At 44.8% G+C, this 144179-nt stretch overlaps 4 protein-coding genes and 1 non-coding gene across 8 annotated transcripts in view; 1 reads left to right on the top strand and 4 right to left on the bottom strand.

Annotated features, from left to right (window-relative positions):
- Window positions 1-3364, bottom strand: part of PPA1 (inorganic pyrophosphatase 1) — a 17080-nt gene extending 13716 nt beyond the window's left edge. The window contains exon 1 of one of the 2 annotated variants that reach the window (XM_053388535.1): window positions 3199-3364. In XM_053388535.1, the coding sequence (XP_053244510.1) occupies window positions 3199-3262 (64 nt within the window). In that variant the 5' untranslated portion in view covers window positions 3263-3364. The remainder of the gene's footprint in view (window positions 1-3198) is intronic. The other variant, XM_053388536.1, reaches the window with a different exon arrangement.
- Window positions 3365-5955: 2591 nt separating this feature from the next.
- NPFFR1 (neuropeptide FF receptor 1) lies at window positions 5956-24921 on the bottom strand. The gene is made up of 4 exons (XM_053388533.1): window positions 23265-24921; window positions 20060-20371; window positions 11319-11418; window positions 5956-8912 (listed from the first exon to the last, which is right to left on the bottom strand). The coding sequence occupies exons 1-4, from the start codon at window positions 23278-23280 to the stop codon at window positions 8021-8023; spliced, it is 1320 nt and encodes a 439-aa protein (XP_053244508.1). The 5' UTR covers window positions 23281-24921; the 3' UTR covers window positions 5956-8020.
- A 7177-nt stretch (window positions 24922-32098) lies between these two features.
- TRNAI-GAU (transfer RNA isoleucine (anticodon GAU)) lies at window positions 32099-32179 on the bottom strand. Its single transcript has one exon. It is a non-coding gene; the product is annotated as a tRNA-Ile (tRNA).
- A 16865-nt stretch (window positions 32180-49044) lies between these two features.
- LRRC20 (leucine rich repeat containing 20) lies at window positions 49045-119960 on the bottom strand. 3 transcript variants are annotated; one of them, XM_053388530.1, is made up of 5 exons: window positions 119705-119953; window positions 115331-115449; window positions 106125-106274; window positions 88634-88801; window positions 49045-50206 (listed from the first exon to the last, which is right to left on the bottom strand). In XM_053388530.1, exons 2-5 carry the CDS (start codon window positions 115410-115412, stop codon window positions 50061-50063), a joined length of 546 nt encoding a protein of 181 aa, XP_053244505.1. In that variant the 5' UTR covers window positions 115413-115449; window positions 119705-119953; the 3' UTR covers window positions 49045-50060. The 3 variants fall into 3 exon arrangements, with proteins under 3 accessions (XP_053244505.1, XP_053244506.1, XP_053244507.1); XM_053388531.1 differs by lacking the exon at window positions 119705-119953 and adding an exon at window positions 118856-119029; XM_053388532.1 differs by lacking the exon at window positions 49045-50206 and adding an exon at window positions 85668-85863 and having other exon boundaries at window positions 119705-119960.
- Window positions 119961-123018: 3058 nt separating this feature from the next.
- EIF4EBP2 (eukaryotic translation initiation factor 4E binding protein 2) lies at window positions 123019-137026 on the top strand. Its single transcript, XM_053388529.1, has 3 exons — window positions 123019-123437; window positions 133767-133943; window positions 136215-137026. Exons 1-3 carry the CDS (start codon window positions 123290-123292, stop codon window positions 136244-136246), a joined length of 357 nt encoding a protein of 118 aa, XP_053244504.1. The 5' UTR covers window positions 123019-123289; the 3' UTR covers window positions 136247-137026.
- Window positions 137027-144179: the final 7153 nt, after the last annotated feature.

The raw sequence follows: 144179 nt of genomic DNA, 5'->3' as shown, positions 1-144179 counted from the left end.
TGAACAAAATGATTTCCTACACATATTGCACAATGATAAAGGTACTTGGATAGATGTCAGTAGATGTCACAATCCCATTACTTTTAGACCCCCTACACACCTACATGGCATTTCTCCAAGGAAATTATCACACGCAGCAACACAGTGCATGTGTGTGTGTGTGTGTCATGGACTGGGTAGGGGAGAGAGAACTGCAGCCATGTGTGCTGCACCCTTTACCTGCACCTTTCCACCCAAGCAGAATCTTTCCCTCTCATTGGGGGAGCTGGCGGGGGTGGGAAAGACCCAAATAATTACCCCCATGCATACATTTGCTATATTTACCCACACACAAGTACAGTGGTACCTCGGGTTACATACGCTTCAGATTACAGACTCCGCTAACCCAGAAATAGTACTTTGGGTTAAGAACTTTGCTTCAGGATGAGAACAGAAATCATGCTCTGGTGGCGCAGCGGCAGCAGGAGGCCCCCATTAGCTAAAGTGGTGCTTCAGGTTAAGAACAGACCTCTGGAACGAATTAAGTACTTAACCCGAGGTACCACTGTATTGCCATGGAAAACTTGCTCCCTTTTGGCATTCCACACTCCTGAAAAGAGGACCTAGTAAGTTGTATGTGGGTTTAGGGTCACAGCTTAGCAGCAGAGAATATGTTGTGCAAGCAGAGGACCTCTAGTTCAAATGACATTGGGCAACAGGACTTGGAAAGAACTCTGACTCAGTCACTGGAGTCTCCCTTGCTAAGACTCGAAGGTGGCCAGTTCCCTGGTATCCTGTGATGAGAAAAATCACCTCCACTACCTGGACTTATCCATCTGTCCAAGTTTATTAGCTGAGGTATGTTTGGACTCAGAGGCTCATTTAATTTTGGACTCATGGCTTTCCTGGATTAACAGGCAAGGTTAACTGCCAGCAAGCCAAGCCAGGCTTCCACTAGAATGGATGACAGTAGGGTAGATACCTTCATGTACTTACGTCACTTTAGGGAAAAGTTTTTCCCAGCAGTCGCCAAAAACAAACTGCAAGTTGCATTTCTCAATCTAGAAGAGTATGCATCTTGGAGCATTACCTTAAAAAGGAATCTCCTGTCAAGGCATGGGATCTAGCACACCTTGTCTCAGTGTCTGCACAAATTGCTCCCATCAATGCCTCTTTTTAAATGGCTGGTGCCCTGCTTTGGTATTCTAATTAGTCCTAATAAAGATATTGCCTGGGTGTGGACTTAGGAGCCTCAAGTAAAAAGCATGGCAGTCTCTCACTCCAGTGGACCTGTTTTATGATTCAGCTTTTTCAGCTTACCAGGAACATCAGTTAAGAAAACTTTGGATAATCGTCATTTCTTTGTGCAGCAAAAACTGAAGCTGTTTTGAGGTGGAGCCCTACCAGGAAGAAATGAAAATCGCCTTAAAGGATTATACTGCGGGAGGCTTTTCATTTTACAGCCACCTTCACTGCCCATATCTGACAGTCTGGTTCAGACTTTAAACCCAACAGCTGTTTGCTCAATGGGGGAGGGTTAGAGGAGAACAGCGCACCAGGAGCTCACCTGCCAGTTATTGGGGCACCAAGGAAGGCAAGAAATTTCAAAACAGCCAGTGGAAAGCCAGCAAGCAACTCTGAGCATATACAAAGAGTACTTAAGTACACTTAACTATTCTGAAAGGCGAAGGTAGATGGAGCCAGGTGAGCTACCTTTGTAATCTCCAAACCACCTGGGTCAGATGACATAGCAAGTCAGACTCCGGCTTGTTTCATTTGTGGCACAGCAGCAAGAAAGGACTGCCTTAGGAATGTCTGAGTCGCATGCTGCTCAGTTAACATTACACCATAGTTTAAAAACAAACTATGGTTAATGTGACATGCAAACTAGGCCATAGCCACTTAATAGGGCATTACATGGACAGTTAACGCCATGATCAGTCATCCTAAACCTCACCACACACACAACTTTTATGACAGCATCAGTCCCATTCTAGTACCTTGGGCAAGGACTTTCTCTTTCTCCATATATCAAGTTCTCTGTCACAGCGTCCAAGGGCAGCTGTATCTCGCACTTTCATTTCCTTCCAATTGCTTCCCTTCCCCCATCTTCTCTCCTCCTTCAGAATAGCTAAATGCTTTCAAAAGTACTCTTCTCACACAGCTAAATGTACTGTATGCTACGTTCCATGTATTTGTTGTTCTATTTTCTGTACCGCATCCTTCTGGAGTCAAAAGTGAGGGTTGGTAACTGGGGCTTAGCAAAGAATCACAGAAGTGGGGAAATCTCCACTGCCATTCTAATAATAATAGCATTACAGGTTGTGATTTCATGGCTGGAGTAGCCATCCCTGAAAGTCCACATGGGAAGACAGGTGTGTTTGTATACAAGAGTTTGGAGGGGAACTGAATTCAGGTGATGCACCCAACCCCAATTCCCCGTCCCAGCCCTAGATTTAAGGGTGACTGGGATTGCAGGAACACACACCCATGCGCCAAGCCTAATCCACCACCCCACCCCAAATGTTAGGCCTTGGAGAAGCAGGGAAACTCCCATGGCAGCATGACGGCAGTGCTGGTGCATTTGGGATCCCTTCCCCTTCTCTCTTGTGAAAAATCCCTGCAGAGCTATATAAAAGCTCTCTGGACAGGCCCGTTTCACGCTGACACAGCGGGCTGGCACCAGGCTACCCACGAGGGGAAACTGCAGCAGCGTCCGCAAACCCCTTGGCGCACCGCGGCACGAACTTCACAACAACCCTGCGAGGGAGGGCCCCGCGTTAGCGCCTCTGTCCCAGATAACCAGCCGCTTGCAGGGGCGCAAAACGTAAACTCGCCCCAGGGGGCTGCCGAGAAGCCCTTTCCCTGACTGCGCCGCCAAGTTGGACATTGCAATGGCAACTTTTTCAAAAAGCAGAGCGCATGAAAAGGATTCAGGATCGAGCCTCGCCGTCTATCAAAGCAATTACACGACACGATTCCAGAAGCGGAGGAGAAGGCGTCGAGGAGCAAACGGAGCCCGGCTGTGGCTTTTTCCTAGGCTGCCTGTCTGCCCCACAAATGCCCTCCCGAGGGACACACACACACGCACGCGCGCGCGCGCTCGCCTCGCTCTTTCATTCATCTCCCGCCCTGCGCGCTCGCGGGTGCCCCGCGCCCCGGACTTCTCCCGCAACCCCCCCGGCTAAGCCCGCCCGGCTCCCCCGGGGGAGAACTCACTGAAGAACAGTCTGTAGCCGAGGCTGTTGGGGCAGCCGCGCTCCTCCACGCTGTAGCTGGCCATGCTGTGCCCTACCGGCTCGTCCGACAGACAGCAAAAGGAGAGCTGCTCGCTGCTCCTCCTCCCTCGAGGCGGCCTCTTATTAGCCGACGGCACGCCCTCCCAGCAGCTTCCCCCGCACTGCGCAGGCGCGCGGCATCTCCCCTCCCCGCGCTCCTCCGAGTTTCATCATCCTCCCCACGCCGCGCCGGGCTCGGCCCCGCACTGCGCATGCCCCGTAGTGAAGAAACAACGTCCCGCCCCCTCGCAGTTCTCCCCGCCCCTCCGCTTTTTCTTCAGCAAATTTGATTTGGGGCACCTTTGACACCTTAAACGCTGCTTCACTGGGAGTAACCCCGTTGAGTTGCTTCTGGGCAGGCAAAGCCTTAGGTGCCGCCAAACACTTTGCTGAGCTGGTTTGTTGCTGCTGCTGCTGCTGCTGCTGCAGGGGAATTAACAGGGCTAGTTCTGTGGAAATAATAAATTATAATAATCACCGAGATTGAAGAAAGTCTAAGGTTTCCCCAAACTTGGGTCTCCAGCTGTTTTTGGACTACAACTCCCATCTTCCCGAGGGATGATGGGAACTTGAAATATACTCAGAGTCGGAAAGTGATTTCATGCTCTTTATTCAGCTCATAGTGGTGAGGAATGAATGAATGTCCCCTCAAAGTATCTGCTTTATATACATTATTTACACAATGGGCTGCACATGATTGGCTAATTCCGGAATTCTACTGTAAGCCAATCAGGTTGTGGGTTCACTTCTATCTGGAGCATGATTGGGTGGTTCCTTCCAACCAATCATACTGCTGCATTGTTCTAGGACCAATCAGACTGCTGCATTGTGAAGCCTATTGTTCTAGGACCAATCAGACTGCTGCCTTTTGGATCCTATTGTTCTAGGACCAATCAGACTGCTGCAGTTTGGATCCTATTCAACTCAGTACATAACAGAACTGTAGTCCAAAAACAGATTAAGAGTGTGGGAAACACTGGTCTAGTCTCCCAATTGTATATTCCTCCCCTAAAGAAATTATCTTTATTGGGTTACACCAAATTCTATATGGCAGCGCTATCCAAAAGGCAATCTTAAACCTCAGTAACACCCCCCCCCAAAAAAAATCTCCGGCAATATGGGGGGGATATTAAGCCTGGACTGGACTGCAGAGTGGCTGTTCTTTCCCAGCCCCACGCCTGAACAAAACCCGTTATCCTTTCCTTTCCCCTTTTTGCAATACAAAAACGTCATAACTCATTGTTCATTTCTTGCTATGTAAAAAGAAGCCTGCTGGATCAGGCCGAAGAGCCATCGACTCCAGCATCTGGCTATCACAGTGCCCCACAAGATGCTTATGAGAACCCCCCAAATCCAAGGGACAAATGATGAGTGTTGTAAAAGTGCTAGCAGTTTTATTGCTGGACAGCTAGGAGTGTTGCTTACAGAGGTTTGAATCACAGAACTGGACAGGGACCCTGAGGGTCATCTAGTCCAACGCCCTGCAATTCAGGAATCTCAACTAAAGCATCCATGACAGATGGCCATCCAACCTTTGCCTAAAACCTCCAAGGAAGGAGAGCCCAACACCTTCTGAGGGAGTCCTTTCCACTTTTTTTTTAGTCCTTTCCACTGTTGAACAGTTCTTGGTGCCAGAAAGTTCTTCCTGCTGCTGTTTAGTTAGAATCTCCTTTCTTGTAACCTAAAGCCATTGGTTCGGATCCTACCCTTCAGAGCAGCAGAAAGCAAGCTTATGCGTGTACATTGCAGCTGTGTGTGATAATTGGTATGGAGAAATGATGAATGTAGGGGGCCTAAAAGTAATGTGATTGTGACATACTCTAAACTCCCTAAGGGCCCTTAACATTGCCCAATATGACATGTAGGAAAGCACTTTGTTCATCTTTGGACATATAAGCTAAACTGTTTCAAGTTCACGAGGCAGCTTCCTTCCTCTGCCTAGAAGCTGGCCGACCCTAAATGCAGCAGAGACTTGCAGCGGCAGCAACTACAAATATTATCATAATTTAAAAGCATACAGCAACAGAGAGTATCTTTTATTTCTGATACATTGTCAACAACTGTGTAATAGCATCATGACCACTTTTACAACACAGGACTGCTAATTTACAAAAATGGCAATAAAGAGTTCTGGTAGGTAGTCTTTAGTCACAGTGCAATGGAAGACAACGGACCAATACAGGCAGTAAACACTTTGATTCAGCAAATGAATTCTCTTCTTGGGTTTGCCTTTGAGCTTCAATGATGCTTTCTTATACAAACATGCACACCCTCCATTTTCTTGGTTTTTTTATTCTTTAAAATGTAGGGTTAATGAAGGATACAAGCCGTGTATTTGAAATGACTAGAACTGCCATTTTATTTTATTTTTATTTTTTTAAAAAGGTCCCTGATCCAGTGCCTTTCACAGCAGCTTGATTTGCAACCATGTTTTTCTTCCTGTTGCGAAGAGCTTCATCTGCTGATTTCTGTAGATCAAGCTGCTGATAAAAAGCAGGACAGTCTCTTTATTTTATCATTTGGCAACCTCATGTGGTAGAAATGCATCCCTTCCTGAAATGAAATGAGGATGTCATCTCCTCTCCAGGGTGGGATCTACACACATATGAAAAAAGTTTTGAAAAATACATTGAATTTTGCATAGCTCACTGTCGCCATCTAGTGTCATATTTGTATATAGCACAGCTATATCCCCTGTGTAACAATTAAGGAACAACAAGCTACGGTACTCTGCAAAGTTGTGCGGAAGGTGGGCTAAACATTTAAAGTCAGCATAATAAAATTAACGGAACACTGCCTCAACACCCCTTCGAGATTTTTATTTTTTTAGTGGATCAACACCAACAAACATGCAGGTAGAGGTAATCTGACAGGTATTATATACCTGGACTTTCAAAAAGCTTTTACAAACTCTTTCAGCTAAGGTTCCTAAGGAGACTTAGTAACCGTGGGAAAAATAAACAGATAAAAGTACAGGTAAGTCCTCTAATGGGCATACACCAGGAAGCAGGGGTTGTGAGGAGATAATTTCCTTCATTGTTAAAACTAAGAAACACATTCCTCTAAGAATATGTTTTGGGGCTGGTGTTATTTAGCTTATTCATAAATAACACGGAGTCAAGGCTGAGCAGTGAGGTAGATAACACCAACTTGGTCACAATCTGTCCAAGAGGGTGAATGGGCAACAAATTGGCCAATGAGATACACACATCAACGGCATTCAAGTTTAAAGTGATGCATATTAACACAAAAAATCCCAACCAAATCCCTGACAGGATCTGGCTGTGCTGCCATCATTTAAACTTAGCTCCTGGTGACATAAATAAAACTGGTACCCCACACCCACCCCAGTAAGCTGGGAACATAAACAATGTTCTCTGCCAACACTGTAGGTTTTGAAATTGCTTCTCAAAATTTAATATATGCTAGCTGGGAATCTCAGATTCCAGAGACACCTTCCTACGAAAACAAACAAAACAACAACAACCAAAAAAAAAACCCCAAAACCCTGGCATCTGATCACATATAAGCAGCAACTGTGACACAACAGTAAAATTTGAATCATTCTCGGGCAGTCTCACAAAAGTTAATGGATCAATTATGGGGCTGATATAGAGTAAGTGAATGGTCTGCATGCGTGTGTGCTCTAAATACTGTATCTTCCTGTTTCCTGAATGGAGGCTTTTCTTCCTCTCACTTGTCACTCTTACCTTGCTTTTATTGTTGAGGTAGCACAACAAGCAGTTTCCAACAGATGAGGTTGCAGACCAGTCACAGCCAACTGCGCTTCTATTTAGAAAACTAGTTCAGAATAATTGTTCTGTCTGGTTCCTCTTTAAACACAGGCAGGGGCGTCTTACCCATAGACGTTAGTGGTGCATGGCGCCAGGGCACCAGATTTTGGAGGGCACCACAGGCTGAGTGTCCAGGAAGAAGAGTCAAGGCATGCTCCTTTCCCTGCTCTGGGGCAGCCCTCTCCTCTCCTTTCAGCTGCCCATTGGAGCGCACTGTGTCCGGCTCAGGGAAGCCCCTTTGCGTCCCCTCCTGCCGGGGCTGCCTGGGTGCCTGGCGGGTGCAATCGGGGGTGGGTGCAGGGCAGGACGGGCATGTCTCTCCCACCCATCTCTGGGTGCGTCACTGCTCTGCATGCCTCCCTGTGGAGTCTGCAAGTGGAGCAGGGAAGCGCCCTGTGCAATCCCGGCGCCGGGCGAGGATGGGACAGCCGACAAGGCACCTGATCTGCTTGCTGGCCTGCCTGTCATGCAGACTTCCCTGGATGGGGACATGTAAGGGGCGCTGGGCACTTAGAGGGAGGCTTCGTGGGAGGCCGTCTGGGCTGCGATCTGGGCGCCTCTTACTTACATGCAGCGCCGAGCACGCGTTGGACCACGCGATGTAAACGAGCTGGACCGAAGCCCCCCCCTTAAAAAAAGGTCGACAACTCTGTGAGATATGCTTAAGACAGCCCTGAACACAGGCCTGAATCCCAACACCTCATTTGGAATATATACAAGGTTCTAAGGGGAGGAATAAGCATTTATAAATTGCAGTGCTTTATAAAAACTGGTGCGTGTCATACTGAAGTATCAAAACCCAGGATAAGAAGAGGAAGTTCCACAAATGTCAAGTCCCTTCACTTAGATATCTACACCGACAATTGGGTTTGGTCTTGAAAAGCTTACTGGAAATGGATTTGGCTCACATGCTGTGAAAGTAATGTAACGATATATTGTATAATCAATCCACCAGCATCTCAAATATCCTTAGATATCCCAAGCTGGGATACTGACAGTTTTGGGGGAGCAACTTTTGCTGTCAAAGTCCTCCACCATCAGACCATGGTGAGCTACCCTTCCGTTCCTTGTAGGATACAGCCCTGTTCTCAAAAGGCTACTCTGACCAGACTCAGAGGGCTGTGCTGAGTCACTGCCTTGAACTTCAACAAAAATCCGATTGCGTGCCCCAAAAAGCAACCCACTGTTGGTCCTGTCAGAATAGGTGTTTTTGTGTTCTGTTTCCATGGAGCAGAGCTGGACTTGGAAGGCCTCCTGGAATCCTCGCCGGAAGTTCTCGTTGAAGTACCCGTAGATGATTGGGTTGATGCTACTGTTAAAGAAAGCCAGCCAATGGGCAAAGGGGAAAAAATAAACCGTGATGAGGTTGAGTTGATTCTCGGTGAGGTTCCCGTAGTCTGTCAGCAGCAACAAAGTCCAGAGGGGCAGCCAAGAGAGGGTGAAGAACAACGCCACAATGATCAACATGTTGATAACTCTGATTTTCCTCTTGGACACTCTCCTTCCCTCGTTCTCCTCCGACTGGGAGCCTCTAATGCTTGCGGATGACTTGAAGAGTTTGAAGGCAATCCGAGCGTACATAATCACAATCGAGGTGAGAGGGGCCAGGTAAATGTGAGAGAAAAGAACGGTTGTGTAGATCTTGCGCATCTCCTTGTCCGGCCATGCCTCCCAGCAGGTGTAGAGCGGGTAGGAATTGTTGTAGGCATCTAGCATGAAGTGGTACTCATCTCGGGTGACGGTCAAGGTGACTGCTGAGGGGCACATGATGATTAAGGCTAAGACCCAAATTATAATGATGGTGACCAGAGCTTTCCTTAGAGTTAGCTTCTGCCTGAATGGGTACACTATACAGCGGAACCTAAGCAAGAAGAGGGAAAAAGCAATATATTCAGATAAAGGTAAAGGGTAAAGGGATCCCTGAGCATTAGGTCCAGTCGTGACCAACTCTGGGGTTGCGCGCTCATCTCACTTTATTGGCCGAGGGAGCTGGCATTTGTCCACAGACAGCTTCCGGGTCATGTGGCCAGCATGACTAAGCCGCTTCTGGCGAACCAGAGCAGCACACAGAAACGCCGTTTACCTTCCCGCCGGAGTGGTACCTATTTATCTACTTGCACTTTGACGTGCTTTCGAACTACTAGGTTGGCAGGAGCAGGTACCGAACAATGGGAGCTCACCCTGGCGCGGGGATTCGAACTGCCAACCTTCTGATCGGCAAGTCCTAGGCTCTGTGGTTTAACCCACAGAGCCAGATACAACACTGGAAAAGCTATGAGAAACAAGCATTTCCTTCATGGTCTGCTGAGAGACTTGTGGGGTGTACTGTACCAGAACACAAGGGGTTTAAAGGGCCTTTTATAAGCAACATTTTGAGAAGGCAGTTTTCCTGCATGAGGGAAAACTGCTCCTCAGTCGTGGCTTTCTAGCTTTTCTAAAAGGATATGATAATTTCAGGACAAAACGCCATTAAAAGGAAACATATGAACTAACTTCAATAGACCCCCCAAAAGCAAAAGCAAACATGAGCAGCTTTTGAAACTAACGCTGCAGCCAGACCTCAGTCAGGGGAACCTGGGCTCAGATTCTTGCTCAGAAATGATATGAGTGGCTAATCAGCCCAACCTACCTGACAGGGTTGTTGTGCTGATAAAATGCAGGGAGGGAAAAGTATTTCTCCCTGAAGCCCTTGTTGGGAGAAGGGAGGTGTTATTCTAATTTCCACCCCACTTTTCTACCAAAACATTCAAGGAGAGTTGCAAGAAGTTAAAAACTATGCAATGTGCGATAGATCCTCAGAGACAGTGGGTTATAGAGAAGGTAGAAGCACTAAAAATGTTAAACATAAATAATAAACGGATAAAATGTTATCAAAATTATATATGGTACCATTGTAACATTTTCCATAGTTGACAGAGAAGATTATTTTGGGGCTCTGCCTATGCCTTTGATGGGGGTTTAAAAATTGTTGCTTATTTACTGTGTTGGCTATTATTTCTTATTAATAATAGCTAATATACTGTGTATATGCCAAAATGGTTTTGAAGTGGTTTGCAACTATAAAATCAATAAACAAAATTCCATGTGTAATGAAATACACAGAGCACCAAAACGTCCTCAATTAAAATATACAGCAAAACAAAAGCCAGTTAAAAAGCATGACAATTAAAACAGTTTAAAAACAAATCAGGGAGTTAAAGGAAATGTTTGTCTAAACAGGTAGGCATTCAGGAGGTAGTGGAATACCAATAGTGATGGGGCCTCATATATCAGCAGGGAGAGCATTCTGCAAAACTGGTGCCCCTAGTGGCAGGGAAGAGGGAAGCCTCCTCTGTGTTACCACAAGCCAATCATCATTGGGTCATGACAAAAGTAACTGGGTTCCCAAAGCTGGTTGCAAGGCTGGGCAGTGGAGGGTAGCCTTGGTCCAAAGTTAATCAGGACTTTGTATGTAAGCAGCAGGGATGCGGGTGGCACTGTGGTCTAAACCACTGAGCCTGTGGTCTAAACCACTGAGCCAATCAAAAAATTAGTGGTTCAAATCCCCGCAACAGGGTGAGCTCCCATTGCTCCATCCTAGCTCCTAGCAGTTCGAAAGCATGCCAGTGCAAGTAGATAAATAGGTACCACTCCAGTGGGAAGGTAAATGGCATTTCTGTGTGCTGCTCTGGTTTCAGTGTTCCATTGCCCCAGAAGTGGTTTAGTCATGCTGGCCACATGACCCGGAAGAACTGTCTGCCGGCTCCCTCAGCCTGTAAAGCGAGATGAGCGCCGCAACCCCAGAGTTGTCTGCGACTGGACTTAACTGTCAGGGGTCCTTTACCTTTACCTTTTTTTATGTAAGCAGCAGAACGTTAAAGTTGGCTTGGTGGCTAGAAGGCAGCACAGTACAGATCCCTCAGCATCGACATGGTATGGGCCTGAAAAGGAGCATCACCCAGGCTGTGGTGTTCTGTACTATCTGCAGGTGTCTGGGCAAGCTGCGAGGGAAGCCACACATCAAGCACACTGCAATGGTCCAGATAGGAGGTTGCCAACATATGGGTCGCAATGGCCAATGACCTGACCCATGAAATCACACCCTGTTTTTGTCTGCAGGAATTCCTGTTCAATTTTTTTTAATATGCTGTATTTTTCCTGTTCTTATATGGAAGGTTGCCTTTGTGTTAATGATACCATTTACTGTTTTTATGCCACATATCAATTTGAGGTTTTTAAAAACACTAAGTGGTTTATAACCGCTTTGAAATAAATAGAACAAACCTACCTTTCCACTGCAATGGCCACCAGGGTGAACACGGAAGAGGAGACAGACATCCCTTGCACCAAGCCACTCATTTTACACATGGTGATGTCAAATGGCCAGCCTGGAATGATATGCAGAGTGTCAACTGCAGTGCATTTCTTAACATTCTAGTCCTCATGAGAGGTGATATAGCAAACACACAGTGATCGAACCCAAGCCTTCTCCGAGAGCTGCTAAACCACGTCTAGTTTGGACGCCAAGAATCGGAAAGGATTCTGGCATCATGCGGACTGACTCCCCAAACATGCAACAATATTGTAATATTTATTGGAAACTGTGGAAAAAAATGTTTTCTGGGAAACGACCTGCAACCAGTGTAGCCTGACCAATGTGACATATAACGATCCATTGACAAATAAATGCCTCCAAATTATTCACAAGTTGCAAGTTAGCATCAAGTCCCTGTGAGAGATCCCATGTCCATGGGAATCACCATTCAGCTGCGGCAACCCCATCACGATTTGTTTGTTTTCAACCCAACGTTTATCCATGTTTCTCTCTTTTTCAAAGATGGGGATTTCATACTAATTATAATATCCTATTGCATCGCTTGGCCAACAGATTTTCTTTTCAGTTTCCCAGGCTCAGATCCAGCAATAACAAAGGTGCCAGCAGACCCTTTCAGTGGCTTCCTCTGCACTTTCATTCAGCATAATCCCATTTCCCATAAGGACTCCATTCCCTGTGTTTATGGTGTCTATTTTAAATTATGTTTTTAAAAAATCATACACATTTTGTGTTCAACCTTCTACACTACAGGGTAGTTTTGTTCCTTGAGGTGTGGAGTCATTTGGATTATCTACTTTAAATGCCCAAATGTCCTGAGGCAGACCTTATCTATCTTCCTGCAGCAAGCAGGACTGTGTTGCCCTTTAGAAATACAGTGGTATCTCGGGTTACCTACGCTTCAGGTTACATACGTTTCAGGTTACAGACTCCGCTAACCCAGAAATAGTGCTTCAGGTTAAGAACTTTGCTTCAGGATGAGAACAGAAATCGTGCAGTAGCGGAGCAGCGGCAGCAGGAGGCCCCATTAGCTAAAGTGGTGCTTCAGGTTAAGTACAGACCTCCGGAACGAATTAAGTACTTAACCCGAGGTACCACTGTACAGTACTCCCAAGGCTGTAAGCATGCTGCGTTTGGCCTTTAATGTTTTCAGCTTCCTCTAGATGTCTCCATTCACCATACGATCACAATCCCATTCATTTCTGAATAAGTCAGATTTGTGCAGGGCACCAGAGCTAGCTGCATGTGGTATCACAGCTACCCATTTAGAATTTCCTACTGTCAAAAAAGAAAAGATTGACATCTCCTTCGAAAGAATGTGCAGAACACTCTCCTGCCCTAAGCGCTTGCTGTTCCCTTCTAACACAGGTGTCTTATATGAGGGGAGATACTGATTGATTAGACATACTCTAATCAGTAGAGAGGATATGGGCAAAGCTTTATTTTTTTGTTTGGAAAGAATTTTCTAGCCCTTTGGACTGAAAAGATTTTAATGTGCAGAGGCAATCTTTAGCAAAACCTCAGAAGCAAAAGGAATTGCTGCGTAAGTGCAAGGGGGCAGGATTCCAGCGCTGCAATTGCACCGCTCCTTTCCATGCCTAGCAGAATCAGAACATATGCATAATGATGCTACTAATTATTATTTGTATCAGAAATTATGCAAATGTGCTTCATTTTCATCATATATGCTGGTTGCAGATTGGAAAGACGGGTGTAAAGTTCTGCAGGAAACGTCAGAGAGCAGATAGTAAAGAGAACTAGCTAAATATGGGAGTGAGCCACACATTTAAAAATACGTTCAGAGCTTTTGCTGCAAAATCTGCACTTGTTTTGAGAACAAACCTCTTTTTTGCTTTACTGCTGTGATGGCTCTCTATTGACTTCAGCAGCAGAGTGAATCCTCAAAGTTACTGGTGAATTTACCCCCCCCCCCCCGCTTGACAGCTGTAAGTGCTCAAGGTGATAAGAGGGTAAGTGGACAGTTGTCACTTGATGAGGAGGGGAAAGGTATACTTAGAGGCAACATACAGACCATCGATCATTACAGGAGGGGTGGGGGACAGAAGGAAAGCAGGAGAACGGACATAATATTTCATTAATCTCTATCTCCAAATGACAGCTTTTAGACCCAGAATGTTCAAAGAGACAGACGTGCTATAGGAACATACAAAGCTGGCAAACTTTAGGTCCCTCTAGCTCAGTTTTTTGTCTCTAGGGACTCCTTGTAGGCCTCCAGAATCTCAGATGCGTCTCTCTCAGTCGTACCTGGAGATGCCGGGGCTTTTTGACATGCAGAGCAGGTGCCAAACCACTGCCCTACAACCTTTCCTTCCCATAATAAGCTGCCTTGTCAGACCACTGGTCCATCTGCCATGACATTATCTACAGGATAATGTCAAGCAACTCTCCAGGGGTTTGGAAGGTTTCCCCCCCTCAGCCCTACCTGAAAATGCTGGAGACTGAAACTGGGTAGATATTCTATCTGCATTGCTGTGGCCTGTAATTGGGAATGGTGCTAGTAGCCGTAAACTCCAAAGCTCAAATTGCTAAATAAATTTGAGAAAAATCATTCCATTGTGTATTATTTTATTTACTATAGACCACAGGCTAAACACAGTGGAGTTCAAAACCTATTTTTCTGTTAGTGGAACCGTAATGTTGGATCGACTTCCCTCAAGGGCAGTTTGTCCAAGATGGATAATTTTTTTTCATTGCAGTCCAATTCACAGCCTTCAGAGAACACAGGCTAGTTCCTGCAGTGCCCTCCCATTTCACATAAGGCTTCATGTGTGCACTTATTGCGCACCCAAGAACATTTCCCAGAATCCTCTGCAAGGTGTTACTGTTGAATGGTCAATGTGAACCAATGTCGAATGTCGAAAGCCAAGAAATGGGGTAAGGACTGGGGGAGACTGATACGGTAAAGCAGGGGAGGTGAACCTGAGATGCTCCAGATGTTGTTAGACAACAAATCTCATAATCTCTGACCACTCGCCGTGCTAGCTGGGGCTGCTGGGAGTTCTAGCCCAGCCACCTCTGTTGTAGAAACACAAAGACCATATAAATAAAGGAAGAGCTTTGACACCTACAAGGAAGGTACGTACCATCGTTAACAGTAAGTGGAGGTGGCGATGGGGAGAAGCTATTTGACTTTCCACAGATCAAGAGCAAATGAAGGTGTCAGCAAGCCCAGGGAAGCTTCTAGCTGAGACAGCTCACACTCAAGACTGGGGTAACTTTTTAGAGACAGACGTAGCAGCTTAAACAACAGAGCCTCACTCAAGGTACATACCACCACTTAACCACATATTTATTTACAGTGACATAGGATAAATGTGTTTCGTTTGTTTAATTCTTCAATAAGCCAGGGGCACCTAATGGCACCACTGCAGGGAATTTGAATTGGTATCCTGAATTTCCAGATCTTAATGTGTAAATAAAACAAGGTATTCAGTGCTAATCTTACTCAGAGTGCACTCACTGAAGTTAATGGGCATGATTACCGTATTTTTCGCTCTATAACACGCACCCGACCATAACACGCACGTAGTTTTTAGAGGAGGAAAATCCGTAGGCATGCCACCCGTAGGCATTCCCTCCATAACACGCACAGACATTTCCCCTTATTTTCTAGGAGGAAAAAAGTGAGTGTTATGGTGCAAAAAATACGGTAAATTAGGTTCATTGATTCAAATGGGCCTACTCTGAGGAAGACTAGCATTGACTACCACCCAGAGACAGCTGGATACATAGGGTGGAATTCAAATAATCCTTTGCTCAAGCATTCCCGCTTCCCAAAGTGAACTATCCTCCCCCCCCCCATGCTATTCTGGGGGTTCTCCTGACCCCTCCCAGAGCTAATTTCAGGGGTGTGGGTGACATGGGGGGAAGGAAAGCCCCACTGTGCAAGTGAAAGTCCTTGTGCACAGCTTCCAGTAACAGGGCAGGTTAGATGAACCCCATCCTTAATTCACTAAAATCAGAGAGGGAAATTGAAGCTATCCTCCCCTGGGAGCTGGGGAAGCAATAGCAATCTCGTAACTGGCATGTAGCTCATTATTCTGTTGATTAAAAGGATACAGTGCGGAATGGGGACTTTTAGGCATAGCTCTGAAGTGCTAATAGCAGTTCAGAAACATAAATATGATTTTAACAAATTAAGGTTTTCAGCCGTTGACAGGGCCGCCCGGCTGAGTCGGAATGTGCCTGCCTGCTCTGCATAATAATTAGTCAGAAATCTGATCTTGTTTTAAGTACAAATTATCTTACAAGAGTGCAATGCCAGGGTTACCTACTGCAGCAAAAACAGAGATAGAGGTAGCCGGTAGCGTAATATCCGTTTCCAAAACTCCTTTGTATCTTTTTGTGCTCGTCTCTCAGGCTCTCAGCACTTGCGGCTTTCCGTGGTGAAAATGGGCCTGCCTTTGCTCCCTTTCGTTTGGACAGCAGAAATGTGAATCATAACATAATTTCGGAACGGTGTTTTTCGAACACACATACATGGAGCATTAGCTTTAAGCATGCAGCTTGGCTTCTTTCCTATTGCTGCTTTCAGGATTAAAAACAGCAATGGCTCAGTCCTGCAATCCAATCCAAAGTCCAATCAGAACACCCTTAGATTTGGCATTAGGCAGAGCTCAGACTTGCCTAAAGAGAAATATTCAAGGGTCATTTACAGTGAGGTAAGCTCCACTGAGGCCAATCAGATTTCTCCAGTCTAACTGATCAATGAATTGCCCCCTAACTGGTTTCTGGCATGCTGCTATACTGACATGCTCCACTGGAATGAGGAATTATGCTAATAAGGTATTTGATGTTTGGGCAAAACATCTCAGGCATTTCCATATCTTATCTGCAGTTCTCCATAAGTAGTAGCTTGCATCTTAACCTTTCATTATCACATTTCCACCTCCTTGCTGGTTAAAAGGGATAAGAAAAACAAATCGCTTGTTGACAGCTATCTCTCAACACCATTTCACTGAATATCCCAGAGTCTAAGGAATATCAGACATAGTAAGGTCTATGAAATATCGGCTGAGATTCAGAGATCTGCATAGGCTTACACAAGTGACTTGCTTCAGCCTGGTAGAATTGGTGGCTCCTTCTTTGAATGGGTGATGGTCATGCTTAGTATGGAATAAGAAACCATTTTGGCTCGTGTGTTCCTTAGCAGATGCTAGACTCACGAGTTAAATTTGATATCAGATGACTGAATGCTTTGAACTCCCAAAGTTGGGTTTTCAAAGCACTATGCAGGACTTTTAAAGATTCCCGAGCAGTGCTTTGAAGCACCTGAGGCTTCCTACTGTTATAAATATTCGGGGGGGGGGACGGACACGACTAAACCCTAGAAATTAATAAATCATAGGATTTTGATTATTTCGGATATGAAAGGAGAAATACAAACCGCAGAGGAATTCTGGAACTAGTGTATGCAAAATGACCTGGCCAAGTTAGGGCCATTAAGAAACAACACAGGACCATTGGCAATGCAAGAGAACTGTCCTTTCCCCCTTGCCCTGAGGTGTGAACAGAGACTGGAAGTTGGGAAGGTTACTGGGGTAACAGGGTAATGAGGTGACAGGAAAAGAGAGTTTTTAGCAGGGTGTTCTGTGAAGGAGGAGGAGGAGGAGGAAAAGACTGGGATCCATCTTGGGCAGGCTGGCTGAAGGCAGTCTGGGAGAGATGCCTTGGACTCCATGGCTGTGGAGGACAAGCCCCTCTTGAAACGGCCATGCTGTAAAATCTGGGCTCCTCCATGCAGACTAAAGGTGTAAATAGGTGAATGAACCATGTTTCTGCCAAATTGTGGTTTCTGCCAGATCTACAGCATACATACCCCGACCTGCAGTATGAACGGAGCGGGGTTTCCAAAGCTCCCAAATCCACAAAAGCTCTTAAGGGAAGGGAGGTGACTCAGCAGTCAGGAAACAATTACGTTACACTTTGCACACGGATAAATGTTTTCTGTTGATCACACTGCCTGGAGCTTCATCTCGACAAACGTGGATGCTGTACATTGTAAAAGATGTTGCTCTCCACTGAAATGAATGTGCATCTTGCTGGAAAACGGAAAGAATGGCTGGCAGAAGTTCAATTATGTCCCCTGACATTCAAATCCTTGAGCTATTGTTTCTTGAAAGAGGCAGACATTACTCGTGCTCTTTTAGATTTTGTTTTTCTCCACCCTGCCATGCCATGTCCCCCCCCCCCGGCTGTTACAAAGATGCTAATGCTTGCAGAATGTGAATTCCCAGCCTCCCATCCGGAGTAACAATCAGCCGCTGAACATCCTTGCTATCTTAGACTTTGATACGACCCAGAAAACCAGATTTACTGTTTAGAGATGCTAGGGCTGGCCCAAGGTATTTGGGCACCTGAGGCAAATCCCCAAATGGTGGGAGTCCTCCCACCAGGGAAGAAGGGGTGAAGAGAGATCAGCACGAGGAACAAGTGGGGAAGAACAATCAGTCTTGGGATTTGCTGCCCCTGGGGATCTTGCCGCTTGAGGCAGATGCCTCACCTGGCTTCATAGGTTGGCCAACCCTGAGAGATGCTTTCAAGTACAGGAATTTCACTCCCAGAATTGTTGGATAGCAGGCAGAACAGACTCTATTGGGGTAATGCTATAATCCATAAGTCTGGGGATCATAGAATCATAGAGTTGGAGGGTTGGAAGGGATACAATGGGTCAACAAGTCAGGAAGAGGAATAGAGTGGTTGTGGTGGTGTAGTTCAGGGTGCCATTATGGTTGCCAAATCTCTGGCTCCAAATGAACCGGTTGCTGCTCTGCCAAAGGCCGACACCTTATGCCCTATCCCCATTGGGTGTGAATTAGGAAAAGTGGCTCTGGAAAGAGAAAGGACTTTGGGGGCATAGCTCATGCTGCAGTCTTTGGGTGTCTATATGGCATTTGACTGGAACTCATCATTCAGCCATCTGAGTCACTTGGATGAGCACTGAGAAGCATTATCTTTGCTCACAAATTATGGTATTGAGGAACACTGGAGAAAATTTGCAGAATTCTTGGACTGGGCATGCCTACCATTCAGCGAACAGAGAAAGCCTTGGCCAGAGATGGGACAGAACAAAACTGGAAATTGTGCTTTCATAGAACACAATTAAATAATAGAGTTGCTGATACTCTCCTTATTTTGCAAGAACCAATGGTTGCAAGCCATTCTTGTTCAGAGACCCTCTGTCAGCCACCTTTGCTAGATAAGTAGTATTTTCCCAGCTCTTTCCCAGCTCCATTATTTCCACTCTCTTCCCCTCTGACTACAGAGAGCACAAAGACATAAAGCTCTCAGGATTAGGAATGTCATGAAATTTGTGAAGTCCCAAAACTAGGTGCTTCAGTTATGGGTGTAAAAAGGCATTGATTTATGTTCTGCCTTGAATTTGTTGCTGCAGCGCTGTTTCCATTCCACTGCAGTTTGGCTTCTGACTAATATTAAGCTATCCTTCTTCCTGTCTACTATGGTGAAATTATGTGTAATGAATTATGTTATCATTATGTTACTCCACACCATTTATTTTAATGCAAAGGAAATGAAGTGCAAATTCCAAGGAGTGTGTGTCTCATCGATCATATATTATTTGTCGACTGCAAACAACAACAGTGAATACTGACCATATTCACTTGATTGATTTCAATCTGGACGTGGTACAAATAAGCAAACACCAGCAGTTTCTGCAAATGGGATTTTTCAGCATCCTTAACCTCAACACAATTTGCAGGGCATAAGTACCACCATTTGGTTGTGCAAACATGTTGTACATGTTAAAGAACTGAAGAGGATAATCCCTCCTTGGGGAGAATCATAGCAGAAATTATTATTGGAGACTGTTGCCCTTTTTTCCAATAACAAAACCAAGTTGTTCTCTGCGTGAATGGAAAAAAACAAACCTCATAAATCTCAATACTTCTCATTCTGTCTCCCAATGAAGTTACTCTATGAATACAATATCTGTCACTCTGCCACCAGTATTTGTCACAGGAACACCAGCTGCCTTAGCTCACAAAAGAAAAAAGATAAACTTCAAAATGAGGAAAGTCTGCCTGAAGAAAATAATTGCATTCTAGGAAACATCTGAACAATTGCATATTCTGTCATTTTAAGGTAGTCCTATTGGAGACACTAAATAGGTTCCAAAACCAGCAAGGCCCAACATTTATAAATATAGTGGTACCTCAGGTTACAGACGCTTCAGGTTACAGACACTTCAGGTTACAGACGTTTCAGGTTACAGAGTCCACTAGCCCAGAAATAGTACCTTGGGTTAAGAACTTTACCTCAGGATGAGAACAGAAATCGAGTGGTGGCGGCATGGCGGCAGTGGGAGGCCCCATTAGCTAAAGTGGTGCTTCAGGTTAAGAACAGTTTCAGGTTAAGATTGGACCTCCAGAATGAATTAAGTCCGTAACCAGAGGTACCACTGTAAGCTTATCGAACAGTCCTAATGGCACAGGAGACTTGTTAGCATTTCATTTGTTAGTATTACCTTCTGTATCAGAGACCATATGCCTCTAAACACCCTTATCATACATACCATATTCCTCTAAACACGCTTATCATACGCATCTGGCTGACCACTGTGGGAAAAGGATGCAGGTCAGCATAGGCCTTTGGCCTGATCCAACAGGGCTCTCTTCTTATGTTCCAATGTGTTTGCACTTTGTTCTTTCACTCACCTGTAATCAGGTTGTCCACCAGGGTGGTTGGCATGCAGAAGATCCCCACCAAGACATCACTGATAGCCAGGTTGAGGATGAATATGTTGGTGACTGTTCTCATCTGCCGGTTCTTCAGCACTATGAAGCACACCAGCATGTTGCCGACCATGCACACGAAGAAGATACAGACGTAGGCAACAATAAACATGGCGGCCACTGGAGAGGAGTGCTGATAGTAGGAAGAGAAGGTATAGTTCCCCCTATAGATCTGGCTGCGGCTTTCATTCCTGGTGAAGGATGGGCTGCTGTTGGTAGGGCAGGATGTGTCACCTGGGTGGATAAAACCCAAAGAAATGAAAGATAAACTTGCAATTCATTGGTTTGTGAAAATATGCTCTTGTAAGTATTCATGTATATCTAAATCCTGCTCTTTCACAAGTGTACTTGAAGCGACCTACAGAAAACTACTTCAAATCTAGTTATAAAAATGTGCTTAAATCACAACAACACCATTAAAGGTTAAAAACAGCAACTGAAAACAAAGCTAAGCCTGTGGTGGCACACAAAACACATACCTATTGAGGTTTACAGGGAGCTTATCTATTTGGAATAACTGAAATAATATAGTTCTCCCCCTGCCTGCACCTACTGAGGCGTTGTTCTCCCTTCATCTTGCTTCACTGCAAATTAGTTCAGTTATTTTAGCTCCTCTTCACTTCAAGGCAATAAGCGATCTCGACACAAAGGTTTCACAACTCACATGGAACATGAGAATCCACTACTGATCCCTCTATGGTCACCACTGAATGGCAATGGTTCCTCAGGGTTTCAGGCTGGGTCCTCAGCCCTATCTGGAGATGTTGGGGATTGAACCGAAGACCTTCTGCTGATGCTCTACTTCTGAGCTACAGCCGTTCCCCCAAAGGATCTTCTGTTTTTGGGAGGCATGTGAAAATAGAACCAAGAACCATAGTCCAAAGGGGAATGGGCTCCGACCTAAAAAACTCCAAGGTAGGCAACTAACTCCAAGATCATCTTCACACCATAAAGTACTATGATGCCACTTTGAAAAGTCGTGGCTAACCCCCCCCAGGAATTCTGGGAGCTGTGGTTTGTTAAGGGTGCCGAGAGCTACAATTTCTGAAGTTCCCTGTGAAGAGAGATTGTTAAAGCACTCTGCAAATTGTAGATCTGTGAAGGGAATTGGGAATCTCCTAACAACTCTCAGCACCCTTAACAAACTACAGCTCCCAGAATACTTTGGGGGAGGACACACAACAACTGTTTATAGTGCTTTAAGTGTATGGTGTGAATGTGGCAGGAATGTGCAGTGCAACAACCTCATGTGGCAATAATGACAGCTCTGCTAACCCTCTCTAGGTCCAAAGCACATATCTTAGCTTTGTTTTGCTTTTGTTTTTAGACAGAAAACTTGTCATTGCTATTATTATTATTACGACTACTGTTATTATCTGCCCTGCATCAAATGTTCCGAGAGAGGGTTACAACAATTTCTAATGCAATATTAAAACAGTCTGAAACAAACCATATCCACAAGAATAGGGTTGATCCAAAAAACATACAACTCAGGTGATAAAGGCCTGGTGAAAGAAGTGCCTCTTCAGCAGGCAAACATTGACCAGCAAAGCTATTCATGTATATGAAATAAACACATCTTTTAATTATTTTGAAAGGCCCTCAGTGAAGTAAGAAGTGGCTGCATTTTACAACAGAACAACAATAACAACTTGTCTTTGGCTGTTTTTTTCTAGTTGACCTCCTATTTAAAAGTCACAGTGAAGTAGCCTCTAGTGCATGAAAGCATATACTACAAACAATTTGTGAGCATTTAAGGTGACCAAGGTAGACTCCTGTGGTTGCTGTCACTGAGGGTCTCCTTAGTTTCTGACACCTGGCCAGCTTCTTCCTGGGGAAAAATCTGCTTCAGGTGCGAAAAGGACTTGGCTAATCTTGGGTGCTGCTGTGCATCGTGACTTGAGGGGATGTGGGAGCTATTTATTGTTCCACCTGAAGCAGCAAAATGTCTTAGGTCAGTCTTTCTGGCCGTATAACACCTACATCATGTCCCTTCCCATTAGAAGTTTGGAAGCCATCTCCTGAACTACAGCCCCATTACGTAATTTGAAAATCTTCTGCTCTGTCAGCATAGAAGATTGACTGCTTCACCGTGCTGACTGGGGCTGAGGGAAGCTGGAGTCCAGCAACAGGCGGAGGGCAGCAGGTGTCCCCATCCTTGAAGAATTGTGAAGGTACTTTGTGTGCCAAGATCTGGGGAAATCAGAAGCCATTTTGGTACTAGCGGATGGACGCAACAGCAGAGTGTTCTGAGGGAAGAGTGAGGGGGAAAAGAGAGGACATTTTCCTCCCCAAAGAGAAAACAAATAGTAGGCTGAGACACATTGCTCCCTGGCACAAACAGAGCCTGCTGGCCAGATCAACAGTGGCTAATCAATCCAGTGATGGGGGTCTAGATGCAGACATTGCATCCATCCCATGACATCCATCCTTGTGCAGACAACAGGTTCCCCCCTGTTCCTGGTTTGGCATGCAACCCTGCACCATGGAAGAAGGGTTTCATATGAGCAGGCTCTTTTCCTCCCAGGACTTCTCTGTGGCGAATGCCGGCAGCCAGGTGGACTCCACTGGTCCCCATCAGCTGTGTGGACCCAGGAGATTTTAGGACAGTCTGAAGAACTTCACAAATCTGACCTACGTAGCTTGCATGGGTAACAGCAAATACTGAAATGGGACTCCTCGATTCTGGGGCTTATAAAACAAAAAAGCTCTTGGAGACCCCCTGGAAGCACAGATCAGAGCCAACTAAGAAATGAAGTGTTCAAATCTGCACTTAGCTACAGGGGGCATTGTACAGTTGCTTTGATATGTAAAACAGCATTTACAAAGCACTGGTTACAGAAACAACAGGTGCCTCACCCCCCCTTACACATCCCTTCACTAGCTGTTTAGGTCATTCAAAATAAAGCATGTTTTGCCCAGGGGAAACAGCAACAAACAATCAAATCAAAAAGTTCTTCTTGATTGTTAGGTGATCACACGTAACTACTTAATTACACAGAGACTGGATTAGCAGCATGAGAAAAATCTACTTAATTGTTTTAAAAAATCAGCTTTGGAGAGCAGGTCTTAAGCAAACCAAGTTTTATTTTATTTTTTTTCCAAATAAAGAATCTAAGGTCCTTACCTTCCTCATCTTCCATGATGCTGTGAGTATCCAGCTTATTCTCCAACTATATCTGTGGGGGGTTGAGTTTTCGACAGTGGACCAGAGTATTCAAATCAGTCCCGCTCTGCGACGTTCCTTCCTCTAGGCTTAGTCTTTCTCTCTCACACACGGTAATAAGTCAGTCATGCTATTTCAAGGTAAGAGTTTTCTGGCCTGAGAGTCGGCTGCTTGCACTTAAATCAGTGGCCCTGCAGTTTGGAGAGCTTACGTTGCTTTGTCAAAGATGCTGCTTCTTTCTATAATACCCCTGTTTCCCCAGGTCTGCCTCTCTGCTTCTGTTCCAGTATGATGGAAGCAGTTTTCAAGATCAGGCACTCTGCAAACAGTCGTTGGTTCAAGATCTCACTGCAGGATTTTCAGTGAAGCAAACGCGCAGAGACTTTGCAAATATTCAGTTTGCCCTTATTCGGGGTTTTCCTCCTTGAGATCACACACACACTTCAAGGATGCCTTTTTGGAAAATGTTCCAAAAGACTTGTTGGCGTCAAGTTTCTTTTGCAATGGTTTGGGTGTAGGTCCTCTCTAGTTACCCCAGCTCCTTCTGATGAACAGCTCCAGAATTATCTGCTCTGCAGCAGGTGGAAATTGGAGGGCTGTTTTCAATCCAGCTGGTGACCGAAGCAGATGCTGCTAACTGGCTTTGCTCAGTGCCTGAATTTGCTCTCTCTCTCTCTCTCTCCTTCCCCCTCCCTTCAGCCTCTGCTCCTTGGAATCTTTTCCCACCAACTGACTTCACTGAGAGGAAAAACTGGAAGCTGCTCTTATCAGTGGAGGGGGGGGGGTTGTGCCTCTCCCCAGTGCCATGGTTACAACAACACCTGGCAGAGGCACACAGGCAAACACCTGGCCCAGTAATTACTGGACTGGCAGGAACAGACTGGCAAAGAGTGGAAGAGAGGTTAGAGGCCATGCACACCGAGGAACGAGGGAAATCAAAACAAGCCCACTCTCCATCAGATTCCTCTTGCTCCAAAATGGACATTGTCTGCCTGTTTCCCTTGCCCATTTCACTGTTAGCCCTATTCAGGTAGATCTGAGTCATATTTGCAGCTTTCTCTCCTGGAATCCAGAAGAACCATTCCCAGCTCAAGGGCCACACCCTCTCAGGGCTCCCGAATGGTGGCAATTGGCTGGAATTGACTTCCCTTTTGCAGCAGAGATCCCTCTGGAGGTGTAGGGCATTTTTGGTCACATTTGTTTTACCTGCCGACTTGCATGGGCAAGAATAAATGGGCAAGTCCACGAAGAACGTAGGGAGGCAAGCAGCATTATATTATCCTAGGAACAGACACAGCTGCCTTATACCAAGTCAGAACATTGGTCTATCTAGCTCAATACAGCCAACACTGACTGGCAGCAGCTTTCAAGAGTTTCAAAGGAGGGACATTCCCAGCCCTGCTTGGAGATGGCAGGGATTGAAGCTGGGACCTTCTGCACGGAAAGCAATGCTCTGCCACTGAGCTGCAGCCTTTCCCCTGGAGAGCAAATCCACTGCCCTGCATCAGATCCCACAGAAAGATCCCCAGATGCTTTCAGCTTAGAACCACCACCCAGTTTTTCCTCTGCCTTTCCCTGTCTTTCTCTCTGTGCCCCAAGCAACATAATTTCTCTCTCTCACTGCTTCATACCTCAGTTCCAAAAGCACACCTTTCCGTAGGGTGGGGACAGGCACATATCACCTTCTCTGGTCCCAGATGGGCTTTTCCATTCCAGCGGCAGGTCCAAGTCTTGCCATAAGTGCCTCATGTTTGGGAGATGATCTCAGACAGGTAACTTTCTCGGCCCCTTTGCCTCATTGCTTGCAGGTTAATCTAACTATGTGGGCTTGCTTCTGGGGCACACCAACTGCACGGGCCCGATCCGTGCTGTGGTGGTAAACAGTGAAGTATGGGTTCTCTTCATAACAGCCCCCAACAGACACAACCCTTAAACGGCCACATTCCCATTCCCCTACAATGCCAAGAGCTCCCTTTGAAGAAGGCTTGATTGTTAAATCCCTCAAATTGTAGCTCTGTGAGAGAAATAGAGGTTGTCATAATGAGTCTCAGCACCCTTAAACTACAGCTCCCAGAACTCTTTGGGGGAAGCCAGGACTGTTTAAGGTGGTTGAAATGGGGTGTACAGTGGTACCTCGGCTTACAGACGCTTCAGGTTACAGACGCTTCAGGTTACAGACTCCACTAACCCAGAAATAGTACCTCGGGTTAAGAACTTTGCTTCAGGATGAGAACAGAATTCATTTTCCGGCGGCAGCCATTAGCTAAAGTGGTACCTCAGGTTAGGAACAGTTTCTCAGGGTAAGAACGAATTAAGTTCTTAACCCAAGGTACCACTGTATAGGGTATTAGTGGAGGGCTACAATGCTCTTTTGGGGGTAGTTTGTCCACCTTTGGTCCCCCCCCGTACTCAGCTCCCACCTGCAGCTCCTAGAAACTGTCAGCATGCGACAGCGGCCACACTCTGGGAAACGGCTTTAACTAGCTGGCTAAACCAGGTGAGGGGTAGCCAAGGGGTCTCAAACCCTCAGTGACTTAGGGACTTCCCCTGCATGCAAAAACAGGCTCTGGTGGATTGAGTGGACAAGACCAATAGTGACTCCAACGGTCAAGAAGGCGGTTTCTGCATGTGCTGTAGAGGAAAGTTGAGGGGCAGATGGGGCTCAGCTACATGGGAAGGTAGCCCATCTAGGAGAAGGAGAGCTCTGATCCTAAACCTCTGCTTCCTTGTGGGATATCTTCGGAGTGAAACCCTACACAAATCTGGAGTAGAGTCCTGAAGATGGTTGGATGGTGCCTTGTAGGCCTCCTTCCGGCAACTTCTGCAGCCAAGCTGCTGCCAAACATATTGCTCTGCTTTCCTTCGGGCCTTGTCAGTGAGGTCAAGAGGAGGGTCTTTTCATCTGGGCAGCCAAGGACACATTGCTTAGGTTTGCACCCTGGGGAGGTCACTTCAGTGCTGCAAATGCAGCAATTTGACTTCACCCCCAGAGGCACACTCCATTGTCTCTCGAGACAGATGGATACCAACAAGTGTTGTCAATGTGTGGTGTGAATCTGACAGAAGACAATACAGCAGAAGTGAACTGTTGACCGATGCAGACCTTACAGCTCTCATATCAGCCCAGCTTCCCCCTCCCCCCACCTCCTGCTTTGCTTAACATCCAACCCGATGAAGACTGTGCATAAACTATGAGCCTTTAAAGTGCCTTTGGAACACATCCTTTCCCTCAATGAATTCTGGGACCTGCAGTATCCTAGGAGTTGTTGGGAGTGGGAACTCTGTGAGGGGCAAACTGCAGGACCCATAATTTTTTTTAGGGAAACGACGTGCTTTGAAGGTGTTGTGTGTATGCGGCTGTCGACTTCTGGAGGACTCAAAAGCTCGCTCGCTGATTTGCAACATTCTGCTTGGTCACAATAAAAGGATTTCGGAATTCCTCAAAACCAAAGTGGCAGTTTAAACCATAGCTGTGCATGCTAATGTAACCTGCCTCTTTCTCTGCTTGGCTTATTGTGTGGGGGTGGGGTGGGGGAAAACAACCTCATTTGGCATGCAAGGGAATGGCAAAAAGCACCCCAGGAGATGCTATCATCATTCCCAATGTGAAATAAGTAGCAATACTGTCACTGTCCTAAAGTACAGGCAGAGACAAGGGGAATAGCATTCCTGCAAGCAGAAAATCCACTGGCCACATTGGATTCCCTACAGAAGCACCATTATTTCTCTCTCTCTCTCTCTCTCTCTCTCTCTCTCTGTGTGTGTGTGTGTGTATTTCAAACTGCAGCATCTTTCTCACTGCCCCCAAAACCTGCTCCTTTTCTCTGTTCCCAAAATGCTTTTGTTGTGCACTCTCACACGTACCTGAAGACCAGTCCTCGGCTGAAGGGGAAAGGAGGGGGTTGTTGGGCAGAATGAGTCACCTTTCCTAGTTTCTGATGGGTTTCCCCATTCAGAACGTAGAGCTGTGCGTCATTGTTCTAAGCAGTCCTGCTACGTGAATCTGAAAGGAGGCGTGCTTCACAATCACAGCCTGCCAAGAGAGAAGGCTTACCTGCGCCTCAGGAGAACGTAAACAGCAGCAGCAGCAGCAGCAACGTCACCACAAGACGGAATTCAACCTTCCCTTTCCCTCTCTTTCTGCCTCTCAGGAGAGCTTTTCTGATGGCACCTCTCTTACTTCCTTAAGAGTCCTCTTCAAGACCCACATTTTCTCTGAGGCCTTTGGCTCAGTTGCTTGTTCCCATGCTCTGCTGTATCCAAGGCTATATACACATTCGTAGCTTAAAACTCATCAAGGTCTTTTTCCACCTCACTGCCATTTCAAGCCACATCTTCGCAGCGCTGTGCACCCCTGAGAGGTGGTGGGGATGCGCATCACCCGAGGCACATTACCTGATTTGTTTCCCCACACCTGCAACCCCATCCCCTATTCCACAAAGCAGTCACCTGCACACGTGCAAAGAATGACCAAAAGGTACGCACCTCAGCTTAACTGCTGCTTATGCTTTCCAACTGGATGCAAGCATACTTTGACGGGAAATGCATCCAAGAGGAGTATTTCTCAAGAAACTGCAGGGTGCATATGCATTCTGGCTAGTGCCATATGTGCCCAGCAGTGGGGATTCACTGGAGCAAAAGGGAATGTGTATATAGCGTAAGCCTGCTACTGAGTCTGAGCACCAGCAATGGAAACAATGGGATATTATTTCCTTGCTTACCATGGCCTCCACCAGTGGCGTAGTGTGGGTTGCCAGAACCCGGGACTGCATGGAGAGGTGGGTGGGAGGGAAATGGATGGAGTATGCATGCACACTCAACTGCCGAATGGTGTCCATGTCACCCAGGAGATCGTAGCCAAAGAAATAAGAAAAGAAAAAGTTATTCCATTGTCTGGAAAGGCAACTTCCTGGTTTGCATGGAGAAGCCATTTTCAATGGAGACCAGAGATGGAAGCATGCAGCTGTACTGAGGCAGCACTGGGTGTTGAAAATTTGCCCCCCTAACAATTTTGTGCCTGGGGCAACCACCCCTGTGGCCCCCTGACGCTACACCCCTGGCCTCCACCCCCGCCAGACTTTCATTTCCCTTGTGTCAAATTTTAGGCTAAGGTTGGGGAGCCAGATGTCATTGTTTTTCAGCTTCCAACATCCCTGACTGCTGGCCTTGTTGGTCAAGGCTGATAGGAATTAGAGCCCAAACACCCAGAGGGCAACAGGCTCCTCATCCGTTTTTGACAAATGTGTCCCCTTACACTCTGTTTACTTCTTTTGGCACCATCAGTGCGCAAACACTTAAATAAACCAAACCTATGATTCTCCTACCCACCAGCAGAACTGGGGCAGTCTAGGAAGGTCCGCCCAAGGCATGACGTTCCTGAAAGTTCCCTCACAGTTTTTTCTGGCCAAGACAATGCTCATGCCATAGGTCTTAAGTTACTTATAGCTGGGCAAGAACAAATGTGTTGACTGACACTGTCATTTTTCATAATTGGTTTTACATTCATCCTAGAGTTATTTTCAATGCGGTGGGGAGAGAGAGAGAGAGAGAGAGAGAGAGAGAGAGAGAGTCTACAACTCACACCTCCTGATTTCTGTCCTGTCAATATTACACTGTTGTTTCTTCACATTCAGCCCCGATTTCTGCTCTCACTTCCTTTGTGTGTCAGTCTGTGCCAGACGGAGAAACACAACAATTTTCACCTTGTGGGCTGCTCCTAAATTGCCTGCTTTGACTATTCATTGTGACTGGAGTTGTTTTCCTGCTATCCCAGGACAAACAGTGTTCTAACTCTCTAAACTCTAAATCTTGAAGGCTTTCAAGATTTCCTCCTTCAGGGAACCATTTCCACACCATTTTTTGCATTTCTGAATGCCCAGAAAGCTCACACAGAGTCCAGACCTGGCCTCTGGGGGCCTGATCATTGCTCCACATAAACATAGAATGCAATCCAGAACACACCCAATGTACCTCTGCAACCCTGGATTGCAAGGGAATATCAGTAAGGGTGAGATCTCTCTCTCTCTCTCTCTCTCTCTCTCTCTCTCTCTCTCTGTCACACACACACACACACACACACACACACACACACACCATTAAGCTCCTTGATAATCTTCAGAAGAATTCACTAGAAGACAATCTGAACTCTGCTGGAGGGGTAGCCTTGTTAGTCTGTAGTACCCAAAGCAGCAAAGAGTCTTATAGCACTGTGAAGACAAGCAAATTGTGTATGGCACAAACCATAAAGTCTTGGCCAATGTAGTGCCTTCCAGCTTTTTGGACTACAACTCCCATGATGGCTACAGCACAGCCATCATGGTTGTTCTGGCTGTGGCCGATGGGAGCTGTAGTCTAAAACATCCGATGTGAACAATGAGTTGCGTTACACAGTGCTTGGTCTCTCCAACTCCCTTGCTAAATGTAAATAGAATTCCAGCCTGCAGCTGCAGTCCTAAATACACTTACTTGGGTGCATCCCATTGAACTAAATGGGGCTTAAAACGGAGTGGAAACGCATAGCATTGCACTGTAAGCAGAATGTTTACAAAGCAGAATGTCTCTGTAATACATCAAAATCAGGCAGCTATAATCACAAATTAGTACTAGTGAATCTCTGAGGTTGCTATTTAATCAGCATGCTAGTATGATTATTTTCTCAGCCAAATGATTCTTGCAATCAAACGATTAAGGCATGTTGATGGGGGTGGGCTGGCATTTCCCTGCCCTCCTCCTCCCTGCCCAAATGCCGCTGAAATCACACTATGACATCATAATGCAGAATAAGAATTAGACCGCAGGCCCACATCTTCCAGTATCCTCTTCTCACAGTGGCCAACCAGATGCCTATGGGAAGCTCATAACAGGACCTGAAAGCAACAGCTCTCTTTCCCACTTGTGATTCCCAGGAACTGGTTCTTAAATGGCACAGCACCTCCTACACTGGAGGGAGTAAATAGCCATCATGCTAGTAGCCACTGATAGCCCTATCCTTTAGGACAGGGTTGTCATATTTCTACAAGTAACACCCAAACTCTAAGACAGTGTTTCCCGAATATGGGTCTTCAGCTGGTTTTGCACTACAACTCCCATCATCACTGGCTGTGCTCTTTGTGGTGCTTAGTTAAACTTGTAAGAAGTTCCTCAGGAGACTTAGTTAATCCTACACCATGTGTGAACAATTTTTGGGAACTTGGAAGTTTGTTTCCACTGAAAAATTTGATGACTATATGAAAGAACTTGGTGTGGGCTTTGCCACCAGGAAGGTGGCTGGTGTTGCCAAGCCCAATGTGATCATCAGCTGCAATGGAGATGTTATAACCATCAAAACAGAGAACAGTTTAAAGAATGCTGCTCTAGGAGTTTGCCTAAATCTCATTCAGAGCCATCCAAGCTGTCGACCATCACTACATCTTGTAGCAGCGAATTCCAGAACTCAACATCGCTGTTCCTTTTGCCCCACCAACCTCACTCTGACCGCAGCCAATATGCTACAGGCCTGCCTTCCTACATATAACAGGCACCACCTGTCAGCTTCCTCTACCTTAATGTGGCTCCAGATGGCATGTTGATCCAGTATTCATTTTGATTTGTTTGTGGAGTGATTATGCAATATTACATCAAGCAGATGTCATCCCACATTTCCCGGTGCATTCCCCAGCTACATTTCTGGTTTGTAGCAGGTTTGCATACCCTCTAACATTTCTCCAGTGAAAATAAGGATGTCCTATTCCATAGTAAGATGGTGATGATGATTTATACTCCACCCATTTGACTGGGTTGCCCCAGCCACTCTGGGCAGCTTCTATCATGTATAAAAACATAATAAAACATTTTTACTGTACAGGGCTCCCTTCAGATGTCTTCTAAAGGCTGAATAGTTGCTTGTTTTCTTGACTCGGGGTTGCATAACTCCATGCCCTCCAACATTTCTCCAGTGAAACTAAATACGTCCCCAGGAAAGCAGGACATTCTGGGAGCAAATCAGAAACTGGCTTGGCTTATGAAGATTTGGGACTGTTCCTGGAAAATAGGGACCCTTGAAGGGTCTGGGTTTGTAGCAGGTTTGTTGTTCAGGGAAGTTTCTACTGAAAAGTCCTCCTCCTCTTCCTCAGTCCTATGTATGAGAGACACTTTAACCAGGCATCTCAGGCAATGCAGGGATAGGCCGAAAGCAGATTGGGATCTAGCTGCAGATTCCTAGCTACTTAGCAGTAGAACGGCAAGAGTTTCTGACTCTCCGTTAGCAGCAACTCAGCTATCACCACCATCTAAATTAAGCTGAAATTAAAACGTTATAAAAGCTATTCTCCTGGGATGCTTTTGAGTACAAGAACGGAGAGCTCAGACAGTTCAGTTCGGGAATCAAACTCTGCAGCTCAGGATGGGCTCAGAGAGGCACCTGGGTACTCATGAAATATAACCGTATCTCTTTTGCGCCTGAATCTGCTTGATAGATCTTGGGGTTTTAGTTTTAAAACAGCAACAACCAAATGCATCTGGCCAACCTGAAGTCTGCCCAACTGCCGTGTGGAGAGCATGGCCTCTGTTGTGTGAGGGGAAGTGTGGGGCTGGTCTCTGTCACCAGACCCCCTCAGTTTTCCATGTGTTCAGAAGTGCTCTCACATGAGTTTTGACTCATGTTTTACGACCCTCAGGGATCTCCCCAGGGTTGCAGATTGTGCAAGGAGCTGGGATAGGCTTCAGGCCTTCCCCCTCCAGTGAATTCCCTCCCATAGAGTTGGAAGGGAACCTGAGGATCATCTAGTTCAACCCCCTGCAGTGCAGGACTATGCAGTTGTCCTAGATGGGGATTGGAACCCACAGCCTTGGCGTTATCAGCACCATGCTCTAACCAACTGAGCTATAGGCGGCAGGACTGGGTAGCAGGGATGCAACAGAGGGAGGCATCACACCTGAAGACAAGCCAGTAAGTAATATCTGTAGCCACTCAAAGGCTGCTCTGGAATCTCCTGCCTGTGTGAATTGGATCCGAGTTTAGGCTAATTTAATCCTGCATCAAGTGTTTTGTAAATGTACGTGGCGTATTTTGGCACCATTATACGGCAGTAATTCCTGACCAGCGTTTCCCAGAAAGTGAACCAAGTGGAATTCATAGCCTTGTTGAACATTTTCTTCTATATGCAGCTGTTTGTTTAAAAAGTCGGGGGAAATGCTAGTCAATCTTGTTGCAATAACATTAGTTGCTGGCTCATTGAACTGATGCCTGCCAGCAGATGGCTCATTGCTACAGTTTTGGATGGAAACTCTCCATGTCTCAAGTGAACAATTTTTCAGAGAAAGGGACCTGTATAGAGGCAAACAACTGCTCTTTAGCTGGTGGGTGTTGTGTGAAAGTCCTATAAGGTTTGAGATGGATACTGAAAAGAACAGAATCTTTCATTAAGACGGCTATATATTTATTGGAACTCTTTCGAAGCTGCTCTTCAATTTACAGACCAATCTGCAAGGTGGCTTACAATTAACTTTTTCTCCTTTTTTTTTGAAAACCAACAGCAATTTTCAAAATACAAAGCATTGCTAAAACAGCCAGGCTGATTGAAAATTACAAGGAAATAAAAGCAACAGGTAGCGGCCGCAGCAGAATCTTACACCTTCTAACCATTGAGTGATGTTAGTGGGACTGTAGAGGGTTTCAAAGGTGTGGCAAAGAGTTTGTGCTGGATCCAGGAGCAGACTGGAAGACGGTGCCAGTTTCTAAGGAGGAGCTTCATTGGACCTGAGCAATGAAACAAGAGAGTGGAATGCTGGGTAGACATCAGGGGGCCAAGCTGAGACCAGAGAGGAGGAGGCTGCGTTGCAGTAGCCCAAGTGAGAGGTGACTATAGCATGGAAGCAGAGCTTTTTCTCAAGAGACAGAAAGGATGGATCCCACTCATGCAATGTAAAGTGCATTGTTTGATTATGGGCCAGATATGGGGGATCAAAAGAGAGTGAGGTGTCAAAGATAAAGCTATGTGCATCATCAATGGGGTGGAGGGAAGAGCAACATACAGTGGTACCTTGGGTTACAGACGCTTCAGGTTACAGACTCCGCTAACCCAGAAATAGTACCTCAGGTTAAGAACTTTGCTTCAGGATGAGAACAGAAATTGCACGGCAGCAGCGGGAGGCCCCGTTAGCTAAAGTGGTGCTTCAGGTTAAGAACAGTTTCAGGTTAAGAATGGACCTCCGGAAAGAATTCAGTTCTTAACCTGAGGTACCACTGTACTGCACTCTGTATTCAACACAGATGTTGTTGGACTACAACTCCCATCATCCCTGATTATTGACTATGCCAGCTGAGACTGATGGGAGCCTCAGTTTGATAACACCTGCAGGGTACCTCTTTGGCTTTTCCACCTGGGGTCACGATGAGTCGGACACAATTAAACGACTAAACAACAATCTTGGGGAGCAGGGGCACCTGGAGAAAGGCCCCAGTTGATCCCCTGCTGCAGCCTTCCCTGACCTGGTGCCCTACAGCTGCTTTGGAGGATGCTGGCAGGGCTGATGGAAGCACATCTAAGGCACATGACCCCCCCCCAACAATCCTGGGGCCTGTAGCTTCCTCCTCACATAGCTCCAATTCCCAGCATCCTTAACAAAGTGCAGTTCCCAGGATTATTTGGGTGTGGGGAACCATGTGCTTCGAATGAGCCTCGAATGTGCTTTGAATCTCTGCTGCCAGCGAAGTGGGGTGTGGTCAGGAAAACCCACATCACAACATTTGGACATGGGTAAATGGAACTCGATATTACAGAGAGGGAGGGGGAACCGGACACTGACATCTCATTTTCGGTGGCTGCCCTGTCACCTTGTAACATAATAGTTCCCTGCGTGGGTTTTTTGAAAATGGGATGTTGTTGGCAGAGCTGATGGTTGCAGAGCGGCAGCCTCTTCCTAACGGGGAAGTGTTGGGGTGGGAAAGGAAGAGCAGTGGGAAGCATAGATTCATACCTTTGTTCAGCCTGAATTGCAAATTCTGACATTGGTCAAAAAGGGGTGGGAGGGGGGAGGGAGTCCATTCTTTGAGTCGCTCAGGCCGTGGTTTTTATGTAACGACAAAATGCAATTAGCGTTCTCATAGCTTCTTCACAGTGATCCAAAATAATGAGAGAGATGCTAGGATGGCAACGGCTTTAATTCTGGATGCACTGCTAACCTGTCACCCTGGCAACTTGTGAAAATGTGCTCCTTGACAACTATGGAGGAAATGGAGAGACTGCTGTGTGGACATTTCCATAATACATTTCCAGGTTACTATTGTTTCCCATCCGTCCTGGCATTGCTGCGCATCCCTTAACTCACTGGGTTCTTTCTTTCTTTCTTTCTTTCTTTCTTTCTTTCTTTCTTTCTTTCTTTCTCTGAATACTGTTTTCTCTGTTGAGTTTCTAATCTGTTAGCTGATAAAGTTGTGGCAGAGCTGTCTGTTGGTTGAGAACACATTATTGTACACATCAGATGCTGGTCTTGTGCACTCTGAATTTTATCTTTTTTGAAAGACGAGAAGAGCTATTTTTCTACAGATTGAAGGAGCTGAAGGGGAGGACTTCTGCTGATGCTCAGCTGCATTTGCCTGGTGCTGCAGACCCAATCTTGCACCATATCAATTACTTATAACATTCCACTTACTTAAGAAAGATGCTGGGAGGCGATCTGCTCTTCCATTAGAACAGAATGAATTTTGTGCCCATCTCAAAATGAGTTCATGTCCTAGCCAAGACATCTAAATTCATTTTAGCCAGCTGAGGTCAACCACTACGCCAGGGGCAATTGCAGTTTTGACCAGATTTATTATATTTCCAGCAGCTTCAGCTGGTGCGCTAGACACCCAGAGGGTGTGCTTTTCAGGAATTAATGGTAAAAGGAGGAACACCAGTTTGAAACTCTGTTAGACTTTTGAAAATGTTACCCTAGGCCTTTCAAGGGATATAGCAGCATTTGCCAAGTTGGTACCCCCCAGCCATCAGAGACTAAATCCCATCAGCTCCAGCCAGAATGTCCTGACTTTTCATGTAAAAGGGTATGTGTGTTTTAAAGTGCAACACGGTGAAGTAAATGATCTCTTCAAGCTACATTTCAAAGCGCAATTCAAAGTGTTGGTGCTGACCTTTAAAGCCCTAAACGGTCTCAGCCCAGTATACCTGAAGGAGCATTTCCACCTCCATCATTCAGCCCAGATACTGAGGTCCAGCTCCGAGGGCCTTCTGCAGGTTCCCTCGCTATGGGAAGCCAAGTTACAGGGAACCAGGCAGAGGGCCTTCTCGGTTGTGGCACCCACCCTTGGAACGCCCTCCCACCAGATGTCAAAGAGAAAAAATAACTACCAAACTTTTAGAAGACATCTGAAGGCAGCCCTGTTTAGGGAAGTTTTTAATGGTTGATGTTTTAGTGTGTTTTTATTATTTTGTTGGGAGCTGTTCAGAGTGGCTGGAGCAACCCAGTCAGATAGGTGGCATACAAATAATAAAATGATGATGCTAATAATAAATTTCACCTCAGGATAAAGATGAAGAAGCAACTTGACCTGAAGTCTAGTTCATAAGCCTGTGACTTCTTGTTTCCATGTGTGAGGGTGCCATACAACTACAAATGCACTTGTGATATATGAACTGTGTAACTTTAAGAACTTCTTCTTGAGCTTGCTTTGCCCCTCCTCCCTCCCGTTCCTTTTTCTGTGTGTGCCATGTCTCTTTAGATTGCAAGCTTGGACAGGGACTGTCTTAGGATTCTTCTAAGCGCTCCAAGAGCCTTTTGGCTAAAGGGCGGGGGGTATAAATGGCTGATGGGACACAGGTACTGAGATGTCCGAAACTTCTTTTTGCTGATAAATCTAAAGAACCACTTTGACCCCAAAGTTTGAGCATTTTTGGCAGAAAAGATCCAAAGAGAATGGCTCAAATTGATCATGAGTCACTCTCTGAGTAATGTGACTCTGTTGCCAATTGCCACAATATAACCATTTCCGCATAATGAAAACTAAACACCAACAAATCACCAGACCTTTCCCCCCCTTTGCAAATTCCCTGTTATTCTGTTTGATGAGGATTGAAGTGACCTTCATAAGGCGAAGAAAGTAATTTGTTGCCTTCATATTAGTGTCTGTGTTTGTCATAATTCTCAGGAGGTAAGAGAGGTGCACTGATGTTTGTGCTTTCTTGTGTTGAGCTTCACATTGATCCAGCTCTTTATTCTGTTGGCTCTTCTTGCAGAAGGCATAAGCCGCCAGGAGACCACAGAGACTGTAAAAAAGTCATCGATTAGCTGCACAGAACAGTTGCCACAGAGAAGCGATGCATTTAGTTTCTGAGATGTCGTGTGTGTGTGTGTGTGTGTGTGTGTTTTGATTTGTGTCTGGGTTAATTACCAGAGGAACCAGAGAATGATCAGAAATTTATTGTGCGCATGCTAACGCTGCCAACTCTGCTTTCCTGCAATGGATCTCTGATGGCATTAAGGAATAACAGAAATCAAGTGATAGTTTTATGAAAGGGAGAAGCTTAAACACACTCCTTCCCCCTGGGGCAGAGTAAATGGACTGTGATAAGCATATTCCCTTGCAGTACTGCTCTGGAACAAGCTGGGACTGATATTTTTTTCATTCTTTTTGTCTAGTTCCACAATCGCAAGATAATCCAGTGTCTTGAATTATGATGATCACATGAGAGAGAAAAAACAAGGATTGTCCATTTTGGGATGAAAAAAATTACCACCAAAAATGGATTCCCTGAATTATGATGATCATGTTAAAACCACAAAAACTGGTTCATATTGAGATGAATGCAATTGACCAGCAAAAGGGCTATTACCCATGGCAAACAAAAGTATAGGTTTTACATGTGGCTGAGATGGAGGCTAGAAGCTAACACTAGCACATGCTGACCCATACTGACCACATTTAGAGAAAAAGCAGGAAGGAAGTGAAGCCTGTAAGGAAGTTATCTACATTACCAACAAGTAGTTACTAAATCTTTCTGCCTATTGCTCCCTGCAGGATGTTTATTGCAAGTGTTGTTGCTTTACTCCCAACTGGGGCTTAGTGTGTTTTGATACACTGAGAGCAGTCATTGCTTGTCACAGAACCAGATGTACAACTTAACACCTGCAGCATCTAATAGGGACTGATTCACCTTCAGTCTCCATCTTGGGACTGAATCTAAGTGAAGACCTTTGGTTGGTCCCAAAAAACTAATGCCCGACTGTGGATTCTAGAGGTTTGAAATTAGGTGACTCTTGAACCTGGCACCTGGAAAGACAGTTGCCTCATAGACCACTGTGACATTGCCTTCCCACCAAAGGGGTTTAGCTTGCTGCTGAACCAGGAAACCTGGAGGGCAAAACTGGAATAAGTTTACGTTGGATAGCTTCCGGCAGTGCATGAGACTCTGAATCTTGAGTCCCACGTTGGGCAAAAAGATTCCTGCATTAAAGGGGGTTGGACTAGATGACACTCATAGTCCCTTCCAACGCTACAATTCTACGATTCTTGGGAAGATGGGCTAGTGACTTTTCCAGCTGCGTTGCGTTTTCAATAGGAAAACGACAGAGGAAATGCCCTGACGTTATGACTGTCAAAAGCTCACAGGTGTTGTAAAAGCCTAATAACAACAAAGCAGTTCTATAAAATCCATGGGATGTGGGTTGAGACTGTGCATTCCAACAGCCTGCCCTGTTCTTGTTCAGCTGCAATCCATATCTGCAGATGGGTATGGATTGATATCTGCCTTGCTCTTGAGCAAGTGTTTTGAAGCCTGCAGCTATCATGTTTGAAGCATGCACACACTTAGGAAAGCCTCGGTGCTACTGAGGCTTTTTATTCAGATTGCGATGGAGGATAAGGATACCAATTTCCTTTTAGTTGTACAGTATATAGAGCGGTTGTTTCAGCACCGTGGAAAGCAGCAGAAGAGGCACGACAGCTTTCATTTGGGGAAGTTTTGTGTTTCTCTCTCTCTCTCTGTTTGGATTCGATTACTGCATTGAAAAGCAGTTTGGAGGCTATGATAAGGAGCAGAAGAATGTGTGTAGCTGCTCAACTCTTCCCCCCTCCGCTTGTCTGCTCAGTCCACAGACCTGAGATCTGCTAGTGCAAATTTGGGTGTGTGTTTTTCCTGCCACAATTGAGCCTTGTTTTGCATGCTCTGAGTCCTCTGTCCCTACATGGGGTCATGATGTCATAGGACTCCATGCCACACTAGAGAACTCAAACGTTTGCAGAGAGGTCTAGCTACCTTTGGTGGGCTTGCTAGGACACACTGCACATGATCTGGTCAGTGGGGCAGGGTCGTTGTCTCTCCCCATGCCCCACAGCCAGCAAGGTTTGAATGAGAGGTGGGTGGCACCACCACCTGTCAATCATCTAGCATCACAATGATGTCAGGTGACTCATTTTCTTTTGCCCATGTGCTTGAAATCAAACCACATGGGTAAAGGCACAGGGCTTTTCAGGTGCTGCTGAGAGGCAGGGCTTGCAAAGCCTACCAGAGGTTCCCCGCTGCTGCAATAGACATAGACCCTATTCTGGGGTACAGGAACGTGGATCAGATTTTGTATCTTTTTTTTAAGGAGCTGGTCCTGAACTAAACATGCTTTAGGGTCGGCCAAAACAATGCAAAGCAGATCTGGCAGAGTCTGCCCATCATCTCTAGTAGTTTCGCATCTCTGCTGTTTGCACTTCCAAAGGTCCTTGAAATTATTTTGGATGTAGAAAGTCACACAAAGAAATAGAAACAGGACCTGCAGTGTTATACAGACCTCCAGGAAGAGGGGTCAGCTCCAGCTTGTGTCTACATAGCAGGTTCCTCCTGGCAGGGTGGGTCGTCTTCTCTTGATGCTATTAATGTCATGATGATAAATAACTGTGTGCCATCTCTGCTAGGTCTGCCGTTCAGGCTAAGGCAGAACATCTCTATTTCTTTCTCTTTTCTTCCTAAGTACTAAAACTGTATTCCCTATGCTCCTTTGTGTGCTGGAGATGATAACAAATTTTAAATTCTCCCGATTCATTCTTTGACACCAACTCACAAATTCATATGCTGATCCCAAATTGTGCACTTGGGAATAACAACTGACAAATTCAAAGAAATCTGGAACTGCCGCACATTAAAAGGCACCAACTAAAAGCCTTTACTTATACGGGTAGGTGACATACAACCACACAGTTTGTGGTAAGAAGGGATTTGAAGATCAGCCTGGGCACAAATGAGGAACCCATGGCCATCCAGATGTGGTTGAGCTCCATCTCCCATCATCCCAGACCTTCCAGATGTTCTTGGGAAGCAGCTCCCATCAACCCTGGTCACTTTCCATTAAAAGTATATTTTAAACCAAGGGATGGGGGTAGAAATCTCACAATAAAATAAGATATGACAGATTTAGTTGACTGTAGGCTTCCATAACTGCTCAGAGGATAAACACTGGCCCCAAGTTTGATTGCAATGGCACCTCTCCCAGCCAGAGTCCCGATCACCCAGCCTGGCTATAAATCTTTTAATGACTTGCAATTACTGACATGGCACTTGGGCCAGGTACATAACACATGACATCCATCACCAGAGCTCCTACTGGCCTCCCTTTCCTTCTGTTCTTGGACATTGCGTTCAAGGCAAAACCAATATTTGTGGCAGCCAGTCGCAGCTCTGCGCCTGAAGGCAAAGGGAACCGATTAATTGCATCTGGCTTGTTTTGCTGCTGCTGAATAAGAGCACTCAGATGATTTGCCTTAAAGGTATGTTTTGGCCCACTGCACTGCCAGCCCAATGTTTATGCTGTAAAGCAGCCAAGCCCATCAGATAAGTGTATGGATGCATATCACAGCTACTTTACATGCCAAGTGAAAATATCTATCATCCATCTATCTATCTATCTATCTATCATCTATATACCTACCTATCTATCATCTATCTATCATCAACTATCTATCTATCTATCTATCTATCTATCTATCTATCTATCTATCTATCTATCATCTATCTATCTATCATCTATCTATCATCTATCTATCTATCTATCAATCATCTATCTATCTATCTAATCTATCTATCTATCATCTATCATCTATCTATCTATATCTATCATCTATCATCTATCTATCTATCTATCTATCATCTATCTATCATCTATCTATCTATCTATCTATCTATCTATCTATCTATCTATCTATCTATATCTATCTATCATCATCTATCTATCTATCTATCTATCTATCTATCATCTCTATCTATCTATCTATCTATCTATCTATCTATCATCTATCTTATATCTATCTATCTATCTATCATCTATCAATCAATCATCTATCTATCTATCTATCTAATCTATCTATCTATCAATCATCTATCATCTATCTATCATCTATCTATCTATATCTATCTATCATCTATCATCTATCTATCTATCTATCATCTATCTATCATTTATCTATCTATCTATCTATCAATCAATCAATCAATCAATCATCTATCTATCTATCTAATCTATCTATCTATCATCTATCTATCTATCATCTATCTATCTATCTATCATCTATCTATCTATCTATCTATCTATCTATCTATCTATCTATCTAATCTATCTATCTATCTATATCTATCTATATCTATCTATCTATCTATCATCTATCTATCTATCTATCTATCATCTATCTATATCTATCATCTATCTATCTATCTATCTATCTATCTATCTATCTATCTCTATCTATCTATCTATCTATCTATCTATCTATCTATCTATCATCTATCTATCTATCTATCATCTATCTATCTATCTATCTATCTATCTATCTATCTATCATCTATCTATCATCTATCTATCTATCTATCTATCATCTATCTATCTATCTATCTATCTATCTATCATCTATCTATCATCCTATCATCTATCTATCTATCTATCTATCTATCTATCTATCTATCATCTATAGATCTATCTATCTATCTATCATCTATCATCTATCTATATCTATCTATCTCTATCATCTATCATCTATCATCTATCTATCTATCTATCTATATCTATCTATCATCTATCTATCTATCTATCTATCTATCTATCTATCTATCTATCATCTATCTATCTCTATCTATCTATCTATCATCTATCTATCTATCTATCTATCTATCTATCTATCATCTATCATCTATCTATCATCTATCATCTATCATCTCAAGGCTTAATTAAGGGGTCCGCTGTGTATTCTTTTCCCTCACACTCCAAAATGGTTATGATGAAATCAGGATTTCCTAGGGCTGGGGATACATGTCCCTTTGAAAAAACAAAGCCAGCTCATGTTTCTGGTCCTCATGGCTGTGGAAAATAATTAGAACACAGTGCTGGCTCCAGGTTTCGTGAGGCCTATGAGCAAAGCCCCTCCCCACCAATGTGCATTTCCAAGACACTGTTGCCTGCTTCTTTTCCTTCTCCTTCTGGGCCCAAACCATAGAAATGCATTTCCTCACACTTGTCACTGCATGCATGCTCACAGCCAGCAGGTGAAGACCAGCACGGATGGTAAAGAGGATGTGCAGCAGGACTAGGAGTCTTCAGAGAGCGGATGTGAGGACCCTGAAGTGGTGTGTGGGATTTTGCAAGTGCCCAACAATGTCTACCCGTAATGTCGGCCCAGCATATGCCTGTGGGATCTGTCGAAAGGCTCAGCAATTGAAAGGCTCAGAGTGGGCAATGCCTTGCAGGGACTAGAGGGTGAAACTTCTGCACTTTATTCTCTCCTCCATTATTCACCACCTCTGTCCCCAGTTTCCCATGAGCAAACACAACTTCTCTTTTGCTAAAACTGGCGGAAAGATGCTAAATATGCTATTCAAAGCAGGCAAACTGCATGTGCAAATTTACTCAGATGTGAACACTGTATGTTTTGCCCAAGGGTTCATTAGCATGAAACTCAGATTTCTGAGGGAGGAGCGGAGTGAAAGCTATAATTTGCCATCTGTGGAGCTGTTGCTGATCTTGCTGAACCAAGCAAGGGCTCCAGCAACTTTAAAAACACAGCAAAATATCCAAATGTCTGCAGTGTTGCGGGGTGGGGTGGAGCAAGCATGAAAGGGTATTATTTGTGGGTATGTTAAAAGAGATCAGTTTAATATTGAGTGCTAACATCCGTCAACCCCAAAGACGGCTTCCATTCCCCCAGAGACCCATAAACATACATGATGCACTTTCTGTGGAATGTTAGTGCAGAACGCCATCCCTTCTTGTTCTAGCCTAGGGGCTGCTAAAGGCAAACGTCACTCTGCTTTTAGTAAGGTTGACAGGGGGCATCCCAGAAGAGGGCATTCCTTGTGGCAGCCCCTGAATGGTGGCTTTCTCTCCCCAGAGAAGTGCGCCTGGCATCTTCACTGAAATGAAATAATAATTAATAATAATATAGCTTTTGACATCGGCTGAAGACACACCCTTTACCCAAGCCTTTGATAACTCAGATACAGTGGTACCTCAGGTTAAGAACTTAATTCGTTCCAGAGGGCCGTTCTTAACCTGAAACTGTTCTTAACCTGAAGCACCACTTTAGCTAATGGGGCCTCCTCCTGCTGCTGCGCCGCCACTGCATGATTTCTGTTCTCATCCTAAAGCAAAGTTCTTAACCTGAGGTACTATTTCTGGGTTGGCGGAGTCTGTAACCTCAGGTACCACTGTACTTATTTTTAGGGGCCACCCTATTCTTTTCTTCTGATAGTAAATGGTTTCCACTGGTTTTTAAAGTTATATTGCGTTGGCAGGGCATGAGACTCTTAACCCCAAGGAAAGCTCAGTTGGTAGTGCACGAGGCTCTTAATCTCAAGGTCATGGGTTTGAGAACCATGTTGGGCAAAAGATGACCCTTGTATCCCCTTCTAATTCTAGTTCTATGATTTTATGCTGTAACTGGCCTAGGCCCTTATTGTGGTGGTTAATGATGATGATGATGAGGAGGATGATAGTCGTCTTGTCTCTTGAGCAGCTTGCAGATGAATGTTCAGACACCCTCCTGCAAATGCAGGATAGCTCAGTTAATCCTTTGTTCTTGTTGCTTGTTTTGATCAGAATCCCACCCTCCACCCATCTCATTCTTGCAATAAGAAGGCGGCTTCCATGGGCACGAAGGACAAGCAACATGACCAATGTCACAACTACTTTGGTCCTAACTCTCCAGTCTCAGCCCCGCCCCTTCTCCAAAAGATGGCCATTTCGCCACAGGTGTGACCCACCTTAGGTAAGCTTGTGAATTGCAAGTCATCAGTTGAAAGACCAAGAGGTGTACTAGGCAGCTGAAATGCAGAGGAATACTGTACATCCATCAGGCATGTAGCTGTGTTTTTCCCAGTACAAAAAACAAAAAAACCCATGCACTATGGGAAATTCTATAGTGGATTTCCTGCTGGTTAACTTGACATTTAACTAGTTTGCTTTTGAAATGCCAGTTGTGAGCAGCCTAGTACGACTGCTGATTAATGACCTTTTGCGGGGCTTTGTCCAGCCTAGGAAGAATAATTTCCCCAAGAACTTTCAGTATTTCTGCAGAGTTAAGTTCCCTCTGTGATAAGAGTAGAGTTTGGGGTAAAAGTTGTTGCCTGCATACGGACAGGAGCGCGGGAGATGAGGAAAGGCTGGTGCTGCTGGCTCAGGGACTGAACCTGCTGTCTGAGGACTCGGCATCCAATTGGGGGTTAATGTAGGGAGGCCTGAGCCCACCGCCTGCCAAGAAAGGCACCTCCTCCCTGTCTGCCAATTTCTCAGTGGGAAGGGTCTGCAGAAAGGGAAGCAGTGCTTGCAGCACAGATCCCTCACCCACTCTGAGTGACGGCAATGCTCCACTCCCTCACTCCGAATGAGCTTTGTGACATCACCACAGCCAATTCAGAGTGAGAGAAGGAAGCTCTGACACTGTCACAGAGCCCACTTGTGTTGTCCGCACAGTGCAGCAATGCCATCTCATTCACCAAATGGTTGAATTCACAGTTTCTGAGACACAGTGAAGGAGGGGAAATGAAGCCCGATCAGCAGTTGGAGAGTGGCTGTTAATCCTCAGGACCAGTCATGGAAAAGTTAAAAACATTTTGGGAGCAGGGATTTTGGGAGTTTGCACACCCCATACCAAATATACTTCCATTGTATTTCCACACCAAATATACTTACTGAAGAATATAATTTGGCCTGGCCTTACTTGCCGTGTTCTTAATACATACTTATTTTGCATTGGCCACACATTACAAGCTGTAGAATGGCTGAGAAGTGAGCAGTGATTCTGAAAATGCAAGGATGGTGGAAAACTAACCTAAAAGATGTTTATTATTACACTGCTGCCCCTCAGCTGTTCTTCACCCTGTAAAACTGACCTTTGCAGTAGTTATGGGAGTTAATAGTGGTTCATTCATTCCAGATGCCACCCCATAATTGTAGAGGGTGCAATTTAAACTTGAAGTGCATCTCCAACATACTCATTTTCTAAAGCACAAAAGCACTCAAGAGCATAACTCCTTACAGTCAAATTTTAATGGGTGGAAATTCAGAACCAAATGGTGGGGTAACAATTGCTTGACCTGACAGCGTAAACCTCTCCACAAATAAAGCCAAATAAATGCTCAGTAAACTATGGACCGTGAATAATCTCCCTGCAAACTTTGTGCTAGCCAATCAGGATGAATGTTAACCAAACAGGAAATGACCCTGGTATTTGTTTCTGGTTTTGTGGCTTTATTTCGGTTTATGTACAGTGCCTAGTTTACGCAGTTTCTTTTGCAAACAATAAATAACAATTACAGAAAGCTGAGAAAATCAATGGCACACTGTTAAAACTCTTGGTGTAAATCTTTTTTAAAAAAACCCCTCAATAAACTAAAGACTATTGATGGTGGGAAGTAGAAAACCAGTTGTTTCCTGCAGATGTCTAAACTCACTGTGCTGTGGAAGACTGGGCTTATTTGCAGGTTGCAGCAAACATTTTGCCCAGGGGTTGCACGTATAAGATGAAACATTCATAGACTCCACTTGGGCAAAGGGTGTTACGCAAAATCAAGTCCTATAAATGGTAGGAATGAGGCATTTGCTCATTAGGCACCCTTGAAGACAGGGCCCAGTGCAAATGTAGTACCTTCAGCACACAAATCTGAGGTGGCCCAGTGAGATCCCAATTCTGCACTGTGTGGTAAGAGTCTGAATGTCTGTATAGGGCTAGCATACTGCACTGTCTCTGAAAAGTCACTCCAGAGAATATATGCATTTTTCGAAGTTCAATTCTGTTCATTTGTGTCTGAATGGGGACAATGGTTTTCCTTTTCCACTGCAGGCATTAAATAACACAAGAACCTCAGCATTATCAGTAGTTGCAAATTACCGCTGCTGTAAAGGGCATATATTTAAACATTAACTGAACTGTCACAGATAATGGGCAATATTCAACAAACTTTTGCGCTAGAGCAAGGATTGTACTAAGGGCAAGAGGACCCCTCTTTCCCCCATCGCTGTCCCCAAATCTTCTCAAGAAGGTTAGGGGAGCCTCCAAGAACAAATTCAGGGGGTGGCAGTGGGATACTTCACACAAAGATAAATGTGACAATTGAGGATCACCCTTGATGCGGCTGATTAAGTGGACTTCTGCCCACAAAAGCTTATGCAGAGATGAAAATTGCTAGTCAGGTGCTGCACAGCACTTTGTTGTTCATGAGAATATCTGTGTGCTTTCAGTAATCCTATTTTTATACGCTTGTGTGTGTTCGAAAGCATGCCAGTGCAAGTAGATAAATAGGTACCACTGTGGCGGGAAGATAAACGGCATTTCTTTCTTTCTTTTTTTATAATATTTTTATTGAACAGTTTTTTATATAACAGAAACAAAACATACATAAACAAACATCAAACAATAGTAAAACATAAAACAAGTACCATTTCATAACCCAATTTCTAAACCTTACTTCCACGACCTCCTCTTACTTCCCGTTTCTGTATTCCAGATTCTTACAGTTATTCAGCGAAATCTTGCCTTATTTTGTTATAAATTTATACTAATCACCCTTATTCTCTTTGTCATGACCATTACTAATAGTAACCATTTATTTTAATCCAGCATCATTCTAACTGTCATTAATTTTATAATGTTTCTTTAAATAGTCCTTGAACTTTTTCCATTCTTCTTCCGCCGCTTCTCTTCCCTGGTCTCGGATTCTGCTCGTCATCTCTGCCAAGCTCATATAGTCCATCACCTTCATCTGCCATTCTTCCAGTGTGGGTAGATCCTGTGTCTTCCAGTACTTTGCAATGAGTATTCTGGCATTTCTGTGCGCTCTGGTTTCCATCACGGTGTCCCCTTGCGCCAGAAGCGGTTTGGTCATGCTGACCACATGACCTGGAAAACTGTCTGTGGACAAACACTGGCTCCCTCGGCCTGCAAGTGAAATGAGCGCTGCAACCCCATAGTTGGCTTTGACTGGACCTAACCGTCCAGGGGTCCTTTACCTTTAATAAATCTTCCTTATCACCTCAGTGTTTACATTACTTCATTTGGCCCCCTGATCCCAATTTGTTTGTTATTGTCCTAGAGAAAAACCTCCCAAATAGGAAACAACCAGAAAAAACAATAGACAATTAACCTTTCCTCTCTGGCAGCAACATAACTGATGAAGGATCTTCAACAGGGATGGGGAACCTTTATCAGCCCAAGGGTTGCATTGCCTTGAGGGCAACCCTGTAGGGACCACAGGCCTGTGTGTGAAACTCAGAGCCAGATGTGGGCAGAGCCACAGATGTGATTCTTTCCTTTGTACAGTAGGCTACATTCCAACCTTGCAAAAGCCAGAGGTTTCTCTCTATACCTCCAGGCAGGCAAAATTGCTGCAGTTCAAGGACCCAGTCGAGCCAGGCAAAAGAACTCGAGGAGAGTATGGAGCAGAGTCAGTAAAAATCAGGGGGAGAAATGTTGTAGCTTGGGGAGCTTCCTGAGCGCTGGATAGATTTGGCCCTCCAGACCTGAGATTCCTCCCCACTGTCCCTGAGGAAGCAAAGGTAAACATGAAGAACCCCCCTGCAAAACAGGGAAGTGGAGCAGTAGCCGTGAGCTCCTCTCTAAAGCATGCCGTTCTTTCCCAGAACTGAACTAATGTAATGTTAATGCTTCCTCTATCATCTCTAACATGGCACAGTCAAAACAGTCTTGGTTATCTGATCTGGAAAGCAAGCAAAGCGGCAATCAGCCTCCATGAAGCCAAGATAATGGATAAAGCACTGAGAGATAAATTATGTACATCCCCCAACTGCAAACAGAGAAGTTGTTTATCTGATGAAAGATTATAGAGTTTTTGCACTTCTCCTTTTGGCTGTGCCCCAACCCCTGCTGAAGCTTTTCCTTCTCTAATGCCTCCACCCAGATCAGCTCTTTATCTATCTGCATTATCACTATTATTTTAGTAGTATATAGTATTGTTTCAATTAAGGAGTATTGGGAAAGTTGGAGGGGGTGGGGTAGGAAAGCATGCAGGGTTAAGGAGCCCTGTGAGGGGCACTCCTTCAGCCCTATATACCTGAAGGAGCGTCTCCACCCCCATCATTCAGCCCGGACAATGAAGTCCAGCTCTGAGGGCTTTCTTGTGGTTTCCTCACTGTGCGAAGTGAAATCACAGGGGACCAGGCAGAAGGCCTTTTCGGTAGTCACACCCGCCCTGTTGAATGCCCTCCCAACAGATGTCAAAGAGTTAAGCAACGTCATAGAAATCTGAAGGCAGTCCCATAGCTGTCAATGTTTTCCTTTTTTTAAGGGAAATTCCCTTATTCTGAATAGGATTCCTCGCAAGAAAAGGGAAAAGTTGACAGCTATGCAGTCCTGTTTCGGGAAGCTCTTAATGTTTGATGCTGGGTTTTACTTGGAAGCCTCCCAAAATGGCTGGGGCAACCCAGTTGGATGGGCAAGGTATAATAAATAAATATTACTACTACTACTATCCCCATTTTAGGGATGGACCGATCTGTCAGTTTCTCCTGCTTTCTCATTTTCAGAAAGTATGGATTGGATAGGTCTGCATGAAAATGCAAACGGAGTGAATGCCTCCCCATCCTTGTCCATTTGGCCATTTGTAATATGACGCGGGTGGCGCTGTGGGTAAAACCTCAGTGCCTAGGACTTGCGCCACGGCGGGGTGAGCTCCTGTCGTTCGGTCCCAGCTCCTGCCCACCTAGCAGTTCGAAAGCATGTCAAAGTGCAAGTAGATAAATAGGTACCGCTTTATAACGGGAAGGTAACGGCGTTTCCGTGTGCGGCGCTGGTGCTGGCTCGCCAGCTGCAGCTTCGTCACGCTGGCCACGTGACCCAGAAGTGTCTTCGGACAACACCGGCTCCCGGCCTCTTAAGCGAGATGAGCACGCAACCCTAGAGTCGGACACGACTGGACCTAATGGTCAGGGGTCCCTTTACCTTTACCTAATATGACATTGCTCCGAAGCTAACTCAGGGGAAAGTTAACAGCACATTATGTTAACCATGCAACAGTGAATCATGTTTTTTGAGACTGCAAACAGGTGCAGCGAGGAGGGTGGACTGATTGTTACTGCCTGGCACTGTAGCATGAAGGGAGGGGAGGTTTAAGCCTTCCATCCCCAGCCATCATCTCAGTAAACAGGTGGGCACATGTGTGGACTTAGAGAAAACTACTCAGGGTAGAGATGCAGCCGTTTCTCCCGCCTTTCAAATCCCAAAGCCATCCCAGTGCTGCAAAGTACTTCTTCATCTATTGCTATGAAGCTTGTATTGTGTGGTGGATTGGATTTCAGAGGATCAGGCCGTTTATTTGCCAAAGCAGGAAGTCTGTCAATCACACGCTGAAAGGGAGAGGGGAACAATAGCCTGCGGGGGTGGGGGTGGGGTTGCAGTAGAGGAAAATAATTTCCAAGAAAATCCCATGGCTATAGCGCTGAGAAAGAAAACAAAGGAATCCCAAGCTGCAACCTAAGGTCAAGCCACTATGCTCCAACTAATCAAAACCAGAAACTGAGCACATGCAGCATTTTAAAGGGCTCTTTCAAAACCAAACAAACAAAAAGTGGAGGAAGGATGAATCTGGTAGTTTTCCACTGACAAGCACATAGCAAGCCTTTCCCCATGCTTAAGGTATAAGCAAGGGGGTACTCAGCCACTCACAGCTCAACATTAAACCCCTTCAGCAGAGGGGGGTGGTGTATGAGAGGGAGAGAGAGAGAGAGAGAGAGAGAGAGAGAGAGAGAGAGAGAGAGAGAATGGGATGCAGAAGGAATACAGCACTCAAGAGTTTTTGGAATCTGCTGCTTTCACGTTGCACAGGTCAGCAAGGCGGAATCTAGACTCGTATAAAAAAACGCTGTGAAACTGTTTTTAAAAACAGGTTGGGCTGAAATTGCCATCAACCTTATCCAATGGTCAGGGACAATGGGACTTGTAGTCTAGCAATATCTAGAGGGCCACACGTTCTCCACCCTTAAGGTATTCTGTTCACACCTTTGTCAGTCCAGGACTGGAGAGACTGTTGTATGTCCTAGGGAAGCTGAGAAAGAGAGCCATTTTTCTTTGCAGGCACGATGTGCTTTCAGTCTATTCACTGTTTAGCAGAGTTTTGGTTCAGCAAGGACCACTGTGATTTGGCAGGAACATCATGCTTCCCGCTCCTTTGGAAGCCCAAGAAACTTAACACATGCAGGAGCAGCGCAGCCTTAGGAAAGCATCCTAGCTCAGCAAACACTGCCTTCTCTTTTCCTTTACAGCCATGCCTGATTACGACAACATGCCCCAAAGGCCATTGCGTGTCAGACTCTGGGGGCAGCTGGAGATGTCAGGAGGTCAAACTTGATCAGAGGCCTGGCGATCACTCGGATCTCGTCATTTACAGGGTTTGACTTGAGGTTCACACTCTGCAGAGACTCCATGGTGGCCAGCTTCTCGACAGGCACATCTGTAGCAAGGGAAAAGAGGGATGAAATCAGTAACACCCGAGCCTGAATGCCAGCCACCAGCATGTTAGACATGAATAGTGAACATCCTCCATTAAATCAGCATAAAAGAAACACAAATACGATTGGACACTTGGTCAGCCATTTGCTGTGAAAATGAGGCATGTATTCACAATATTGATTTATTTAAACGGAGCAGAGAGATGTACTAATTGGCAAAAAGGGCTACAGCTTGGTGGTACAACACAGGATTTGCAAGTTCGTTCCCCGGCGCCTCCAACCAGGGCTAACGAAGGCTCCTGTCTGAAACACTAAAGAATCACCTGTAGTCTTCAAGGTTTTCAAATCTGGGCTCCACCTTTAGCCCAGACCTGTACTGTGGCAAGGCTCTATCTCTTCCTTCACAAATGACTGTAGCTGGTGTGCCAGCTGGAGCTGGAAATAAGCGTTCTCTGATGCTTTTGAATTATGGTGCTGGAGGAGACTCTTGAGAGTCCCATGGACTGCAAGAAGATCAAACCTATCCATTCTGAAGGAAATCAGCCCTGAGTGCTCACTGGAAGGACAGATCCTGAAGCTGAGGCTCCAATACTTTGGCCACCTCATGAGAAGAGAAGACTCCCTGGAAAAGACCCTGATGTTGGGAAAGATGGAGGGCACAAGGAGAAGGGGATGACAGAGGACGAGATGGTTGGACAGTGTTCTCGAAGCTACCAGCATGAGTTTGACCAAACTGCGGGAGGCAGTGGAAGAGTGCCTGGCGTGCTCTGGTCCATGGGGTCACGAAGAGTCGGACACGACTAAATGACTAAACAACAACAACAACCACTGATGCCACTTGGGCCTTTAGTGACAAAGGTAGATCAAGAAGTACCTCCATGCTAGGTGTGGTAAAACAGAGGGGACACTTATACATGTTTGGTGGACCTGTGAAAAAATCAAAAGCTTCTGGAATATAGTATATGATGAGCTTAAAAATATGTTTAAGTATAACTTTATGAAAAATACAGAAGCTTTTCTACTAGGGATAACGGACCACAGGTATAGCAAGAGAAGATCAGAAAATATTCCTCTATGCCACAGGAGTGGCAAGGATCCTAATTGCTAAAAACTGGAAAAAAAGAAATTGTGCCAACAAAAAAGAAATGGCAAGACAAACTGTTAGAGTATATTGAACTGGCTAGATTAACAGAGGCAATTAGAGATCACACTAGACAAGAGTTTCAAAAAGCATGGGGAAAATGCAGAGAATACTTTGCAAAACAGTACCCTAAAATACATACCTGGACTTGTTTCGATTAATGTCTGCAGGAGACTTTGTGGATATTTAAGTTATAATTAGAAAAATCTTAATAATTCTTCATAAAGGAAACAGCTTATAAGAAGTAAATAAGGAGGCCAGATACAGAATAAAGGAAGTCTTTTATTTGGTTGTTTGTATTGTTGTATGTTATGTTTATTGTATTTCTGTATTGGGGGGTGGGGGGTTTATGTTATGTTGTAAATAAAATTTCCAATAAAAATTAAAATTAAAAGAAGAAGAAGTACCTCCATGCTATGTAGGGTGGTGGTGGTGGTTGTTACAATCAAGCCATGTATAAATCTGATTAAATAAATAAATTCAGCTTCAGTTTATTGGTCCTCACCCAGTATATTACTGATTCCAGTATTTCATAAGTCTTTTTCAATCAAGGCGTCTCTACCTGAAGCTCATCTAGCCAGTTTTTGCTGCTATACAATTTCTGCAGTGTCCATATTTAAAGGAAAGAGCCTGCTGTCTGTACTTGCATTGACAGCCCGGCAAGAAGTAAACAAATAAAAGTCACTAACCAAGTAAACTGGCTAATGTGACTCTAGCACCGTGGGATGCAAAGCCCTCTGCTGTGAAATAAATCTGCTGCTGGAAAGCAGACTCAGTCTGGCAAGTGAAGGAAATAGCTCACATCACCGAGAGAGAAAAATACGTGCTATAATGAGTGGGTTGCTGTCAGCTTCCTGCAAATACCTACCTGCCTCCAATGAAAAACATCCAGAGGACTGCTTTTCATTTTACATTTAATAATCCCCCCATATGCATGTTTAAAGCTTCACCCCCACATTTTCACTCAAAATGATATCAGATACACCCACCCACATTCACGGGGCTGTGCCCCTGCTTGCTCCACTCACCAACTCCTGGTCATTAGAGTTTCCCCTTTCGTGCAACTGCTAAGTTCTGCTTTTGCTTTCCCACCCCCATATCTGCAGCCGCTTCTCTTTTATTCTGCAGACCTGCTTTGCAGCCATTTTTCACCATCACCCCTATGTCCACGCCCAGGGCTGGATTTAGGTTTGATGAGGCCCTAAGCTACTGACGCGCGTGGCGCTGCAAGTTAAACCACAGAGCCTAGGACTTGCCGATCAGAAGGTCGGCGGTTTGAATCCCTGCGACGGGGTGAGCTCCCTTTGTTTGGTCCCTGCTCCTGCCAACCTAGCAGTTCGAAAGCACATCAAAGTGCAAGTAGATAAATAGGTACTGCTCCAGCGGGAAGGTAAACGGCATTTCCGTGCGCTGCTCTGGTTCGCCAGAAGCGGCTTAGTCATGTTGGCCACATGACCCGGAAGCTGTATGCCAGCTCCCTCGGCCAATAAAGTGAGATGAGCGCGCAACCCCAGAGTCGGTCATGACTGGACCTAATGGTCAGGGGTCCTTTACCTTTAAGCTACTGAAGGTAATGGGGCCCTTTATATGTCCAGCTGTCCTTTGTCAACAACAAATCGTCTCTGTTTTTCATGTTGAATATATGCTATATGGTAATTTATGGACCTAATAGGTATCTAAAGCCATTTGCCACTGCTGCTCTATGTAGGTTTTATTTTATTTGTTTTTTATCTTATATTTTGGAAATGTACATCCAGGTTTTTTCCTTGAAATTTTTTTGGGGCCCCCAAGAGAGTGGGGCCCCAAGATACAGCTTGTTTAGCTTATACGTAAATCCGGCATGCTTCTCCCCCTCCTTTTGTGCAACACCCTGACCTTGCACACAAATTGTCCCCATGGTAACCTTCTGCATCTTCCTCCTCTCACAACTACCAAGCACCCTTGTCACCTTCCATTCAGCTATGTAGCTGGCATCCCCTCTTCTCCAGATCCTTTCATGCCCCTGCTTTCATCTTCAACCCAACTTCCATCCTTCTGCACTCCCAGCACCCCTGCCCCCCTCCACCCGCTTGCTTACTTTCCTCAACTCTCCCTTGCACAGAGACCACCCTTATTTCCATGCCTGATCCTCTCTCCTATTTTGCGGTCCCCTTTGCGCGCGCACACATACACACACACTCCCCATGTTGATATACCCTCCTGTATCTGTAAGGTGACTGCGAATCCCTTAAGAGTGAACCTGTCAGGTGTACCTTGCCCAGTTAGAGAAGGTTTGGTTCAGCTGGTGGAGGATGCTATACATACACAGGTGTTTGCTCCTTAACAAAGCATCACTTCTAAAATACGACATAGAACCTAGAACGTCATGATGAAGGCAACACATGGTACCAGACCAGGAGTGAAATGCATGATTGTGGGAAGGTACTATGGGGTATTTGAAGTTTTTCCCAGCTCACTTCTCACTGTACTCAAACTTTGATTCAAGCTGTCACTCATGCCCCCTCAGTGTCACCCCATGCGCATTCTACTCACACCTCTGCCATTGTTTAAAATGGCCCCACCTTTTTGCTTTCATTTCCCTTTATCCAAACCTCTGCTGTTTCAAACACCTCTGCTGTTTATTTTTTATAATTTTTATTAAATTTTCTGTTTTACAATTTCAAATAAACATCTTACATACCATATATACTCGAGTATAAGCTGACCCGAATATAAGCCGAGGCACCTAATTTTAGCACAAAAAACTGGGAAAACTTATTGACACAAGTATAAGCCAGTTCACCACACCACAAACCTGGTGGTGGCGGCAGCATCGGAGGAAGAACAAGCAGCCCAAAAGACTTGCTTTCAGGCTGCTCGTTCCTCCGCTGCCGACAGCGGCAAAGGCGGCGGAGGAGGAAGGAGCAGCGCAGCGCCTCTCCCAACTGTGGCTCCTGTGACTGCCCTTGTGAGATGCGGACAGTGGGACCAGTGGCAAGAAAGGGCTCCTTTTGGGCCGCTCATCCCTCCGCCACTGCTGCCCGCCTCACTCAAGTATAAGCCAAGGGCTTATACTCGAGTATATACGGTACTTTAAAATATCCAGTGACTTCCCTTCTTCTATTTCCATGGTTCATTTTGCATATCTTACATCCCTGCATATTTTACAATAACCATTCCAATCAGTTTTCCACTATTGCATCCGTCAAGAATTATTTGCTCTGTTGAATTTATCTTAATGCTGTCAGCGTTTTCAACTGCACACAGTTATTTTCCATATACTCAATAAATGCTTTCCAATCTTCTTTAAACGTATGTTCTTCTTGGTCTCTTATTCTATATGTGAAATCTGCAAGTTGTGCGTATTCTGTCAACTTAAATTGCCAATCCTCTTTAGCTGGGTGAAGCCGCCATTTTAAAAGCTGCCTTCTCGTTTGCTCTCCACCCCCCCCCCACAAACTTCATGCATAAATCCAGGATTGTGATGAGGCACTACAAATCCTCCAGGCAGACCCATGCAGAGCTTGTTTCAAAGAAAAAAAGTAGCTGGTCCCTAGCAGGTATCCCTGGCTTGCTTAGTCCTCTGAGGCCCGGGGCCTTCTGCACAGGTTTGCCTCCAGGGGCGGGGGGCTGTGTGATAACAGCCTTACATTTTTATGTATATAGGAAGATATAGCCTCTTGCTGTACTCAGATATCTATTTAGACTTGCTAATTTCCTACCGCTTCTGCTATCTCCCAGTATTCTAACAATGAGATCTGAATTTAAACACAGTTAAGGCACTTAGGGAAATATCATTGGCTGATGCAAGCTACAGTTCTCTATGCACCTACCTGGAAGTAAGCCTCTTTGGCAGCAAAGAATAGACATGAATAGGATTGCAGAATTACTAAGCGTAAACAAGGCCGTCTGCTGAGAAGTTGGTGGTCCATCACTGTTAGAATTCCTGCTCCATGATTGCAGTCATGGGATTGCTGTCTTTCACATGACGGTGCATATTTTGACTCCACAGAATGGGAAGTGACGGAGACAGGATGTTTGTGTTACTGTGTTCCGTGAAGCGGGACTATTGTCCTTTGTTTTTTCCTCTTTGCTGTCTGATGCTAGAGAGAGAGAGAGCCATGTTGTAGTGCTCCGTGTGTGTTTATCATGTAAATAAAGTAGATTAGCCAAAATGCTGAGTTGCTGAAGTCTGTTACGCAAGCTTCAAAGACTCTGCGGATCCCTAGTGTGCCTCTGAGGCCCAGGGCACTCTGCACAGGCTTGCCTCCAGGGGCGGGGGGCTGTATGATAACAGCCTTACATTTTTATGTATATAGGAGGATATAGCCTCTTGCTGTACTCGGATATCTATTTAGACTTGCTAATTTCTTACCACTTCTGCTATCTCCCAGTATTCTAACAATGAGATCTGAATTTAAACACAGTTAAGGCACATGGGGAAATACCATTGGCTCTATGCACCTGGAAGTAAGCCTCTTTGGCAGCAAAGAATAGGTGTGAGTAGGATTGCACAATTACTAAGTGTAAACAAGGCCGTCTGCCGAGAAGTTGGTGGTCCATCACATGGATACGCCTCCAACTCTCCTGCCTCATGCTCAACACACACAGGCAGAGGAGCTTACTTGTAATGAAGAAAGAGATATTTATTCAGGAAAGTAGTGCTACAGACTTGGCAGCAGACATGGAGTTCAGGAGTCACAATTCAAGAGTTCAGAAAGCATACAAGGTGTTCAGGTCTGGATGGAAGTAACCAAGATGCCCCAACAGTTTCTACACCCAGTTTCTAAAGAGAAGATGCTTCGCTCAGGAGACTTGCTCGCTTTGTAGGAATATTGCAATTCCAACCGTGTGCTCCTCTGAGGTGGGGGTGGGGGTTTGGCTCCCATCTGTGGAGGCAGTGCCTGCTTCTAGATGACAACACTGTACCCTCTCGTTCAGGCTCTGCTCGTTCCCTGCTGCCTCCTCTGTTGCCTCCCCCCTTGGCTGCCCACAGCCCTCCCCAAAGTCCAATGAGACTCTGCCCTGCAGGGAGGTTGAAGGAAGAAGCCAGTATCCCTGCTCCCTCTTCTCAGAAGAGCCAGTTCTGTAAGGTCCAAAGGCTAACTTTTGAAACACGCTTTTATCATCTCATTGACCTTGACACAATTAAGCTGACACAATGAAATGCACCTTGGAGCCCTTCTTCTTCTTTCTTCTTCTTTGCCTTCGCCTTTGTCTTCAAGTGCAAAATAAAATAAAGAATTTGAAGGCACCCAAAGGTATGTGAGGGGACAGATGACTGGCTTCACAGGCCTTTCATTGCTCCTTCAAAGGACGAATTTGCACATTAAGGCACAGAGCTCAGGTGATGGTTTGTTGTTTCTTCAATGCCACAATGGAAAATAAGGCAGAGAGGGCCGGGAAGTGTTTCTGGTTGTTTGTATGGGAAGAAATCCATAAATGCTTTCTCAAGGTTTTTGTCTCATTCTGGTAATGTCAGTTTGACTGCACCCATAGGCATTGTAGATAATCACTCTAGATAGGCTACGTGGCATAAACAGTAATTGATTAAGTCCCACGCTTTCCTTGTAGTAAATTATGTTATTTACTTCGTATGTTAGTTTGGCATAGGCTTTCGGACAACAAACACATGCGACCCAACCATCGCTTTGATAAAACCAAGTGCTTTCACTATCCTTCCCCCTCAGGTTTTTCTTACTTAAAATACTACAAAAATGAATTAGAAAATAAACAGATACAGGACTGCTGATTTTAGATTTGTTGTAGAAAAAATTGGCGTTTGCTTTTGCGGCCCAACTCCCCAAGAAGTCCCTTAAGTCCATGATCAGTCAGAGAAGAATGGATAGAGGCAGGAACCAGTAGAAGGAAAGCAATGAAAATCTTTATTTTCCTGTTGCAACAGAGTTACCTCCCCCCCCTTCCCAAGGAGATGATGACCCAGAACAAAGGCGTGCAAGAACTTTTAAAGACTTTAGAAATTGCCCAGCCCCTTGGCTAAAGACAACCCCAAAACATCACACATACATCACAGACAGAGGCTGTCTACAACAGAAATTTGTGTGGCTTGTCCCTTGTTTGTCAAGACACCTGATAATGTGTGGTGATCACCAGTGCTTTTTTTCTTTTAAAAATGTTTAGGGGTACTCTCATTTTCCTACTCGAGAGCCAGTGTGGTGTAGTGGTTAAGAGCGGTAGTCTCGTAATCTGGGGAACCGGGTTCGCGTCTCCGCTCCTCCACATGCAGCTGCTGGGTGACCTTGGGCCAGTCACACTTCTCTGAAGTCTCTCAGCCTCACTCACCTCACAGAGTGTTTGTTGTGGGGGAGGAAGGGAAAGGAGAATGTTAGCCGCTTTTAGACTCCTGAAGGGGAGTGAAAGGCGGGATATCAAATCCAAACTCTTCTTCTTCTTCCTACTCATATTTAAGTACTGCCCCTCAATGAGGCCAAACTTAGATTCACAAAATGTTTAGGGATATGCGTACCCCTGAGTCCTCCCAGAAAAATAAGCACTGGTGATCACCCCACTTTGGCCAGTCTGGATTATTCATTTGAAATGGTAATTGACACAGCTTGATTGTAACAAAACTTACAAGATTTAAATACATTTAACAGAGAATCAATGCCATCCTTTTGGAAAGAAAAACAGCTTTGGGAGGGGACAATTTTGAGCAAAGAAGCAGTGCGGGGAAGAAGGCGCTTATCACTTTTTCTTTGTTCAAAATTGCCTCTCCAACCACCCTTGGTTCAAAATGTAGCACAAAAAACTTTGGGATGCAAAAAATCTGGAAGGGAGAAAGGGCAACAAGAGAAAAACGATTAAGTGGCTAAGTACCTGCCCCCACTGGCAACTTCTCTTCTAAAAACTGCCCTTCCCAAGGCTGTTTTTCTTTAAAAATTAAATAACCCATGGTGCCTTTAAGTGTGTTTGTACATAATACAATTACCCCCTTCTGCACTGAACCCAGATATGTACTATTTATTCATCCTCTGGCATTCGTCGGTCTGTCTCTCTGTGCCTGTTCATCCTCCGCTAAAGGTAAAGGTACCCCTGCCCATACGGGCCAGTCGTGACCGACCCATCTCGCTTAAGAGGCCGGGGGCCAGCGCTGTCCGCAGACACTTCCGGGTCACGTGGCCAGCGTGACGAAGCTGCTCTGGCGAGCCAGCACCAGCACAGCACACGGAAACGCCGTTTACCTTCCCGCTATAAAGCGGTACCTATTTATCTACTTGCACTTAAGAGTGCTTTCGAACTGCTAGGTGGGCAGGAGCTGGGACCGAATGACGGGAGCTCACCCCACCGCGGGGATTCGAACCGCCGACCATACGATCAGCAAGTCCTAGGCGCTGAGATTTTACCCACAGCGCCACCCGCATCCTCCGCTAAAGGCCCTTAAATGGTGAGGTCACACACAAGAGGACATAAATGAATTCTGATGGGTTTTGAGACACTGCAATAGATTCTGACTTCCCGAATGATATTTGCCTTGCAATCCTTTTCAGCCCTTTGCAAAATATTGCACTTACATCCTCTAAGCTATGGCAGAATGACTGACAGGCTTGCCTGAGGCCAACAAACTTTTTTGGGGGGGGGAGTGGGGGAGTTAGAAAGAATCGAATCCTACCTAATGAAGGAATTTGAACCACATACCTACATTGCAACAAGGGCCTGAGGCTACCAGCTTCATGATGCTAACGAGCAGAAAAAAACTCAGCTGCCCAAAGTCAGGAAGTTCAGCTACTTTCAGTGTCTGCCAGTTGGTAGGGATTCCAGAGCCAAGTTTCTGAAACTCTTGGGAGAGACTCAACCACAACAAAACTTTAGACAGTTCTAGGGATGCCAGGATCACAGGCAACACAGCCAACTTGTTCCCCAAGTACCAGCTTTTTATGGCATGTAATGTTGCCGTGCTGGTAGCATTTGAAAACCTAATGTTTCGACAAGAGTTAGCGATTCCAAACGTAGTTATTTTAAGTTTCAAACAAGCCTCTCTTTTTTTGCACACACCAAAAGCACACGTCCAAGTATGGTTCTGATCCACCACTGGAGAGTATAGAGGATTCTGGGCTGTCCATGGGAGCCTGCAGCCCAAGCATTAGGAAAATACAGTAAAAGGCTATTGTTGGTCCTCCTTTGACAATATCCATCCATTTGAAGGTCCTTTCATTTAAAAAGTACATGCGACGGAAAGGGCTGCACTGTGGAATAAGCTGTTTGAGATTCCGGTCACTCCATTCCATATCTCTCTCTCTCTCTCTCTCTCTCTCTCTCTCTCTCTCTCTCTCTCTCTCTCTTCTATCCCTTTATACCCATTAGCCTGCATTCATTCCCTGGCCACTGAGCATGCTCAGTCCTTGTTCAGCTGCTTTTTGGTTCCCTCCCATATGGTTCCTCAGGGACGCGGGTGGCGCTGTGGGTAAAACCTCAGCGCCTAGGACTTGCCGATTGCATGGTCCCACCTGCCCACCTAGCAGTTCGAAAGCACCCTTAAGTGCAAGTAGATAAATAGGTACCGCTTTATAGCGGGAAGGTAAACGGCGTTTCCGTGTGCTGCTCTGGTGCCGGTTCGCCGGAGCAGCGTCGTCACGCTGGCCACGTGACCCGGAAGTGTCTGCACAGCACTGGCTCCCGGCCTATAGAATGAGATGAGCGCACAACCCTAGAGTCTGTCAAGACTGGCCCGTATGGGCAGGGGTACCTTTACCTTTACATATGTTTCCTCAGCCCCCACAAATTGTTTTTGTCCTTCTGCAAACCCTGGTGGCGGGAAGGGCTGTCAATACCTCTCTCTTGAACACAGAGCAGTTCTATTCTGGCCACACAGGCAATGGCACTCACAGTCTGAACACTGGAAATAGAGGGAACCAGTGGGATCGGCAACAAAATGTTGCAGCGTGTCATGTTCCTGTTCAGGATACTCCATTATCATTTCCTATCCCATCTGGTTTCCTACCTCCCCGCTCCAACAGTGAGTCAACCATCAGTGGCCACCAGTCTTCAATGGGAAGTGTTGAGAGCCCCGTCCCCCCAGGTGTTTTTTCTAAAGGGTTTTTTTTGGGGGGGCACATTTTAAAAACCTTTGGTTCCCACAAGCTGGCTGACACATCCCTCTTTTGCAGAGGTAGTGCCAATTTGTTAGCCGCTCTGAGCCTGGCTTCGGCTGAGGAGGGCGGGATATAAATATTATTATTATTATTACTATTATTATTATTATTATTATTATTATTATTGACAAGCATTCAGAGAACTGGGATTGCAATTATATATAGGAGTGGTTATTTCTTTCCAACCTGTGTCCTTCCTCACTAGAGTAGGCAATCAATTTTCTTTTAAGAAGCAATGAGGAGCTGCTGCACAATGACAAGGCTATTTGCACCCCACTTTCTCAGCAAGAGTAACCCTTCATTATCTGGGGATTGAATATAATGTTTCTGATGCCAGATTCCTGCAAGTGGGAGCAAAATGCAGAAGAAGTGTATAGCCTCTTTCAAACAACAACAACAAACATTTGAAAGGACCCTTATGGAGCCTGCTGGTACGCGTACTTCTTTTGCCCCCAAAAGCTATTATTATTATTATTATTTTTAAAAAACCATTTCAAAGGGTCTTGCTTAATGGCAGCAGTTCAAAGTGCCGAGAAAGAATATATATGTGAAGTCCAGCAGGGACCTGCTCTTCTAGGCAATCAAGGATAAACTTCAAAGCAGCACATAAAGGTTCCTGCAGGAAGTAAGTGAACTCCCAAGTAGGATTTTGAAAACTGAGCTGGAAGGGGTGGGGGGAGACAGTGATTGAGGGATTCAGGAGCTGGATTCAGGGGAGGGACCAAGTGGTTTGGCTGGCAGAGAGGTGTTTGGCCCATGTTAGCAGGCACTCCTAGTCAGGCACCTCCTAGAGTACAGTTGCTGCCACTACTGGCTGTCAACTGGGAGTAAGCCAGATACTGCGCTGGCACTGATGCCACCTCCATAAGCTAGGACACAGAGGCACCAGGGTTAGTGCTAACAAACCCCATAGGCTCAACCCTATGAGTAAAGAAGGGCCCATTTGCTTGCCCAGTCCCAAGACTCCAGCAGCTGAGCCTGCCCTACTCTTCTAAAAGGAGGTGGAAGGAAGGAAGGAAGGAAGGAAGGAAGGAAGGAAGGAAGGGGCACGTCACTCACCAATCTCTTCACATCTTCACCATGCAACTATGCCTTTCTTGTACCTACTACACCTTGCAACTAGTTTCTTTCCTACATACCGATCTGATTTACTCATTAAAGACTTGGGCAGAAACAGAACTGAGAGTTTGAGTTCTTCATCTGGTGAGGGCCAGGACAGTAGGACTTTTTAAAAGCATGACACCTGTGGCATAGAGCTCTTACACAGGTAAGGGATTCTGGTAGCAGTGCATGTAACCAGCATCGTAGCCAAACTGGACTTCAGTTGTACAAGGACCAGGTGCCCTGATGAAATGAGGATTATGAATTTAAGCGACTTCCCTCTCTGCTCTCCATCTCTCTTCCATTCGCTAGCACAGAGTACCGGTAAGTTCTAGCACGGGGACGCAGAAGTAGGAATAAAATCAGTCTGTGCCATTCAAAGTCTTAGTAATCAGGTAGCATAAAGGCAAGTTTTTCCTTCTTGCTTTTTGGCAAAAGTTTCAGGAGATATTTGCCTTCATAAATCACAATGAACTGAATAGTGATTTCCTTCCATTATCAGCCAGTAAGTCATTTCAACGGCTTATTTTATTATTTAACAGTGGTAAGATCCTCACTGGAAGTGTCTGTATCACTTTATAGACAGATCTTCAATTACCAGCAATAGTAATATGAAGCAATGGCAAGTGGGGGAAGCTCCAAGGATGAAAAGACCCATGAATGGCTCCCCAGCAAGACATTGATAGATTTTTACAGCTAAACAGCAATTGCATTTTAGTTCAGCTTCTGAGTAGAAAGGAGAAATTCTCTTTTGTAACACAATTCACAGCAGGTACCAGTGGAAAACTTACAAAGCGACTTTTACTTAGCAGGAATGCCACACTTATCCGGGAACCCAGTAAATAACATGCTGGTCAATTTACAAGCTGCAATAAGTCGTCTTCCATGCCTGTGTTCAGATGTCATGGTTTATCATGATGGACACAAGCTTAGACAAGCCCCTCCTCCCTCCCTCCTACTAGCACAGTCATGAAAAGGAGTTTGGAAGCTTTTGCTTCCGTTTCTAATTAACCACAGTTTGTCATGTCATCAAAACCCAACAAACTGTGGCTAATCTTAACTGGGGTTTTGAAACAAGCCAGCTTGAAACCATGGATAATGAAGCTGGCCTGTTTCAAACACACTACAGTTAAGATTAAGCGCAATTTAGGGCTTGGAAATAACACTCAACAGTGCTTAACTGAAATCAGAAACAAAAACTTCTTGTGGCCATGTACAAGCCCAAAGCTTCCTTGTCCAAAGGCGGGCATTATCTTTAGAGCACATGAATGATTTGCCTTGATCTGTTTCGACTAAATACAAAAGGTATTCTTCTTTGGTAAAAATGTTTCAGAGGATTGGAAAGAAAACCTTTTAATTAAAAGGATGCCCTCATAAATAACAATAGCCGATATATAGTCCATACTATTCTCTGGGAAGAATTGTCCCTAGTAGTTTACTTTGCTGAGTCACTGTAGATGGGCTATGTCAAACATCTTGGTTAGTAGACTTGTGACCTGAGTACTCCAATTACTCTGGAGACAGGTAGACACTGGGTACTACTTACTGGAAGCAGATGGAAAAAACTTTGGCCAATTACAAAATAAGAAGAAATGCAGAAGCTCCAAAAGTCAATTTGTTGTTGTTGTTGTTTAGTCGTGTCCGACTCTTCGTGACCCCATGGACCAGAGCATGCCAGGCACTCCTGTCTTTCACTGCCTCCCACAGTTTGATCAAACTCATGCTGGTAGCTTCGAGAACACTGTCCAACCATCTCATCCTCTGTCGTCCCCTTCTCTTTGTGCCCTCCATCTTTCCCAACATCAGGGTCTTTTCCAGGGAGTCTTCTCTTCTCAGGAGGTGGCCAAAGTATTGGAGCCTCAGCTTCAGGATCTGCCCTTCCAGTGAGCACTCAGGGCTGATTTCCTTCAGAATGGAGAGGTTTGATCTTCTTGCAGTCCATGGGACTCTCAAGAGTCTCCTCCAGCACCATAATTCAAAAGCATCAATTCTTCGGCGATCAGCTTTCTTTATGGTCCAGCTCTCACTTCCATACATCACTACTGGGAAAACCATAGCTTTAACTATACGGACCTTTGTTGGCAAGGTGATGTCTCTGCTTTTTAAAAGGCAATTTAGGTCCCCCCAAATAGTAATCTTCTATAGGATTCCCAAGGCGGCGTGCATTTTACATAGACATGGGTCTGCTGTTCTGCCATGGAACGTGGCATCAGTACAGAACTTGGCAATTTTAGAATCTCGGCTGTGGTGCCCCAAAGTGTTTCTTTGACTGCTGTTCTTCTTTGCCCTCAATCCCTATAGACATACTAATCATCCCTTTCTTTGCTCTTTCCCTCCCGTCCCCCACATCTATCCCAGCATCCCCCAATTCTAAATCTTAGAAGCAAAATCATGTAGAAAAGACAAGTAAAAATGCAATCAATCATTACAGGGTGGCTGGACTAGATGCTAGAGGTCACTTCCACCTCTATAATTCTATGCTTCTATAGCTGAAATATGGAATCTGTAGCTCCCCAGATGTCCCCATCATCTCTACTCCTGCTAGCATGCTCAACGGTCAAGGAGATGGGAGCTGCAGTCCGTCCGCAATGTCTAGGGGAGCCCCCACATGTCCCCCCCACTGATATAGAGGATATATTCTGGGCTTTGAATACAGTCTTTCTATCGAATTTTCACAACTGCTTTCTTATCTTGCGTTTGTTTATCAGAGCTTCATTGTGTTTCTGTCTCGGTTTTCTGCCTTTGATGCATGGAAGACATTAGCTCTTTTGACATTTTTCTTTTCTTGTTTAATGGGCTCCGTTGGTGTTCAGGTTATGACAGCATCGCAACAGAAGTCAGAATATGTACAATTAAGGAGCAGATCAATGCCTGTGCTCTCGCAACGGTGACACATACTTGTTATACAGGAGAGATTGGGTGGAACGTGCGGCAGATGCAGAGGTCTTTTAGAACTGTATGCCTGGGATGAAATTAAGGTAATTGCTGTCTTCTTTGTCCCTGTCTAGTGGGCAGCAGCAGCGCAGAGGTTGCCTGCCTTGAACAATCATTAGAGGCTCCTGTCTTTCATTAGTAAAATCGGCACTACAAAATATTGCTGCACTAGCCCGTTGCTGTTGGAAGAATATTGGAACTTCTAAGTACATATTCCTTAAGGCCATTGTGATAAAAAATTCTCCTTGAAAAGCCCTCCCCGCATAGCCTTCACAGGACTTGAGACCAAGATTGTTTTCTCCCCTTTGGCAAAGTATACATCATTTGAACAACATCCAAACCATGCTCACTAGTCAGATAAAGGGACGTGTAGGTTTAATCCAGGAGTGGGGAACTTTCTTCCACCTGAGGGTCTCGTTCCCTTGTGGGCAACCTTCTGGGGGGGGCGTGCATGTCAGTGGCGAGTGGGGGTCAGATGCACAAGTGCCCTTTCAAGGCAGCTTGCAACATTAGAGCAAAATCAAACTATCACTGTTGTATCCTCATGAAATCTAGTGCAGGCGTTGGAGGTCGCAATTTCATATCTCGTGGGCACGAATGGTTTTTGACCCAAAGGCCTCTTCCTATGCTGCCATGTGCCCATGCAGTGTGGGTGTGGGAACTGGGCTTTCACCCACCTCCTCCAGGGTGCAGAGACAATCTGTGCGAGTTGGAGCATATGTACATACAGATATGTGTGACAGCCTTGCTCCTTCAGTCTGATTGCACGCACACACACACATGCAAAATTGAAGTACACACTAAATTGTCTATGTCAGGGTTTGGGAACCTGTGGCCCCTCAGATACAGTGGTACCTCAGGTTACAGACACTTCAGGTTACAGACTCTGCTAACCCAGAAATAGTACCTCGGGTTAAGAACTTTGCTTCAGGATAAGAACAGAAATTGTGTGGTGGCGGCCCAGCGGCAGCGGGAGGGCCCATTAGCTAAAGTGGTACCTCAGGTTAAGAACAGTTTCAGGGTAAGAATGGACCTCCAGAATGAATTAAGTTCTTAACCCGAGGTACCACTGTATTAGTTTGTTCCCTTCCTACGAAATGTAGGTAGGTAGGTAAATAGATAGATGATAGATGATAGATAGATAGATAGATAGATAAAGGTTAAAGACCCCTGGACGGTTAACTCCAGTCAAAGGCGACTGTGGGATTGCGGCGCTCATCTCGCTTTCAGGCTGAGGGAGCTGGCGTTTGTCCACAGACAGCTTTCTGGGTCATGTGGCCAGCATGACTTAACCACTTCTGGTGCAACAGAACACTGACCAGAGCGCATGGAAATGCCGTTTACTTCCCCCCGCAGTGGTACCTATTTATCTCCTTGCACTAGCATGCTTTCAAACTGCTAGGTTGGCAGGAGCTGGGACCAAGCAACGGGAGCTCACCCCGTCACGGGGATTCAAACCGCCAACCTTCTGATCGGCAAGCCCAATAGGCTCAGCGGTTTAGACCACAGCGCCACCCGCATCCCATGTCCTACGAAAGGAGCCCAGAATGGCAAACCAGTGATAAAACAATAATAAATAAAGAGAGAGTCAGTGTGTTGCAGTGGTAAGAGTGCTGAGCTAGGACCTGGGAGACTGGGGTTTAAATCACTGGGTGACTTTGGGCCGGCCGCCACCTCCCAGCCTAGCTTACCTCACATGGTGGTTGTGAGGGTAAAATGGAAAGGGGGACAAGCATGTCAGCCATCTTGAGCTCCCTGGAGAAAAGATGGAGTATAAATACATAAAATAAATTGAAAGCTGCTTAAGAGCAATTCCAGTACAGATGCAGAAGTAGGGAAGAACTCAAAAGGCTTGTCCAAAGAGGGAGGTCTTCACTGGGTGCCGAAAGACAGCAGGGGTGGCACCCGCCTAATATTCAAGGGGAAGGAAATCCGAAAGGTAGGTCCCACCACACTAAAGGCCCGATTCCTACATTGTGGGTAATGAAGCTCCTGAAAAGATAGAATCCGCAGGAAGCGTTCGCCCACAGAGTGCAGAGGTTCAGGTGTTGCTGACTTACAACTCCTCTCATGCCTGACCACTGGGCATGCTGGCTGGGGCTGATGGAAGCTGGGAGTTCAGCAACATCAAGAAGGCCCCACCAGGTTCCCCATTCCCTGGATTATGTGCCATGTGTGTCTATGAGACAGCATGCAGAGTTTGACCGTGCGTGACACACCCTTGAAAACTGGGCACATTTGTGACTCAAAGAAGTTGAATCACTGCTGCAGGAAAAACTCTTTGTGCTGATTTCTTTCTTTCTTTCTTTCTTTCTTTCTTTCTTTCTTTCTTTCTTTCTTTTTCTTCCTTCCTTCCTTCCTTCCTTCCTTCCTTCCTTCCTTCTCCCCCTCCTCCTTTAAATCAACATTCCACTGAGAGCTGAGCACTCTTCACAACAAATCACGCCTTAAGCAAATTGAAACTGATGCAGAAATATGCCAAGCATGTAGCATTCCTAATGGGATCAATGCCATCATGTACAGGAAATTACCTGGCTTCTGTTTGTTTATGCACAGGGGATTCAGTACTTGACATTTACTCCCAGCACTGGTTATTCATTTGTTTTTAGTGGCACGCTGGTTTTAGGTGTTATCCACCTACCAGGGCGGTCCAGCTTTTCATATAAAATGGGCCACAAGAGTACTTTGACACAGAACCCACAGGGCTTGTTGCATGGGGGCGGGCAGCAAGCCCAAAATTTGATGCCCCCCACCGCAGCCTTTGGCACTGGGCTTTGGGAAGGAGGTGCATGGCTCTGGCAGGGTCCTTGTGCCCTCCCACCTCCTCCCCATGCAGGGAAAGTGCTGTTCCCCTTCCCCAGGGACATCATATCCCAACCCCATTAATTTCCCATTTTTGTTTTTCAATTGCCAATATTCCATGACTACCAAATATGCCCCGCTAGGAAGTTTTTAAGGGGTTTTTTGCTGGGAGGGGGAACCCAAACTCTGCAAAGTTGAGGTTTGCCTCTGAGAATGCTGATACCTCCTTCTTGTTTCTCAGTGGAACTTGCAATCTGAATTTGATGATTAAAGTCAGTGTGGTGTAGTGCTTGCAAGTGTTGGACTAGCACCTGGGAGACCAGGGTTCAAATCCCCACCCAGCCCTGAAGCTCACTGGGTGACCTTAGGCCAGTCACTGCCTCTCAGCCTAACCTACCTCACAGGGTTGTGGTGAGGATAAAATGGATAACCATGTACACTACTCAGAGCTCCTTGGAGGAAAGGTGGGATATAGGTGCAATCCATCCATCCATCAATGATCATTAAGTGTGCATGGCTAGAAGCAAGTAGAAAGCACAAAGCGAGGGACATGCTTGGTCAAGAATCTTGCAACTGCCTCATTTCTGCTGGGGCTCTGTATTATTGTTATTGACACAAAGTCATCAGTGTCAATGGCTCCTGGCAGGCAGGTGGCACAATGGGTTAAGTGTGTCTGGCTGTTAACCAGAAGGTTGGTGGTTCAAGCCCACCCCAGGATGACTATAGGCAGGATTCCTGCATTGCGGGGGGTTGGTTTGGATGACCCTTGGGGTCCCTTCCAACTCTACAATTCTATGATTCTATGACAGTTTCATTAAGGTAAAGGGACCCCTGACCATTAGGTCCAGTCGCGGACGACTCTGGGGTTGCGGCGCTCATCTCGCTTTAAAGGTCCCTGCCCTCAGTTTCTACTGAAAAGTGGAATGCCACCATGGCTCATGTTTAACTCCTGCCTCCACAAGCAACAACTTAAGTGGAGCTTTGTTCCTGAAAATGTCTTAAAGTCGAATTAGCATTATGAAATTGCCGTTCACAATATAATACCTCCTCCTACAGTTGTGTGGAGTCATGCGTGTTATGTATGGAAACAGAAATAAATGTCCCTTTTTGTAAAGTTTTGATCCGTCAAATAGATTATGATTAGTCACCTAACGTATACAGTGGGGAGCCATTTAACAGAAGTCATCCAAAAAATGAACACAACTGTTTCATAATTAAGCCAATTAGTTTCATTCATAGGATGCAAAATAACTTCTCTTGCATGGAAAAGCAGATCTTTTAAACTCAGTGGGTTCCTGATGTTTACAGAACTCTAATGGAACACAAAGAATGAATTCTGGATGCCAATTCTTTGTTCACATAAGAACCCTCCTAATCTGAAAACGTTCTATGCAGAATAAATGTTCTTCATCAGTAGAAACCATTTTTAAGTGTTATTTGCAAATAAACTACAGTCGTACCCTGAAAGTCAAACAGAATCCATTCTGGAAGTCTGTTCAACTTCCAAAACATTCGGAAACCAAAGCGTGGCTTCTGATTGGCTGCAGGAAGCTCCTGCAGCCAATCGGAAGCCACGGAAGCCTCATCAGGCGTTTGGTTTCCAAAAGAATGTTCAAAAACTGGAACACTCACTTCCGAGTTTCGATTGTTTGGGAGCCAATTTGTTTGGGAGCCAGGCGTTTGGGATTCAAGGTACGACTGTATTGATAGTTGAAGAAATACACTTTGGGAAATATAATATTCCTTCTGTGAGGCTCATTGAACAAATACAGGTTATCCTGGAGCCAAGCTTCACAACTTCAAACACAGAAAGCATTTCTCCATGTAGGAAAACAAAATCCATAGTTTGAAAAGGTATAAAAGGTAAAGGGACCCCTGACCATTAGGTCCAGTTGTGACCGACTCTGGGGTTGCAGCGCTCATCTCGCTTTACAGGCTGAGGGAGCCGGCGTACAGCTTTCGGGTCATGTGGCCAGCATGACTAAGCCGCTTCTGGAGAACCAAAGCAGCGCACGGAAATGCCGTTTACCTTCCCGCTAGAGTGGTACCTATTTATCTACTTGCACTTTGACGTGCTTTCGAACTGCTAGGTTGGCAGGAGCAGGGACCGAGCAACGGGAGCTCACCCCGTCGCAGGGATTTGGACTGCTGAACTTCTGATCGGCAAGTCCTAGGCTCTGTGGTTTAACCCACAGCGCCACCCGCGTCCCTTTGAAAAGGTATACACAACTGCTATTTTTTTACCAAGAGTACACAGGGCAAAAAAATAGAACTTTTGCCCCAGACTTCAAAGCACACAAAATACATTCTTTCTTCCTACATGAAAGAGTTCCAAGCCTGAAATAAACAGGTGACAGTTTATGTGATTGTGGCACCCGGCACCCAGAAAATGGTTTGAGAGCGCATAATACTGTTAAACAAGATTCAAGTCTGGTCAGGGAATAAATGAGACACTGTTTTGAAAAGATGCTTTGAGCTGTCATAGAGTCACAGCATCACAGAATTGCCAAGTTGGAAGGGTCATCCAGCAGGAATCTCAACTAAAGCATCCCTGACAGATGGCCATCGAACCTCTGTTTAAAAACCTCCAAGGAAGGAGAGTCCACCACCTTCTGAGGGAGCATGTTCCACTGTCAAACACTGAAGCAAACAATAAAACAGCATGATGGAGTGGGGAACATTTTGCAGCCCGAGAGCCACAGTCCCTTCAAGGCAATTGCTCTGCACAGGGGAAATACCAGTGGTGGGTGGTGCCAGAATCAAAAGCTGGTGGAACATTGAATTGAAATGTTACCTCTGCACACTGGGCTGATTTCTACACACTTCTCTCTATCCCCCACAAGCAAAAGTTCATCAGAGTTCAAGGACAAATGCCAGCCAAGCAAAAGCATTCAAGAGTACGACCCACTGCCTGGTTAGTGAGGGATGTGGTCTGGGGAAGAGCCCCAAGGCCAGGCAGAAAGGTCTGAAGGACCTCAATTGTCTCCTGGACCTGAGACCCCTCACCCTTGCTGTATGAAAACCACAGCATATTCCACATTATGGCTTTGCGTGAATTTATAGGTCTCTGGGTTGCCATACGTCCTCTTTTTCCAGGACACGTCCTCTTTTCTAAAATGAGAGTCGTCGTAGCGATCCATAGTTAAAAGTAGATGTCGGCAAATGTTAAAATGACTGTAAAACTATTGAAATTCATACAACTGAAAATCATAAATAAATAGATAAAAATTGACAAACACTAAACAGACAATATAACCACAACCAAATCTAACAGAAAACTTTCTTGCAAGGACAGGTAAAACAGAAGAGAGACATATATGGATTGTGCAAATTAGACCTCTTGAGTCCCCTTTACAATTAATGGGTCATTTATCAAAATTATTTGCCCTGATTTTCCTAGTTGCCAAAGCAAAGAGAGCAACTCTATAAGTTGTGAAATCATCGGTGTCACTCTAATTCTAAAGAGGAAAAACAAGCAAAGCTGAATCCTCCTTAGGCTTTCCCTTTTTTAAAGGCTCTTTGCAGGGTGCTCCAGTGGCCAAGAGAAGAATGTGAGTGTCAGGTGTGCATGCAGGAGCCAGGCCCTGTGACCAGTAGGACATTGCAGGAAAGGGGCCTTCCTAAGTTTGTTCTGAAGAGGCAAGGCGCGGCCACACAGGTGAGGCTGACTGGAAACTCAAAGCATCTGGTGGCAAGAGCAAGAAAGGGATATAAGGTCAGCATTTCCCTTCGGCTCTTTGCAACAGCAACACGTTTCCTGCCTGGCTGCGTTTGGCTCCTTGACTTCTTGCTGCTTGATCCTCGGACCTTTGACTTCGTGACTCCTTGTTTCCTGACCCTCAGACCCTTGGCTTCCTGACTCCTGGACTCCCGTTCCTCCTCCCACCCCACCATCTTGCCCCCGGTCCCGACGTCCCCAGCCGGGACTTTGACTGCCCGTGAACCGGACCGTGAGAATGGGAATGTGGAGAGCAGGGATGAAGCTGCATTTCTGTGATGGCCTGACTTCAGCAATTCACAGGCTCTTGTAGATTCAATTCCCTATCTTTCACGTGGAAATAAATATTCCTACCTCACACAGTTGATGGGAGGCTGAACACGTTAAAAAATCTTTCAATGTGCTTTGCAGCTTTAAAAAGTGCTACATAAATAGGCATCTAGTCATACCAAACTGCTGAGGACTCTGGAGGCAAATGGTGTGTTTACGAGCTTCCTAGAAAGAGCACCCCCCACCCCACCCGAGGTACTGAGAATCAATCCCATCTCAGCTTTTTTCAATGATCTTTTTTAAATAGCCAAATGTGTTCCTGCAAGACAAACTCCACAACTGTTTATGTTCCTGCTTATGTTCTTGCCTTCAAAAGCGTTCTCTCCGGGACCTGCTTGCAATTCTACAGCGAAGGTTAACAGACTAATTGCACAGAAGCCTTGTAAACAGTTTTATCGGAGATGCCCAGCTGCACTGCTGCCCATCTTCTTTTAGAAGCACTCATTATGCAGAGCTAACAGAGACATCAGGGAGCAAAACAATACCATTTGAGCCAAAATGGTCCTGAATGGTCCCCGAGTTTCATCCATTAAGGCTGCTGTTCCACTTCAGCTTTAGGGATGCATCAAGCCCATGGCAATCCTTGACCCCCAAGGATCCTGGCAGCAGAAAGCCCCATAAAGATCCCTGGTAGCAGGCAGCACAATGGAAAAATAGATAGCAAAAGTCCTGGGCAGGCAGAGTTGCAGGACAAAGCACCACGGCAATCAGAAGGCATCTTGCAAGTATGTGAAGCTTTGTACCATCAGACCATGGAGCCCAGAACGGTATACAGTGGTACCTCGGATTACAGACGCTTCAGGTTACAGACTCCGCTAACCCAGAAACACTACCTCGGGTTAAGAACTTTGCTTTAGGATGAGAACAGAAATCGCACAGCAGCGGCGTGGCGGCAGCAGGAGGCCTCATTAGCCAAATTGGTGCTTCAGGTTAAGAACAGTTTCAGGTTAAGAATGGACCTCCAGAACAAATTAAGTTCTTAACCCGAGGTACCACTGTAATTTGAATGGCATTAGCTCTCCAAGGGCCTCTTCCCAGTCCTACTTTTCAAGACACTTTATTAAGAGTTTCTGGGGACTGAAAATGGGGCCAAGGAACATAGAAAGCTGTCTTCTACTGAACCAGACCACCGATCCAGCTAGCTAGCAGGCAGCAGCTCTCAGGGCTTCAAGCCCTCTCCTAACCCTACTTTGAGATCCTGGAGATTGAACGTGGGACCTTTTTCATGAAAAGCACCTGCCCTCCCCCTTCTGCATATCCTCTACTATTGAGTTATGGGTGTTCCTCAAGAACTGCCAGGTGAACCAGAGAACGAGAGAAGGAGGCAAAACGTTGTTCTTGCAGTGGTCAGAATGAGGCAGAATCTTAAATCAATGAGACACAGAAGTAATGACCTTGTTTAAGCATGATTTATCTACTTAAGAAACTGATGAATTCCATCTTTTACCAAAATCAGTAAGGTTGGGACACTCCCGTCACCAAGCTAAACAGGACCAAGGATCAGAAACCTAGGCACCCCTGACCTAGGGATTTCAGCAGTCTTTAGGTGGCACCCTGTTGAAAATAAGAGCTACAGGCTGAGTCTTGTTCTCTGGAAACAAACTTGACAAATACAAGTCAACAGTACCAAAATCCCAACCGTTATCAGTTTTGCAATCTAGTTTTAACACCTGCCAACCACTGGGAAGATTATATGTAATAAACAGACTTTCTTCTTGTGTGTGCTGAATTTTTTTTTATCTTTCCCACTGAGAGGAATATAAAAACAGAGAGAGAGAGATCAGCTTGCAACAGAATCGATCCCTTCTTCTCTGTTCTTCATGCAGTTCTATTGATCTTTTCTGCTCTCATGTATCACAGCATGAAAACAATTTAAACAAGCAAATATTCTAATTGCTGCTGAGTTCTTGGAAGAAGCTGGGGTGCTGCTTCTCAATAGCTTTGATGTGACCCAGCAGCGTGTTGCAACAGAATCAGCATCTACTTGGTGGGAATCAATGCCACCATTGGCAATACAAGAGCCAGAGAGGGATGGGCTAGTTCAGTCAGCACCATTCTTGCATGATGCACAGCTCTGAGCACTGGGGATTGTTATCACTGTCACAAACTGATCCTGTCACATTTACATTCAACAGAGCCAATGTTAAGTACAGTGGTACCTTGGGTTACAAACACCTCAGGTTACAAACACTTCGGGTTACAGACTCTGCTAACCCGGAAGTAGTACCTCGGGTTAAGAACTTTACCTCAGGATGAGAACAGAAATTGTGTGATGGTGGCACGGCGGCCCCATTAGCTAAAGTGGTGCCTCAGGTTAAGAATGGTTTCAGGTTAAGAACGGACCTCCGGAATGAATTAAGTTTGTAACCAGAGGTACCAATGTATAAGAATTAAACGATGGCATTTAGGATGGTATTGGTGTACAACCCTTCCAGTACTGGAACAAGGAGACACTTTTGTTTCCTTGCTCTACTGCTGGGCCTTGAACTTTCTCCTTCTGTGTCTGGCCCCCACCCGCCAGATCACTGAAGAGAAGACAGAGCCTTGCACAAGCTGCAGGAGGAAAAGTGAGTTGTTGATGCAGCTTGTGTTGGAAGGGTTGGGATGCAAGTCAGCTTGTATCAAAGGCTGGACTTCATGGGAGAAAGCAGACAGAGAAAAACCTCCAAAACTGCCCTGTGCTGACCCTCCCTCAGGTGCTGGACTGATATTTTATTTCTTAGATTTATGTACTGCCCATCAACAAAAGATCTCAGGACAGGTTCACAAGATAAAAACACAAGATAGAAGTACAAATAAATAGTTAAAACAGAAACAACAAAATAATAACACCCACTCCCTATCACAAACACATTAAAAAGCCTTTTCGTAGAATATTAATCAGCCCAAGGCCTGGTTGAAGAGGAATGTTTTTGCCTGGCACCTAAAGATATATAATGAAGGCACCAGATGAACCTCAGATGGGATTCCATAAACGGGAGGCCACTGCAGAAAAGGCCCATTCTCATGTTGCCATCCTCTGGACCTCACGAGGAGGAGGCACACGAAGAAGCTCCTCAGAGGATGATCTCAGTGTCCAAGTCTGTTTATATAGGGAGAGGAAGAACTCGAGGTTTATTTTCAGGGTTGGTGTCTTCACTACTTCCCCCCTCTTTCTTCCTCTTCATGTTGGGAGAGGAGACATCTTTGAGAACAAAGAGCAGGCATGGCTCCTTGCATCTCGACCCTAGTTAGATATAAGTAGGATCTTCCCTGCCTATTGTGTAATTTATTTGGACACACAGATTCCAAGAGCTCAGTGGCAAGAGGAGAAAGAGAAAAGCGAACCAGTGATCTTATAACAGTGGTAAGATTGGAATGGAAACCTCCTCAGATACAGCTAATTCTTTTGCCATTGTCATATGCACAGCATCACATAGTGTTTTAACTACAGGGACATTAAATGAGCCTTTGCTTGTTTGGCAGCAGCTGGCCTGCATTCTGGTCATGGGAACATTAACTGGCCACTTTTAGCTACGGAGTTGCACAGTCGCTTAGACAGAAGGTGGTCTCTTCAGTATGGATCACAACAGCATTCATGCTTTTCCTCCTTGTCCTGATTAGGAGCAATAGCTCTGATGCCACGTAGCAGGCAACATATGATGTAATCTGAAACAAGACCTGCTGTACGACAGACTGCTTAACTTGATTCACAGTGCAATAAATCATACAGAGACATCCCGATAGAGCCCAGGTAAGAATGAAAGATGGATGGCATTTTGTGAAAAACGGGCAAGGAACCTCTAAATTCATCAATGCCTTTGGGAGAGACACTAACAGGTTATTTACAAGAGTGGTGGCCTCATTCCGTGCCTTTTTTTGGGGAAAAATATTACAAGATAGAAAAGGTAACTCAGGACCTTGTCTCACTTCAAATTCTGCTTCCACCGCCATTGGAAAATGCCACTGATTCTGCAGTAATTTTGGAAAAATTGCTTTTTAAATAGTGGGGTCTTATAGACCAAGGCTAAGCAATTTCCATTACAAGATTCTTTGTTAACAATACTGTAGTCACTTACATTCCATTCATCCTAAGGTGTACCTGTTTGTTGGCGCTTACCAACCTACTGCTAAATTTAAGACTGGAATGTTTTAGCAGCTGATTGAGATTGGTAACCAGGGGCTGCTGGAGTTCTTGAAATACACACCACACAAATTTCCCTATGCATCAAATCAACAGAGCATTACCAATGTAAACACTGAAGTACTCTATCACACACCGTTGTGATGAAACTGGTAATTTGTAACTCGCTGTGAGATGAGATTGTGCTGTGTTTGGGGACATGAACAAATTTATTCAGATTAATTTTCTGCCTCTAAACTATTATACGGCACAGTTGTGAAACAATAGACTGATGCCTAGGCAATCTGCAGAAAAGAATCACCTGATCTCCACAGTTTAATTCAGGGGTCAGCAAACTTTTTCAGCAGGGGGCTGGTCCACTGTCCCTCAGACCTTGTGGGGGGCCGGACTATATTTTGAAGGGGGGAAAATGAACGAATTCCTATGCCCCACAAATAACCCAGAGATGCATTTTAAATAAAAGGACACATTCTACTCATGTAAAAACATGCTGAATCCCAGACCGTCTGTGGGCTGGATTTAGAAGGCGATTGGGCCGGATCTGGCCCCCAGGCCTTAGTTTGCCTATCCATGTTTAAATTCATTATCCAAGACATGTACACAGTTTATTCATATGCACAATTAACAGGAGAGATAAATCTTTATTAGCTCTCCAAGTTCTCTAAGTTAGATCCATATTACATCACAATATCTCAGTGTGTTGCTGAGCTTTGGTACAAAGAAAACAAAATAGTCTGTATTTTACTTGTCTTAGGACTCCTTAGGGATGATACAAGATCTCTCTCTCTCTCTCTCTCTCTCTCTCTCTCTCTCTCTCTCTGCCCAAAAATACTCTTCCATCTCAGAGAGCCAGTCCTTGTTTGTTTTATCATGTAATGCTTTTATAGTATGCAAAATACTTTACAATTGATTATTTACCTTCCTTGTCTTCACAAAACCACCTTTAATCTAATTTTTACAGAGGCTCAGATGAAGTGGCTTAGACATGGCAAGGAGAAGAAGTGAGGGGAGCTGCGGCACAAACAGAAAACAAAGGTAGGCTGGAAATGCATGGAAAAGAACGGCATGGTCCGCCCATCCACCAGATTAAAGGAAAAAAGAAGAAGTCGTTATCAAGCATTGTTAGAACAGCTGCAAAATGGCAAGGTAACCAAAGGCCCTCTGGAACCTTTGCAAAAGCAGGAATCAATGTCTTCCCCAAGGAGCCATTCAGGTTGCTGGTTTATTGTGCATACATACAGCAACATGTTGTTGATACATTAATAGTGCATTAGAAGTGGATTTACAATGAACTGTCCACACACCAATATCACTTATCTTCCGATGCTTCCCCAGTGTTCCTACAATACTGCATTCACATCCTAACTCCACTCATTCCACTGTCCATGTTCATGCTATCCTCAATGTCCCCCTTGTCCACCCCAAGCACATGTAACTTGTGCTACACTGCTATGCCACCATTCTTCCATTTGCACACTTTTAAAGATTTATGTTCACGTTGCGGCTGCTGCACAAAAATCTCCACTCCTTTCAGCACAAAACCCCACAGGAATGCTGGCATCTTCTGCAGCCACTGTGGTGAACCAAACCTAATTCACAAATGTTGTCAGGATGCCTTAAGGCACAAGTGCTACAGTACAACAAAAGTGGGGTGTAAACAAGAAAATAAAATGGGAACGTTTGTGATGTAAAAAGTTTTGGGGTGTCAGAAAGGAAAGTATGGCTCATGCACCAGCTGATTATGAAGCAGTATGATTGACCCAGAACTTTTGTGGGCACAAAGAGTGTTGGATGTGGGAGCATATATAACGCCCCCCCAAATGCCATCATGAGCACAAAGGATGCCTGGAGGCCCATTTTTGCAGCAAACCTGCCTTGCCTAAATCTGGCCCAAGTAGTCTCCTCCCCACGCCTATAACTGGAGATGTGAGTAAATGAGAAGAAGGTCACTAATCTCAAAATGTCCTCTTCTTTCTGGGGAAAGAAGCATGCATCGATGATTCTTTGACCTCTACTACTGCCCATGTCTGGAAAGGAAATCAAGGACACAACTAAGAGCAGGGGAAGGGTGCTACTATGGCATTGCAGCTCTGTCTTGTTTCTCTGGGCAGGAGAGGGTCCACAGATATCTTCACCAGTTTCTCCTGGGGGAGGACATTGGGAAACCAGGTGTGGTGAAATGGTGTAACCTAGAAAAGGGCATGGCTGACTGCTGGGAATCCTGGCCAGGAGGACTAATCTCTGCAACATTTCACTGCAGGTCCCACTTGTATCGCCTAGACAATACCCAAGAGAAAGTTGAGCTACATGGAGCAGAACTAAACCGACGCCTGCATTTAGGCAGAGTGGAGTGGAAAGTTATATTTGCTAGGCTTGAATAGCTTCCTGAAAGAATTAAGTGATGTTTACCAGCACAGCCTCGCAGTTCCCTGCTGTTTAATAACACTGTTAAAGCACTCTCAGGCATCACATAATTGGCCTAAGCTGCTCATGAAAAATAAAATAAAAAGCAAGACAAGACGAGCTGTTCTGAATGGACTTTGTGTCACCTGGCACTATTTGAATAAATATGGAGCAGATGGTTGTTAAGTTCTTTTGGGGGTGGCATATATGGCGGCAATGCACAGGCAATTGCACAACCATCACTCTCAAAACCAACTGAAGCACCACTCAATTAAGAAAAAAAGACACCCAATGTTCCTACAGTGCAGTTGCTTAAAAACCTATGCATGGTTAAAAACCATTTTGACACACTAAACCAAACTTAATCCAGCAGCAATGCATTGCAGTTTACCAGGTTTTTTTTATCATTCCCATTTTTGTGGTCCTAGGCAAGCAGCAAAAAATTAAAAAATTCCCAGAAGGTTTGTCCATCTAGTTCAGCACTGTCTACGCTGACCAGCAGAAGTTCTCCAGCAATTCCAACAAGGGTTTCTCCCAGCACAACCCAGAGGTACCAGGTATTGAGCCTTGGTCCTTTTGCATACAAAGTCTGTGCTCACCACTAAGCTGAGCTATGATGCAGGCCAGTCTGAATAGGAGGAGACTTCCTTGGCTTAAGCAATTCTAGCATGCAGGTATCATTTGCCAAACACCCAACCTGGTACCTAAGGCCTGATCCGCAGGTATAAATTAATGCCGCAGATCCCGTTGGAAGTTACACAGTAAGTTCATCCTGTTCACGTGCAGTTCATACAGCTTAAGTTCCTCCCAGCCACATCTGGGTGCCAAGCCAACAGCTGCACTTCTGCTATAGCGTCTTTGATGGTCACTATCCCAATATGGGCCTGGATGGGATGGGATGCTGGAGCTTCTGCAAGTAAATGGAAAGTGAAGGCTTCTCCACCATTACTCCTCTAAAAGGGGAGAAGGGGGGAATTCAATAAATGCACCTCTGGCACATGTTGGAAGTGTGAGTGCAACTCAGCTCGGCGACAGAGGTTTGCATGGGTTGAAGAGGACAGAGAAGGGAACCCTCAATTATTGCATCATCTCACTCCTCTTTCCCTTTGATCTTAAGACTGATATTCTTAGGTTGCAACCCCCTCTTCCTCTCTACTTCTTCGGACCCTCTGTGGAGAAGTCATCTTGGAATGATCTCTGAGAACAAAGGAGCAAGCATAGCTCCCTTGCACTCCCAACTCAGAACGAGAGAAACTTTCCTATCCAAGTACAGTCGCACCTTGGATCCCGAACATCTTGCGAGTCGAACATTTTGGCCCCCAAACGCTGCAAACCCGAAAGTGAGTGTTCCGGTTGGTGAACATTCTTTGGAAACTGGAACTGACGCAGCTTCTGCGGCTCCCGATTGGCTGCAGGAGCTTCCTGCAGCCAATCAGAAGCCGCGCCTCGGTTTCCAAACGTTTTGGAAGTCAAACAGACTTCCAGAACAGATTCCGTTTGACTTCCGAAGTACCACTGTATGTATTTCCAAGAATAAACATCTTTGCTATTTTTCCTGTGTGTGTGTGTGTGCACGGATTAAGGTCAGCCTATTCCCCTATCAAGGATTCGCAAGATGAAAGCTTCCAGGCTGTGTGCAAACCTTACATATCAATCTAACATCGCAGATGTCCTTTTTATGCCAACAAGTCCAAGTAACATGTTATTAATCGAAGGAGCTAAGCTGAACCAGGGCTTCACAATTACATTTAACTACTAGCTTGCACTGCCAAATGCAGTGTCGTGAGAAACCTGGTGTCAATCAAGCAAGGCACATTGAAGTTGGCAAAAATCTCATTGATCCTAGTGGTTGGAAATGGTGCAATGCACCGTGATCACGGAGACGGCTGCCAGGCAGTCCCCAAAATATATAGCCTTGTTCACAGTAGCTTTTTCCTTGATGGTCTTGTGTAACCGGATGGAAGAGTTTAACAGCATGAATCAATGAATGTGTTGAGAGTCGATAAGGTGATTAAGCATCAAAAGAAGGAACATCAAACCAAATGCAATTGAAGTCCCATAAATGCTCAATCAGATCAACAGATAATAAGCACCAACTGGCTATTTACTTACTTATTTTGCATGCTCAGAGAACTGACTTCCTAATCGATTATGATGAAACCTGTTATTGGCCTCCACTACTGCCCAGAGCTTTGTGTTCTACTACTCTAGGGGCCACTGTAGAATGTGCAGCCAAACGCTGCAGTTAAATGTATGCGCAACTGCCACTATGCTCAACTTCTAATCCTGCTTTCATTCAGAGTACTGTGCTACCTCGGGTTAAGAACTTAATTCATTCTGGAGGTCCATTACTAACCTGAGGTACCACTTTAGCTAATGGGGCCTCCCGCTGCCACGCGATTTCTGTTCTCATCCTGAAGCAAAGTTCTTAACCCGAGGTACTATTTCTGGGTTGGCGGAGTCTATAACCTGAAGCGTCTGTAACCCGAGGTAACACTGTACCTCCTGCATCCCTATGGATTGGGGATTGCACTTCCCAGCCTCAAAACCTCAACGTGTTATCAAAATGGTTCCTTGTTATAGATCATATTTTTTGATTTCCTGTACCAACAGCACTTCATAGTTCTGAAACAACTTGGTGGTGCCTGGTTATTTGACATTGGTGCAGAATGTAATTATCAAGATAAAAGCGTTGATAGAGCGTGCTTCTGGGGGTGAAGTCAAACCATGAGAATCACAGTGCCTGCTGTAGCTGCAGAGAACAGTAACTCGTAGCTGCTGCCTCCCATGTTGTTTTTTGCTACGTTGTTTTGCCGATAATACAGAAAATAACTGCGATTTGGGCCTGGAATAAAACACTATTATCACACAATTCCAGGAACCCTTTCTAGGCCTATTGTTCTCTCTGCGACATTATTTATATCTGCTGCAGGAAGATATTTTAAAGCTTTTCAATACACCCGCCCTCCTAGCACATTTATATGAATTGATTCATGCAAAAAGGAAGGGGAGGGGAGGGGAGACATTAATCCTATCCTCACACCTTTTTAAATCTAGCTTACTATTAAGGTATCAGACTGAGATACTCAGTTATGAAATCTAATGTATAGTAAAGTCTCTCTAAATGACTACCTCTGAGGTATCAAACTACATAAAAGCAGGAAGTAACCTAAAATAGCAATGGACACATTATGAAAGGAGTTATACAGACAGAAAAATTGCTGTCCCAAAATGATACCATACTTTGATTTGTCTTCTTCAATCACATCCAGTATTTTGTGCCTCAGAGCACTGGAGGCCCAGTGGAAAATTACTGTATACAATGAACTGGGGGGGGGGAAAGGACTACCATGTCCAATCCTCTCTCTTTGAGGCAGCAAATTGGGTATTCATCATACTTCTAAGAAAGTCTGCCATACGCAAGAAGGATATTTGTAGGTGCTTCTTGTAGTCCTTCAGTGTTGTGCCATTTCTCCCATTACAACGCTGCAAAAATACAAGCCTCTTCCTCGGCACAATTGCTGGTTCATGCTTTGATCACTGCTTGCCTTGACTCCTGCAATCCTGTAGTGTTTGGTCTTCTATAGTCTCACTTTGGTCCATTGTCCACAACAATACCGCCCATGTTATTCAACCCTCCCATCGCTGCCTCTCCTGAAATCCCTACACTGGCTTTTCATTTGCTGCATCTCAAGAACGAACTCCTCGCGTTCACCATCCAAGTGCCTTCCATTTTCCTTCTGCTCATATCTTGACATATTCCCTGCCTGTGACAATTGCTCATCCACCTTAGCAGACTGTTCCTTTGAAGGACTTTGCCCCTTGCTCTTGCTGCCTTTTAAGTCTGCAGCTGCCTCTCAGAACACCTGTGCGACGCTGCCTCTCTCAGTTCTTCCAAAGTCACCTTTTCTGTGAAGCTTTTGGAATGTCCCCCTGCCAAAATGACATCCCTTGGGTGGTCAATGTGGAGCCTTGCAGATGTTCTTGGACTGCAATTCCCATCAGCCCCAGCCAACCTGGCAAAAGCTCAGGAATGACCTTCTAGACCTGGCAGCAGCCTTCGACATGGTCGATCACGAACTTCTAGACCACCGCCTTGCCGACGTGGGGATCCAGGGCACAGTCCTTCAATGGCTGCGCTCGTTTCTCTCTGGTCGGGGACAGAGGGTGGCGCTTGGGGGGGAATTGTCATCCCGCCACTCCTTGGTGTGTGGAGTGCCCCAGGGTGCGATACTCTCCCCGATGCTTTTTAACATCTTTATGCGCCCCCTCGCCCAGCTTGTCCGGAGTTTTGGGCTGGGCTGCCATCAGTATGCTGATGACACCCAGCTCTATCTGTTGATGGATGGCCATCCTGACTCGGCCCCAGACACACTGACCAGATGCTTGGAAGCTGTGGCTGGATGGTTACGTGGGAGCCGGTTGAAGTTAAATCCTGCGAAGACAGAGGTCCTCTGGCTGGGACGGGACGATATGGGATTGAGGGGGCAACTCCCATCTCTTGCGGGGGTGCAATTAGTGCCAGCACCGTCCGTTAAGAGTTTGGGTGTAATCTTCGATACCTCCCTCTCTATGGAGGCACAGATTACAGCTATAACAAAGGCGGCATTTTTTCATCTCCGCCAAGCTAAGCAGTTGGCTCCTTACCTCTCTCGCCCTGACCTAGTCACTGTGATCCACGCGACGGTCACCTCCAGACTGGATTATTGTAACTCGCTCTATGTGGGGCTGCCCTTGAGACTGACCCAGAAACTCCAGCGAGTGCAGAATGCCGTGGTGAGACTCCTTACGGGGTCTTCGCTGTGAGATCACATTCATCCAGTGCTATACCAGCTGCACTGGCTCCCGGTGGAGTACAGGATCAGGTTTAAGGTGCTGGTTTTAACCTTCAAAGCCCTATACGGCCTAGGACCCTCGTACCTACGGGACCGCCTCTCCTGGTATGCCCCACAGAGGAACTTACGGTCTTCAAATAAAAACATCTTGAAGGTCCCAGGCCACAGAGAGGTTAGGCTGGCCTCAACTAGAGCCAGGGCTTTTTCGGCTGCGGCTCCAACCTGGTGGAACGCTCTGTCACAAGAGACTAGGGCCCTGCGAGACTTGACATCTTTCCGCAGGGCCTGCAAGACAGAGCTGTTCCACCAGGCCTTTGGTCAGGGTGCAGCCTGACTCCCTCCTTTGGCAATCTTTACAGAACTTTAGTTTATGGTTGCCATCAATTTTGATTTTAATTAATTTTTATAATGTTTTTATAATGTTGCACTACTTTAGTGTTGTTAGCCGCCCTGAGCCCGGCTTCTGCTGGGGAGGGCGGGATATAAATAAAATTTATTATTATTATTATTATTATTATTATTATTATTATTATTATTATTATTAGAGCTGTAGTCCAAGAACCTGAGGTGGGCATTACATTGGTTTTGCCTGCCTCACTGAACTAAACCCAAATTAGTGCAAGTGTCATTGAGGGCCAAAACACATGTGCATTCAGTTACGTGTATAAACAAATATGCTTAGCCTATTTTTATTTTGGAGAGGACACAGTTGGGGGGCCCCAATCCAGAACAACCCTGGTCTGAAGCGAGGACCTGCACCAGTTTTCAGTGGATGGGAGCTTTTCCTCAAAAAACAAATGGTCTAGTGAAGCATGCTTGTTTAATCATGTGAAATAAGCAAATACCCAAATCTCTTCCATCTGTTGCCTTCCCTGTGTTGAACTTGAGACTGTATACGGAGGGTCCTATATTCATGTACTCTGGAAAGTGTTGTGCACACCGATGTAACAAACACCAGCAACAACAGCATTTATTAATTATAATCAAGGGTATTGCTATCTTGAGCATTTCCAGAGCTCCAGAGGGTCCTTGTTTGCATTCCTATGTAAAAATCCTACAACAAGTAGCTCCTGCTGAACTGGGCAAAGTTTCATCCTTAGAGGTTCCAAATATTGATCCCAGACCTCTCTCCCCAGGACTGAACTAAATTTAAATTGGGTTCTCGGAAGCTTAGATTAATAAGACATATCAATGATTAAAGAGCAGATAGCCTGCTAGATTGGCAGGAACCTTAAAACGTCTCTTTAAAAATAAAAACTTTTTAATAAATATTTTTAAGGCCACTGTCAGCCCAGCAGGTTATCTGCTGTTTAATTATTAAGCTGAAGTGGTGGGAGGGAAAAGGTCATCAATTAGTCACTGCCAGATAACGTAGTCAAAAATATTCTCATCACAATGAGACGTGGCTGTCCTTGTTCTTCGGGAAAGCAACCGGGTCTTCCAAATGTGAGCCGTTCACTGGGGAAATGTGACCATGAACAATGTCAAGCGGGGCTTTTTATCACTGTTGTTAGGAGATCGTGGGAGCCAGGGTTTGTGGGTGCAAGACACCCACAATTCCTGGATTTTATTAAGTATTAGAATTGAATCAATGCTTGGAATACTAACGGTGGGCTGCCAGAGGCTGCCTTTGGCCTGTTCATATACAGGTCAAACCAGCTTCTCATGTCAGGATCACCTGCAGAGATGGACCAATAAAAAGAGGCCAAAGGGAAAATGTAGAGCCATGGACCACAGAATGGAAACCCTTGGCTCAACCATGAGGCAAGGCGAGGCAGTGGCCTCAGGACGGCAGGTTCCGGAAAGCTGGGAGAGGCAGCAGATCGGGCCTCCAAGAAGTGCGCCACTTGCAGCCTCCTCCTCCTCCACCACCACTGTGCACCTGCTGCCTGCCCCTATGCGCCTGCCGCAGCGCACTGCCACCTCTTCCTCCTCTGCTGTGTGTCCCAAATGTTCCTTCCTCTTCTTCTTTGGAGTGGAGAAAGTGTGGAGTTTGTCACTTCCTAATTTGCGAACTCCAGCCAGCTACCTAGCCTGGGCACAGAAGCCACTGAGTTTATTTCATGGCCGCTGTAGCAGCCAGGCAGAGAGATGGACTTTGCCAGGAGTGACCAAGCGGCAGCTGCCCTGGCAGAAGGGGCTGCAAGTTTATCCCGCATGCAAAGAGCAAGCCTGCACTTCTTCCCCTCCCCAGAGAAGGCAGCTTACCTTGCTGATGCACCCAAGTCTCGCTGTGGAGTGGTATTGGACAGGACAGGACAGCCCAGCTCTTCAATGGCACAGATCACTGAGCCCCGCCCTGCAGCCTTCCTAACCTTCCCGAGGACTAGGCAGTGGCTGCTCTGGGAGCTTAGAGGACATGCCAGTCAGGAAGCTAGACAATAACTGTACTGACTTTCTCCAGCAGGAAGGGAACAGGTACAGAACCCCACCACCCAACTTCATGCAGCTACAAGGGCCAACTAGTGACTACATTATATTATGGGGTTGGGAACCTCTAACCTGGGCGCCTAAGTGGGCTTTGGCCAAGCCACCTGTCCCACACCTGGCATCATACAGGTTGCCAGCTGAAGGGCAGGTCACTGTGGGACTTGGGTCCAGTTCCCCATTCCTGGTGTATAAGGACATGATCCACACACCCACTGACTTTAAAAGTCACCAGATGCCTGTAAGACAAGCTCAAGTTAGGCCAGTGTTAATCCACAAACATGCCATGTGGGAAGTCGAAAAAACAGTGGTTTGCCTAAAGGCTGCCCAGTAAATTCATGTATGAACTGAGATTTTAACTAGGGCATACCAATTCATACCTCATGCTTACAATTGTCATGTTGCACAACCAAAAAACGACTTGAAAATGATGCTATATTGTGCGTGTACACACATACACACACTTTTTTATTGTTTCTTACTGCCTCCTGACCATTTTTATCAATACAAGCCTGACAGACAGCTTTGCCAATATATATTTTTCTGTTATCAGTAAAACAGGAGATAAAACATTTTGGTATTGATCATCCATGAGGCTCCCTATGCTACATCTCAGACCAATTTATTTTCAAATTCACACTGACAAGTCCCTGTTCCCTTTAATCTATGAATTAATTGCCTGTCACTTCTCTCTGGCATTTTGAGATGCCAGCTGATTTCGTTTTGTGATATTAAAGACGTGTCCGTGTTTAGAAACTAAAAAAAAAAGAGTGAAAAAACACAGAAAAAAACTAAGTGTACCTCAAGCAGCCAGTCGAGCTCAATAAAAATGATTTCCTCCCATTCTCCCTTGGTTTTTTTTTTAAAAAAAACAACAACTCAGATTTAATTAGTTCATTAATTTATACTTCCAAAATAAAATAAAAACATTCGGCAAACTGAGAACGGGGAAGTCAAGCTTCACTGCCCACCCACACCCGAAGGAGTAGATCACCACCGACACAAAATTTACGTGCAATAAAGTTATTCATCTGAAATCATCAGTTTATCTAAGCAGCTATTCCAATATCCAGGGGCTTTGTATATCAATCGAAGTCTATCTCTGTAGTGATAGCACGGCACAGTGAGCTATCCTAGATCCCAGCTAGGAATGCAAATGACATCTCTGCGTTTGGTTCAAGAACCAGGCAAGCATTTATTTCCAGTACTCACAAACGCTGGAGGATGTTTGCAAGTACTTGGGGGAGAGGGGGGTGGGAAAACATCCCACTTGGCAAATGTCTAATGTTTCCCTTGCCCTGGAGCTTGAAGCTAGAATAAGAGTGGGTGCTTCAGTAATGAAGAAGCTCTATATAACAGCTTGGAGCTTTAACCCCTTCCTGCCTCTCAGTCAGCAGAGGTTTCTATGCATTTCCTCCTCCTATCATGTAGCTTCAACATACAGCAAAGATGGGCACTACAGCAGCAGTTCTGATGCTCCTGCCTGGCTCCTCATCTTTTCTGCTCCTTTGACCATGGAGGAAATTGGGGAGGGGGGCAGTTTGTGTATATTTCCAAGAGTTTGTATTGTACTACAGTGGTACCTCGGGTTAAGTACTTAATTCGTTCCGGAGGTCCGTTCTTAACCTGAAACTGTTCTTAACCTGAAGCACCACTTTAGCTAATGGGGCCTCCTGCTGCTGCCGTACCACCGGAGCACGATTTCTGTTCTCATCCTGAAGCAAAGTTCTTAACCTGAGGCAATATTTCTGGGTTAGCGGAGTCTGTAACCTGAAGTGTATGTAACCTAAAGCGTATGTAACCTGAGGTACCACTGTACTTGTCTTTGTAGTCAGGTAGCTCTTGCAAGCTTTACCTGGAATGGACAGAATTTTTTTAAAGGATGCACGGGACAGGCTCCCCACCCCGGACCCAAATCCAAGATCCTTGAATTTGGTACTGAGGCTAAACATCCCTGCAGGGCACAGCTGAATGATGGCTTGCAACAGAAGCTCCTGGGAGTGCTCTGATCTGCAGCCCAAGTTTATAAGAGCCTCATACTTAGACATAAGCTTATAAGTAATTAATATGATGAACACAACTAAAACCTCCTCCCCCCTCCCATCCAATGATTATGTGCAGAAAGCATGAAAAGTTGGTATGGCAGCAAGCAACAATCACATCATCTAAGTTTTCTGTTTCATCTTTATTATTATTATTATAGCCTCAATTTAGACTTGCCAGTTCTAGTATTCCACTAAATCTTCTCAGGATCTAACCAAACAACCTGTAGGAGATCTCTTTAAGTTTTATCTGAAGGAGCGTCTCCACCCCCATTGTTCTACCCGGACACTGAGGTCCAGCACCGAGGGCCTTCTGGCGGTTCCCTCACTGCGAGAAGCCAAGTTTCAGGGAACCAGGCAGAGGGCCTTCTCGGTAGTGGCACCCTCCCTGTGGAACGCCCTCCCACCAGATGTCAAAGAGAAAAACAACTACCAGACTTTTAGAAGACATCTGAAGGCAGCCCTGTTTAGGGAAGCTTTTAATGTTTGATGTATTATAGTATTTTAATTTTTTTTAGAAGCCGCCCAGAGTGGCTGGGGAAGCCTAGCCAGATGGGCGGGGTATAAATAAATTATTATTATTATTATTATTATTATTATTATTATTATTATTATTATTCTAAGAGCAGTCACAAGGGCCTCCAAATTTAACTGAGCAGCTGTTCATTTCTCTTACATAAATGCACCCATTATACCTATCCTGAAGCTCCTATTAGTTCTACAGTAGAAAACGTACAGGTGCAATGTTCCAATTTTAGTATATGTGCAGTAGAAAACGTACAGGTGCAATGAACAGTTTTTACACCTGGCTGACAAAGGGGAAAAAAGTCTTCTAAAAGATGACTCGCTTCCAGAAAAATAAAAACGAGCAGCATCTTCTGCTCATTATTCGGTTCCAAAGGGAAGCATGTGACCTGAGGGGGTCCAATTTCTTAGACTTAGTTTGCTCTTCAAAGGAATTTTCATTTTAAAAAATGATTATGAATCGTTTTCAAAAAAAGGGGGGAAAGCTGAAACAGCACAGAAAAGTAAAAGGAGAAATACTTATACAGTATTAATGAGTGCAAATAGCATAACTTCTTTTTTGAAAGTGTAGCTCTAATGCTTTCAGGTTAGAAAAAAAACAGTGATGAGAATATTATTGCTGAGCAAAAGTGCCGTTTCCTTAGCAAGAACAGACCCTTCAATCGCAGGCGAAGTTCAATGCGAAGCATTCTCTTAAGCGATGAGATGTCCCATGAAACTCACACAATTGCTTAATTATGAAAAGTTGCTCATGGCAGAGTTTGGAAGAAATGGAGACCAATAATAGCAACAGTAATACTATTGCTTGCAGGCAATTCCTCTTCACGGCTGGCTACCAGACTAGTGCTTAAATACAAGGTTGCACTGAACATCCGAGTAAGTTTTAATGCAAGATCTTCGCTACTCCACAGTTGCAACAGAGAAGTCCTTGGATGCACAGATACAGTGCAGTCTCTTACCTGCAATCTCATTCTCTTCTAGGTTGATTGTTTCAAGAGCTGGCAAAGAGGTCAGCTGTTCTGGAAAGTGACTAAATTTGTTCCTAGACAGGTTGATGACTCTCAGGTGCAGCAGGGTTCGGACCTCTTCTGGCAGGCGGTGGATACAATTCCCTTCCAGATTAAGTTCTGCAATTGGACAGGGTGAGAAATCATGAAAACCTGGCCAATTCAGAAAGACATTCGGCCAAACCATCCTTTATTTCAGGCAGTGAAATAAAGACAAGTAATAAAAAACAAAACAGAGATTGAAAGAGAGTTGTCAATGCTTGCTGGCCTCTTGCTAACAAAACAGGCCTGACAGCAGAAGCCAGCTTCTGTGATCTAACTCACACGTGGAAAGCTTATTTCTCACACATTTGTGAGAATGTGCAAGTGGAGAAGACGTTTCTGTCTATCTAAAACTCTCAAGTAAAGGTTGAAGCTGGGTTTCTTTCGTGGTGGGGTGGGGGTGGGGAGGATGCAGCTGTTCTGCAGAATTCTAGATGCCTCTTTTTGCAGACTGACACAGATGGAACAGCTGTGGCCTCTCAGATGTTTTTGGACTCCAACTCCCATCAGCCCTTGCGAGCATGGCCAACAGTGAAGGATGCTGAGAGTTGCTGCCCAACAACATCCTGAGGGCCACAGGTTCCCTGTCTCTGATTTAAGATATTTTTAATAGACTTCCATTCATTGGAATAAATTAAAGGATGGTTTATAAAAACTAAAACTATAGCTAGGGGATTGAAATGCAGAACATTAATAGCAAGCAGAAGAAGAAAGACAAGACACTGATACTTAAAATGACTGAGGGGACAAAGGAAAAAGTTTTACCCTGGTACCTAAAAAGTCAACAAGATGGTATAGTGAGAGTCTTCCCACAGAGGGCATTCCACAATGCTGCGAACAAACAACCCCTCTGTATCTAGGTGACTAAGCCTCACCATGGATGGGGCTGGGGGGGGCCTCAGGAATTATCTTAGAGCTCAAGCAGAATGGCATGCAAAAAGGCAGTTCATTAGATTCAAGTAAGTGCCAGAATTTCGAAATGAGCTCATAAGAAAACAGGTATCCAGTGAAACTATTTATTCGTCATCATCATCGCTAATTGGATTTCTTGCCTGCCTTTCACCATAAGGTCCCAGGACAGGTTACAACAATATATATAACAGGCTTGTAATTTATTTAAACTGATTTTATTCAGATGAATATGGTGGGTCCTAAAAACACACATCTCAGTTGTCGGAAGCTAGTCCAGTCAAAATCTGGCAGCTTTATTTTGCACAAACTGAGTCTTCATGAGGTCTTCAAAAGGCAGCCTGGCAGCCTGGTTTAACACCTGAACAAAGCACTGCATAAACAATGGGATGAGACTGCAAAGCATGCTAATAACCACTCCTCTCAGAACAGATCTCCAGAGCAAGAGATCTCAGTGTATGTCTGGTTTATGTTGTAAGAGATCAGTATTTATTTCTCCATATGGAACTCCATTTCCCCCCTTCACTTTAGGTTATTGGAGGAGTGGCATAGAAGAAAGAGACATGCTAAAATTTGGGTTTTAATTAATATAAGGTTCACTTGGGTCCAATATGTAGTTGGAAAGTTTCAGGATTTTGGTCTATTTCCAAGACTCCTAATTTCTTGAGCAAAACCTTGACTTTTTAGATAGATAACTTGATCCTTCATTCAATATTCTCTCTAATGAGAAATCTACAGAAATCTCTACAGGCCAATTTGAAGAGATACGGTGCTTTTGATACAATGCAAAAAGCATTCATTATTAAGCATGGCTTTGAAGACAGTTCACCAGGCAGTACCATCCCTGCCCACTGTGTGGGCCTGCTGAAATTTCCCCCCCTGTGAACAATTAGCTAAAAGAAAGAGGACGACAGCAGAGAAGGGGGCCCTTTCTATCCTACAGTTAGAAAGCGGCAGATTTTGAAGCAACATATCATGGAGAACCTGCTTCAGCTATTCTTAACATTTTAATAATATGAAGAAATCCACATTGTCCCATTTTAGGGCAAGAGGAAAACTTTACACTCAAAAACAGAAACAAAGCAAGTGTTCCTTGCTGTGTGATGTTGTGCCATATATTTAAAAGGTATTTTCATCATGCTTTTCTTAGCATTAAAGCAGTTTACATAGCAGTAAGAACTAAAAACAAATACAGCGGTACCTTGGTTTAAGAACTTAATTCGTTCTGGAGGTCTGTTCTTAACCTGAAACTGTTCTTAACCTGAGGTACCACTTTAGCTAATGGGGCCTCCTGCTGCCGCCGCATCGCTGCTGCCCGATTTCTGTTCTCATCCTGAAGCAAAGTTCTTAACCCGAGGTACTATTTCTGGGTTAGTGGAGTATGTAATTTGAAGCGTCTGTAACACGAGGCACCACTGTAAAATGCACAAACTGAACCCAACAAATTGGGCAGGCACTGTATTATCACAACTCCTTGTAAGCAAGTTGCTCCAGAGACGGCTGAAGTTGAATAAAGCCCTAGCAGCCTCTGCCAAGCTCCTTGTCTGAAGAATGGAATTCTTATCCTGTCCCAAAGACAGGTGCTACTTCTCCTATCTGAGACATCCTTCAATGTGCCAACTTTGATTACAACTTCTTTAAAGTCAAACAACAGCATAACAGCTCTGCTGAATCAGAGCAAAGGCCTATCTAGTCTAGAATCCCCAATCAGGTGCCTAAGGAGAAGCCCAAAAGGAGGACACGAGGACGACCTTCTGCAGATGTCCTCCAGCAAATGGTATCCAACAGAGTATTGCCTCTCGACCCTAGAGCAGTTGGTTGCAAATTTGGGTCCCCAGCTGTTGCTGGACTACAACTCCCGTCATCCCTAGCTAGCAGGACCAGTGGTCAGGGATGATGGGAGTTGTAGTCCAACAACAGCTGGGGACCCAAGTCTGAGAAACTCTGCCCTAGAGGCTATGTCAGGCATAGGCAAACTCGGCCCTCCAGATGTTTTGGGACTACAACTCCCATGATCCCTAGCTAATGGGACCAGTGGTCAGGGATGATGGGACTTGTAGTCCCAAAACATCTGGAGGGCCAACTTTGCCTGTGCCTGGGTTCTGTAGCCATGGGGACAGTCTTAGTCTCTAGAAATCTCTCTAATCCCCTTTCACGCTAAGTCGGCTGCCGTGACCACAATTTAGGGCAGCCAATTCCACTGTTCAGCTACATGTTGTGTGAAACAATTCTGTCTATCCTGGATTGCTAACTACTCCAGTTCATTGGATGACCCCGGCTTCTAGGATTAGGGAGAAAAACACTTTCTACTTTTTCACACCATGGAAATTTATTCCCCCCCCATTAGCTTTTTTTAAGCCCCAAATGTTGTAACCTTTCTTCATTACAGAGCTGCTGCAGCTTTTGATCATTTTGATTGGGCTTTTCCGGTTCCACAATAGCCTTTTTGAGATGCTGTGAACACCTAATTACAATTCATTTCCCAGCCTATTCTCTGCCACCTTCTTATGTGAGCAGCAAGTGGAAAGAGGAAGCCGCTGCCAAACAAAAAAGGAAGGAGCAGGAGCAGCAATTTGCTTGTCTCTCCAGCAAGGAAAACACTACCCCCTCAATGTTGCCTGTGGTGCAGATGGACGCCTTGCTGGGAGCACAAGGCGAGGTGTCTGCTTTTGAGAGCTCTCCAGCTGCTGTAATGTGCATGACACTCAATAAATGACAAGGATAGGCAGTCAGGCAATAAGCCTTTGCAGTCTGGTGGGCGCTTGGAAAGGTTTCGTCACATCACAGAGCAAGATTACAACGAATTAGTATAAGCAATGGAAAAACAAAACCCCCACAAATCATACATCGAGGTGAATGATGCTTTTTACAAGAGCAACCAGATCATGGGTAGGCAAACTAAGGCCCAGGGGCTGGATCCGGCCCAATCACTTTCTAAATCCGGCCCGCAGATGGTCTGGGAATCGGCGTGTTTTTACATGAGTAGAATGTGTGCTTTTATTTAAAATGCATCTCTAGGTTATTTGTGGGACATAGGAATTCATTCATTTCCCCCTCCCCCAAAATATAGTCTGGTCCCCCACAAGGTCTGAGGGACAGTAGACTGGCCCCCTGCTGAAAAAGTCTGCTGACCCCTGAACCAGATCAATTTTGTTTGCACGACAGAAAGTGTTACCAGTTGGGCTGGACACAAAAAGTTCATTGTAGTTTATTATTTCTGGCTATGGCATTTATCTTGCCCCTGGCATCCCCTTGGCCCATCTTACACCAAGATGCTGCTATGACTGTGTGTGAATAGTTAGCAGAACTCTTAGGTTCAGCTGGCAGGGCCAGACAGCAAAAGTTTTCCTTTGTGCAGCAGGAGTTAAAAATGTATGAACAGGAGTGAGGAAAGCAAAAGTGCATACAGTACACATTATTCAAATTACAGGGGAAATGTCAGCGGTTTTTCACCTGCAAATGAAAAAAAAAATCATTTCATACATATTTTATACATGTCCCATATTTGAGCCTACCTTGCTTGGTTCTGAATTATTTCACTCCCCACCTGTTAACCTGTCTGCCAGGGATCTTATCGGAGATAATATGAAAAATAATGATTGCCTTTTGGGGTGCATTTCCATAATGAATTGCACCACCTGCTATTCAGCAAGCAGAAGGCTGAAGGAACAGTCTGTCTCCAAGGAAGTAGTTCTAATCCCATGCTTTATAACTTAATGTTTGTTTTTTTTAAAAATGATGCCTTTCTTAAATGAAGCATTATTATTATTATTATTATTATTATTATTATTATTATTATTATTATCAATGTGAGGAGTGAAATCTTGTAAGGGAGGACTGTTTTCATCTTTGGCGATCATTCATAGCCAAGTAAGATTGTCTTCCACAAACACGGTGTTAACCGTCAGTCCGTAGGTGACTGTGGAGGCCAATTCAGGATCCACACGTCCTTCCACAGTGGGGACATAGGTTTCCCAGCGGAAGTTGATCACAGTGAGGGTTTGCCAAACGTGCCTTCCTCTTAGCACATTTCTCCCTTTTGTCCTGAGTTCAAGTGTCTTCAAAGCTATGACACCTTTGGTAAAGACTGTTCTCCAATTGGAGCGCTCACAGGCCAGTGTTTCCCAGTTGTCAGTGTTTATACTACATTTATAAAGATTTGCCTTGAGAGAGTCTTTAAACCTCTTTTATTGACCACCAGCATTACGCTTTCCATTTTTAAGTTCAGAATAGAGTAGTTGCTTTGGAAGACGATCATCAGGCATTCAAACAACATGAGCAGTCCAGTGAAGTTGATGTTGAAGAATCATTGCTTTGACACTGGTGATCTTTGCTTCTTCCAGTACACTGGCATTAGTTTGCCTGTCTTCCCAAGTGATGTGTAAAATTTTTTGGAGACACTGTTGATGGAATCTTTCGAGGAGCTGATGGTGTTTATAAGTGGTCCATGTTTCACAAGCATACAGTAAGGTTGGTAGTACAGTAGCTTTGTAAACAAGCATTTTGGTTTGCCTGTGGATGTCCCGGTCCTCAAACACTCTGCACTTCTATCAGGAGAAAGCTGCACTTGCAGAGCTCAGGCAATGCTGGATTTCGGCATCAATGTCGGCCCTTGTGGAAAGATAACTGCCCAGATAGGAAAAGTGGTTGACATTTTCCAGCGTTACACAGTTCAGTTGGATTTGTGGCGCTGCAGAGGGGTTGTTTCGTACTTGCTGGTGCAGCACTTTGGTTTTTTGGGTGTTTAGCGATAGGCCAAGCTTTTCGTAAGCTTCCGTGAAGATATTTAGGATGGTTTGGAGGTCATCCTCTGAGTGTGCACACACTACATTGGTTTTAAAACCATGAACTCATGAAATAAGTTTCAGCACTGAAAGCACCTATAGCCTTACAATTTGCCAATATATTTACTTTTGTCTGCACCAAAATTTTAGGACTTATGAGAGATGGCTGCACTGTTATTGTCAACAGTGTGCAAGGGAAAAAGGATATTGGATGAGACCAAGGGTCAAGCCTGCAAGCAAAATGTGAGTGCTTCAAAATCCGTATGCTTCATATCCAAATGACCCCAAAGTGGTGCACTATCCAATATGTGAAGCCATAAACCACTTAGGCCCATCTGCACTGACAGTTAGAGCAGGATCATACCACATTAAACAGCCATGGCTTCCTCCACTGGAACCCAGTGGAGGCTACTCCATTCAGGGAAGTGGGGCCCTGCCCCTGAACCTGCCTCTTACAGGGATCCAGGCAGAGGGCCTTCCCAGTAGTGGCACCCGCCCTGTGGAAAGAATAACTATGCAACTTCTAGAAGACATCTGAAGGTAGCCCTGTATAGGGAAATTTTTAATGTTTGATGTTTTATTAGGCTTTTATATTTGTTAGAAGCCGCCCAGATGGATGGGGTACAAAGATGATGATGATGACGACTTGATTTCTTACTTTTCCCAGTGGATTAAATACTAGCTAATCAGGAGAGCATGCATACTGAGGAACAGTTCTGTGTATCTTAAAATAATAAAAAATGCCCTAACTAACATAATATTTGACTGTCAGTATGATATTTGAACAGAAGCATGCTGAGTTTCTATCACCTCCAGGGAACCAATTGCCATATGGTGGTAAATGCCATTGAAGACAACACTGACTGTACTGGGAATTGAGGATGCAGAGCCCCAAGTTTGGAGAAGCTCCGTAGTTTGTATAGGCTGAGCTTTTTGCTGTTTGCCAATTCGCTACACACTCTTACATTCAATTCCACTTTCAAGGTATTGGGCTAGAACAAAAAGCAGACAGTAAAAAGCCTAGAGTCTCAGAGATGATCAAAATTCACAAGCAGAAGTACACTCTTGGGCTTTGAAAAGGTAAGAAATTAAAGAAGTTCTGCACAGTTTGACAGAGGATCAGCTTCCCCATTCCTTTGCAATTTTCTTTTATGTAAGAAAGTTTTGCACAGACTGGATGCCTTTGATGTCAAGGCGAATATATTTGTTGCCAAAGATAAAGGCTAAACGAGATATCACCAGCAAATCCACCAATTTGCTAATGAATTTATCTCCCCGTGCTGGAACAATTTTACTGTGACAAGGAAGTGGATCAAAGATTACGTCTTTGTTGATCTGAATGAAGAAGAATGCTATTTACTGAAACTGTGTTCCATAATCTATGTGGGTACCTTTCATGTTCTGGCACAGAGCATGAAAATTTAACTACATCAGAGATTATAACACCATCTTGTCTCTCATGATGATGAATGCTTGCAGTAGAATTACATCAGCATGATCCTGGATATAGAATTTGATGTTACAAAGTGGTTCTAGAATCAAATGAAGCTCCTCCTCCCAGGGCAATCTGATTTCTAAGGAACATCTACAGCACCCTTCCCCAACCTGGTGTCCTCCGCACATTTTGGACCACATCTCCCAAGAGTGCCAGCCAGCATGGCCAACGGTCAGGGATGATGCAAGTTGCAATGCAAGACATCTGGAGGGAACCAGGTTGAGGAAGGCTGATCTAGAGTTCAATCAGAGAGACAGACATGTTAAAATAAAAGCCCAGCACACAACATATCTAGGTTCTGGTTTTTCCTTCTGTATAAATAATAGATTTTTTTTTAATCCATTGTTCTTAATCAGCAGAGAGATTATGAACACATCATGTTCCAGCACGTGTCTGTGGTTTTAAATGTATTTCTTTATAAATATATCACCATTCATCTCCTGCCTCTTCTGCCCAAGCCAAGTGCTCCGAGTGGCTTACAGAAATAGAACTACTCCTACACAGCAATTCAACAGAAAATTAAGTGGTACCCACTTCAGCTGAGCTGCCACTGGGAGCAAAATTCTAGATCTCTCTCCATTACCTCGCAGCACAAGCCAAATAATTTCCTTGCATGTGCTTGTGGTGGGAGAATCCAGAGCGAAAAGAGTCCTGTACGAACTCAGAGGACTGTATGCATTGTTAACCTTGATGGATTGAAAAGAATCTACTGGAAAATGTTAACAGATGGAATACACCAAACAAAAACAAAAAAAGCAACCTGAAGAAGGCCATTGATAGCTGTAGTGCTCACGAAGCGGCTAGGGAGATAACCTTGTGCCTAGTAGACTGTTAGACTTCAGACTACTAAAAGGGGACTCACTCACATGATGGAGTAGCCCCTTCTTCCACCGCTACCCCACCAACAATGTGCACGTAAATAAGAAGATATAAAGGAGATGGGTTCTAAGCTAGCCTTCTCCCCAACATGTTATATTTCCATTTTGTAAGGATGTTCTTTTGTTTTTAATTGGGGAATTTATCTTCATGTGAACTCCCCATCTTGAATTGGAAGTGGCATAATCAAGACGCAGGTTGACCTCACCGTTCGTTGATTTTGAGAACTGGGAAATGCAGTTACCGTCTGCATTTTATGTGGCATGCTTTGAATCTTCTCTTCTTCAGAGGAAAAACATCCCAGAGCGGATGAGAACAGAAGAAGATCTTGGTGGATCAGGCCAAAGGCCCATTTCGTCCAGCATCCTTTTCTCACAGCGGCCAACCCAATGGCTATGGGGTGCTCGCAAGCAGAACTTCAGCACCACAGTTCTCGCCACCTACAATTCCCAACAAGTGGTATTCAGAGGTGATGATTTGACAAATGATTTGATAAATCTCTCAAGGAGTGCCACCAAAATCCTTTGGGCTTCACAGCTGCTTCTGTTTCTTTCATCGCTTGTACTGGAGACACCAATATTGCCCTCTTGTGGACTGCACTCAAAGGCATTGCTTTTAAGGGTGCTTCACACAGAGCCAGCATACAGGGCATTGGGGTGGGGACTGTGCTGTGGGCTATTCAACAGTTGTGCAAAGTACACTTTGCTGCATGCACCAATTTAAAAGCTGCAGAGCACAAGACAGAATAGTTTCACAAATGATAGCATACACCAATCACCTCCATGCATTCCTGTGTAGGAAAAGTGTCTGAAGCAGCCCCAAGACATCTGTTTAATTGTGAGAAACTCCGAGGAGCTGCATTGACTGTCATCAGACTCCCATAGTTTTCAAGATACAATCTACCCTAGAGACAAGATGGACCTCTACCTTAAACTCCCCTTTCTTTCATAAAACACATTTTCACTTCTTTTAATATGTTATCGTCCAACCCAATCCTGCATTAATGTGCATTAAAACCCACTGATGGGAAAGCACCCAGGCATAAATAACAAAGCAGCCATGGATTGACACATCCATTCTTTGTCCAGCATGGTCTTGGTAATTAACTTAAGCAGGAGTGAATGGTATCCATATAAACGATGTGCTCTCTCAAGCAGAGCAAGTAGCACAGCAAGCAACAACACGCAACAAGTGTCTCGCAAAAACAGCAACTAGGAACACATCCATCTCACACATCATGTCATCGGATCCCATTACACTGAAATTGTTTGGAAACGGTTATTAAGGTTGATGTCTCCCCACAACAAATAGAATCCACATATATACGGGATTTATCACCATCGCAAATCGAGTCTAGTTTTTTTTCTCTTCTCCAATATCTGATGTACCTTGGAGCGGCTTCCCACACGGCTCTCATTTGTTGAAAAGGCAATACAGAAGCAACATTTAATTTCATTGTGAAGTAAATGACAAACTCGGAGTGGGAACACCAGCAACCTTCTCTGCAGAAGGAGGAATTGGGAGCCTTACTAGGCATGGGAAGACACAGACTGTGTGCCACCACTGCTATCTCACCACCAGAAAACCATTCAACAAAAATGGCTGTGTCACACCTGAAATGTAGGGTAGGGTAGATTGGGTAGGGTAGGTAAGGCTAGGGTAGATTGTAGACAGAATCAGAAAACTCCAGAAAGTTTGAAGCCATGGGGGTGGGGAATGAACATAGGGAAGAACATAGAGTACATTACCGTATTTTTCGCTCTATAGGACGCACCCAACCATAGGACGCACCTTGTTTTAGAGGGAGAGAACAAGAAAAAAAATCTCTCCCTCTCTGCACAGCACCCCTTCAGCGAAGCGGCAGGAGAAACGGAGCCCCTTCCATTTCTCCTCCCGCTTCGCTGAAGGGGCACTGCGCAGAGATTCCTCTTGCTCTCCAGGCTTCAGCGAAAGGAACCTGAAGCCTCCGGAGCACGGCGGGAGCGCTCCCACTGCACTTCGGAGGCTTCGTGTTGCTATCACTGAAGCCATGGAGCCTGCATTTGCTCAATAATAACAATAATAATAATAACAACAACAATAATAATAATAATAATAATAATAATAAATTTTATTTATATCCCGCCCTCCCCAGCAGAAGTCGGGCTCAGGGCGGCTAACAACAATAATACAAAATACATAATACAACAATAATACAAAAGTACAACACAAACAACACTCTAAAATCATTCATTATAAAATTAATTAAATTCAAGCCACTGGCCACCATTGGGCCAGAGCTCCGCGAAGATTGCCGAGGGAGGGAGTCAGGCTGTGCCCTGGCCAAAGGCCTGGCGGAACAGCTCTGTCTTGCAGGCCCTGCAGAAAGATGTCAAGTCCCGCAGGGCCCTAGTCTCTTGTGACAGAGTGTTCCACCAGGTCGGAGCCACAGCCGAAAAAGCCCTGGCTCTAGTTGAGGCCAGCCTAACTTCTCTGTGGCCTGGGACCTTCAAGATGTTTTTATTTGAAGACCGTAAGTTTCTCTGTGGGGCATACCAGGAGAGGCGGTGTACACACATTTCCCCTTAATTTTTGGAGGGGAAAAAGTACGTCTTATAGAGCGAATAGTATGGTACTTAACAGCATGGTTTTATACAGAGAAAGAAAAATAAGAGTATTGCTTATAAAATAAAATGAAATTTAAAAATGCAGGTTTCCAATAAAATGGTCGTGAGAATGGCTGAATGAATCAGCCATCCGGGTGGTTGTAAGATCCTGATAGCAAAAGGTAAATCTTGAAAGTTGACAAACTAAATCCAGCTCTGGGTCTGTTGGGGAAACCTCATTTGGGAAGGAACACTACCCTGTTTGGTTTAGAAGCACGGAAAGGGTAACGAAAGAAGTGGAGGAAATTCTGAGCAAAAAACCGAAGACAGCATTAGCTTTACAGATCCTCATTTCAAATCCCCAGCTTATGCAGAGTTCTACCCTGGATAGCTTTTAAATTATGGAAGAAACTATCTGATATTAAAGTAGTGCTTGTGTATTAACATCTTGCATTGGCCTCCAGGTAATTTGTTTCAGGTACTTACAGTTAATTACAGGGGCCCAGCAGGGAAACTGTCTGACTTCCCCTTAATCACAGAAGTTGAAAGTAGGCATCCAACCTCTTTCCTCATTGACTCCTTGCCTTAACAGCTGAATATAACTGGGCTGTTTTTCACTTTGCTTTTGTACTTTACAAACTTTGGTTTGGACAGCAAACCTCAGGGCCAAGCTAAACATTACATGGGCGGTGTGTGTGCTTTGGTGTCTCAGCAGCTTTTTCCTAAATTCACAACAGTTGCAGGGGACTGCTAATTTTGCCCTTTCTCCCCATGTACCTTTCCTGGTCTAATGCACAAAGTCTGCTACTAGTCCTGCCTGTCTTTTCCCCAAAGGGCTAACAGCAGACTCAGAGGCAAAATAAAGATTGCCTAAAGATTGCCCTTCATGGATCACTGCCTTGCCGTGGTGAAGAGGCTTGAATAACTCAGAGAAGCTATGAACTTGGATGCCGAGAAGGGCACCCAAGATGGACAAGTCATAGTGGAGAGTTTTGACCAAATGTGATCCACCTGGAGCAGGAACTGGCAAGCCACTCCAGTATCCCTGCCAAGAAAATTCCATGGACAAAGAGCAGGCATATAAAAGTTATGATGCTGTAAGATGAGCCCCTCAGGTCAGAAGGTGTCCAACATGCTACTGAGGAAGAGCGGAGGACAAGTACAAGTAGATTCAGAGCTGATGAAATGGCTGGGCCAAAGCCGAAAGGTCACTCAGTTGCGGATATGCCTGGAAGCGAAAGGAAAGTCCAATGCTGTAAAGAAAAATATTGCATAGGAACCTGGAATGTAAGAACCATGAACCTGGGTAAGTTGGATGTGGTCAAAAATGAGATGGCAAGAATAAATATTGACATCCTGGGCATCAGTGAACTAAAATGGACGGGAATGGGCGAATTCAGTTTGGATGACCATCATATCTACTACTGTGGGCAAGAATCCCGTAAAAGAAATGGAGTGGCCCTCATACTCAACAAAAGAGTGGCGAAAGCTGTACTGGGATGCAATCTCAAAAATGATAGAATGATCTTGATACGAATCCAAGGCAGACCTTTTAACATCACAGTAATCCAAGTTTATGCTTAAAATTCTACAAGGTAGGCTCAAGCAGTATGTGGACCAAGAACTCCCAGAAGTGCAAGCTGGATTTAGAAGAGGCAGATTTGAAAATAAGTGATCAGCAGCCTCACCTATCCCGGGGACAGTCTACAGGATATCTAACAATCCGGGATAGCAGCGGGAAGCAGTGGGAAACGGCGCTGGAATAAAGGAATTTCCCGCAAAAAAAGGGAAGGTTGACAGCTATGATTAGAACTGGAAGAAGAATTCTGTCATAGCCCATAAGGTAGGTTGCGATGTGTGCTTGATTGCATTGTGTTTGTGTGCTGCTCACAATAGTTTCTCCAGCCTGGGCCACAAACAGTTGGTAACTCCGGCAAACATGGTATTCCTACACCGAAGAAAAAGTGTGTGTGTGAGAGAGGTGTAAGGGGAGGGGGAAGTCTTCAGCAGCCTCACCAGGTCTTTGACGTTGGGCTTTATGAGCAACAGAGATTTGATCACAGATCTCCTGCATCATATATACATGTATGATGAAACAGTGCAGCTGTCAGAAAATGTTTCAAAGATAGGGAACAGGACTGAAGTCTCCGTTCACAGCTGTTGAGAGGAGACTTCAGTTCTGCGGGGTGCTGCTTCAAAGTGAACTGTAGGGTTGTTTGAAAGTGCTTTTGCAAACAGCCCCACTTTGCTCATTGAAACTTTTAAATGTATTTTTAATCTTTGTTGGAAGCTGCCCAGAGTGGCTGGGGAAACCCAGCCAGATGGGCAGGGTACAAATAAATTTATTATTATTATTATTATTATTATTATTATTATTATTATTATTATGTTAACAGGCGCTTTAAAGAGCAGTGCAGGGCTGTCAAATGTGCAGCCTCTGTCAAATGTGGCCCACAAGGGGTGGGGAGACAAAGACCTGGCTCACACTAGAAATTTTGTGGTATTCTTTTGGGCTTCAATTCAGACAATGGTTTCCTGTTCCACAGTACAGGGTCAAAGGTAAGCTGGTTGTGCTATCACCAATAACTGCTGTCGCAAGGGGTCACTGTGCTTATCTTAAACTTTACAAGGAATGGTTACAGGCTGTGCTTTTTGCAGTCTAATGATTTGGCCCCACTGTTTATAACTTTCCATCTTCCGTGCCAAGGGCACTTTATGCAACAGATGAAGTAAGTTCCTGTTCTAAATCTGCTAAGAATTTACCATGATGATTTTGATGACGATATTCACCTGCCCCTCACCCTAAGGCCCCAGGGCGGGTTACAACAATTAGAACACAATATTGAAAACAGTTTAAAAACAACTTACATTCACAGAAATAAGGCAAGTGCCCCAATGTGGCTCATGACCCGTGGGTGGTTTTGCTGCAACAGATTAACATATGCACCCCACTGGAAGCCGTCAACTTTTGAGAGTTTATGCCAGGGATAGGCAGACTTCAGGCTTACCAGATCTACTTTATGTTTTTTTACTGGAAACCCAAGAAGGACCAGCCAAAACCAAATGCAAATGAGATAGAGTTAGAATTAAATAACAGAGTGCATCTGAGCACATTCTGAACCCAGGAATTTCTTTTCAGAACCAGAACTGAATGGAGTGAGCTCGTAGCCCTTGCACCCAGAAGTCCATTCCTTGTTAGGTCCACCCACCCACTCACTGCATTTCAGCAGCCTAGGTGGGGGAAATAGTTCTGCTGCTGCTGTTAACTGGGTATCAGAATTCCTTGCTGAGCTGCTGCAAACCAGCCAGAGACCCATCAGCAGATCCTGCTCTACCTTTTACCCACCCCTGGGATTAGGCCATTCCAAAGATACGGAAAGGGCTTCCAAACTCCAAATAATCATCCCCTAACACTATCCTGTTCCGCCTCCTGCCTCATCTATGAATTAGAGCATGCTGCTAACATCTTTCACTTCTCCCAAACTGATACACAAAAGAGCACTCTGCGCATAAATAATGGTAGCTACTGTGTAAACACAAAATGATAGGCCAGTTTAAGTTAGCCTGCTTACAGATTAACACTCATTAATCTTCTCCATTAATTGAATTACCAATGCTTTCATAAACAGACTGGAACAGTTATCTGCCCTTCCCAGCCCCTGAAAACACACCCCTTTCCATCGAATGAATGGGTAGTAGTTATTTGCCTATCAGTCTCTCTCAGCAGGTTCCCTACAATACACAACCAACAGGCATAGTAAGTCTCCGCAGAAAGAGGCAAAAAGAACACAGTGCCAATAAGTATCATGTTGTTTGGAAATACTGACTGGCTCCCTCAAGCATAAGAGGTCTAGTTTCCAATAAAATGATGCATTCTGTTCTGACTCCAGAGCTATTGAAATGATTCTGTCTGCCGGAGCGTTTGTAATTCCTAAAATATTTTGTTTAAAAGCATGCTGCTTTCTGAAAAGGCTTAAAAGCCCAAAATGCTTTAGGCAGAAGTTCCCCAAGAACTGGTGGCAAGCTCAGGACAACTGAGAGTCCTACTCGCTATCCTGCCAGGTTTATGCATTTTAAACTGCGAGTTCCAACTCCCATGTCTCCCTGAGCAGTCTCCACCAGCAGCCATTACACCTAGCTGCATCAGAAGAGGGAGAAGAGAATGTTTGCCAGGGTGGAAATGCATTTAGAATCCTGCAGGTGGGTGGGGGAAGCAGATTGGAAGGTGAAAATATGAGTGGATGAAGAAAGAAGCAAGCATCTCTACGGCCCCTGCACTCACCATTGCTTCTTCATGAGGTTGCTTTTCATTGAAATCTTTCCCTGCATGTGTTGCAGATCACACTCTTAAGCCATTACACTACTCCAATCCTCAACTGGCAACATCCAACGGTGATTGGCTGCTAGCACAATGGGAACTCACTTGAACAACAGGGTTTCTGGTTTTCCTCCTTGCCCCGCTGCCTATGCACCCCAAATCTTCTCCAGAGGGCCCCCTAACCCTCAAAGCAGACTTGAGGGGCTCAAAGGGAAGGGAAGAAGCCTTATGGTGTGCGCAGAGACCTCCTTGGGCTAAGCTGGCTCTTGACCTCACCCAGTATTTGTAGAATAGCATCATCAAGCATTACTTTCAACATCTCTAAGACAACTCCACAGACCACAATGTGGGTACCATTTAGGTAACAAGTGATGAACGTCACCACTTAGGTTACACCAGGTAGAGGGACATTAGCATTTCCCACAGCTAATTTTCACCCAACCTTACAAAGCTTTTGCTACAACTGCTAAAATATATTACCTCCCCACTGATTTCAAGCCTCTAGCTATCATTAACTCAGCTATTCAATCACCCTGTGTCTGCTAGGGTCCATTTATCAACATGTGTGGGTTGTTTGCTTTTTCATGTCCCTATTAAATTACATCAAGGACTTCAAGTTTCATTACTTTCGCCATCTAGATGCGTCATTTTTCACTAATGCTTATTTTATTTATACACGGCCGTTGGATTACAGCCCGCTGAATGGGAATAAGATTTCTCTATTAATGCTTCAGTGTTCCGTATACCCTTCAAACTCTCTTTCAACGCCTGTCAGCAACTTGATCAGATCGCAAAATTCATTTTGTTCCTAGGAACCACAACTTTGGAGAGGAAATTAATTTTACCAAGCGATCGTTTATCCACGTTACAGCATATGATATCAGTTCCGCTGTGTGCTCCCTATTAATCCTTTACCTTTTCTACCTTTCCAAGTCAGGAGCAGACAGAAGTTTGAGAAATCAATATTCTCCCCACCCGCCCCCAAGTAAGAAATGTATGAAGTTGCCTTGCGCATCATTGCTCCATCTAATTCACTATTGTCTACTCTTGATGGGCAACAGCTTTCTGGGAATTCAGGCAGGGGTTTTTCCCAACCATACATGATAAGCTGGCGACTGAACCAGGGATCTTTTGCAGGCAAAGGATGTGCTCTACCGCTGAGCCAGAGTCCCTCCCAAGACATTGCTTCCCTGAGCTCAGTTCTGTGGTGCTATAAAGAACTGGTAATGTACATCAATATAAAGCACACTTAACTCTGCCTTCCTGCCCCTAAAGCTAACTTCTGCTTTCACTTAGACAAAAGGCATGGAATTATTTCATTGTTGTTGTTTGTGGGTGTATACTTATCATGTTCCAAAACTGAAGTGAAATATGGGTAAGGCAGAAAGCAGTGTGCCTGTGAGGTCGACCATTTTTAGGCATGCCCAACTGATGTGCGATTGTGGACGCGCGGGTCCTTTTGGACTCAGAAGAGGGCAGAAGCCTTAAACGGCTCAGGGCCGCAATACCCCAAGGACTGTCTCTTTCCATATGAACCTGCCCAGACCCTGAGATCATCTTCTGAGGCCCTTCTTTGTGTTTCTCCTCTTGAGAGGTCGGGAGGGTGGCAACACGAGAACGGGTCTTCTCTGCAGTGGCTCCCTGTCTGTGGAATGCTCTCCCCAGGGGAGTTCGTCTGGCGCCTTCATTATACACCTTTAGACGCCAGGCAAAAATGTTCCTTTTTAACCAGGCCTTTGGTTGATTTGATTGTCATCCTATGCCCTTTTAAAATGTGGGTTGTGTCGGGGGGGGTAATTGGGTTGTTGTTTTTATTTTGATTATATATATTGTTGTTTTATATTCTGATTTTGTTCCGTGAACCGCCCTGAGACCTCCAGGTATAGGGCAATATATAAATTCAATAAATAATTAATAATAAGAAGAATGTGGGGCGGAGTAAAGTGCAATGGGGCAGGCTTATGTGTGCTCTGATAACGTGCATTGTAGAATTGTATACAGAACTGTGGGGAATGCAAATCTCCACTTGGGTCCAAGACTGAAACATCACTGAAGCAAGAAAACTTAGTTAAAAGTCCAAAAATGCTATCCCTACAGCGGTCTGTTGTTGCTGACCTTTAGATTAGCCAGCCTCACCTATTCACAAACCATTGAGAGTGTCTAAGGTGCCCTAAGAGTCTAGTGTTGCTGATGATTTTCAGTGCAGGTGTGCCGATATTATTTTGATAATTTTTTATTATTATTAATGGTTTGTAACTTTATGTATGGCTATACACTGCCTTGGTTCTTGGAGGAGAAGCAATAAATAAAATAAGCACCAGTGTTTTTTTAAAAATGACAAGAGATGTCTGAAACACAAGCTAACATTTGGAAGTAGGATCAAGATGCCACTGCCTCTTCAATTCCATGGTTTCCTTCAGAGATAAACACCTACCTCTCAGTTGGCTGAAGGTGGTGATAAATTTGCTGGTCACAGACTTCAGCTCATTATTGGCCAGAGTGATGAGATGGATTCCTTCCGAGACGTGCCTCATGACTTTGTAAAGGGCAATGGGGAACGTCATCAGTTTGCAATCTGCCAAATCTACAGCGAAACACCAAGGGGAGGAAAGGAGGGCGAGAGAGTGAGTTCAGTTTTCCAGGCAAAAGGTATTGTGTTCCAACACATCACATTTTAATTGGCCGTCCGTGAATTCCCCCGAGGCTCTGGCATGCTCGGTCCAACCTCACTGGGACCCTCCACCAGATTGTCAGTTGTGCCTGGTCCCCGCTCAACACCCATGACAATACATTCCTAACATAATAATTTATATAATAACAATTTATTATTTATACCCTGCCTAACTGTTTCCCCAGCCACTCTGGGCGAAGGAGGACAGAAAAACCTGAGCAAAGACATTTTGATCATCTGAGACATTCCATGAAGAAATCACACACTTTTACCCCATTAAAAGTGAATTAAAGGTAAAGGTAAAGGTACCCCTGCCCGTACGGGCCAGTCTTGACAGACTCTGGGGTTGTGCGCTCATCTCACTCTATAGGCCGGGAGCCAGCGCTGTCTGCAGACACTTCCGGATCACGTGGCCAGCGTGACAAGCTGCATCTGGCGAGCCAGCGCAGCACACGGAACGCCGTTTAACTTCCCGCTGGTAAGCGGTCCCTATTTATCTACTTGCACCCGAAGGTGCTTTCGAACTGCTAGGTTGGCAGGCGCTGGGACCGAACGACGGGAGCGCAGCCCGCCGCGGGGATTCGAACCGCCGACCTTTCGATCGGCAAGTCCTAGGCGCTGAGGCTTTAACCCACAGCGCCACCCGTGTCCCTTAAAAGTGAATTAGATAGCATTAAATGAACTGCTGGAGTTTTGGACCTCAAGCCTTACAAGTGACTTCTTTTCCCGACTGTAAAATGCAGGAATGATAGCAAACTGGTCAGCATGCAAGTCTTTTTTTCCTGCACTGGATTTCTCTGCCTAACACCTCTAGCGTTTCTCTCTAAACTAAATTTGCATTTCAGAAATACCCTGGATCTGAACTCCAGATGCCAGAATGTCACATTGATCAAAATAAAGCACAACAAGCTGGCATGGGGACAAACAAGGGCTGCTTAAACACACCTGCTTTGACTTAATTCCAAGTGAGAAATCGCTTTGCTTTAGTTTAATTAATCACATAATTAAAATCCCTATTCAGTCATATGTTCTTATGGTCTGCAGTTATAACTCAAGGCTATTAATTCCAATTTTTAAAATAAATAAATAATGTACATAAAGGTGAGGTGTTTTGCATGCATGTGTTTGTGTGTGTGTGCAAATATTAGAGCACCCTGTGCACCTTCTTCCAAATACTGAACACACACAACAGCCCCAGAAAGATTTTATTTCTTTCATGCAAAATGAAAATTGGACATACTAAAATTCCAGGAAGCAAAAGGCTGCTATTTTGGAATAATAGTATGAAGGCTTTTTATTTTACAATCATCAAAGCTGCAGAAGAGGCATTCATAAATCCATGCTGCTTAGTCACATCTCCTTCCTTCACTGAGTGAGCACAGACACAGCCTTACAGAGCACTGTGGCACCTTAAAGAATAATAAATTTATGGTGGGGCATAAACTTTTGCAGATTAGAAGAGCTCAACTTCATTAAAAGCACCTGGATCACAAAAACTTACACGGTAATAAATCTTTTTATCATTAAAGTGCCATAAGATGCTTATTTGCCTTTGCGGTAAGAACACAGTGACTACCCTAGAATTAGTCACCAGAAAATGCTGTGATGCTTTGCTGGGAGGCTACAGTTGAAATGTACTGAAGGATGCTATATTACTCTTTTGGAATTACCTTCGTATCCAACTTGCTTTATCTGCAACCAATTACCAATTTCCAGATCCACTGGAAATCAAAACAGGATGATGAGCCACAACACTCATCCTCCAAGCCACCTGGACCATGGAACGTACTCTCTTCATCTCTGGCTCGGTGCAACTTCCCTCTGCAGCCTCCACATCAAAAACGGGTCAGATTCTCATTTTGCAAAATAGTGACCACCTTCAGTCCTGCATTTCCCAGTGATTCATATCCAAACATTTTATCACCACCTCACTGCACAGCTTCTCTCTTGTCAACAAACAGCTTGCTTGCTGGATGTCTTGCTCCTCTCAAAGCCTTCAGCTGAATTATACCTGGGCACTTATTGGGTTGGGCTGTTGTTTTTGGTTATGCGACTCCAGCTCAGGAAGCAGTGTGAGGTCATTCAGTTAGGTCCAGACTTAAGTTAGTGATTTAATGGGGACCTCAGGGCACTTAAATTTCAATGGGAACTAAATGCAAATGCCATATTTTTCCGTGTATAACACGCCCCTGTGTATAAGACGACCCTTATTTTTGGGGACTCGAAATTAAGGAAATGGGGGAAGATTGCCCAGAGCTCTTAAGCTTTTGGGGGGGGGATTGCCGAGAGTTGTAACTCAGTGGCAAAGCATATGGTTTGCATGCAGAAGGTCCCAGGTTTGATCCTCAGTACCTCCAAGCAGCGCCGGGAATGTCCCTGGCCTGAAACCCTGGAGATCAGGTGCCAGTTAGCCAACCTGGTGCCCTCCAGATGTTATTGGACTACAGCTGCATCAGCCTCGGCCTGTATGGCCAATGATGATGGGAACTGTAAAGCAGAGGGCCCCATGTGGGCTGCCCCAGGTACAGTATAGACAGTACTGAGCTTGACAGACCGGTGACCTGACCCAGCATCAGGCAGCTTCCTACATTCCTATGGACACAACCCAATGGATGTTTTGGGTGAGAGGAGAGCACAGGGCAAAGGGAAAACCAGCAACCATCCTCACAGGTTACAAAAGCCTTTGACCAACTGCAGATTATTATTACAACATAAAATCCAATAAACCAGCGGTTTCCAATCAGTGTGCTGCGGCACCCTGGGGTGCCTTGAATAATGGTCGGGGTGCCCGGAGCAACACTGGCCTCTGTCCCTCTTTCTTTCCATCCCTCCTTGGATGCCCTCTTGCATCCAAGCCAGTGTGGTGAAGTGGTTAAGAGCAGTAGTCTCGTAATCTGGGGAACCAGGTTCGCGTCTCTGCTCCTTCACATGCAGCTGCTGGGTGATCTTGGGCTAGTCACACTTCTTTGAAGTCTCTCAGCCCCACTCACCTCACAGAGTGTTTGTTGTGGGGGAGGAAGGGAAAGGAGAATGTTAGCCGCTTTGAGACTCCTTAAAGGGAGTGAAAGGCGGGATATCAAATCTAAACTCTTCTTCTTCTTCTTCTTCTTCTTCTTCTTCTTCTTCTTCTTCTTCATCATCATCATCTCTGCCTCCCAAAGGCTTGTACAGCTGTTTCTTGCAGCAGCCCTGGCTACAAGCTCCTCAGGCGAATGGTGCCTCTGGGGCTGGCCAGGAGTGCTTCCCATGCCCATGTGTGGCAGTGTGAGGAGGTACCTCTCTTTGTGGAGGGGGGAGTGCAGAGACTAGGGGCAGCAGGAGCAGCTGTCCAGAGGACTCCCAAGGGGAGAGGAGAGGAGAGGAAGCTGAAGGAACACTCCATAAGGGAGGGTGTTCGAAAAGGGGTGAGGGGTGTCACAGAAAGAATGTACAGTGGACACTCGGGTTGCGGTCATGATCCGTGCGGGAGGCACATTCGCAACCCACAGCATTCGCAACCCGCAGCACCATGTCTGCGCACACGTGGGTCACGATTCGGCACTTCTTCGCGTGCACAAAGCGCGATTTAGTGCTTCCTCACATGCGCGAGCACCGAAACCTTGAAGTAACCCGTTCCGGTACGTCTGGGTTCGTCGTGGTGCGCAACCCGAAAACGCACAACCTGAAGCATCAGTAACCCGAGGTATGACTATAGTTGCTCAAGGGAGCTGTGGACTCAAAAAGGTTGGAAACCTCTGCAATCAACCATAAAATAATAAAGCTGTTCACAACATAGTAATGCTCATTACACCCACCCACCCACCCAATTAGGCTCGTTCATTTAGGCTCACCCGTACTTTCCCCTGTCAAACAAAGCTTTGGTACGTGCATTATTTATGACACAGATCAATGCTGCGCAATCTCAGAACCTTTGAGAGTGCTCAAAGAAACTGCAACAGTTAGCCCCATAGATTGCCAATGCTTTGCCCAGGATGATCTTATGTACTGTGGGCAGAAGACCAGTTTTCCCATCTCCCTTGTGGGATTATCGCTGCAGGGCAGTTACTCTTATAATTGGAATGTTTTTGCGTTTCATTAAATCTTCATTTCATGAATATCCTTGTCTTATTGCTGTGCACCCCAGTGGCTCATACAAGGATGATTGCAACTAAATCCACCCGTGTGTGTAATTCTTCACATGTGGTGCTATTCTCTCCCCCCCCCTCACACACACAATCTGTGTTGGGAGGAAAGTGCCCCATGAGAAACATCCTCAACTTGATTGGATAAGGCTTGATCGTGCAAGCCAGACACACCCCTCCTTCCAAGGAGTGCATCAGGCTTCCATACCTGGGGATTTTTCAATTATTTCCCATTCTTTATGACTTCCTTCCCCAACCTGGTTGCCCTCCAGATGTTTTGGATTCCAATTCCAGACAGCTACAGCCAGCATGGAGGGATGACAGGAGAGGAACTCAAAACATCTGGGGAGCACCAGGTTGGGAAAGGCTGCCCTGTGGAAATACTTTGTGGATAAATTCCTTATGACACGGGTGGGGCAGCTGTGGCCTTCCATATGTTGTTGTTGGACCACAACTCCCATCATCCCTCGCCATTGTTTGCATTGGTTGGGGCTGATGGGCGTTGGAACCCAACAACAGCTGCAGTGCCATTGGTTCTCCATCTCTGCTTTATGGTCATACCTCTCTCTATGAACTGGTGTCATAACCAGTGTCTTTCCCACTGGCAGAGTACCTCAACATCCATCTTGAATCATGTCGCAAGGCCTAGGTGCGATCTGCCTTAGCAGCGACATGCAGACCAAAAATCGTTGAACAATGTGTAGATCGGACTAGAACCTAATTTTATTGTGTCGGTCATTTGGCTCAAAAACCAAAAGACCCAAAATGTCCAGTAAGAATTATTTAGTAAATTAAATAACATAAAGAAAACTTTCCAGTGATTCTACTGAAAGCTAGGTCAGGCCTTTTTGATTACACGTGTCATTTCTGTGTGTATTTAATTCTTCACATATTCTTCCTTTAACCCTTCAAGAGATATTTCTCTAAGCACAAGCCCACGGGATTTCACTAAACGAAAAAGGTCGCATTTTAAATATAAAAATGTTTTCCCACATATCAGCTTCATTCTCAACCACAGTTTTTCTACTCCACTGCATTATTTTATATAGTCAAGAGTGTGAATCGATACCACATTACGTTTTAAATTAAATCTATAATGACTTTATAGCACAGATCCAAATTGTCATAACAAGGAGCTGCAGGCATGGGTGCTTCTATCTTTTTTGCTTTCTTGTAAAACCATTCACTACTCCTATAACCATATGTACAATGCCCATCAATTAAATTAGTATTAATGACAAGCAAGAGACCGTATCAAATTCAAGTTGCCTGCTACGGAGACTGACACCAGTGAGTCAGCATCTGCAAGGATGTCTTGCTGCCTCTTTGAGCACCACTAGCAATAATCTTCCAAATGCTTTCCTTACCTGCCATATTGCTATTTTCTAACAAAATTCAAGTGCAGTTTTGTTGGCACGTTTTAACATTTCACCCTCCAGGATTATAGATGGCAGATTTGCTAAAGTTAACTTCAAGAACAGGTGCTGACCATTTTGAAGATCTTCCTTGAGGGAACTAATAAATCCCTTTCTGAACAGGTGGTAGAATATTTAAATGTTGACCTGCTAATGTTGTTAGCTTCCAACTTTCCGCCTTTTTCTTCAGAGGCTGTGATTTTGTATTTTTTAAATATTTTGTACTTTCTTTCATGCTTGAGTTGATAATAGTAAATACTTGATTGGCTGATTGATCTGTGTGTTTCCCCACCTTCTTTGCACCAGGTACCTCTCAGCTCAGTCAACTACCTGAGGGGCCCTTTGTCTGAAAACATTTGCCAGAAATTAAAAGTGACAGTGAGGTTTCATTTTGGAAGGGGAGCAGCTATGGCAAAAAGCTGACTGACTCACCACCTTAGAAGAAGAAGAAGAAGAGTTTGGATTTGATATCCCGCTTTATCACTACCCAAAGGAGTCTCAAAGCGGCTAACATTCTCATTTCCCTTCCTCTCCCACAACAAACACTCTGTGAGGTGAGTGGGGCTGAGAGACTTCAAAGAAGTGTGACTAGCCCAAGGTTACCCAGCAGCTGCATGTGGATGCGAACCCGGTTCCCCAGATTACGAGTCTACCGCTCTAAACCACTACACCACACTGGCTCTCTTAGACTATCACTCCTACGAGTGAACGTACAGTGGACGCTCGTGTTGTGAACCTGATCCGTGAGGGAGGCATGTTCGCAAACCGGATGTCTGCATATGCGCGGGTCGTGATTCAGCACTTCTGTGCATGCGCAAGTGCCGAAAACCAGAAGTAACCCGTTCCCCTACTTCCGGGTTTGGTGCGGTGCGCAACCCGAAATTGCGCAACCTGAAGCATCTGTAACCCGAGGTATGACTGTACACTGCTTGAAGTTTGTTTGGTTTTTTAAAACCAATGTTTGCACAATTAATGAAAATCCAAAGGAACTGCTACGTTTTTGCTAGTGAATGTGCCATCCGAAGGTGCCCACGAATAAGAGATAGTGTGACTCGCACTTTCATTTTTTCACTGTCCCCAGAGCTGAAAAATCAGTGCGCTGAGAGAGTTGCTTCTTAGTTAGCAGTGCAACAACTCCACCTGCTGGATGTCCAGTCAGAGTGAATAAAGAGTTCATAAACCACAACATCATAGATATAACTATGAGTGTTGATCTCATGAGGCCCAGTTAATGATCTGGGCTCAACTGATGCAAAAGCATTGCTGACACTAAGCAAATCAGTTCCTTGGATAGGATTACAGGTGTAACAAATAATTATTTGCAAGAGTTGGTCTCATCCTCCATTATATCCCTTAAAGGTAAAGGGACCCCTGACTGTTAGGTCCAGTCGTGGATAACTCTGAGGTTGCAGTGCTCATCTCACTTTACTGGCCAAGGGAGCCGGCGTACAGCTTCCGGGTCATGTGGCCAGCATGACTAAGCCACTTCTGGCGAACCAGAGCAGAGCATGGAAACGCTGTTTACCTTCCCGCCGGAGCGGTACCTATTTATCTACTTGCATTTCGTGCTTTCGAGCTGCTAGGTTGGCAGGAGCAGGGGCTGACCAACGGGAGCTCACCCTGTCGCAGGGATTCGAACTGCCGACCTTCTGATCGGCAAGCCCTAGGCTCTATGGTTTAACCCACAGCACCACCTGCATCCCTTAGTAACGTGATTTAACAAATGCAATTAATACCCAGCCTGCATGTTTAATATAAACAGTGGTACCTCGGGTTAAGTACTTAATTCGTTCCAGAGGTCTGTTCTTAACCTGAAACTGTTCTTAACCTGAAGCACCACTTTAGCTAATGGGGCCTCCTGCTGCTGCCGCACTGCCAGAGCATGATTTCTGTTCTCATCCTGTAGCAAAGTTCTTAACCCGAGGTACTATTTCTAGGTTAGCGGAGTCTGTAACCTGAAGCGTATGTAACCCGAGGTACCACTGTATTTGTTACTATATTGTTCCAAGAGAAGGTTGTGCACAGACTTGAAAAGGTCACACGCAATGAGTAAAAAACCCATCCCTAGGAGGCCTGGTAAAGGAAGCTACGCAAAAGCTCTTCAGTCCCCTACTCTCTTTTAAGCTAACAAATGTGCAAGTGAACTAGTGAAAAGGTGGGTTAGTAACTTATATCAGACTTGGAAACTTATGCAGAGTGGTAAAGATGAGATTAGCCATTACATTTCTAACCTGTAACTGAAAAATGAATTGATGGATTTATTTTTACTTCCTATCTTCTTAAATTCCTTTGTCATTTCAGCATTTGCCAGTGGAACTCTGAGAATTTGTCAATCACAGCCTCCCTGTAATAATGACCAAGAGTTGTGTTTCTTCACCTCCTCCTCCTCCTCCTTTGAGCACTACTTGACTCATTATTCAAAGGTCAATTGAATAAAAAATGGAACACAACTTTTAAAAGAGAAATCAGGGCTGTAAGTAGAGGGTTACACTCTCATCTTCTAAGGTTGAACCATCCCAAATTGGATAGAGTGGAGAATGTAATATGTGCTAAAACAGTAGGTTTGTGTATATTGGTTTAGAGTATCAGTGCATCTGATGGATGTAATGGTGAACTTGAATGAACCTGAACATTCTTAGCTGTAGCTAGATCAAGTTGTGTTTATTGCTGTACAGAGGCCTGGGAATTTAAGTGCATTATAGAATCAAAGAATTGTAGAGTTGGAAGGGACCCTAAGGGTCATCTAGTCCAACTCCCTGCAATGCAGGAATCTCAACTAGATCATATATGACAGATGGCCCTCCAACCTCTGCTTTAAAACCTCCAAGGAAGGAGAGTTCACCACCTCTCATTGTCAAGCAGTCGATTCATTTAATGATTTGATTGATTTAGGTACTGTGGTTGTGAACTGGATTCCCCCCCCCCTTAATTGTCAATCATGTTATTTTAAAAATGGCCTATATACTTTTTAGGTGATGTTCATTTGTAATATTTTCCTTCCTGGTATATTTTGTTTAGTTGTTTACTATGGCTACTATAACTTTTCCATATATTTTTGAAGCTGATTGTTACGTGTTTTGCTTTGATACTAAAGAGGTCCTTCTATTTAGTAGTTTATTGTGCTTTATATAATGAAGAAATTCTGTTTGTTTTTATATTCGCTGTTTACATAGTTTTAAACTGTTTAGAGTAGTTAAAACAGCTTAGAGTAGAACTAGGGTGTATTAACTTGTTGTTGCTGTGATTCTTTCTGCTTTGAAACAATTGTCTTGTTTTTATACACATTTCACTCCCTGCTCTGTCAAATTCTAGTTTTAGAGGAACTGTGGATTTGAATTCATTTTATTTTCTATGTCACCTAGAGAACTGGCATTGATGGGCAGCTGATAAGTGGATTACTTTGGCTTTCCTCTGAAATATTTATTTCACTTACCAAGCGAATCTGCTTTGTTTTCAACCGTTTCATTGACTTTTCTGGCTACCCTGGCAACTGCTTCTCCCATCTTTTTCTCCATGCAGTCACGTCCCACCAAGAAAACACTTGGGAAGTTGCTAAAACAAACAAACAACAGATTCCATTGGACTCGTACTTCATAAGGGTTTTCAAAACATTTTTAAAAGACAGACAAATAGCACTTATTCTAAAACCAACATGCAGCTAAAATTCAGCATCGACCACAACTGCCAGGATGCCCCCGCCCCCAAGAATCCTTACCAAGAAACGACATAACTGGGACAATTCTAAGAAAATATTGTCCATTAGTCCCCTTTCGTTCTTTGCAACTGGTGTTGCCTGAGACATGCAATGAGTTCCAGAGGCAAATACATCTTGCAGTGCAGAAGCTGGCCAGTAGATGCGAATTTATGCTGTGGGAAAGATACATGTGGACGTAAAAGGGCTAAGCCTCTGCTTGTAGAAGTTACGGCTCTTCTTCAGCAGCCTGCAGGAAAGTTGGGAGTCATTTTCTTTTATTTTGTAGGTAACATATTAAAAGTGGATCTCTGTCATCTTTCAGTTTATCTCACCATCAAACATCTGAGTAAGAGGGGGAGTGAAATACTACCAAATCCTTGTGAATTATTTCCGTGTACTTCTAGCTATCAAAGAAACTACAGTGGTACCTCAGGTTCAGTACTTAATTCGTTCTGGAGGTCCGTTCTTAACCTGAAACTGTTCTTAACCTGAAGCACCACTTTAGCTAATGGGGCCTCCTGCTGCCGATGAACTGCTGGAGCACGATTTCTGTTCTCATCCTGAAGCAAAGTTATTAACCCGAGGTACTATTTCTGGGTTAGCAGAGTCTGCAACCTGAAGCGTCTGTAACCTGAAGCGTATGTAACCCGAGGTACCACTGTAGATAATTTATAACAAGGAAGGCTCTATCAGACCCAAACAAAAAAGCAGGTTAAACTAGAAGACTACAGATATTATTTGTTCAGTGTCAGGGATACAAACAGTTTACCCTAACAGTATTTCTGAAATCTGAAGCATACATATGGGAAGGAAATCCAGCTGAAATCAATAGGCTTGCATCTCGTTCCCCACCTTTGAACGATATAAAACTATTTGTGTAAATCCCAGTGGGTGAATTTAAAATGACATAGGATGAAATAAGGAGGAGAGGAGTAAAACCTCCTTTTTTATATGTAAAGTTAGAAGAAGGTCCCATGCAGTTTGGCATTAAAGATAGAACCCAAATCAGAAAATATTCAAGGCTACAGAGGCAATTTACTTAGGAAAGGACTAACTTTAGACATACTCAAAGCAAAACAACTTTTCCACTGTTATCAATGGGCCAACTCCAAGTTGCATATTGCCCATTATTATTTCCACAGACATTACTAAATTGGAAGACTAAAAAGGCACTCAAGAGACATAAAAACAGGCACCAGTTAGGCCTCTTTAGGGTGGGTGTTCTACAATGGAGGGGCCACTGTTGAGAAAGCCCTTTCTCAGTCTAATAGGAATATAGTCACTATTAGCTGTCCTGGTACTAAATTACACATGCATTACCAGCAATTTCTGGAGCAATCTGATTACTTACATGCTGGTAAAATGCCCGTCTATGTGGTCTGGTCCAATGTTTACTGCCCAATGCTCAGCATATTCCAGTCTACAATTGTTAGTGCATTCTGCTGGCGTTTTAAGTTAGTAAAGATACATGCAAAGAAATACTGAGAGGTTTTTCTAGCCACCGCAAAAGCAGCCCAGCAGCTTGGTCCTATATTTAGTTGACAGAACAGCAAAATTAAAATGCTGGATCAGTGGTGGAAAACCAATCTGCTGAGCTGAGGGACACTGCCAAACAAGTAATACTAAACCTGTCTGGGACTGGGGGTTATCTATGCCTTGAACAAATCTCAGAGTACAAAGCTAGGAGTATAACACAGCCTCCATCTGCCAACCACAACTGTGTTGGAGCGGAGAACACACAAGCTCAACACTATCATGCACTGCAGCCCGTAATTGTTTGCATTCAACCAGCATGTATGCCACAAGCTTCTACATACCAGCATAGTAGTTAAATCTTGTTGATTTCAAAGGGAACTTAATTCTAAGCAAGCATGCCTAGGACAGCAGCCTTTTAAAGTTATCCACAACATTTGAAAAAGCTTACAATTTGTGAGTGCTGCATTATTTTTCTATGGTTGAAGATGACTACATATAGTAGCCTATATGATTTCTATGGTTGAAGATGACTACATATAGGGCAATTTTTCAATATATCGTTCTAAATCAGTTATGAAGTCCACAGCACGGTAACGGTTTCATAAAATGTTATCTGGCAAACATTGCGATTTTGAGAAAACTGTGTAGCCAGCCAGTGCTTCCTCTGTTTCTTTTCATTCTGCAGCCCTTCCTTACCCCCATGAAAGAAGAAACTGAGATTGTTTTCTTCAGAGTAAGAACAAAAAAGTTGTCCTGTTATTTAACTCTTTTTCTTTACTCCCATCTCCCTTTCTACCTGTGTGTGCATGGGAGAAGTCTTTCTCTCCCCCTGTAATGACTTTACTGCCATTTTAATTATTATTTTTTACAAAATCTACTACTTTTGTAAATTTTAAATTTGCCCCTAAAACTGCATAGAACATTAATATATTCTCCAGAAATCTTCAGTTGAAGCATGCTATCATTAATTTTCCTATAATTATATGCATCAAACTTAGATTTTGCTGTTGTTCAACATTTTCCCTGATTAGTTGCATTCACTGTGACTCATCACTGTATTTTGGATTATCCTGGACCTGAATACCACCATTTGGTATCCAAGCCCCCAACCAAAGTCCTGTTTGGATGCATTTTGGCTCGCCTGCTGATGATTTCATCAGTGTGTGGTGATTTAGACCTGCCACTTAGTAGCAGTTGCCAGGACATTACCAAGTTCGCCTCTACGTAGCTCCATCTTCTTTCAGATATTGTGCTACATCGGTATATCGTGATGTTTAGCTGGTGATATATCATAATATTGAAAACCAGATATCGCCCAGCCCTAACATACAGCACTTTGCAACCTGCCCTTCTCATGTTCCAAGGTCACATTTCTCTCACACTTAGCCTGGATTCTGGGCAAGGACTTCTGCCTTTTACTCTCTCGCTCCACCACTAGGCTTGTAGCTGTTTTTAATCATTCCCCACCCCACTAAATATTTTCCAGTCTGGTATAACACTGCCCTCCACAATTATGTGAGGATTGTTGAGTACAGGCTCTGCACACCAACACACAAAACAGGCACTTCCCCCAAAATGTTACTTTCACAAGCCAACAACCCAATGTTGTTGTTTTTCTTAAAAAACGTTTAGGGGTACTCTCATTTTGACTCAAGAAAATCACCATTTTATAGTTCAAAGCAGGAAAAATAAATACAGTAAATGGACAAAAGTACAAAGATTCGCAACATGTTTAGGGGTATGCGTCCCCCCCAGAAAAAAGCACTGCAACAACCAAACAGAACTGACCTGCTCAGGATGTGTCAGGTTGAGGGGACCCAGCTAAGGCTGTGTGCACATCACGCATTGAAAGCACATCCTTTTCCACACACAACCCAAATGCGGAGTAGTTTGCCCCTCACAGAGCTACAATTCCCAGAAGCCTTTAAAACAAACACACACACACGCACAGTACAGTTCCATTAAATTTGCTCCATTTGTTTAAAATGGGAGGGGAGGGGATCAATAAAAATGAATGGGCAAGAAAACCAAACCAAACCAAAGAAACTACAGTTCCCAGGATTCTTTGGGGGAAATTAATGTGTTTTAAAGAGATAGCATCGTGCCTGCGGTCGAGCCTTCACCGAGAAGGCATTTTGGAGCCACTGCCTAGGGAACAAGCTATAAATCTAACTTGAAACTGGAGACAACACGCAGAACAGAACCTCGATCTTGTTCCATGAGAAGATTCCCTCCACCAGTTTTATTGGTTTAAAACCCTTCATTTCCTTGGGCGGGGGAAAGATATCCCTTCATTCTAAGAACAGCAGAGGCAGCTGCAAAACAGAGAGACAGAAAAGGCATCCCACAACACACCCATGTTGTGTTTAATAGGGGTTTCCAATGAGGCCTTGGACTACAACTCCCATCAGCCCACCCTGCCGCGGCGGATGGCCAGGGACGATGGGAGCGGTGGTTCAGGGTCGCACCAGGGACCCTCTCTTTCGCGTCCTCCGCTCTGCAGCTGAATGGCAGCCGGAAGTGGGAGCTGTGCGCCGCGCTCGGTTCCTTCCCCACGAGCCGCGGAGCCTCCTGCGCTTCTTCGCCGCCGCCGCCGCCCCAAGCTCCGCTTTGCTGGTTGGCAGATGCGCCTCTTACCGGAAAGCTAAGGCGAGCTGGTTCTTTGCACGCCGCCGCTGCAGCTCCACGCACCTGCGGGGCAGACCATGGTGAAGAGCAGCAACAGCTGCCTCTCCCCTTCCAGGAGGGATGGAGGAAATCCAGCACAAGGGAGCCGGAGGGGGAAGCGGCGGCAGAGCAAAGGAGAGCCAATCGGTGCAGGAGCCGATGCAAGGAGGCCTGCGAGCCTGCAAGGGGAAAGGGAGCAGGCACCCAGTTCCCTCCCCGTTAGAGAACGCCCTCCCCTGTTGCAAGGAAGGGACCCTCGTGCCGGGAGCGACCGGCCAACTTTAGACTGCCACCCCGGAATACCGTGTTTGCATTTTGATTCAGTCCTCTGGTTAGAAAGCTATCCGATCAGAGAAAGAGCTGGAATGTTACTCCTTTGCGCGTTAGGGGGTTTAGTGTGCGTGAGGAACAAAGTCAGTAGCCCACCTTGCATGTAGGTTTGTTTTACTATTCGTGTTTATAGCCCAGCCCACCCTTTGCCATCAGGTCTCAGGGTGGGTTACAAAAGCAAAGCAAATGCGGTTTATAGGAGAGTTATAAATAAAATGGCTCAGGACTGCAATACCTCTTCACCCAGACCCTGCCATCATCATATGATCATCATGTACCTTCTGCACAAGAGGCGCGGGGGGGCAGCAAAACAAAAACAGGCCTTTTCTGTGGTGGCTCCCCAGTTGTGGAATTCTCTCCCCAGGGAGACTCACCTAGTGCCTTCATACTTTAGGCATCAGGCGTAAACATTCCTCTTCTCCCTGGCCTTTGGCTAATTAAACAATTGGGTGGCCTTTTGAACTGGGTGTGGGTGTTACCATTTAGTTTACTATGTTGTGTATTATTTTGTTTGTACAGTGGTACCTTGGGTTACATACACTTCAGGTTACATACGCTTCAGGTTACAGACTCCGCTAACCCAGAAATAGTACCTCGGGTTAAAAACTTTGCTTCAGGATGAGAACAGAAATCGTGCTCTGGTGGTGCAGCAGGAGGCCCCATTAGCTAAAGTGGTGCTTCAGGTTAAGAACAGTTTCAGGTTAAGAACGGACCTCCAAAACAAATTAAGTTCTTAACCCGAGGTACCACTGTACTGTAATCTGTCCTGAAGGGCAGTGTAGAAATATAATAATAATAATTTTTAAAACCTGCTTGCTATGATGCTTATGTTCCACCTTCATTGTCTCTATGTTTCTGAATAGCACTTGCTGGGAAATAGCATGGGGAGAGTGCTGTTGCACTCAGATCCTGCTTGCAGACTTCCCATAGGCATCCAGTTGGCCACTGTGAAAACAGGATGCTGGACTATGTGGGCCTTTGGCTCTTATCTAGAATGGCTCTTTTCGTGTTCTTAATGTTACAAAACTACAACAGTAAAATAAAAAGTTCTGCTTCAAGTGTCGAAAATACTTGTCAAGTCATTGCAAGGTTACATTGCAAGGTCCTCTTGTGGGAAAGGAACGTGAGAAGGGTTAAATTGTTTTCTGGTAGAAAACCTTGATTTTGTTGGCAATTCTGTTTTTGCTTCAGCGATTTTTGATGCTACAAAAAGCTGCTTTGTTTCCTTGGAGGAGGTAGCAGACGCTAGAAATCATGTCACCTTTAGAGTTTTGGAGTAAGTTGTCAGCAATATGCTGATGACACACAGCTCTACTTCTCAGGACCTTGGGACTGGATGAGAGCTCATTCCAGATAAGACTGAGGCACTGTTAGTGTGAAGCAGATTTGCAGATTTCTGTGCTCAGTTAGAGGCTAATCCTATGCATAGGTACAGTGGTACCTCGGTTTACAGACGCTTCAGGTTACAGACACTTCAGGTTACAGACTCCACAAACCCAGAAATAGTACCTCGGGTTAAGAACTTTGCTTCAGGATGAGAACAGAAATCGTGTGGCAGCAGCGTGAGGTCCCATTAGCTAGAGTGGTACCTCAGGTTAAGAACAGTTTCAGGTTAAGAACGGACCTCCAGAACGAATTAGTTCTTAACCAGAGGTACCACTGTACACTTAAACTCACCAATGAGTCCAGGTGTGACACAGGATATACAGGTTTGTTTCTATTACTCTCCAGCAAAATATGATTTCTTTTCTAGAACTGCCTTGTTCAAGGTCAACAGCATAAAGTTTATCCGGTACATTTGACTTTCCGCCTTGTGATTAAGTATGTTGCCATGTGTGCCAAAAGAAACATTCTTTTTTACCTGTGGTGATGAAGAATTACGTAATAGAGAAAAACAAATAAACCAGCCTGCATTCATGCTCTATTAAGGATCTTTTCAAAATCTGATGTTATTCAATAGAGCCCAAGACTACTTCTTACTTTTGAGTAAATCCCCACTTTGCTCAATGGGACTTTCTGCCCAAGACCCGCGCACATGGTTGTTATCCCTGCCCCACAGAAGGGTGGTGGTTAACCATGTTTGACTAAAGAGCAGACCCACTGAAATTAATGAACCTTGCTAAAGAAATTAATCTCTGTGGGTCTGTTCTGAGAAAAAACTTGGCTGACTACAATCCTAAATTGCTGTTCTCAAGTAAACACAAATATGACAGACACACAGGAGCTGGCTGTTGTTTACAATATGTGCAAAACTGAGCCACCAAAGGATGCCAGCATTCAGAGGTGCCAACTTGAGTAAAATTGGGGGGGGGCTAGGTAAGCCCCACCCTACATAATCACGCAGAAGATGTGGCATATGCACACCATTTGAATGGCAATGCCCAGCAACTTTTGGGGGGCGACTCGACCCCCTCAAATATTTGGGGCCCTCAGCCCCTAGGACTTTGCTCCTATGCCTGAATTCATCCAGCAGTTGTGCGCAGTATCAAAAAATGTAAACGAGATCTTCGGTTTTCTTTTTTGGTTTATTGATTTTCAGTTACAGAAGCATTTGACACATTCACGGAGAGAAAAGATACGATCAACAACAGGTTGGAGTACAGAGCCATCACAAAACAAAAAAGGGGAAAATATAACAGGAGCAATCGCAGATCCTCGTTCCAGCGGGGCTTGCCCGTGACTCCAGAGCACGAGGCCAGCTTCGCCTTCCTGCCCCCGGCGCGGCCTGGGAGGCGAAGAAAACAGCCCGAGCGGAGCCCGGCCCTCTCGCTCCGACGCCTGGCGTTGTGTTTACACGGGAGGAAAGCCCGCTAAGGCTTTTTTGCACGCCCAAGCAACCGCTCCGTCCCCTGACACGCCGCTCCTGCCTGAAGCAGCAGCAACAGCCAGCACGGCCCTCCCACCCGGCCACTCCTCCGCCGCCGCGTGTCCCCGCCTCCCCTGGCGGCCCCCTCGTTTCCTGCTGCTGGCGGAGGCCGAGGGAGGTGGCGGTGGAGGCGGTGGACGGAGGACAAGAAGCGCCCCGCAGCCGGAGCGAGCCTCGTCCGCGGAGGAAGCGCAGCAGCGCCGCCGCCCCCACCACCTCCTCCTCCCGCTTTCCTTCCGTGTGTGTGTGTATTTGTGTGCATTTGCTCCACCGCCGCCCCCTTCCTCCTCCTCCGCTTCCCTTTGCAGCCCCTTCGCGTCTCTTCCTCCCCGCAGCCCGGGACAATAGAAGCAAGGGAGATGTCCTCCTCCGGCGGCGGCGGCGGCCACCAGCACAGCCAGAGCCGCGCCATTCCCACCCGGACGGTGCTCATCAACGACTCCTCGCAGCTACCTCATGACTATTGCACCACGCCCGGGGGGACGCTGTTCTCCACCACGCCCGGAGGTAACATTAGAGCAGTAGTAATAATCAGCCTCATCATCTTGATGCACACGGGCCTTGCCGAGAGCTGTCCGTTGTGCATTTGCTCGCGGGCATTGCAAAAGGGGGCGCGGGCGCCCTATAGGTCGGGGTGGAGGGAGGAAGAAAAGGAGACGTCGCAGGGGCGCCAGCGAGCATGGCCAGCCAGGCTTTAAAAAGGGGGACGAGGCCTCCAGAGGCGAGGCCGTCAATCATAAATGTAGCGGCGGGGTGGGCGTGTAATTTTCTCTCTCTCCCCCCCACCCTTAATAAGATTGAGGAGGAAGTTGGGAAGCTAAGTCGCTGAGTCTCCAGGCCATATGCTGGAAGCCCCCTTCGGTGGGCCTTGCTCTGCCCGGGTCTGCAGGGCGCCCGCAAGAAAGACGCGTGTTGGCGCGCGCCCCGACGCATGGCGGCGAGGTGGTTCTCTTTCCCCCTCGTTGCTCGAAAGGGGAAGCTGCTTTGGTGTACAAAGCATGGTGGGGAAGGGGGAGTTTGCCCCCAGAGCTAACGGGGAGGCTCTTCCCTCTCTCCCTGTCTCCCCGCCCCTCTTCCCGTCGTTAGTTTGCCTTGCCGCTTTCCTGGGCCGACCCGGGTCTAGCTAGGCCGCGCTCCCGGTGCGCGGGGCTGCTGGCGGCGAGTTATTTGTAAACAAGGCCCAGGAGCCTCGAGGAAAAAGCCCGTGACGGTTGCACAATAGCAGGGGAGGAGCGCCGAGGCGGGCGGGGGATTTCTCCGACAGCTGCAGCCCCTGCAGGGAGACGGAGCGCGGCTCCGCCGAGGGGTCGGCCAGCCTCCCAAGACGGGGAGATCGAGGGATCCCGACCAAAAGAAAGGATAACCCTTTTGCAGAGCTACCGGGGATACGGATTGTGCCAGCCACGTTTTGCACAAGCCCCCTCTGTTTAGGCCTGTCCCTGGGAATTCAGCCTGCTGCTGCTTTCCTGAATGACTTTGTTTTAAAATTTAAAAGGCTCCGGCGCCAGAGCCCCTTGCGATCTTGTATGTTTTAAGAGGCATAAAGGGTCTCTGCCACTCCTGCGTGGCCCTATGGTAAAATAAACTCCTTTGCTCCACCCTGAATAATTTACAAATGCTGTATTCTGTGGCGTTTTACATGCATTGAATACTGGCAGAACGAAGGTATGAAGGCAAGGCAAGCAAGATTCCTCATTTTACTGGTTGAGAGCTGGTTTGAGATTATGTACAGAACAGAGCAGGGTTTCTCTCACTCCCCTCCCCCCACCCCTAGCTGGGTAGGCATTGCACTTTTCCTGGTTCACAGCCCAAAGCTCATTGCTGAAAAACGTGGAAGTAGGTCCTGCGTTCTGAGCTGTTTCTTTCTGAAAGACAAGACGAAAACAATGTCTAGGGCTTGGAACCTGCTGCTTCTCTGTAGCCTAGACATTAGGACTTGGCCTGAAGCTTAGTTTAGTTTCCAGCCACTTAAAAAGGCAGGCATTAGCAGCTTTGTCCACCTTTCTTTTCATTATATATGCTTGAAATGCTGAATTGCAAATTATGGTGGCATGTGGCTTTCATGGCATTAGAATCATTGCAGCTAACAAAGTTGGATCTGGACCTCAAAAGCAGGTGACACAATAAATCTTTCAAGTCCTTAAGCCTTAAAGTTTAAGGTGTCAAAATGTTCTTCATAAACTAAATGGTGACACTGTGCCAAATCCATACCATTGTTCTCTTCCCAATTTATCCTTCGTGCCTGCCTTTGGCTGCTATTCATGTCATGCACACATGCTACTTTGATTTGTGCATACATAGGCATTATAGATTGTGGGCCCCCTAAACCCTAGAAATTGATAAATGGTCTGATTTTGATGTCGGGATGTGAAGGAATTCCTGGGCTAGTCTATACAAAACTACCTGGCCAATCTAGGGCCATTAAGAAACCATTGAGGGCCATTAGCAATGCAAGACAACTGTCCTTCTCCCCCTTGCCCTGAGGTGTGAACAGAGACAGGGGTTTGGAAGGTTGCCAGGGTAACTGTGTGTTTGGGATGTCAGGAAAAGGGAGTTGGTAGCAAGGGGTTCTGGGAAGGAGAAGGAGGAAGAGAGATTGGAATCCATCTTTGGGCAGGCTGGCTGCAAAGCTGACAGGGAGAGATGTCTTGCACTCCAGGACTGCACTTCTCTGGTGTACAAGCCTCTCTTGAAATAACTGTGCTGTGAGATCTGTACTCCCTCCATGCAGACTGAAGGTGAATAAACCATATTTCTTAAAACTACAGCAGTCCATCATTTCTCAATTCTCCAAAGGAACACAGACCCTGGGAGAGTGCCTGGAACCCCATGGGCTTTTGCCACCAATTGGCAGAGAAAGGGGGAGGCACCCAACTTTTATAACACAGAATTGCAGCCTTTCCTGCTACCCACTTTGGTGAGTCCTGGCAGGCTTGTAGGTTTAAAAAAGCTGCTTAATTTTACCTTTGCATGCAGCTAAAATTGTGCCTCTTTGGAACGGGGCTACTTGTGAGCCTTCAGAAGGCCTTCTTAAGGAGTTGCAGCTTTCCTTTTTTCAATAGTAGATTTCCCTCATGAACTCATTGCTTCCTGTGTATTCTGCTTTTCCTCTTTTAATCTAATCATTCCAAATTACTCGTGATTTTGGGCAGTACTCATCTGTTTCTTTGACACATGGTAATTTGCTGTCCTGTGTGTCTGCGAAGGCTGCCTGCTGAATGAAAGTAATAGGAAGGAGTGTTTTGCATAGAACAGTGGTGAGAACCTCATTTTAACCCCCTTCACAGCAGCCTTCTAGAAGCCATGTGCCTCTGGGTGGCAAGGCCAGAGGTGAAAGTGGGTGGAGCAAATAATGTAAATTTTACCACTGTACTAGTTTCAACATGCACTCACCCTCCCCCCACAAATCCTTGCTCCAGGCAAGCAAGAAGCATTATCAGAACTCAAGGGCACATTCCTGCAAAGCAAAAATGAGGGTGCCAGGTGGGGTTTGTGGCTTGGTATGGGGGTTGCTGGGATGCGGGTGGTGCTGTGGGTAAAACCTCAGCGCCTAGGACTTGCCGATCGCATGGTCAGCAGTTCGAATCCCCGCGGCGGGGTGCGCTCCCGTCGTTCGGTCCCAGCGCCTGCCAAACTAGCAGTTCGAAAGCACCCCCGGGTGCAAGTAGATAAATAGGGACCGCTTACCAGCGGGAAGGTAAACAGCGTTCCGTGTGTTGCGCTGGCTCGCCAGATGCAGCTTGTCATGCTGGCCACGTGACCCGGAAGTGTCTGCGGACAGCGCTGGCTCCCGACCTATAGAGTGAGATGCGCGCACAACCCTAGAGTCTGTCAAGACTGGCCCGTACAGGCAGGGGTACCTTTACCTTTATGGGGGTTGCTATGAGAGCCCCAGAAGCTAAGTAGAGAGGCGTAGGGGGCTGCATCTGCGCTCCTGACCTGAGGTTTACCATCCCTGGCATAGAAAGTTTCAGGTTGCAATTTTTTTATTCTGTTTTGATCCAAATTTGCTGTGATTGGGGATTTAACTAATTAAAATCAGTGACAAGTTCATACACTTCCCTAAAATAGCCTTTAATATTCTACACTTGGAACAAAATGTCCTCCAGTGATTAATTCAGTTATAATGGTAAGATTTTATTTGTGCACACTTAGAGCTCATGCTGGGGACGCGGGTGGCTCGTCCAACCACAGAGCCTAGGATTTGCAGATCAGAAGGTCGGCTGTTCGAATCCAGGCGACGGGGTGAGCTCCTGTTGCTCGCTCCCTGCTCCTGCCAATCTAGCAGTTTGAAAGCACATCAAAGTGCAAGTAGATAAATAGGTACCGCTCCAGCGGGAAGGTAAACGGCATTTCCGTGCACTGCTCTGGTTCGCCAGAAGCGGCTTAGTCATGCTGGCCACATGATCTGGAAGCTGTATGCCAGCTCCCTTGGCCAATAAAGCGAGATGAGCGCCGCAACCCCAGAGTTGGCCACGACTGGACCTAATGGTCAGGGGTCCCTTTACCTTTACTAGAGCTCATGCAGATCAAGGGAGATCATATATAACATTACAGTTCTCTAAAACAGGTTTGGGGAACTTCTGTCCCTCTAGATGTTGCTGAACCACAACTCCCATCATACCTGGCCATTGGCCATGCTGGCTGGGGCTGATGGGAGTTGTAGTTCTGGAGCGTACTGAGTTGGGTAAGGCTGCACTAGATTCTAGTGCCTGTTGGTTTGGAGGATTTCTGTAAAAAAATTGTGCTAGGTTTTCCTTGCTCTGTTCCAGCAAGATAACTTGCATTCTTGAGTAAAAGGGCATACTTGGGGTCACTTGTCTATAAAGACGTAAGAAATCCATACAAATACAATATTTTGCTTTATCATTTTAAAATTCTTTACTGGACAAGGGGGTTCTTTCCTTCCTTTTTTTTTTAAGGCAAGCCATGCTAAACTGGTCGACCTACCCCCATCTTACTAAATCTGCCTAGGTCATTCCTACACTGAAATAATCATGAAAAAGGACAGAGCCTGCAGATCAAGCTGGCCTGACTGCAATTTGGTTTTGAAAACAATGTTAGGTGCCTGATACTATGATTCTACGATATCCAAACATTCATATTTTCATTCTTGGAACCCGTGGGCCTTGTTTTGCTAGGCCACTCCTACTGTTCCAGGAATTGGAGCAAAATAGCAAGCATCAGAAACTGAATATTACTCCTGAGTGTAGCTGTAGATGTGTAAAGGAGAAGGAACTTAGAAGGACAAAGTATCAGCTTGCTTCTTAGGAGTGCCAGCAGTCATGAGGAACTGAGAAGGGGCAAAAAACACAAAAATTTAGCAACATTTGGATTGGTTCCCCAGCTTATACAGAGTTTCTTCTGTTTTGTTAGAAGACAAATTCTATGCTCATTCTGATTTTGTTTTGTTTCGTTTGAAAGCACTGAGTGTGCCTTACTACCTGCCATGGACACTGGAATGTTGCCCAGGTCAACATCGGGGGGTGGGGTGGGGGTGGGGTGAGGATTAGATGGGTTCCAGGAGCAAAGAGACATGAATGTTCAAGTATTAACACTTCTGCTGAAACCTGCCTTGAAAAGCAACCTCTCGGCAGGCCTCTTAGGAGCTTTGTGGGCTGAAAACTTCGAAACCACAGTGTATGTGTCCAGTCCCCACCCCCCCAATTCAGGCAAGTTGCCTGCTTATTTTCCAAGAACTGAAGAATATTGCCACTAGATAATCACAATCGTAATAAAAAATCAATATAAACCATTAGGGTTTTCCAATAGCATTTTTATCTTTATGCTTTGGAGAGGCAATGACTGTTCCTTGTGCCAGTACAGTGGTACCTCGGGTTACATACGCTTCAGGTTACATACTCTTCAGGTTACAGATGCTGCTAACCCAGAAATAGTGCTTCAGGTTAAGAACTTTGCTTCAGGATGAGAACAGAAATCGTGCTCCAGCGGTGCGGCGGCCCCAGGAGGCCCCATTAGCTAAAGTGGTGCTTCAGGTTAAGAACAGTTTCAGGTTAAGTATGGACCTCCGGAATGAATTAAGTACTTAACCCGAGGTACCACTGTAGTTTCTTCTCTCCCCTATTCCCCACATGTAGCTGCTAAGAAGACCTTTAATTTATAAATCACTACAGGCAATCCTTGCTCGGTGGCAATAGGCCTCACCACCCTGTTTTCAAGTTCAAGGGAGAAAGTAGTCTTCAGGCTCATTATTCCCTCTGGATTAAAGCTGCAAAACACAAGATACGTGTGCAAATACTTCTTAGTTTCAGACTGCTGCGTTGCTTGAGGCGGTCAAGATCAAGGGCCCAGAGTTCCGAGACTGTTCAGGCGCAGAGATAAACTGATAAGCTAGCACATACAAATAAACTTTGTGTGCATGTTTGGGGTGAGAGGTAGGCTACAGTATCAGAATGGTTCTTGTTGACCTCAGTTCCCCTGAGCTTGTAGTCTTGTTTTTGTTCTGTTGTTCAAACACGAAGGGGGGCTTTTCTTTTGGTACAGGATACAAAGTATTTTTGTTGCCAAGTAGCTCGCCCATGGGTGAGACATTTGAAATGAACAATGAAAACGGGGGCAAAATTGCATTATGCTGCTTTTTTGGGATCTCGGTTTGGGATGGTGGAATAAGTGAGCTGGCAGATTTGGCTAGGAAAACCCTTACATTGCAATGCAGCATTGCAAACGAGTTGTTCATCTCTCTCCCAGTATTATTGCTTATCTTGGACCATAGTGGGGTAGGGTATTTTGCTCCTGTACTTTATTTTACTTATTCACAGCTACAGTTTACACATACTGTGTATATCAAGTTTGAGTTTCATAAAGCCATCACACTGGGGGGGGGGGAGGAAGTTTATGGAGTATAACTTCAGTTCAGTTATGGGTAGAATTTAACAGCTTCTTTTTCAATAGTATTTCCAAGTGATCAGCTATTAGAATACGTGCTTCTAACCCTCAGCTTGCACCTCTTAGTTTCAAATGTCTTTGCTTACTTTCCTTTTTGTATCTGTATTTTAATGAGGTTAATGACCAGAAAAATGACTGTGAAACTCGCCCTCGTTCCTCAGTGTCAACCGCAGCATCTGTTGGTTGTATTGCTGTCAGCAGAGAACATAACAGAACTCACAGAGCTGCCTTTTAGCCGGCCCTTCTCCTTCCAGGAGGCTTTTTGGACAAGTTATGTGTCTAAATTCCATCACTTGCAGTGCCTTCACATATAATGATGACTGTTATGCCGACGTTAAGCTACTACTTGAAAGGCAGTGTCACTGAACTCAGTGGTACCTTTTCCAAGATAAATGTGATCAAAGTGTTGGATTGCAAGACTGAGCTGGCTCAGCTAGTAACTTTGGAAGGGAATACCTTTCGGCAACAGAATAGACATCTTCGTGGAAGTTACTGGGAGGCGGATATATCTCCTGACCATGCTTTTGCCTGCTCCTTCCTCAAGGGACGCGGGTGGCGCTGTGGGTTAAACCACAGAGCCTAGGACTTGCCGATCAGAAGGTTGGAGGTTCGAATCCCCGTGACGGGGTGAGCTCCCGTTGCTCGGTCCCTGCTCCTGCCAACCTAGCAGTTCGAAAGCACCTCAAAGTGCAAGTAGATAAATAGGTACCGCTCCGGCGGGAAGGTAAATGGCGTTTCCATGTGCTGCTCTGGTTTGCCAGAAGCGGCTTAGTCATGCTGGCCACATGACCCGGAAGCTGTACGCTGGCTCCCTCAGCCAATAAAGCGAGATGAGCGCCGCAACCCCAGAGTCGGTCATGACTGGTCAGGGGTCCCTTTACCTTTACCTTTACTCCTTCTTCAGCAGAGAAGCCTCTGAGCTCAAGTCCAGCAGTTGGAACAAAATGTCTAAATTGCATAATTTTTCTTCTAATTCTTTATCCTTGCTCTTGCAGAAATGGGGAGTTTTGGGTTCTGATTTATTGCAAGCTGGTTTTAGAATAAATACTGCAGAGTAAAAAATGGGAGAGCTTCAGAAAAAAGGCTACCAAGCAGAGAGAATAGGTTCCTGGGAATGTGCTAAATGTCGACAGCAACAGGTGGTTACTGGAAACCTCAAGTGCCTTCTTTCTAGGTTCTTAAACTGAAACGACTTACATGTTTTCAGTATTTCCTCCTCTTAAAAAGCTGCTAGGATTTTGCACGTGTTATTTTAATCTTGTAAATAGGTCTGCAAAAGTTGCTATCCCTCAAGCCTTGATCCTGTGTACCTTTTAAATACCTACCTTTAGTCAGTTTTGTAGCATTTGTGGCCTGAAAGAAGGGTTGGCAGTGCGGGGAACAATTCTTGTCTGGTTTACAAAAGTTTCTTTTGCTGTTCCTTTAGAAATATTGCTTACCTTTCACAGCTGATTTGGCCGAGTGGTTGTTTACAAGCCTGGGTTGTTCGGTTTCTGTATTACCTCTGCATCCTAGGAATGTGCACAAACGGTGCTGTTATAAGGGTTTCACTCTCCTAATCTTAGTGGAGCATGATTCATCGTAAGGGAGGGAGCAGTTGCTTACCTGTGTTGGGCCCAAGCCACAGTAAAAGACACAGTTTGGTTGTTTGTAGTACTTCTGCAGCCACTCAAGCCATTTTGTTTACTGACTGCAAAAGGAAACTGGAGGCTCAGGTGTATAGCTCCAAAAAAACAAAGCAACCCTAATGGACGGGATGGTCAGATCACAGGAATTTAGCCAAATGATGAAGATGGGATTTAAGAAGTGCAAGAGGTAAATATGTGACCAGATATGGGGAGTGGGTGGGTTGGAAGATAATTATGTTCCATGTGCTTCCCTGCCTCCCTGTTAAGTTTTTTAAAGTTTCCTCCTGTTTCTGAAGTGTTCAGCCTTGCCTCACTTTTCTCCCTTTTGCATTCAGAGATGGAATTCATTCCAGACTGGTGCCTCTAGGGTTTCATTCAAACCAAACAACCAGATAACTGCTGTTTAAACTATACAGTACTGCTGTTCAGATTACAGCTCCGCTCTTACTGTGAAATGAAGCAGAGTTCATAATATTGCCTTCCGAAAGGAGCTCTGTGGTGACAGAGAAGAACAGCTTGTTTGGTTGGCCACAAGCATTTCCTGTAAATATACAGTCACCAGAGTTTTGTTGATATGTGGCATGTTGTCAGAGACAGTGTTAGAAACTGGGATAGAAAAGCTAGGAGCCAAATGGCTTCTGGGACCTGGGTTGTGGGCGCCGAAACAGAATGTTTGGTCGCCACTTTGGGGGAGGGGGGATGTCAGCAGCACTATTTATTCTTTTGATAAGCATGAATTAATACATAATTCACATGACACATTGTTATTATCACATTTTTAGCAGCAATGGTTAATGCATGTTTAATTTGGTGTTTACAATGAAAATATTGGTACCATACTTCGGTTTTCAAAACACTCTACTCTTTATTGTTAAACTCCTTAGTACAGTCATACCTCGCCTTGAATGTGCTTCAGGATGAGCGCGTTCGAGTTGCACTCCGCGGCAACCCGGAAGTAACGGAGCGCGTTACTTCCGGGTTTCGCCGCTTGCACAGACGCTCAAAATGACGTCACGCACATGCGCAGAAGTGCCAAAATGTGACCCGCGCATGCTCGGACACAGGTTATGTTTGCTTCTAGATGTGAACGGGGCTCTGGAACGGATCCCGTTTGCATCTAGAGGTACCACTGTATACTGTCCATCCTTGAGTGTAAACTGGATGCAAAAAAGGCAGCTAGACTTTTTTAATTGCTCACAAATGGAGAATCTTGAGGTGCAAAATGCATCTCATTTCAAACCCTGGTCAGAGACACAAACTTCTCTGTTTTCTCCTTATATTCATAGAATCATAGCATTGTAGAGTTGGAAGGGACCCTTAGGATCATCTAGTCCAACCGCCTGCAATGCAGGAATTTGCAGCTGTCCTATATGGGGATCGAACCTGCGACCTTTGCGCTATCAGCACCATGCTCTAACCAACTAAGCTAGCCAGGCATCTCAGATTAGAACATGAACCCTGCTGGATTTGAGACCAAAGTCTATCTAGTCCAGCGTGCTGTTTCTCTCAGTGATCGATGTCTGAAACTACCAAGAAATCACAGGCAGGGCATTAAAGCAAGTCTCTTCCCCTGTTGTGTTGCCCTCGGCACCTGGTATTCCAAGGCACATTGCCGCTCAGCATCCCTTCCTGTTGAACTGATGTGAAAACCACATGCACCCTTAACAGGACTGCAGGGAAGCAGCATGAGGGAGTCCCCATCTACATCCTACACATGTAGTCAGATGTGTCATCTTTAGAATATATAGATAAGAAAACTGGTTTTCATCTCTCCTAGCAATTTCCTAGGAAATTGACATCCATGCATCATAGTCAGTTAAAAAGAAAATAAAGAGCCATACCCACTCAGTGGGAAAATGGCAGTCTATTGATTCTACTTGCAGTACAGTTCTAAGTCTGTCCAATCAGATATAAGCCTGAGTTCGTTCAGTGGTAGGGTTTCCATATTTCAGAAAGTAAAAACTAGGATAGCCCGAAAGTTGTTGAGCTTTCTTTAGATGAACCCCAGAGTTGTTTTACAACAAACATGATTTTTTGATTGAATTGCCTAAGATCTAGAACAAAGCACTACCTTTTGGAAATCCCCTCACTATGATGTCAATTCTGGACATATGGCAGCCCTATTCATTGGGATTTATTCCCTTGTAAATAAGTTTACGATTTGCAGCAAATTAATTAGCAAACTGATGAGCTTATATAAAGACTTGGGCCTTACTTGAGTTATTATATGAGTATTGTTTGTAACCTCATATATTGGAAAACGATTCTGATAGGCCAATTATCTTCTTCCCCTGCCCCCCAGGTACCCGAATCATCTATGACCGCAAGTTTCTGTTAGATCGCCGGAATTCTCCCATGGCTCAGACTCCTCCTTGCCACCTTCCAAATATCCCAGGAGTTACCAGCCCTGGTACAATGACTGAGGATTCCAAAGTGGAAGTAAACAATCTGAACAATCATGACGGGAAGCCTATAATTGGTAAGAGCATGGCTGGAAGTAAGGCACATTTTGTTGTATAACTTTTCCATGATCGACTTTTAGGGTTTCGCAAAGTTTTGCTTCAAAATCATGTCATTTCTTTCCTCAGTGCAGCATATATCTTTTTTATTTCAAAGTTGTGGGATATAGTGCTTTTCTTTGTCTTTAAGGAGCCTCTGCGTATGGAGCACAGACTCAGTGAACTGTTGCACTGATCTTGTGTGGGTTGCTTGTATGCTGAATTATTGCCCTTAGGCTATTAAAAACTCTGTAAAAGCATCAGTTGATTGACAAACAGGAAACTGCCTCCTGTTCTGTCATAACTATTTAACACTGGTGAATTACTGGAAGATTGTCTTGGATTTTGGCAAGTCCAGACGTATGAGGTTGTAGGTCACACAATCCCCAGCTCCTGACACGATCTCCACCTCCTCACACCCGTGTGGTTTTGATAACATAACTTGCTCACATAGACTAACTGGAGCATGAAATATCCATTAGGAGAGCTAGATTTCAAGCCATCCATTAGGACTATTGGCTGCAAGAATATATTTAGGCTAAATGGGAGTTGGACAGCAAACCTGTAGTGGGGAAAATGAGGCCAGTGGCATCTGGCATTCATTTTAATATAGGATTTGACTGGTCCCAAACATGAGTTATTGGTATTTGTATTTAAATAGGGTAATAAATGTGTGGATTTTGTGATGTACAGGCATATGATCATCAGGAAGATAGTGATTAAGTTCACTCCAGAAACATAAATATAGAGCATGCTATATGTATGTACTGTATACCATATTTTCCTGTGTATAAGATGCCCCCTTTTTGGGGGGGGGATTGACGAATATCGCTCACCCACACGTGTCGCTAAATCCACCTCTTGTCTGTCCCCTCGCCGGCAGAAGCTACCAATCATCTGCACACTTGTCGCAGGATCAGTCAATCAACAGCACCCATTGACATAGCAACCAGTAACACACACAATTGTTGCTGACAGCCGCAGTGGCAACCAATCAAACGCCCACCCTATGCACTACCCATGTATAAGACGACCCCCATTTTAAGCGTGATTTTTACATGGAAAAAAAATTGTCTTATAAACAGAAAAGTACAGTATATACTTAAAGTTATGCCCCCTGCTTCAGTGATGATAACAATAATTAACACAAAATCAGATCAAACAAATCGGTAAGCAGCAGAAATCTAAAAATAGGACAGCAGAAACAAAGAATAAAAAGCAACATGGCTGACTAGTCTTGGGAAATAGAAAGGTCTTCACTTGGCGCCTGGAAAAGGGATTGTCAAACTGCAACCCGCCTGAAGTTGTTGGACTACAACTTCCATCATCCATGATCATTGGCTATGGTGGCTAGGGTTCATGGGATGGAAATTGGAGCCAAGGTAAAATATAAAAATAAAAAAGGAGGGTTTGACCACCAATCACAAAAGAGAAAAACCATGTTATTTCAAGCAAAAAGGGGGGGGGGGAGAGAATGTAAAGTGATACGCTTTTTCCTTTTTTCTTTTTTGCAATGAATGAACTAAAACAAATAGTATTCCCCATCCCTGGGAGAAAAGGTTTGTAAAGTTAAGGCAAGAGGTGGTCAACTTTAGGCCTACCATACGTTGATGGACTACAACTCCCATCAGCCTCTACCAGCATGGCCAGTGGTTAGTTGTGGTCCAGAAACGTCCACAGGGCCACATTTCCCTCATCGCTGCATTAGAATGAAGTAGCACAATCTTGAGGATGTAGAATAAATTGTACCACTTCAGTATACAAAAAGCATATACAGACTTGTATGGATTGTTGGTTTTTTTTGTATATTTTTTGATATTTTCTCTCTCTCTCTCTCTCTCTCTCTCTCTCTCTCTCTCTCTCTGTGTGTGTGTGTGTGTAAATAAAAGTGACAAAATGTGGAGTTTTGCTCCACATTATGAATTTTATACATGCATATATAAATACCAGCAGCTGCATACTCTATCTGGAAATGATCCCAGACCAATCCTTTCTGCTGTGCTGTTTTCCTACTTAGAAGGAATTTTGTTTTATTTTTTAATGCACTCGTGCGTGCGCACACCCCCCACAACGACAATCTGAACAGCACACATCCCTGTCTCCTATATGTATTAATGAGGCCTGCCTCAAACGTAATGGAGGGCTGACAGAGAAACTCGCTGTGCCTCTTAGGAGGACACTTAAAAATGTACATGTGTGATTCTTCCTCAACCCACCCCATACTGACTTGCGTCCTCTTGTCCTTCAACCAGGTGATGATGCTCAGTTTGAGATGGACATCTGATCTTCCATGAGGGGCAACCATGGGGAGACAGCAACTCCTGATCACCTGTGCACATCTGATTTGGCCAACAGGATCAACAACTGAAGGATGGAAGAAGAAGAAGAAGCTGTTTTCCACTGGAATCTTCACTTCAGCTTTTGAAGTGCCAAAGGATAAGAGGACTATTTACCCCACTCCCCTTGATTCCCATTAGCCATGCAATGCTTCACCCTTCCTCCTTTGCTCTCCCCCCCCACTTTTTGTTTTTAACCCTTTCATATCCCTGGTTTGTGACTGAATGGAAACCCATGATAAATTTATAGAGCTAAGGAGTGTCCCTTGGCTTCTCGCACTTTAGAGACAACTTATCAAATCATGCACACGCGAGAACTTGGCTTCCATCAGCATTTGGATAATTATTGCAAACAACAACACCACCACCACAAAAAGGGGCCACAGAAGGGGTGGATATATGCTTGAAGGGACACAACACTGCCGTTGTTCTCCTCTCCCTTAACTGCTGTCAATTTAATCCCATTTGGTAACCTGTTTCTGTGTATCTTTCATTTGTGTGTGCAGTGCACTCACTCAGATTCTTCCGCTTCTCCTTACTAATTAGTATATCTCGGCACTTGGTGGGGTTCTGTCTTGTACAAGGGCTTTGCTGTGATGCCTTTCCAAATTATAAGTCCCCATCCTGTTCTGAAGAACAGGTGAGAAACCTAGAAAGAGCCACCACTCAAATCATGCATATTTCCTCCTAGTGCCTGCTAGAAACTCCCCGTTTTTAAAAAAAACAACCCTTCTCTCTTCAGCTTCCTAATTTGAACCCATCAGTGTTAAAGGAGAATCACATTTCGTTCTGACTTAATACCATACTTGATGGTCCTCTGGACTGTTTGTCCTCAAGTCTACTCTTCCCATTTTTGCTGCTGTTAACATCTGCCGGATTCTTTCCAAGTCTACTATTGTGCCAAAAGGATTCATTGAAACACCCTGGCTGTGCTTGACTAGAATAGGCTTCGCAAGAGTCTAGTGCTCTTGCATAAGCTTGGGACACCCTAAGATTTACTTACTGGGCTGTTGGAATATGCCATTCTGATTTCATGATGTGTGACTTGCGGGCAGTCAAAACGTTAGTAAGCCTATTGGAGCAAAACCACCCAGCTGTGATCCTGTTCACCCATCTTCTTGCACATTTCCTGAATTCACACATTACTAAATCAGCTGGGTGAACAAGGTACCCTTTAGTTGCTGATGGCCTCACTTAATTCAACTCTTATGGGTGAACTGCTTGTCTGGGCTTGAAAGGGAGAGAGCCCACTCATTGTGGGAATTATAAGGCAGTCAGGCTACTTTGTGAGGGTGGATGAGTTCATGCCTTGGTTGCGGTGCTAGCTGATAACTTGAACTGTGTAAAAATGCATCTCCCTTAAGGCTGCAATATTTTGTCACATTTAATTGGCTAGATCGATCCATTAAAACCCATTTTCTCGAGTAAAACAAACCTTTTTTAATCTGACTATTTTTAGCGTGAGTACCTAGCAGAACCTACATGCAGAGACATAACAGGAAGAAATGTTTCCAATATGATGCTGCTTATGACACATGGTGTGCATCATATGCCAGGTATGTTAAGTTTCCCTCCCTGCAAACAGTATTTATTAATACGCACAGTGGGTAGGTTGATTTACATCATGCTCCTGTGCATGTTTACTTGGAAGTAAGTCGGGCTTGGAACACACAAAAAGCGTGTTCAAGAAGACAGCTGCTAAGGTTCCTTTGCTTAGATGTCAGCCTTCTCCCAGGTACCAAGCAGTTGATGGTTGCAGCGGTTCATATGGTATCAGCAGTGCTTTTTTTCTGGGGGGGGACGCAGGGGAACGCATACCCCTAAACATTTTGTGAATCTAAGTTTGGCCTCATTGAGGGGCAGTATTTCAATATGAGTAGGAAAATGAGAGTACCCCTAAACTTTTTTAAAGAAAAAAAGCACTGGGTATCAGTATACCGTGGCAGCCTCTTTTTCCTGGGGCAGGATCTCATCCTGCTCTGGTAGTGTTTGCCAGTGGGATGAATGGATCGTCACAGTGTGATGTGGCAATTTCCCCCAAAGGATTTCATTCGGTTGTAGCTTGGTAGTTGTAGCACGGTACCCCAGCCTCAGGGAAAGCGGCAGCCACGCTATACTTGTAACTTCTGAATCGGTCCTGGGAGTTAAGCTGAACACAAATGAATAGGCATTGGTAACAGAGAAAACTTCCAACACATGAACTCATCCCTTGGAGTAGAATTCTGCCCCAACATCTGTTCTATAAATTGGCAAAGATCTTTTCTTGTGATTTAAAAGGGAGGGTTTAGTAACTTTTTTTTTTCTTTTTTGCCTGCACTAAAATGTGAATATAGGAGCAAAATTGCTTTGTAACTGTTGATCTCTCAGGAATAGGCTCTGCTTGCAATGTTTCTGGAGAAGGCAACACTGCCCCTTAAAAGTGGTGGTGGTGCAAAAGTGAACTAAGCTGTGATAAGCAGAGGGGATGCTCTTTAGCCGCGTTGCAAAACTTCCTGATTTTGCTTTGCTTTTGGTCAGGGTAGTTCTGAAGTGCACTATTAAGTCCAGCCCAGAGTCAGGGCACAGTTGAATTTCCATCCTTCCTCTTGCATAATTGCCAGCAGTTGTTTCTGGAACCTCGTCGGCTTTTCTGTTGATGAGGCAGAACAGAGGCCATTTGCTCTGCAGTGCTGACAGTAGTGGAACTCGGATTTGTCTGTGACCTAAGCCAACTTAGGCTGCAGTCGTAACCCCATTTACCTGGGAGTAAGCCCTGTTGAATTCAGTAGGACTTAACTTCAGGGTTGACATTGTTAGGAATGTGCTGTTAATTGGTGAGATGGAGGAAGAGGAGGAGAAGGGCTGTACTTCAGGTGTTGCTGACAGCCACTTTTCTAATAGTATTTTTCAGAAACTCTCTTGGACTAAAGGAATGGCTTCAAACTTGCACACTCTCCCAAATCTCCAAGGGGTTACATACTATGAAAGACATTTGGCAGTACCATTCCTTCCACCTCATAACAGAAAGTATATCCCTTAGCATGAAATGCATCAGGACTTTCTATGTGTCACAATCAGTTTAGTTGCTGCTGCTGTTGCCTCTGTAATCTTTTGGACAAAGATAAGGAAAGAAAGGCTATTTGAATAGTTCAGTGTAGGTGATCATATTTCTCTTTCTTGTTCTGCAGCAAGTTTCCTGCATTTCTCCAGGCAAGTCTCTTTGTGCCTCAATTCCCCACTTGCTATGATGGGGACAATAGACTCCTACCTCACAGGGTTGTTGTGAGGATAAATTGGTAGATATTTGTAAGGCACTCCCCCCAAAAAACCAACCCCAGCATGAGTGCCACAAAGAAACCAATAAATCTTACATTTATTTTAATACCCAGCCAGGTGATTCAGTCGTGGCCATGAAAGAAGAAAGGTTGATAGCATCTCCTGGATTATTTCTCTATGGCGAACAACTTAGTTTTTAAGAGAGCATCATTTTGATGGAACAGTGGTTGAAGGGCCAGCAACAGTTGCTCTGAGAGTTGAATGGGCTAAGGGCTCCTTGGTGCCTTTCCTCTGCAGAGGCTATGCCGGAGGTTTATCCCCCTTGTGCATTTCAGTTGCCCAGTCCCTTTTTGCCTGTGTCTTGGCCTGCCCAGGGGAGTGAGTAGCCAAGCTGCCCAAGGAGAGAACTCTTTCTGGGGAGATGGCAGAAAGCCCTTTGCCTGTGACTCTGCTCCATGCTGAAGAAAAGGGCTGAGATAACACAGCATAAGGATTGGGGGAGCTATATGAAAGGGCCCTGGGCTGCCAGCTGCGCCCATCACTTCTCTAGCATACAGCAGTGCTGAGCCGAGCCAACTGAACACTAAGCCTACACAGCAGCCTTTATAGTTCTGGCTGTCTAGTTTGAAGGAGGGGGGAGAGTCCTTTAAACGCCTGTGCAATTGCAGTTCTCTGTACAGTCTTCTTGCTGCATCCTGTGCTTCCAAGTGGTGCTCCGGTTTATGCAAGAGATCAAACCAATTCCCCATCAGGTTATAAGTTGTGTTGACTGAACAATCACAAATACATATTCTGTGGCTTGCCATTTTAAGACGACAGAACACACAGGCACTCCGAACATGCCCTTTCCCATTACTATTAATCCTGATTCCAAGATACTAAGATGGAAAGTTGCACTTTTTTAAAAACAACAACAACAGTGCAGTTTTCTGCAACTGCACTGAGGAATGGTGTTTAACTTAAAATTATGTTTGCTGCTGGCTTTTATGCTGTAATGATGTTACTTGAAAGATTTCTACTTGATGGCTGAGTGAGTAAAAAGTTAGCAAAAAAGAACCCGACAGCAAGTTAGTATTTTTACCCCCACAAACTCAAAACTGCAATTTCTTATATTGTGTCTTCTTCACAATGTCACCACCAAAGCTATATGGTGGGTGTTTAGATTTCATTTTATCTTGCTTTTTAAAAGCATCTTTGGCTGGCTGAGACTCCCAAGTGCTGCTGTGACAACTCTGATCTATACCAGTCATTTTAGATTACCAGGGCTGCAATATTTAGTCTATCAATCTTTAGATTACCAGGGCTGCAATATTTAGTCTATCAAACATTTTGGTCAGCAGAAAAAAGGAACAGTAGATTGAAAAAATAAACTTTAATACAAGTACTTCTACAAATTGCAGTGAAAACACCCATTTTAGAGCCGCCCCTCCATTTGTGAGAGAAAATGGGTAATATATCTTTTAAGGCAATGTTACCCTTTATTTGGTATGGGTTTTTTTTTAAAGCTATTGTATATGCAAATACATGCAGTTTTAATTAGTTACCTGACTAAAACTTAACCATCAGCTAAGATTTATTTAATCACTTGACAGCCTTATTGATCAGTCTGTATTAGCTTGTCTTTATTCACACCAGTAAGTGATGAGTCAGGGATGGCCAATGTCTGTATTCTGTGGCTTTTCTGGAGGCCAGAAATGTGCTTTGCCTCCCAAACTGGATGGCCAGGCAATCTTGCAGTAAAGGGACATCACAGTTGTGTCTGAGCCCAGATATTGTGTGCAAAAAGCCAAAGAGAGTTGTAGCATGAACCGTATCTCTTGCTTACCCCACTTGCAAACATTCCCCCCCCCCCATTAGTGCTGAAATTGTAGGATACTTTTTACTATGCCTTTGATTAAAGTACATTAGGGCCACTAGCTAATACAGTATTGGAAGATTGGGAATTATGAGGCTACCCTGGAAGAAGGAATATAGCTGCCCTTATCGCCTAGTGTAGTAAGGAAGTAAATTGTGGCTTCAAACATTGCGACGTTATGAAGACACATCTGATGTGGGGCAGGGGGAACCACCACTGAAAAAGAAACCCAATGACATGGCACAGTGGTATATGATTTTGGGGCATGTTGCCAGAAATACCTAGATAACATGCATTTTGGGTGTGCCTTCATTCTGAGATAACCGAGAACATGTACAAAACGCCATGCAAAAAAAGATATGGTAAATGTAGTGCATACATTGGCTGAAACCTGTGGTTGGAGTAGGCAGTTTTCTGCTTCAACTTGGCTTCTAAACTTCCAGCTTTCTGACATAACTGCCGCTGAAAGGAAAACGTGCCAGGAGGCCTGAGCCTCTACTATGCCTTGTGTTTCCAACGCCCTTCCTTACCTATACAAGAGTATTCAAGCTCCAACACCTGGCTGTCCTTGTTTCTACATTAAATCTTGCATCGTGAGTTTCTTGTTGCAATAACAAGTCAGATCCCAGGTTTTCAAAGAGCACTTTTGTTGGCCCTTAGCTAAAATTGGACATTTGGGCTTGCTATACCTGTAAGAACCCTTACAGCCCCCAAGAATTGTCGCTTTAGTAAGCCTTTCGTTCTTACGCCTTTGTATTTGGAAACCACAGCTGGCTCTCGCAACCAAGGGTTTGGTGCAGATGAGTCGAGTGGAGTAGAAAGATTGGGAACCGAGTCAGTATTTCATTTTAAAGGGGGATGATTGTGATGGTCTGGAATCAGGAGTCTTATCAGGAATATGTAGTTACACTTTTGCTTAATTTCCCCCATGATAGGTATCCTGATAGGTAAAACTCATACAGATCACCAGTTTTTGTGACACAGACTAGAATTGAAGATACTCAAGTACTTAACTTCTACTGTGACTTACTTCTGTTGTATTAGTAACACCTTTAGCATACTGAACTAACAGCAACATAATGGATGCTTAAATGTGGCCTTGGAATCTGTTCTGTGTTATGCTGGAGTACCACGTTTATTGACTTTGAACAGAAACCACATTTGGAAAAGTTGGCCAAATCAGTGGTGGAGTTCTTCGTACTGTCACCAAAGATCACTAGCACAGCATTGTATCAAGTTGTACAAGTATTTCCACCAATGAAAAATGTTTCCAGACCCCAATTAAAAATCACAGTCACTATTACTTTAAGTGTCACATTCTATGGTATTTGGTTGTGTACATAGGATGTAAGTTGCCAGTGGGATTTACCATTGTAAATCAACTAAGGCACTGGAAGGGATGCTAGCTTCCTTAAGAGACCCATGGAAAGTTTGAGATTTCACATCAGTAGGCCATTTCTTGTCCTGACTCCCCTCAAGCAACCAACACCAATTTCACACCGGGGAGTGACATTCTAATGTCAGCCTTGGGTTCCTGCTGTCTGCTGCCATTGTAGCCCTGATACTTCTCTTTGCAATTTCTGGTGCCTCTCAACCATTGATGATACTGTCCTTGAAATTTCAATAGATTGTTTTATTTCCACTAGTATAGTTAGCCATTGATTATATTCAGTATTTCACTTTGGGTCTCAGGATTGTGCTAAAACATTCTGGAGTAGTTTTCTAGTTGGGATATTTTGGCGTCAAAGATGAAGAGATGTTTCACTCCTTTTTTTTTTCATTTGTGCTAATTTTATTTCTCTCTAAATGTACTTGGCTGATTGATGTAGCAATGAGTTTTAACTCAGTTTTTCTTTCTCTCTTTGGGCTGGGAGAATAATTCCCTTCTGCATTTCCGTAATTGTTCATAATGGTAAAAGAGTTCATATAGGAAACCTTGATAGGCATTTTGAGAAGTAAACTCCGGCATTCTGTGAACTGAACTTGATTGCAACAGTTCATAAAATGGATTTACAGAAATTAGCTGCTCCTTATGCACATTCTGTGTGGCAATGATCTGCTTGCCTTTTTCTTTTATTTTTGTCTCCTTCATCCTGACGTTATGCTGCACAGAAAGCTTGAGAGGTTGAAAGATTGGCTTTTGATAGTCATCAGCAAAATTGGGTAACTGTGGAAAATTATAAATCTATTGTGTGGAGAAAGGGTGAGTGCAAAAATTAAATATGTATATGTATGTGGGTGGATGCTTATACACACACACAAATATATATAAATATATATATAGATATATATATATATGAATTTTTAGAGAAATAAAGAACTGTGTTGATGCTTTTAATGCAGGGAGAAATTTTACTTAGGGCTGATCATAGGGAATATCTGGTTTAGCAGAGCATATATTTCACAAAACCAGCTTTACAACATCCAAGGATAATTTATCTTAATCCCAAAATGCAAATGCAGCAGGAACCAGGTATAAAAAGTATGTGTGCGAGTCAAATAAGATGTGGAAGATTTCATCAGCATCTTGGTCTGTGTTTACATCAAGAACACAACAGGACTTCCCTTCCTCCTCTTGCAATCTCCCTCTCTCATGTCAATCTGCATCTCTGCAGGATGGTAATCCAGTGTGCCTTCACCTTAGACAGGAGAAGAATTATTAACATTTGTGGGGCAGCTTGTTTTCTGGGTTTTTGTGGCCTCCTCGGGAAAAGTGTGGAGGCTGCTGCCAATAAAATTACTGAATGTCTCTGACACATTTTTTTTTTAAT

Source organism: Podarcis raffonei, chromosome 5 (assembly GCF_027172205.1).
Source record: "Podarcis raffonei isolate rPodRaf1 chromosome 5, rPodRaf1.pri, whole genome shotgun sequence".
Lineage (NCBI taxonomy): Eukaryota > Metazoa > Chordata > Lepidosauria > Squamata > Lacertidae > Podarcis > Podarcis raffonei.
This window is presented reverse-complemented; position numbering and strand designations above follow the sequence as displayed.

Excerpts from the sequence above, each read along its gene's own strand:
- LRRC20 (XM_053388530.1), bottom strand. The coding sequence starts at position 115,412 with ATGGAGAAAAAGATGGGAGAAGCAGTTGCCAGGGTAGCCAGAAAAGTC. Across the intron at positions 106,275-115,330 it reads AAACAAAGCAGATTCGCTTG|ATTTGGCAGATTGCAAACTG; the intron begins GTAAGTGAAATA and ends GTTTCGCTGTAG. Across the intron at positions 50,207-88,633 it reads AGAAGAGAATGAGATTGCAG|ATGTGCCTGTCGAGAAGCTG; the intron begins GTAAGAGACTGC and ends CCCTTGCTACAG.
- NPFFR1 (XM_053388533.1), bottom strand. Across the intron at positions 11,419-20,059 it reads GGTGGACAACCTGATTACAG|GCTGGCCATTTGACATCACC; the intron begins GTGAGTGAAAGA and ends ATATCATTCCAG. Across the intron at positions 8,913-11,318 it reads GTGGCCATTGCAGTGGAAAG|GTTCCGCTGTATAGTGTACC; the intron begins GTAGGTTTGTTC and ends CTTCTTGCTTAG.
- EIF4EBP2 (XM_053388529.1), top strand. The coding sequence starts at position 123,290 with ATGTCCTCCTCCGGCGGCGGCGGCGGCCACCAGCACAGCCAGAGCCGC. Across the intron at positions 123,438-133,766 it reads GTTCTCCACCACGCCCGGAG|GTACCCGAATCATCTATGAC; the intron begins GTAACATTAGAG and ends CCTGCCCCCCAG. Across the intron at positions 133,944-136,214 it reads TGACGGGAAGCCTATAATTG|GTGATGATGCTCAGTTTGAG; the intron begins GTAAGAGCATGG and ends TCCTTCAACCAG.